We start from the raw sequence: 122,127 nt of genomic DNA, 5'->3' as shown, positions 1-122,127 counted from the left end.
TCCAGAAGAGACCTAGGGGGCTGGGGCTGGCGAGTGTCTTCAGGTTTCTACTTTGGGCTTCTGTGTCTTTTTTTTTTTTTTTTTTTTTTTTTTGTGAGGAGATCAGCCCTGTGCTAACATCTGCCAATCCTCCTCTTTTTCTGCTGAGGAAGACGGCCCTGGGCTAACATCTGTGCCCGTCTTCCTCCACTTTATATGGGACGCCGCCACAGCATGGCTTGCCAAGCAGTGCGTCGGTGCGCGCCCGGGATCCGAACCAGCGAACCCCAGGCCGCCGCAGCAGAGCGCGCGCACTTAACCGCTTGCGCCACTGGGCCGGCCCCCTTTTTTGTTTGTTTTTTTGTGAGGAAGATTGGCCCTGGGCTAATATCCGTGACCATCTTCCTCCACTTTGTATGTGGGACGCCGCCACAGCATGGCTTGATGAGCAGTGTGTAGGTCTGCACCTGGGATCTGAACCTGCAAACCCCGGGCCACCAAAGAAGAATGCGCGAACTTAACCACTATGCCAGTGGGCTGGCCCCAAGCTTCTGTGGTCTTATTCAACAAAAGTTAAAGCTAAAAAGTCTGAGATGGAGGGGATGAGGATGCCTTGGAAACGTTAAAGTGTAGTGCACCCTAAGAAGCTTTATTTAAGGAGGCGCAGGAGCCCCCCACCGCCCCCAACTCAGTGCTGCTGGCTGGTGGGTGGGTCTAGGGGTGCCTTGGTTATCCTGAAAAGGAGACAGTTTGGAGCCAGATCTTGCCAAGTTTTTTTTTTGGTGAGGAAGACTGGCGCTGGGCTAACATCTTTGCCCATCTTCCTCTACTTTATACGTGGAACACTGCCACTGCGTGGCTTGATGAGTGCTGTGTAGGTGCGTGCCCGGGAGCTGAGCCCGTGAACCCTGGGCTGCCGAAGCAGAGTGTGCGAACACAACCACTATGCCACTGGGCTGGCCCCAGGATCTTGCAAAGTTTTGAATGTCTGAGGTTTGGATGCCGTCCTGGGGAGGGCCTGCTAGGGTTCCCCTGGGGCCCCGGCCACCCTCCCCAGCTGAGGGCCCTCTCTGCCCTGGTCTCTCAAATCAGAGCCTGAAATGCCACCTGAGGAAGGGCTGGGGGAAGAGTGGTCGAGCTGCCTTCCACTCTTTCCTCACCTGCTGGCAGGGGCCAGAACTACACCATTAAGGCGCCGTTCTCTAAGGTGGAAGCCACAAACTCGATGGACATGAAGACCCTCCAGGAGGAGGGGCCGGAGGAGGCAGTGACACCTGGGCTCTCCTAGCTCCACTCAGCAGTGTGTGACCCTGGGCCTCACTGTCTGCATCTGGAAGTGGGGCTTCACCGCCCTCCTGGGGAGCAGGTGAGGACTGAAGGACAGCCTGCCCAGCGTTGGTCTGGAGGAAAGGCCCCGGCAGCAGGCGCTGTGTCCTGACTGTTTTCTCCGCCTCTTCCCAATAGATGGATGAATAGATGCATGGAGTCCCCAGGGCTGCTCCTCACTACAACTCCCTGCCCATGGCCATCCACTTTCTGCTTGCATACTTCCTACAATGGGGAGCTCACCCCCCTGTATTAGTTTGCTAGGGCTGCCATAACAAACAAGCTGGGGGGCTTGAAACAACAGAAATTTATTGTCTCCCAGTTCTGGAAGACAGAAGTCCAAAATCAAAGTGTCGGCAGGGTTGGTTCCTTCTGGGGTCTCTGAGGGAGAACCTTCCTGCCTCTCTCCAGCTTCTGTGGCTGCTGGTGACCCTTGAGGTTCCTGAACTTGTAGCCGCATCACTCCAGCCTCCGCCTCCACCATCACACGACCTCTCCCTGTCTCCTTTTCTGTGTCTCATAAGGACATTCACCACTCACCCTCCTCCAGGATGATCTCCTCTCAAGACCTTTCCCCACAAAGCCCCTCTTCTCAGGTGAGGGCACGTTCTTCACAGGTGCTGGGGCTAGGACAGCAACAGATTTTGGGGGGACACACTTGAGCCCACTCCACCCTCCACCAGGACGACCACGGTGGATGCTCTCAGGTGGAGACAAGACCCTCCCTAGGCTGAGCTGAGACCCGCCTCCCTGCAAGGGCACTCGGCGGTCTCAGAAAAACTCCAGTCCCTCCTACCAGCCCCTACAAAGCAGCGTGAGCCCCTGGAGGGCAGGGACTGCGTCTGCGGGGACCTGCGTGTCCCCAGCACAGAGTTGCCCCTGGCGCCGAGGCGCTCCATGAGTGTCGCAGAATGCAGGGGAGAGGGACGAGCATGGATTCCTCCGCGGGTAAAGCGAGGCGACAATGCCGCCCACTCGCGGGGCCACTCGGAGGTCAGTCCCGGCGGGGCGGGGAGGAAGGCGCCCGAGGCCGAGGGAGTGAGCGCGCGGTCTCGCCTTCCTTGGGGCTGGGAGTCCGCGCGCACGCAGGCTCACGCAGGAATGAACAGGCCGTGAACGCGTCGCCTGCAGGGCCGCTGCAGTGTCCCCACCCGGGAGCGCGGCCGGAGGCAGGGTCACGCGCGGCCCGGCCGGTGCCCCTGCGAGGTGACCTTCAGCACTTTCCGTGTCTGTTCTTAAGAGCTGCCAGTGGGGCCCCGGGCTCCGCGCCCACCCTTCCCCACGGGAGCCCGGCGCTGTTCCGCGGGTCCTGATGGCCCGGGAGGACTGGCCGAGGGGCCGCGGGGGCCAGGGTCGCGGAGGCCGGAAGGACGCAGGGCGGGGGCCGGGCGGAGCCTCATTCCTGTGGCGGCTGAGGCAAGCGCATAAGTCCCGGATTGGGCAAGACTGGAAAGGAGCCACCAGAGGAAGGCTGGAGGGCGTCTCGGAGGCGGTGTCCCAGAAGGCCCCGCCCCTCAATCACGCCCCCAACGGGACCCCGCCCTCTACAGACCCCGTCCCGCTGACCACGCCCCCAAGTCCGGGCCCTGAGAGATGGAGGAGCAGGGAGGGGAGGACAGGATGCAGAAGATGCAGATGCAGGAGGAGGGGACCGAGGTGTGGGAGGAGGAGATGGACAGAGGAAACAGGCAGAGAGCCATGGAGACTCGACAAATGCCGAGACAGACCGGCAGATGGAAGGCAGAGGAGAGAGAAAAGGCCAAGGCAAGAAGGCAGAAGCTTGGGGACACAGGGACAGATGCACCAGGGCCGGTCCCTCTGGGCACTTCTGGTGTGGCCCAGCCTGTGGTTTGGAGCTCTTGCAGCCTTGGCTGCAGCCCAAGTGGACCTGGCTTGGGGAGGCGGCCTACAGGAGGGGTTTGCTCCAGGCTCTTCTGGCTCCAGGCTCTTCTGGCTCCAGGCTAGTTCTCCCCCATCCTGGAGGAAGGCTCAGCGGCAGGCCTTAGTCCCCTCATCTGTGAAGTGGGGGTGACAATACCATCTCCCCCTTCCCCCATAGACGTGGCTTCCTGACCCCTGGGCCCCGGCACCCTGCCCATGGTCGGTAGTTGACACAGCCCAGCTGTCTTGTGCTCACAGCACTCCATGCTATCAGGAAAAACCTCTTCACCTCATCCTTGTCCATGGCTCCTCTAGGGCTGGCTGCCTAGGGCGGGGGTCCCTGCTTGCTTAGCCAGGGCCTAGGCCAGGGCCTGCACCTCCTTCAGCCCGAGCTCCAGAGCCCTCCTGCCAAGTGAGGCTGACCACTGCCCTTGGAGGCGTACGGGCCAGCAGGGGCTGGTGTGCTGGTGGAGCCGTCACTGGGGGCGGCTAGGTGGTCGGCAGAGAGCGGGGGGAGGGGCAGGTGGAGGCCCAGGCCTTGAGGGGCCGGGGTGCAGGGCTGGTGTAGGAAGGCGTGTCCCAGCACAGGAAGTTGAACAGCAGTGGAGCCTGGCAGGGCAAGGGTGCCATGTATTCACTCGTGACATTGGAGATTGTATTCTGCATTTGAGTTAGGAAAACTCAGATGAAACAAATAAACACTTTCCCTTTTATTTCCATCCATTCAAGAGAGCTGGAACAGGAGAGAAGGGGCGGCTGCAGCCTCGAGCACACCGGAGGCTGGAGAGAGGCTGTGTGGGGAAGGGGCGGCCCACAGGGCGGCGGGGGACGGTCTGCAGGGTGGCCGTGGAGCAGGGAGGCTGGGAGGGCGGGCAGCAGTCTGTAGGCAGAGATGGAATTGGGGGACCTTGTTGTCGTTCCCACTCTCAGCATGCTCACCACCTGTGGGGACCTCAGCCCCTGAGGATCCCCTGCACAAGAGACCTTCCTCTTCCCAGAGGCCACCAGGCCTGGGGTGGTGACAGAGCTGGCTCGGGGTGTGGCTCTCACTCTCCTCAGGACAGGCACCTGCCCCAGCCCAACGCAGGTGCCACGACCCCAGGCAGCGAACGGGGAGCAGTGATGGCTCCAGCCCAGGCGCCACAGGGCAGGGTCAGAAGTCAGCCTGTGGGGAGGGGAAGGCACTGGTCAGGTGGGCAAGGAGGGCTCAGTGCAGAGACCTGTGTGGTGGGCTCACCCTGGGGGCTCCTGGCTTTAGATGAGCAGTCACTGCCTGGCTGCCTTGTGGGCCAGTGGCTCGGGGGCACAGAGTGCACAGGGACAGGCTCGCCCCCAAGTGTCCTGGATTCTGGCTCCATTTGTCCTCGAAAGCCACCCACTTGGACACTGGGAGTTCCCTTTGCACCTGGCTTTGACCTGATGGCAAATCAGACATGCCTTCAAAAATTGCTGAGACACAACTGTGGCCACTGTGACAAAAGGGGAATCGCGTGCCCTGTGCCATGGGAGGGACACGGATGTAGAATGGAAAACAGTCCACACAGGAGGCCCAGGCCAGCCTGGAGGTGGCGGCACTCCCTCCTAGCTCTCCTGGGAGCTGGCCCACATCTGAACTGCCATGTAGCCTTGGGGCAGAGCGCCCAGAACACACCCAGTGAGCTGGCCACAGCTCAGCAGGTCCTGCGACCCAGTGAGAAGCCAGACTGCTGCTCCTGCCCCTGGGCCCTGCAGGGCCTGCCCAGGACCAGAAGTGGGGGGTGGCAGCGTGGGCTCGGGGGGCATTTCATCCACAAGTATTTACAGATTTTGCTTGAAAGTAATGAGGGCGGAGGTGCAGATGGAAGGGGACTGGCAGGCGGCCAGGCCGGGAGGGGCCCTCCGAGGCCCAGGGTACCACACTGTGCGTGTAATCCCACAGAGGGCCTGGAGTGAGCACTGGGGTCTGCCCGGGGGGAAAGCAGGGGCTGTGGTGGGCACCTGGAGGGCAGCGATCCAGCTGCTGACGGCTCATTTCCGCTCTGCAGGGAGATGGCGGTGACCCTGGGCCTACCTGTGTGGGGACTGGACAGTATGTCTGTGGCACTGCGTGAAAAACTGGCTTTTGGGCTTGGGGTTGGCCTGGCCCGAGGAGCGTCCTTGCTGACTTCTCCGGCCCAGGGCCCGCTGCTGGGAAGGCAGCACCGGCGCATGTGGGAGGGGCTCCAGCATTCACGAAGCCCCGCCAGGGCCTGTTCCACCATGAGGAAGAGGAAGACGAGGCACAGTGCTCCACGGGCTGGGGCTGGAGGGTGGAACCCCTGTGCTGGCAGCTTGGAGGGCCTCTCCTGGGGGCCTCCCAGCGGGACCCTGTGTCCTCACCTCCATGAGCCGGGGGCCCTCAACGCCAGGCAGGCCCAGCAAGCATCGTGGGCCGAGGCACATGCGAACATCACCGCCAGGGCAAGACAGCTGCTTATCAAAATATTTTATTTTAGGAGACCCCTCAAAAAAAAGACCCTCGACATAGACAGACGCCCAACAATACCCTTGGCCTTTTTTTTTGGTCTTTTATGTATTTTTTTTCCTTTTTAAATCAACTAAAACAATTTGATGCTTAAAATAAAAGACAGGAAAGGTTTCCCGATCAGACTTCAGTCAAGAATATATATATTTTCTGATCCTGGGGCCAGGCAGCTGGGAAGAGGCTGCGCAGAAGCACTCGGTGCTCTGATCTGTTCCTGCTGACAGTGAGGACGCAGAGGGGTGGAACACGGCACGCGCAGAGGGAGGACAAGACGACGGAGGGGGAAAGGAGGGCAGGCGAACTGGGCGTCCGGGACTGAGAAGTGATGTACAATTGGTGCCGCATCCTCGCCGGTGCTGCCGGCCTGCCTGCCTGGTGGGACTTCTGCTCTGGGAGGGACTGTTCCGTCTGGTCAGGAGAAGGCTGGGATTCAGCGTCAACTTCATTGTGTGTGTGTGGCTTTTTTTCCAGCTGAGGAACTTTTTTTTAATTTTTAAAAAGAATCACAGCCAAAATAAGACATTAACTGCAAAATCCAAAATGGCTGCGCTTACCCTATTATAAAAACAGGCGAGTCTCTCCCCTCGTGGGAGCCAGCCAGCCTACACCTTCCCGGGGATCTTGGCCCGCTTGCGTGCGATGGCGTCCTCCACGGCTTTGAGCTGCTTCAGGAGCTCCTCTCGCCGCGACAGCGTGCTGGCCTTTCCTGACTTGGTGCCGGTGGTGGTGGCGGCAGTGCTGGTGTCTGAGGCTTTGCCGGGCACACTCGTGACCTTGCTAGAGCTCTTGGACTGCGGTGACAGCTGGCGCTTCCTGCGGGGGCAGAAGGCGGTTAGGGGTCGGAGAGCCTCTCCCCCTTTGCTATGAGCCTCCCACTGGGCGGGGGACACAAGGCCCAGCCCTGGGCCTGGGCCCCAGAAGCTGTACTTGCTGGCTGGAAGGCACCCCCTCCCGTGAACAACACCCGTTCTGGCCTGTTGGGTGTAGCCCCCCTCATCTGTGGAGCAGAGACTGGGAGGTGAAAGGGGCACAGCGTCCGGGGCTCGCCTGGCACCACGTTAACCTGTCCCTCCTGCTTCTGGTCCTTGGATGCGATCTTGCTCTGTGGTGTGACAGACCCCTCACTGCTGACTTAGGAGGAGCCCTGAGGATGTGGGGTTCCCCCAGGCCAAACCCCAGCTTCAAGCAGCACTGTGGGCTGAGGGAGGGGTGTGTGTGGCAGGTGGCACAGCTAACCCAGTCATGTGCCCGCCCTCGGAACCCACTTCCTGAGAAAAGGAAACCTACGCTCCTACTTCCTGTGCCCGACAGGAAAGAGCTGCAACCATTCCCCCACCCGCCCCTAGGCCCATGAGCCAAGCACCCTGGGCCATTCTGAATTCTAGGGCCCACTGCTAGGGCAGAAGAAGAGGTGGACCAAGCCGCTCTCTTGCCTCCAGACCTAAGCTGAGTACAACCTTCCCGCTGCATCTGGGCCTGCACCTCGGCTCATCTTGCAGGCTGGGGCCTCCACCTGGGGAGGGAAGCTTGGCCAGCCCTCCCCGTGTCATGCTCAGGGCCCAGGCAGGACACTCACCTGTCTGAGGGGGCCACCAGTGCTTTGGAATTCTGTCCTCTCTGCCGCTCTGGCTTCGGGGAGCCAAGTCTCCCACCTGACTTGCGGTCCCGAGAACCTGGGTGACAAGGGACAAGTAAGACCAGGGTCCTGGTTACAGGAGGGCCAGGACACAAGGGCTGGTGGCATGGACAGGGATGGGGAGGCCTCACTGGCGCCAGAGACCCTGTTCCAAAGAGTTGAGGCAGCTCAGCGCAGCTGCCCCACGTCACAGAAGGCAAAAGGGCTGAGCCAGTGCAAGGGGAGGGGAGCACTGACTGTACTGTAAAACCACCCAGGCTGAGGTCAGATTTGGGTTCCAGGTTCCTGAGCGAGGGTCCAAACAGGCCATGGCGCTCTTGTCGTCCAAAGGAAACACCCCACTCTGTCCTAGGTTTGAAAAAACTCATCATACGAGTCTTCAAATGGGGAACACAAAAGCAAGGCAGTTTAAAAAACAAAAGTGAACCCAGAAATCAGGCATGTATGCCACACTGCCACCGGGCGGGCAGGGTCCCCAGGGGCGGGCAGTGGGTGGTCAGTGCCTGGTGGAGGCTCTCAGCCCACGCCGTGCCGGGGGGGGACCCCAGGCCCTGCACCCCCACCTGCCCTCTATCTGGGGAGGAGACGGCTGTACAAATTGCTCATTATAGCAGCTGGAAGGTGCTCCGTCTGCGCCTGGGCCAGTGGTGCTTGAGATGTGATCAGCAGACGGTGGGGTCCGGGTGGTCAGACTGTTCTCACAGCGACACCAAGATACCACCTGCCCCTGCACTCTTGTCCTCGCATGCCCAGGGTTTGTGCCATCACAAAAGATGGGAATCTGGCTGGCGTCTGTCAGCCAGACATCAAAGAGATTTATGAAAAAGAAAAAACCAATGCCACTCCTGCTAATTTCTGTTTCAGAAGATATGGTTATTTTTCATAAAAAATGTTATCTGTGTTAAAATAGAGTAGTTTATTGCTGTTATTTTAAAACAAATAAATATTAAGCAATTTTTGTTAGTTTTAACTTCTAATACCATAAATATTGGTAGATAGAACCCATGTGATCATAAGTCCCTTGGGGGCCTAGTCCCTCTGGCGAGGCCCCTGGGGAGGGCCGGGGCTCCAGCGCAGGGCTCACCTCGTTCCGGGGACGTGGTAGCCCGCTTGGCTGGGGGAGGACTCTGCCTGTCCTTGTCAGAGGGTTCGTATCGCTTCCTGCTCCCTTTATCAGCCGCCTGAAATGATGTAGGAGCACCCTGAGGACAGCCTGGCTGGCGCTGCTCCAGGCGAACACGCACAGCGTGGGGAGCAGAGCAGGGCATCCTCACACCCACACCGGCTCTGTGCTCCCACGGCCCCTCGGTTTTGGGGCCTTCATTCTCTGTAGCAAAGGTGCCTGCAGAGATGCTGCACTCGCTGAGGGGGCCACTAGCCGGGACAGGGCTCCAGTGGACTTGGCCTCTCATCCTCGAGTCCCATGGCCTTGAGGACGTCAACTCACAGAGGCCAAACCTGCTTTGCTGTCTGTCCCAGTGCTGCTGTGTGGACTGGCCAGGTCCAGGCACACGGAGAAGGGCCAAGGACACACGTCCTCGTGGACAGGGAGCGTACCCACAGCCCCGGATGCTTGATTCCCAGAATGTGCGATGGAGGCACATCTACCCTGTACCCACATGTCCCTCCACTTCCCAGGAGGCTGTGCACCAGGGCAGGAGGACAAGCAGGGGTGAAGGCGCAAAAGGCTACTTGCTGGCCCCGACTTGGTTTCAATCCCAGGAGCAAACTGGCCTCCAGGAGCAGAACAACCTGAGGTGTGGGCTCCCCGGGGTCCCACCAGCAGTGCCCAAGGCCTCACCTTGTTCAGCAGCGTCAACTTGATCTCCTTGTGGGCCATGAAGGCTCCCTGTTGGAGCTGCCCAGGGGGCGCCTGCTGGGGGGTCGTGGGCTGCTGGGAGGATTTACCGCCTGCAGAAGGTTTCGAGGACTTCGGCGGTTGTGTTGACGAATCCCTTTTCCGTTTCTCCTCTTTAACACCATCTTCTTTTTTAGATTTTCCTGCCAACAAGAAACAGTTACCGTCACGGCATGGCAGCCTCCTGTGTGCCACCTGGGGGAGGGACGCATGCATGGTGACAGCACTGGGGAGGCTCCACACACAGCCTCTTTCCACCAAGGGTCGCCCTCCTCTGGAGCCACAAGCAGTCCCTGTACCTTTCTCCTTCTTGGTCTGGGCTGGGGTGGGGGACCGCGAGCTGGCCGAGGACACGGGGCTGGCCAGGTCTGCGTACATGTCGTCTGAGTCCACGCTGTGCACTGAGCTGCTACTCGACGTGGCGCTGGACACCGAGGAGACGCTGCTCACGCTCAGGGACCTGGACACACACGAGCACATTTGTGTCCACGTAGCCCGATTGGGAGACGGGCCGGGGCTGGAGGCCATGGGGCCAGCATTGGGTTTCTAGGTCCACTTTGCCTAAATTTCTACTTTTAAATTTCCCTAAATTTCCACTTTTAAGGAACTTGTAGCCACCAAGCCTGATATTTCATGGGGGGCTCTGGGTAGTTTATTAAAGGTGCCACACAGTGAAGGGACGTCCACATCACCAAGTCGAGGCCCCCTTGTACTAATGAGCGGCCGTGCTGTTTGCTGGGCAGGGACATACGACTAGGTGTGACCCCAGAGTTGGTGACGACAGAATTGAGTGTCAGTTAATGATGCACGACAAAAGGAGAGGGCTTCAGCCTGCAGTAAGGCCAGACACTAGACAGACACGCCCAAACCCCACGTGTCTCAGGGGAGCTCGGACGTGACGCCAAGCTCATAGGTCCTGTTCTGGCACAGCTCATGCTACAGAGCACTTGAAAGGCACAACACGGCCACGTCAGCCTCTTACACGCAGAGGAAACACCAACCACCGTTTCCTAAAGTTGTCAGATGCGTGGATCGGGGGGAGAGGGGAAAGGAGAGCCCCATTTTGTTTTTAAAGGTTAGGACTTTAAATGCATTTAGAAAGATTTGGGCAAATGTAAAAAACCTGCCTCCTGAAAATGAAAGAGGAAGTTAGATTCAAGGAATCTAAGGACTGGTTGTTTTAAACAACTAAACAGCAGAACTCTTTTCTACTTATTCTTTTCTCCGATTTTTTTTTAATCTGCTGTCCCCTGGCTGCCTCGGGCACTGAGGCTGGGGCAGGACCCAGCCTTCCGTACGAGGAGAGGGTGGAGGCCTCCGTGCAGCCTCTCTCGGTCCTGTTGGGCTCAAGTGCCCTGGCTTCCTCCAGCCCGTTGATGTGCTCCTGGGACAGAAGGTGTCCAGGCCGCTCCCTGTGCTTGGAGCCGTCGGGAGGAGGCCTGCCGACTACGTGAGCGTCAGTCTGTTCTCTCCATCTGACCTGAGACAGCCAGCCCATGCTGCTCCTCACCAGCAGCTCGGACGGGTGGGACTGCAGGTAGTGGGCCACAGGCTGCCTGAGGGAGAAGGACACCCACACTTGAGGTGGCCTCTTCCAGGGCTTCCTGGACCCTGACTGGGAAGAAGGAACAGAGTTGGAAGCTGATGGGACCAGCGACATGCTGACAATGACCTTGATCTGGAACTAGAGCCGCTGTAGCTGCTGCCACTGCCGCTGCCACTGATGGTCCGCCTGCAACAGAACCCAAAATCCCCCACTCACAGTCTCTGCAGAGCCAGCATACGGGCCCAGCCTCCCCACAGAACCAGGCTCCCCACTGGCCTGAGACAAATGTTCAGTCAGGGACTTGTACTGACTCAGAAGTGGGGGGCTCTAGAGTAAGTGCAGCTCTTTCTCATCAGCATCCCCACTCCACCCTGGCTCCGTCCAGGGAAGATTCTGGGTGTCGAGGGAGTGCCTGTGTCCCTCACAACTGCACCTTCTCTCCTCAGGTGGAGCGGAGGGATGGGCTCACACCTCCCATCATGCTCAAGGGGAAACTGAGGCTCAGCGAGGTGACCTGGCTGCTAAAGCTACACAAGTCAGGGACAGAAGGGTTCCACGGTCTCGGCCACTTTATCTGGGAGGGGCCCCCGCCCGGTCCCCACCAGCTCTGGCACCAAAGATGTGGAAATGCCCACAAGGATCCCCGAGAGCCAGTGCGCTCACCTCCTGGGGGGGGTCCTGGCTTGCCGCTCCCTCCTCCTGGCTTCCCGAGGGTCTCCTGGCTTGGCAGGCTCGGGAGCAGGAGCGGTGGTTTTGGGGGCCTGTGGTGGGGCTGGAGGTGGGGCTGGCTTCTTCACCAACTTCTCTCTGTGATATGAGATGAAGGGAGGGTCAGACCTGGCTGAGCAGCAGAGGAGGCCCTGCCAGCCGACCTCAGGGCGTGGTGTTTTGTCACTGGGACGTGAGGCCAGCTCACACATGCGACATGCCGTTGCCTGTTGATCCCACATCACTCTGAGCTCTCGGAACATCTCTGAAGCTACCCAGCATCATCCTGCTTCCCTCTGAAACACAGGAACAGGAGGTGCATCTGAAGAGCCCCCGAGAAGAACTGAGAGCTGGCGCTGTGCTCCCTCGGGAATGTGGCCCCCGCACTGCTGGAGACACACATACCTGGGCTACCCCAAACCTCTTGCCCTGATGTGGGGTGGCCCTCTGAGGGTACTGGGCGCGCTTCACACTGCAGTGCAGAAAATGGCCCCCAAAGCTTCTCTTTACTGTCAGTGTGCGAGAAGTGCTCTGCAAATCATCTCAGTGGCACTGAACTTGTGGTTCAGCTGGAGCACAGAGCACAGTGCCATATTGGAAATCCTGTCAACAAGTGGACGTCAGCAGGAACACACAGTTGCAGGCAGAAGCAAGTCGCCCAGCAAAGTGTCAGGGTCAGTTGGAGCCTGTGCTGAGGAAGACGCAGAAGTGAGAGCGTGCGCCTGTGTGGCGCCGTCTGCATGAAGTCTGGGCCAACACGGCCTCTGCAGGGGCTCACATGTCTCGCGGTGCTCTCATGTTTGTTAAGCCCGTCAAACGGTACAGTGTAGATGGAGGCGGGGCATCAGACACACATTACACCTCAACACCATTCATTTTTAAACAGCTGTTCCAGATTCCCTAAGTGTTTCTGAGGCCTGTGAGTGGATTCCATTCAGGAGGAAAACTCTGCGGTGTGGAGCTTTGCAACGCCTGCCATGCAAGAGGGCTCTTTCCTAACCAATGTATGACTAACCAATGTAAGAATAAGTCGGAAAGCAGGGCCACGGTGCAGACGTGAGCCGCCTCGCCCGGGGGTGTCAGGATCACCTTAACCGCTGAGCTTGGGAAGCTGTGGGAGGGGAGCCCACCTTCACTCTGGGGCTGCACCCAAGGCCCTGAATGTTAGGTGTTGTGACGTTGGCATAATAAGTCCTAAATGTTTCTAACTTCTCATGTTAGTCGCAGCTGTTGAGAAGGATCAATATGACCAGTTCCAGGAGCAGCAATGAAGGTGCAGGACAAGAGGGAGTCTGACAGGGCCACTCCTCTTGCGGGTCAGACACAGCCCTGGGGTGGAGCATGGTGGGAAACCACCTCCGACCCGCCTGGCTCCTAGGAGCACAGCCATCACCACGTGGCCCTGAGGTCCATACAGGGGGCAGTGAGAGGCCAGGTCTGTGCACTGTGGCCTCTGCCCCCGTTCCAGGGGTCCCATCTATAGTTCCCACTGGGCTTCTCCCCCGATGAGACATGAGAGGGACGGAGAAGGCTGGAGACTGCCAGCGTCTCGAGAGCCTGACAACTGGGCACTTACCCTGCTTTCCCAGGAGGTGGGGCTGGCTCTCCCTTGGTTCTGACAGAAGGTCTGTGTGGGGAAGGCGTTGGGGATGGGGACGGGGACGAAGAAAAGGACCGGGACCTAGGGAGGAAACAGAAGCGTGAGAAGGGAGTATCACGGTGGTCTGCGCCTGGGCACGCTGGGGATGCCACCCCAGATGCAGAGGCCACTGCGAGTTTCTGCTGATCTGCCTCAGATTTAAAATGAGTTTCAGATAGTTCTCAGTCATTCCCTGAAGTACACTGCAAGAGGGGAAAGGAGGGTGCTGGTGGTCATCCTGGAGGCCCTGGGGCAGGATGGGAAGGGCACAGGCTCTGCTCTCCATGCTCCTACGAAACTCCAACAATGACACACAGCCTGACCTGGCCACAGTGGGACCAAAGGACTGAGGGCCTAGTGGGGGAACCGGGCAGACTCGCTCGGGGCTGAGTGGGGACCTGAGACCCAGGGGGCTGTAAGTGGGAGTTGAGGGTGGCTCTGAGCACCATGGGGCAGGCCTATGAGCAGAGGTGACAGTGCTGTGAGGTAGGGGCTGGCCTGGGTGGTGTTCCAGCTGAAGGAAACTGTGACAAGCTCCATTTCGACACAAGTTTCAGGTGTCAGCAGGAAGGACAAAGAGTGCTGGGAAAGGGGCGTTGGGCCGGGTGGGGTTCCGGGAGGCATGGCCCAGCCAGGTTGCTGACTCCTCTGTCCTGGGATTCACCACGACGTCACACAGGAGGCAAGCCTTTGAAATGCTCATGGGTTGGCCGGTTTTTTCCCTACTTAGAATCTGTCATGAAAGTTTTCAACATTTTCAGCAAAACCACCACCACAGCTAAAGTAAGATCAGGCTCCCGCAGTCACATGGGCTGCCATTTGTAAAGACAGAGCCACCCAGGAGAATCACTTGTTTCTTCTCCTGCCCTCACACCCCTTCCCTCGGCACGGGCTGCTGCCGTGGGAGCTGGGAGGAACGCCCCAGCTGACTTCCAAGAAGCTTCTGCAGACAGTGCAGCCTGACATCCCTGCCTGGGACGCCCTCCTTGCGCCTGTTCCTCAGAGGAGCCACTGCAGAGCCAGTGCCCCATGCGGGGCATGGGCAGGGCAGCACTCCTGTCTCCATCTGCAGTGGCCACGCATGTGTGCCCAGGCATGGCTGCGGCGTGGGGCCACAGAAGAACCCTGCTGCATGAGGGGCGATGGGAAGGGGTCCCGGTGGGCAGCCAGCAGGGTGTAAACATACTTAAGGGGAGGTAGGCCGTGAAGAGAGTGTGCTTTATTTTGTGGAAATGGCTAAGAAGTTTATGTTCCAATTGTCAGGCTAACCTGAAGCTGATGAGGGACACTGGCTCTGGACAGTGGAGTCCAGAGTGGAGTTTCTCAGAACCAGGTGATGAGGAAGCTGAGCATCCTCCTTTGGGCACACTCCCCAAGAAAGGGCAGCCAGGTTCCTGCTGAACTTCTCCCACTGGCCACCAAGGACGGCCTTGCCCTTGACTCAGCGTGAAGGCCCGGCCCTGCAAAGCCGAGCTGCCAGTTCTTTCTCCCACCATCGTAACCTTGGCCTCATCAGAGCTGCCCCAGCCCCAGGCCCTGACCTCAGAGACTACAACGCCATGGGCCTTCTTCCCACTCTCGCCTAGTGTCACCCACTGTACACACGGAGGACAGACTGGAGCCAACACCACCCACACTGTGATTCCCCAAATTTCCAAATGTCTCAGCATGGCCTCAGGCTTCTTCCCCAGAGCTCCCCTGTCTTGTTTCTGAAATGAAGCCACATACAGCTTCTCTCATCACTGACGCTCTGATCAGCGTCTTTTCTGCCTTCCCCCTCACCTCCTATGGGCAGCATCCCTGACTGCCCCGCCACCAGTGCCTTCCTCTGTAGCCCTTGGGTGCTGCTTACACTCCCAGCAGGAAGAGCATGAGGCCCCGGAACCCACAGCAGACCCTCTAGACACCCTTAGAAAGAGGTTTGCTTTTCTTTCCCACAGCTGTTGCTCTGCACAAGATCCAACAATCATGGAAAACAGGCCCCACATGTAATCTACTCTGTTTGTGGTTCACCCCACCTAAAAACGTTAACTCGACTGTCAGATTCAGTAACTTCAATGATCTCTTTAATGCCGTCCTGATCCTCTCTGCAACTGTTCTAGAGTAAGATGTCTGCTAGCAAAGGGCGCCACTGGGGGACAAGTGACCCCACAAGGCGGGCTGACTTATTCCAAGAATGTCCAGTGATATGCCTCCCAAAGAAGTGTTGGGGTGTGTATGCGTGTGGTCTGTGTAGTGAGTGGTATGTGCATGCGTGTGGGCTGTGTAGCGAGTGGTGTGTGTGTGTGTATGCGTGTGGTCTGTGTAGTGAGTGGTGTGTGCATGCGTGTGGTCTGTGTAGCGAGTGGTGTGTGTGTGTGGTCTGTGTAGCGAGTGGCGTGTGGTCTGTGTAGCGAGTGGTGTGTGCATGCGTGTGGTCTGTGTAGCGAGTGGTGTGTGTGTGCGTGTGGTCTGTGTAGTGAGTGGTGTGTGCATGTGTGTGGTCTGTGTAGCGAGTGGTGTGTGTGTGTGGGCTGAGTAGCGAGTGGTGTGTGTGTGTGGTCTGTGTAGCGAGTGGTGTGTGTGTGTGTGTGTGTGTGGTCTGCGTGCGGGGTCTGTGTGGGGTTCTGTTCAATGACTGAGATGAGAACACCCCACTATCCACACCCCCCATGGCCTTCTGGGAGAGCTGCGTGGTGTTGGGGACAGAGCCTGAAGTGACAGTGGAGCTGGGAGAGGGCGCAGACGGACACAAGAGCTCGGTGAGCGTCTCTGGGTTGCCGAGGAGGAAGCACCTGTGCGGTGGCCTCCCTCCGGGCTTGGATCTCTCCTCTCCCAAGTAAACCGGGAATGGGGCCAAGGGAAAGAAAGGGGAGCCAGTTGGGTCCCCAGAGGGGCATCTCACCCAGGCTGCAGCAAGAGACAGAAAGGGACTAAACCGGCCAGCGGTTTTTTGAGGTGGGACAGGGTAGGGTGATGTCAGGTCTGTGTGCAGGTGGGCACATGGCAACCTGACCGCTGGAAAGCTCAGGAAGCAAAGACAGTGTTGGACTCTCCTGTTCATCACGGGAACAAAGACTCTTCCCACAAACAACGACCAAGAGTCCTCTAACACTCTAGACAGTCTGCCTATTTTCAACGGCGAAAATACACAAGTTGTTTGATCTTTCTAGAACAGTGCAGAGCTTTACGTGAAGATGGAAATGTTCTCTATCTGAACACTCCAAACGGGGCTTGTGCACATTTGAAAATTTTAATTGCATTAGCACATGAATCACCACATGTGGCTGGTGGAGCCCAGTGGACACTGCAGTTCCACAGGATGTGGCCGGAGCTAGCGCTGACCCCGTAACTGCCTTATTTCTGACTTTAGGAACCCCAAAAACAGGCCAGCGTAGTGCAAGGCAGCTTCTGAACCACCTCCCAACATGTACTTGTGTTCAGAACTCCCAGCACCTGTGGTTTATCTGGCATCTCGCTATCTATTCCACTTAAGAACTGACTACGGGACATGCACCTTAGTGAGACTGTTCTGAAAACAACTGAGTCCCTGGGAGAATACGTCAGGACAGAGACCTGCCATCACGCAGGCACCTCTGGACGCTTTGGGCCACACCCAGAGGTGCCCAAGTTCACCGCAACTGCTGGGCCTCAGGGACGTACCTGGACCGGCTGCCTGAGAACGAGCTGTGTCTGGAAGACCGGCTGGAGTAGGAACTGTAGGATGAGGACCTGGACCGGGAGCGGGACGAGCCAGAGCCAGAGTAGGATGACGACCGTGATGATGACCTGGAACATTCGAGGAGGGGGCAGGGGGCTGAGTCTTCTTTCAACCACCTGCCTGCCCACTGTGCTGGATGACACGGCTACATACATACATGCACGCACGCACACCCACCCACCTCCTGACACCTGTGTGGACGTGCTGCGGTCTGGTCCCCCTTCTGGTGGGAATGGTGTTTAGAACCTGAAAGCTGGTGTGCTCACTGTTGCGGGGTGACAGCTCCCGGGCCCTCGGTGGACAGAGCCAGGGCGTGTGCACCAGGTGTGTAGGTGAGTGTGTCCCACCCGCATGTGTACTTCTCTCTCGGTCTACCTGTGCACGCAGTGAACCCTGAGCCCACACTTGACCCCTCTGGGCCCTTTAACACCGCAGGCTCCTCCTGGCGCCCTGTTCCCGTCTGTACTCCTATCTCTGGCAAGGAGACTCAGCTCTCACCACCCACCATCCTCACTCGGCTGTTCAGACCCAGTGTGCACAGAAGTTTCTGAGCTGCTAATGAAACTCATAGGAGAAATGGACAGACTGACCAGATGATGGGGCTCAAGCCCTTCTTCTGCTCTTTGGCCTCACGGCGTCTCTCCCAGAGCAACTCAGGCCAGTGCTGCCCCCTCCCTGGCTCGCAGGCCAGGCCTGTGCTCCATTCTGGACCACCCGTGTCCTGGCTGACCTGGTGTTTATCTGGGGCTATGTGAAGCCCCACCGAGTCTCCACCGTCCGTCTGCTTTGCCGTTGGTGCTCTAGTGCCCCACAGTCACTCAGCAAATCTCTGGGGGACAAACCATGCCCGCTTAGCCCTACTGACTTGTCCTCAGGCAGCGACGGTGCAGTGCTCCTGCGGTTTGCGGAGCACCTGTTCAGAGCCACGGCCTCCTTACCTGGAGGAGTTGGAGGCTGAGGCCGACGAGGCTGACGTTTTTCGACGCCTCCGTGCCCGGCTAGGGGAGACTGACACCCCAAGTTTCTTCTTGGGAGACTTGGACCGGCGCCAAGGGTCCTTCCACTCGTCAGCTCGCTTCACCTGGGGCCCTGCAGAGGCGACCTCCTTCTTTGGTGGCTCAGCTTGACGGCTAAAATCACAGAGCTATTAGCAACTCTTGAGCCACCTTCCATTTGACAGCCCTGCTGTTTGGTGAGAGGAACTGCGAGGTGAGGACTGTGACAGGACTGGCTTATTTAGGAACGCCTGGAAACTAAAGGGTCCTGTACAAGAGGCAGTAGGTACTCCACTCACAACACAGCTCATCTTGAACCAGACTCGCAGTGCTCTCCACAAATGGTTCCACGCACATGCAGCTTTTTCAGGGGAACTCCATCTTTCTCCTTCTGAGCACCTACCATACTGGTACGTACTGAATTCCTACCTTCCCCATCACCCCGCGAGCTTTGGGGAAGACAGAGACAGAGCTGGCCTCATCCAACACGCTCTCTCTAGAGCCAGCACCCAGTGGGTGCATGATAAACACTTACGAAATTACAGGGTAATGAAGTACTTTTGTTTTCAAATGCATTAGAAAGTTTGTGAATTATCAACCCAAGTCTTTAAACATTTCCTTTGTTCTATGACTTAGGTTTAAAGAGATGGGTTTCATTCACCCAGAGAACATCCTGATGAAACCCCCAGAGAGAGAGGAGTGAGCAGCCCAGAGAAGGTCACAGGGGCACCCACAGAACAGCCATTGACTGCAGGTGTCAAGACTGAGGGCTAGCGGGTTTAGTGAGAGAACATGTGAGGCCTGACGAGCAATTTCTCCCAAATCCCAGCGAGGCTGCACACGCTGTGATTACAGGTGGGCAGATGAGATCAAGGCCTTCATGTGAAGGCCACACTCTGCAGTGGCCAACAGACCAGCCAGCAGAAGAACTCAGGAGCTCTCCTCCAAGGGGGCATAGGGAGGTAGCCATCAACTGAGTCTCGATCATCTGAGCCCACCACCCTCCCCAGGAGCTCAGGGTGGAGAAACGGTGGGAGCAGGGAGCTCAGCAGCGCTTGAGAGGGAGGCTGAGCACCAAGCCAAGGTGCCCTGTGCCCCACAGAAACAACCCACAAACCAACACCACCCCCCCACAAAACAGCCTAAGTGCAGGGGCCCAGAACCACTAACAGCAGTTTAATGTGAAGGCTTCTGCTGGCCTTTCGATATGTGTTTTTACTAATTAAAAATTCACATAAGTTCATTTAAAATTTTGAGAAAATACAGAAAGTAGAAACAAGAACATAAAAATCCTGTCATCTCGCTCTCTGAGGACAGCCAACGCCTGCATCTCTGCGTTCCCTCCCTATCTTTCTTTTCTTTTCCACAATGAACACTCATGCGTGCACTCACACTCACTTTGAACAGAACTGGGACCTGCCTGCGGACTGCTTGGTTGGCAAGGGGACTCTCTCTTCTTATGTGGTCCATCTGTGGACACGTGGTCTTGACTGTGTGATAATTTACTGCCACGTGTTACACCATCTGAACATTTCCATACTGTTAGCTATTTCTAACTTAAAAAAAATAATACCATGAAAATGACCCTTTATAAATAAATCTTAATGGACATCTTGTCTTCTTAAGGACAAATTCCTAAGAAGTGGAATCAGTGGGTCAAAGGAGATGAGCATTTTATAGGTTCTTGGTATGTTGTCCAATATTTTCCCCGAAAGCGAAACCAAGTGACTCACCCAGCAGTGTGAGGTTCCCACTGACCTCACTCTCAAGGATTCTGGGTTCCTGTGTTACAGCGAAAGACCGTAAGCATCACCCAGACAAAAATAAGCCCCAATCCTGGCAACTTCGTACACAGAAACGGCTCCTGCTTGTTGCCAGTGGTCCTCGAAGGCTGGAAGGCTCCATCCTCCGGGCTTCCTGGCTACCCGGGAGTTTTGGTGGTCTGCCTCATTCTTGGCCAGTGAGCTCTTCATATACGAAGGACTAGAACCCTTCACTATCCTGTATTTCCCCAGGCTATCCGCTGTGAATTGTGTTTGTTGGTGGTGGTGGTCGGCACTTTCAGTTGTCAAATCAACCTCTCCTTGTAGTTTCTTTTAGGCTTACAGAGCCCTCTCCATGGAAAGTCACAGTCACTGCATTTGCTTCCAGTTGATCTAGAGTTTCTTTCTTTCTTCTTTTTAAACCCCACTCTTTGGTGTGCTTGGAATTAGTATCTGGCACATATGGTCCAGCACAAGGGGAAGACCCACACCCCTTCCCTGATGATCATCCCCGCAGTTCTGGCCAACTAGCTTCTCCTTCCTGAATGGTGTGTGATGTGAGGACACCTGTGATATATATAAATTCTTACTCTGGGGGAGGGGTGGTGCTCACGAGCTCTGCTCACCATTAATCTACCTACTCTCATTCTAATTTGTATCTGCAGACAAGTCCACAACATAGTTAAAATTCCCAGTACTCTTAATTTTCAAAGATTTCTTGGTACATCCCTGCCTATGTTTACCTATGGAAGAACTTTAGCAACACTGTCGGACTCTGCTCCCCTAGTCCCACTGGGCTTTGCAGTAGAATGTTATGACACTTATTAACAGCATCTTGCCATTTCTTCATGTCTTCTTTTATGGGTGTCAGCAAAGGATAATAGTTTTCTTCATAAAAGCTCCTGCTGTTTTGGGGTTGATTTTCAGTTACTGTGGATTCTCCACCACCAGCATCTCAGCATCTTGGTTTATACCTGGCTTTGCTGTGACCAGCATCTAGTTATATTACATCATAACATTTAAAAACCATTACCTGTTGATATTTTCTGAACTGTTTAATCAGTCAATCTACCAACTAGCAAGTTTCACGCCTACCAGGACCAACACCCCATGTTTAAAACTGCCCCAAGGACACACTAAATTGAGGCATAAAATCCCTGTTATCTCAGCCCCAAACCCCGAGAGCTATTGCCACATCAGCTCCTAAGCGTGTCCTTCTGGAAAAGCAGTCCAGGAAGGCAGTGAAGCTGTTGGGCAACCCGGCCTGTCCCAGGCAGTCTGGGAGCTGCTTTCACCTTTACACTTCCTGGGTTACTGTCACTCTAAAGCTGCAACAGGAAATGGAGCTCCTGGGTCACCAGGTTTCTCATTAGTCATCAGGATGGCCCAGCTCTGTCAACCTGCAGCCCTTCTAACACAGGGAGAGGGAAAGAGGCGGAAATCCAAGGAGTGATTCACGATGCAGCCATAACAGGACTGAAGTTCTTGCTGTAGCCATGGGGACCCTGCCCCCACCACAGCATGAAAAGAAAACCACTTGAGGCCACAGAGAAGCAAGCAGCCAGCACAGGCCTCCACAGTTTCCGAGGGTCAACACTTCCTCACCAGGAAGAATCCTTCACTCACTCTGGAGATAAGACTACGGGTTTTAAAAGCTAGCTCCTTTAACAGTGCCAGAAAGAAGGCTGAAGGTGCCCCAAAGCCTCTCATTCTCTTGGCTGGTGCCACGACGGGCCTGAACACCCCCTCACGCAGCAGGAGCTGACAGCCAGCACCACCTTCCCTCTGAAGGGCTGGTACTAGGCTGGGTAGTGACCGCAGGAAACAAGGGATCCCATTCAGCAGTCGTGTTCCCCAAAGTGTGGCAAACTGGGGTCCTAATTTTAATTAGTATGCAGACAATCCTTTTTATTTTTGACTTTACAGTGACTCACTAGGACAAATGATCTGGTGTTTGCTTTATGGAAATGATGCAAAATTTCCTTTTAAAATGTATTTTAGTTTAAAAAGTGAAAACAGGGCTGGCCCCGTGGCTTAGCGGTTAAGTGCGTGCGCTCCACCATTGGCGGCCCGGGTTCGGATCCCGGGCGTGCACCGACGCACCGCTTCTCCGGCCATGCTGAGGCCGCGTCCCACATACAGCAACTAGTAGGATGTGCAACTATGACGTACAACTATCTACTGGGGCTTTGGGGAAAAAAAAGAGGAAGATTGGCAATAGATGTTAGCTCAGAGCCGGTCTTCCTCAGCAAAAAGAGGAGGATTACCATGGATGTTAGCTCAGGGCTGATCTTCCTCACAAAAAAAAAAAAAAAAAATGAAAAAAAATATAAATAACTAGTATATAGGTGGTACCTGGATATAGAAAATCCTGCAAGCGGCCCAAGAACAAAATAAGTTCAGGGATCATGCTGTGTAACAAGCTGCTTCTAGAGACTGCCAAAGCCAAATATTAACAAGCTGAACCCCAGCTGGTTTCTGTCCCCAGATTTGGGGACCCAACCAGGAAGAAAAGGTTTCAGACTTGGATGTAAAACTTAAATCATCAATTTTAATGGCAGATGTTTTGGGAAAAATGACTGAATGAATCATCTGTAAAGAGTTCATTAAAAATTCCATTTGGGGAAAATACCTACATAACATTGGGAAGGGGAGGGAAAGCAACATCGGCCAGCTCCCAGCCGCTCTGGCCCCCGATGCACCCTGTGGGGTGTCTGGGAGTGTGGCCCACGTGGAACAGCAGCAGTCACTCCAGGCCATCTTTTCTCCTTACTTCTCTCTCTGTTTTCAGAGTGTTCCAAAGCTTCCTGAATTTTCATGTTTTACATTTATTATAAAAAACATCTCAAATGTTATTTAAAACTTTTTTCCATTTCTGTAAAGAAAATCTCTTTTTTTTTGTGAGGAAGATCAGCCCCGAGCTCACATCCATGCCAATCCTCTTCTTTTTGCTGAGGAAGACCGGCCCTGAGCTAACATCTATTGCCGATCCTCCTCCTTTTTCTCCCCAAAGCCCAGTAGATAGTTGTATGTCACAGTTGCACATCCTTCTAGTTGCCGTATGTGGGACGCTGCCTTAGCATGGCTGGACGAGCGGTGCGTTGGTGCGCGCCCAGGATCCGAACCCGGGCCGCCAGTAGCAGAGCGCTCGCACTTAACTGCTAAGCCACAAGGCCGGACCCAAGAAAATCTCTTACTACTGTCGATGAGTACATACTCTTAGGAATTTTACTAAAGACTGCTCTTAGTGACTTGTTCTCATCTCTCATGGGGACCTCAGAGGAGAGGAAAGGAGCCCCGTCCACTCACCTAAGGCACTGAGTGCAAAGTGGCTCACAAAGAGCACACTGCCGCTGATGTCAGTCCTCAACTCGCTTTGAGCTCACCACCATCGGGGACAGCAGGAAGCAGGCGTCCTTCACCCATCAGTAGACTAAACACGACCCAGTTAGTAAGGGAACAATAACCAGAGAACAGGGCGTAGGCTGATGTCCTCTGGAAATCCTGGAGGAGGTCAGCACCTCTGACCATGGAGCCCAGGACCTCGGTCCAAGGAGGCCAGACAGGTTTGCTCTCCGGCTGTGGGGCTGGGGTCATGCTGGTGCCTCGAGCTGATAGCAGAGAAGTAGGGCCAGACTTCTGCTTTCTGAGAGAGCCCAAGACACCTGAGGCCAAAGCCCTTCTCTCACTGAATGGCAGCACCCAGAGGAGAGCCTAACGAGACCTGGAAAATCAGGAAGACAAACCAACCAACCATGACACTCACAGGCTTGCCACCCTTCTCCACACAGCCACCCACTAAAGCCCACTGTGTGGAATCTGAAGACATGGATGGGAGGACCCAACGTGAATGGAGACAGCTGGGGAGCGAGGACCTCAGTCAGGAGCACGAGCATCAAAAGCTGGCAGAACAGATTTGGAATTTGCATACACACTTCTAAACAGAGAGGGGAAAGAAACTTCCAGTAACCTGTGACGGAGGAAGTACCTTCCCCACGGCAGCTGGCAGCTAGACACAATCTTATCTTCCCAGCACCTGATCCTTTGCTCAAGGCCACAGGAAAGAGACTCCAAGGAGCAAAGGCCAGCGGTACTGTACCTGTGATGACTGTCACACACAAAGACAACAAAGGGCCCTCAGTCAAAACTCAGGATGCGGCTCACTCTGACATCAGTGGCGAGAGGTGTGAGGTGCCCATGATGCAAGAGTGTCTGGAAACTCCGACCGGAGCAGCTCCAAGTTTGGGGTCAAAGATAAAAAAGATAAAAAGGATGAAGATCTCTTCTAAAATTGAAAGGTTCAATATCTGACAGAGATCCGGGAGAAGGGGATAGAAGCACATGGTTTCTTCCCGACTGCACTTGCTCATGTGCGTTTCTGGAACAGCTCACAACACCCTCCACAGCAGGTCTTTACTATTACACTCAGAACCTTTGTGGAGCACAAAACAAAAGACCTGCGCTCCGCTCACCTCTCCTAAAACTGCACAGAAACCGCCCACAGGGGTCCTGACTGCAGTCCCCGTGTCCCCATGTGCTGGCTTGGGGCTGCCATGCCTCTCTCCTGGACTTCTGGGTGGGCCCCTCCGCCCAGCCCACTGTGGACACCGAGCGGCTCCCAATGCCAGCAGCATCCCTTCCTGCACACACACCAGGGGACGCACCACAAGCACCCTCCTGTTCCTGCCACGCCTGGGTGGACGCCTGCCAGCTGAAGAAACCCTGAGCCTGGCAATCAGTCCCTCCCCGCAGAATACCCGCCTCTCGTGGAAGTCCCGTGTGTTCCCTGTCCAGAACTACATTTCCTTTTTATGATCCACTCAGCTGGCTATAACCCTCCTACAGCCTCCACCACGCTGTTTGGCCCTCTCTTAGGGAAAATAAGAAATGTGATAGAATTCTTTCTCCTATTCACGTTTCTCAACTTTGTGACCCCCACAGGACCTAGCAGAAGGCCTGCAACACATGCCAAGGGCTATCAACAAGGCATAGAGCAGACCCCAGAACCCTGACAGTTCTAGGAGCCCGGAGCCAGTCCTGACTGATGGCCTCTGATGGAGCAAGGCTTTCCGAGGCCTGAGGACCTACCCCTCTGCACAGGAAGGGCTGCAATCGTGACGACAGTTCTTCCAAGGGAGGCTTGAGAAGGTGAGGCAAGACAGACTGGCTCTCCCTGGTGAGGGCACTGGGGATGCAGACCCGCCACTTCAATCTACAGATTTTGAAAATGTATTTGATTGAACTCAATCACAAGCAAGGTAACCTGAGGGAAATGTAACCACTAACTAAGGCGACATGTGTGTTCCCACCCACCTACACTTTAATTTATGGGGAAAAGAAAGAAGAAAAACCTGTACTGTTTCAAGTGGGGCAAGTGTCATTAAGACTTGCTGTTTCAATGGTGAGGGCTTGTCATTCAAATACATTTTCTGACATTTCCAAGACTACTGACATTATCTTAGGTTCTTTTTATCATTTTTCCACTTCTCACCTGTGGCTCCCCACACTGAATACACAGCTATAACTGTAGAGAGTCATGTTTCAATAGACTCAACAATACTTGTGTCTAATTCATGACTGTATTTGTATTAATCTGTATTTACCTAATTCCTGTTGACACCAGATGTCTATACTTAGATATGCATACATGAGAGACCACTATTTTTTATTTTATTTTATTTTTTTCCCCCAAAGCCCCAGTGGATAGTTGTATGTCATAGCTGCACATCCTTCTAGTTGCTGTATGTGGGACGCAGCCTCAGCATGGCCGGAGAAGCGGTGCGTCGGTCTGTGCCCGGGATCCGAACCCGGGCCGCCAGCAGCGGAGTGCGCGCACTTAACCGCTAAGCCACGGGGCCGGCCCGAGAGGCCACTATTTATCTCTCTTTTCATCTTTCTCAAACAGTCAGGCAACTTCTGGACAATTCAGTGGGTAAGTAGTCAATAATTTAAAAAACAAAATCCACTTTTCCTCGAAAATGCCCTGGGCACAATGACTTTCTAGAGACAAGCAATTAGGCCATGCCCAGGATGGATTCAAATGAAAGCGCAGAAAGGCAGAAGGAGGTTTATTGAATTCGCAGGCAGCTGTCTTGTGCAGCAGTAGAAAGGTCAGTGGCTGTCTTAATGGCAAGCCAAAGTGCTGAGGAGCCCCTCTGAGCCAGCTCCAAGCGCTGGCTCCTCAGGGAGCATTGAGTGTGACGACAGAGCTGGGAGTGGAGCGGGAGGCCGGGGCGACCTGCCCATCGCGCAGTGTTCAAGAGACGGCACTGTCCTGCTTCCCCGGGGCACGCACATCCTGCGTGGCTGCTGGCGGCCCCCTGGGTGTGGTTACCCGATACATTCAGGGGCAGCAAAGGCGTGCGACACTACCACAGGGGTTTAGACACAAGCAATCACAACTCGGCATGGTCACATTCATGAAATCAGTGGATTCCGCCATGTAAGATGTGGACACCAATGGGGCAGCACTGAAAAGTGGTGATGAGCCAGCGCTGCTGGAGACCCAGCAGAGAGGAAGCCAAGCCCCGCTGGCCTGAGCACTGGGCTAGGCCGGGGGAGCAGCAGCTGTGCCCCAGAAGACAGGGAGGGAGCAGAGTCAGGAGGGAAACCTGACAGGGATTGTTTGCAAAAGTGGGGAGTCACAAAATCCTCTGAAGAAGGCAACGTATGCTCACCCATCCCCAACCTGCCGAGACCCCTAGTGTACCTCACACTGGAGATATGCAGGTCAGCACGCTCGCGCCAGAGCAGGTCTGAGGGCGAAGCGACAGCCTGCCAAGCACTCGCACTGATAGCCCGCATGGGGCGTGGGGCCCCTGAGACGGCCGAGAACCCCGTCGGGAAACGTCTAGGCTTCAGTGAGTGTGAGGAAGCGGTGGGAACAGTGCTCCTCTGTGAGGATTCAGTGGATCTCCTCGGAAATAAGAAGTCTGCCACTTCACCCCCAAGGAGCACCAAACCTCAAATGTACATCGGAGTGTTTAGTCAACACCTTTAAAGACAAGAGGTAGTCTGGCAATTCCTCCAGGAAAGTCTCAATTACTATGTCTACCTAGAATGAAATTAATTTGCCCATGCCAAACAACATCCCAATTACCTGCCTCGGCCCCACCCAGTACAGCACACCCCACTGGCTTGGCTATAAAGACCAGGACGAGGTTTCACAAAAGGGGTTTCCCCTGTTTGCACTGATGCATTCTACAGAATTTTTTAGTCTAAAAATAGCCCCGATGTAGGAGTGGACAGGAGGCCTCAAAAGGCATAACTACCACAGGAAAACCTGGACCAAGAGAGTGACGCAATCTCTAAACACAGTAACACTGCATCGAGCCCACAAGGTCGAGAGAAAAGCTGACACGGGATTCCTGAGGTAGCCATTCGACAAAAGACAGTCACCCATTACCTGTCTGAGAGTGGCACAGCTTGGGCAGGTGAGGGAGAACCGCAGGCAAGAGGGCCGACAGTGGCAGGTAAAAAGAAGGGAGCCCCTGGTATCCTGCTGGCACACGGCACCAGTCAGCACCCATGGCTCACCCCGCTGCATGCCTGTGCCTTCTGCTCCTGGCTAACGAGGTGTCTGGGTTTAAAGAGCTCTTGCTGGTTGCAGATGAAACACAACCACCATACTTTATTAAAGTTTATCACCATCTACTCCAATTTATGTCCCCTGGACCCTGCAAGTAACATTCCCAGTGTAGATTCTGCCTCACTGTACAGTCCCTCAGACAGTGGATGAAGATAAAAGCTTCTTGAGGCTCTTCCTGGATGGAGTTACATCATTCTTTTTTATTTCTTTGTGAGGAAGATCAGCCCTGAGCTAACATCCATGCCAATCCTCTTCTTTTTGCTGAGGAAGACTGGCCCTGAGCTAACATTCATGCCCATCTTCCTCCACTTTATGTGGGATGCCGCCACAGCATGGCCTGACAAGCGGTGCATCGGTGTGCGCCCGGGATCCAAACCTGGGCCGCCAGCAGCAGAGCGCGGGCACTTAACCGCTACACAACGGGGCCGGCCCCTACATCATTCTTCTGTTTGAGGTGAGAAGTTATTTCTGTGCAGCTGCTGATGAAAAATTCCCAACCTGTCAAAAGCTAAATAAATAAAGTCTACTATCAAAGGGCGATCATATAACGTTTTACTGCAGGGAAATTCAGCCACCTCCTGAACAAGCGGGCATGCCAGCTCTGGCTGATCCAAGGAAGAGGAAATTGGAGGACTGTGCTGGAAATTCTGCTCTGGTAGCGTGCTGGCAGGGTTCCAGCCAGGGCAATCAAAGCTGGGGTTCAGGACTCCCTAGCACCAGTGAGACAGGCTGAGTCCAGACCAACTGACAGGGAGTGCCCCACCTCTGCTGGTGGCAGCAGGTGCTGGGGGTGCAGGTCCACAGGAGCGCACGTGAGAGTTCCAGGAAGAAAAGAGGAGGACTGAGCCCAACAGCAGGAGACAAACCAGGCCAGAAACCGCTGGGAGAGCAGAAAAGCTACATCTGATTTTAGGAAGGGCTCACTCAGTCCTGTCTCCTGAACCTGACACTGACCTCCCTCCTCACTTGAGAATCTCTGGCTGTGTAAACGGAGGGAGTGGAGGCTGTTCTCCACAGTGATCTGCTGCCTGATCTACGGCCTTTAAAACCCTCTTTGTGGATTCATGTCACACTTCCTCTGGTAGGGTCAGCAGCAGTGGAAATGGGAATGAGGACCAGATGAGATGGCGTCTTGTATACGCCGTCCTGTTCCTGGCTTAGTCATGAGCAGGGAAGCACAGCTGACCTGTGCGGCCACCCTCCAATATGCACTCTCAAACCACACTCGTGCGTGTATAAGTGTCCCAGAGCTGGAAATATAGACCCTTGACTTGGAAGAGTTGCTTGGCTTCTTGGAAACAAGCAGGACATGTTAGTAGGGGCTGGTGAAGGGGGTTTGTGGGCATAGTAAATATGCCTGTAAACCACAAAACCATGAAAGTGGACTTGCTGATGTGATTCAGGAACCCATGGAGTCACATGGGGAGAGTGATGCTCTGACCTAGACCTTGTGTCTCTTCTTGTGTCTAAGGACCAAGGATCTGGATATGCATGAGAACAGCCATTTTATCAATATGGAAAGCAGACTGAGCTAGTTCTGTCTGCAGAACTCAGTCTGTAATTTTGTCAATCCTACAACATTCGTTGTGTCACATAAGGTCAAAATGCAGGCTGCGACCGAATGCACTACTCACAGCATCCAGCAAATGTTCTGAGACTGCAGTGCCCTCCAGGGGATTACATTCTAGAAGGACAACAGATGCCAACAGATGAGTGAACGAGTCGTATGATGTCAGGGGGTGAGAAGAGCTATGAGGAATAAGGCAGGGTGGGGGGACAGAAGCGAGAGGGGCGACCTCTCTCAGGGGTGGGATTTGAGCAGAGGCTGGGCCTGGCCGCATGTGATGAACCACAGAGGTGGGCATAAGCAGAAGGGCGCTGGGCCTCATCCTCCCAGCAGTGCTCCTATGGGGACCGCAGCCCCAGGACTGGGGCTGGAAATGCTGTGCAGCTTAGGGGAAAGGGCTTCTATCAAAAAGGAGCTTCAAAGGGACCAACAACAGAAAGTCAGAATCAGGCTTTTCCATTCAAAGGAGTATGTAAACATCAAAATAACTGAAAGAGTGCAAGAGTGATTACTGTAACAAAAAGATTCATCAAAGCGTGTTTTAAAGAATAAACTCTCAAGTGCATCTAAAACATGGGATTTACTCTGAATGTTCTTTGAGAACATTACTTTGCCCAATGTTAGGAAAGAATGAAAATAAACAGCAAATTTAGGGAGGTCAATTCATTGCAACCCAGAGGATGAAGACGGTCAGAAGTGGCACTTACACAAACTAGGTGTCCCGCTGCAGCCATAAATAACCTCAAAACGGAAGACTCCAATCCTGACATCTACCGTCAGAAACACAACTGTACACAGCAAAGCAGCTTGTCCAACCAAAAGGATAAGATATGGGGACGAGGGTCTGGTTTCACCCACCAAACACTGTGAGAACCAATCAACGAATGCAGAAAATTTGCAGAATACAAAAACCAATGTACAAAACCCAGCTGTGGTTCTATACACTAACAAGAAACTATCTGAAAAAGAAACAAAGACAACAATCCCATTTGCAATTGAGTCAAAAAGAATAAAATACCTAGGAATAAATTTAACCAAGGGAGTGAAAGACCTGTACACTGAAAACTATAAGAGACTGAGGAAAGAAACTGAAGACACAAATAAATGGAAAGATATTCTGTGCTCACGGACTGGAAGAATTAATATTGTTAAAATGTCCATACTATCCAAAGCCATCTCTACACACTCAATGTAATCCTTATCAAAATTCCAATGGCATTTTTCACAGAAATAGAAAAAACAATGTTAAAATTTGTGTGAAACCACAAAAGACCCCAAATAGCCAAAGCAATCCTGAGAAAGAACAAAGCTGGAGGCATCACGTCCCCTGATTTCAAGCTATATTACCAACCTACAGTAATCAAAACAGTATGGTACTGGCATAAAAAACAGACACATAGACCAACGTAACAGAACAGAAAGCCCAGAAATAAACCCACACATACATGGTCAACTAATATTTGACAAGGGAGCCACGAATATTCAATGTGGAAAGGACAGTCTCTTCAATATATGGAGCTGGAAAGACTAGATATTCACATGCGAAAGAAGGAAAATGGACCCTATCTTACACCACTCACAAAAATAAACTCGAAATGGGTTGAAGACTCAAATGTAAGACTTGAAACTATAAAACTCCTAGAAGAAAATTTAGAGCAAATGGTCCTTGATGTTGGTCTTGGCAATGATTTTTGGATATAACATCAAAAGCAAAGGCAACAAAAGCAAAAATAAACAAGTGGGACCACATCCAACTAAAAAGCTTCTGCGCAGCAACAGAAACCATCAACAAAACGAAAAGGCAACCTACCAAATGGGAGGAAACACTTGCAAACCATATAGCCGATACGGAGTTAATATCCAATATATATAAGGAACTTATACAACAGCAAAAAAACCAAATAATTACTGACTTTTTTTTTTTGAGGAAGATTGGCCCTGAGCTAACATGTGTTGCCAACCTTCTTCCTTTTTCTCTTTCTTCTCCCCAAAGCCCCAGCAGATAGTTGTATGTCATAGCTGTATATCCTTCTAGTTGCTCTATGTGGGACACTGCCTCAGCAGGGCTGGACGAGCGGTGCATAGGTCTGCACCCAGTATCCGAACGGGCGAACCCCGGGCCGCTGAAGCGGAGTGCCTGAACTTCACTGCTATGCCACTGGGCCGGCCCCTCCAAATAATGCAATTAAAAAGTGAGCAAAGGAGATGAATAGATATTTTTTCAAAGACATACAGATAGTCAATGGGTGTATGAATAGATGCTCAGCATCACCAATCATCACAGAAATGCAAATCAAAACCACAATGAGATATCACCTCACACCTGTCAGAATTGCTTTCATCAAAAAGAATAACAAGTGCTGGTGAGGATGTGGAGAAAAGGGAACCCATGTGCATTGTTGGTGGGAATGTAAACTGGTGCAGCCACTATGGAATATAGTATGGAGGTTCCTCAAAAAGCTAAAAATAGAATAACCATACGATTCAGCAATCCCATTTCTGGGTATTTATCCAAAGAAAATGAGATCACTATCAAAGAGATATCTGCACCCCCGTGTTCACTGCAGCATTTTTCTCACTAGTCAAGACTTGCAAACACTGTTAAGTGTCCACAGAGGAATGGACAAAGAAGTTGTGGGAGACAGAGTCATGTGTCACATAATGACATTTCAGTCAACGATGGACTGCATATACGATGGTGGTCCCATAAGGTTATTACCATATAGCCTCCATGTGTTCTAGGCTATATCATCTAGGTTTGTATAAGTACTGTAGGGGAGAAAGAAATTTTCCTTTACCCTTGTAGGTTCTCCTGGCTGGTCTAAGAATTAAATTGACACGAGACAGATTAACAGGAGAAAAACAAACAAAAGATTAATAACATGTATACCTGGGAGAAACCCAAGAAAACCGGGTAACTCGCCAAAATGGCCTGAGCCCTCACCTTAAATACCATCCTCAGCTAAAGACAAAGAAGATGTTGGGGGTGGAGGGAGTCAGAGACTTCAAAGGGAAGGAAGGCTACTCACAGCTAGGTGAAAAGGAGCAAACTTTTGGAAAACAAGTGTGTGTTTGGCTACACAGAAACAGAAGAACATAGAGGGGAGCCCAGCAGACAGGCTTTTCTAGCTTCCTCCCTGTCTTCCACCTAGTTCATATTATGCTAAGGTGATAGCTTGCTTCCTGAGACAGGTTTTTTTTTTTTTTTGTGAGGAAGATCAGCCCTGAGCTAACATCCATGCCAATCCTCCTCTTTTTGCTGAGGAAGACCGGCTCTGAGCTAACATCTATTGCCTGTCCTCCTCGTTTTTTCCCCTAAAGCCCCAGTAGATAGGTGTATGTCATAGTTGCACATCCTTCTAGTTGCTGTATGTGGGACGGGGCCTCAGCATGGCCAGACAAGCAGTGCGTTGGTCCGTGACCGGGATCCGAACCTGGGCTGCCAGCAGTGGAGCGTGCGCACTTAACCACTAAGCCACGGGGCCAGCCCTAAGACACAGGTTTTTTTATCTGAATTCTTTTAGGCAGTTAAGGGGGAGGTAACAAGAAAAACTTTGAGTCTTTCGTTTCTTAAAAATAATCAGTCTAAAATAATCCTCATGTTAAAGAGATACATTTTAGGTTGACAAATTTTGTTCTCCTTCAGTATACTCTATGATGGTCGCACAATGACAAAATTGCCTACCGAAACATTTCTCAGAACACATTCCCTGTTGTCAAGCAATCTATGACTGTATATACAATGGAATATTACTCAGCCATAAAAAAGGACATCATGCCATTTGCAACAATATGGATGGACCCTGAGGGTATTATGCTAAGTGAAATAAGTCAGACAGAGTAAGACTCTCATTGCATGATCTCACTTATTATGTGGAATCTAAAAAAGCCAAACTGAGAAAAACAGGGTAGAATGGTGGTTGCCAAATGCTAGGGGGTAGGGGAAACGGGGAGATGTTGGTCAAATGGTACAAATTTCCAGTTGTAAGGTAAATACATTCTGGGGATCTAATGTGCAGCACGGTGACCAGAGTTAACAATACTGTATATACACCTGAAAGCTGCTAAGAGTGCAGACCTTAAATGTTCTCACTACAAACACACAAAATGTAATCATGAGGGAGATGTTGCTATTAACTAACCTTATTGTGGTAACTGTTTCGCAATATATACAAGTATCAAATCATACACTGCACACCTTAAACTTACATAATGTTATATGTCAACTGTACCTCAATAAAGCCAGGGGGCAGGGGAGTTAAAGAGGCTTTCCCTTAAAAAAAAACAGAAAACGGACATCATCAAGGAAGTGAAACGACAACCTACAGAAAGGGAGAATGTATGTGAAATCATACCTGATAAGGGACTTGTATCTAGAACTCACAAAGAACACTTACAACCCAATAATAAAGACAACCAAGGGGCCGGCCCCATGGTGTAGTGGTTAAGGGTGTGCACTCCGTTGCTGGTGGCCCAGGTTTGGATCCTGGGGGCGCACCGACGCACCACTTGTCAAGCCATGCTGTGGCGGCGTACCACATACAAGTGGAGGAAGATGGGCACAGGTGTTAGCTCAGGGCCAGTCTTCCTCAGCAAAAAAAAAAGAGGAGGATTGGCATGGATGTTAGCTCAGGGCTGATCTTCCTCACACACAAAAAGACAACCAAACTGAAAAATGGGCAAAAGATCAGAGTAGAAATTTCTCCAAAGAAAATATACACATGGCCAATCAGCACACAAAAGGATGCTCACCACCACTGCTCATCAGGGAGACGCAAATCAGAACCAGTGAGATACCACTTTATACCAACGAGGATAGCTAGAATTAAAAGGAAGGACAGTAACAAGCGTTGGCAAGGAGGAGGAAGAAACCGAACCCTCACACACTTCTGGTGGGAATGTAAAATGGGGTGGCTACTCTGGAAAAGTCTAGCAGCTCCTCAAAGGTTAACACAGTCACCACAGGACCCAGCAATACCACTCCTAGGTGTGTACCTAAGAAAAATGAAAACTATGCCCACACAAAAACATGTACATAAATGTTCATATTCACGATAGCTAAAAGGCAAAAATCACCCAAATGTCCACCAATGGATGAAGAGAGAAACAAAATATTGTCTATGCATACAATGGAATATTATTCAGCCACAAAAAAGAATCAAGTATTGATACATGGCACAGTGCAGTAGAACCTTGGAAAATACTCTGCTAAGTGAAAGGAGCCAATCACAAAAGACCACTTAGTACACAATTCCATTTATATGAACTGTCCAGAACAAGCAAATCCGTGGAGACAGAAAGTGGATTAGCAGTTGCCAGGAGCTAGGGGTGGGGGTGGGGGTAGGCGGCATTTGAGGAAAATGGGGAGCAACTGCTCATGGGTATGACGTTTCTTTTTGGGGGACAAAAGTATTTTAAAATTGTGGTGATGGCACCACAACTCTGTGAATATGCTAGAAACCACCGAATTGCACACTTTAAATGGGTGTATTGCATGGTATGTAAATTATATCTCAATAAAGCTGTAAACACACACACACACACACTTCATCCAGTTGTATCATTTTCTAATGAGGACCACCCGTCCTACTCTAGTCTTCAAATATGTTTAAAAAGAAAAAAGGGCTGCCCGAAGGCCCAGAGCCCGCCCTGCCTCTGGGGCCTCTGCCGTGCGCGCGTCCTGAGCGCCCCCGCGCAGCCACACCTGGCACCGCCACCCAGAGAACAAGTGGAGTGAAGAGGCCAGCCTTCCACCCGGAGACGCAAGGTCCCGCATTCCAGCGGCGACAGCGCCACACTGTGGCCAGCAACTCGCACACCCTGCCGCTCGCAGTGCCTTCTCTCAAGCCCCAGGGGAGGGGAATTCACCGCCTTCCTGATTTAGGACAGTATATGGTGCACACCACGCACGTTCCATTGTTACACGTGTACACGTGTTACGTGCCGGGGCACACCTCCTCCTCAAGACACACGGCCGTTTCTTCAGCAGTTGACTCAGGGACGGCGGGCATGGCGTCGTGGGCGGCAGACAGGAGCCGCGATCCGGGTGGCCTACCTTGGGGGCTGCGGGGAGCGCGGCTTTGGCTTCTCCTTCTCCTTCTCCCGCTCCTTGTCGCGGTCGCGGTCGCGGTGCTGCCGGTCCTTCTCATCGCGCTTGGCGCGCTCGCGCTCCCACTCCTCCTTCCTCCGCTGCCGCTCCTTGTCGCGCTCCCGCTCCCGCTCGCGCTCCCGCTCCCGCTGCCGCCGCTCCCGCTCCCGGTCTCGCTCCCGCTCGCGCTCGCGCTCGCGCTGCCGATTCTCGCGCTCGCGTTCCCTCTCCCTCTCCTTGGTGGGAAGCAAACACAGGCTGGATAGAAACACTTGCAAAGGAAACCACGGAGAAAACGCACCAGCAAGCAGTGGAGGTTAGGGAACAAGCTCGAGTGGTAATTCTGTTTCAAAGTTTCTCCTTAAAACATAACATTAAAAAATAGATTAGATGCCAAATTAGAGTGGAACACGACCTAAGAGGGAACTCTTCCCACCACCATTCTAGACTAATCAGCCCCACGCCTCAGGCTGTCCTCCGTGGGATGAGAGAAGCCAGGCTTCCTACAACCTCAGGCCCGGGCCCCTAGGGCACTTTGCTCAGCAGTGTCTGGAACAGGGTGGGCACCCCAAAACAGTGGTTCCTGCTTTTCTAAGCACAATCCTCGAACACCTGTTTGAACGATTACTCTGTTCTTACTCACTCCTCTGCTCTAATATTCAAACTTAAAACTGAATCTAGCCTAGATCGCAGCACACAGACAGGTTGCGGGTCTCAGGCGGCCTGTGGGGAAATGACGTGCACTCTGGATCTCCTGCGGGCCGCACCTTGGACATAGTGGGGAACGTGGTGCAAAAGGACTCCCGCCGGCCCCTGTTACCTTCAAGGCTGCCCTGCCTGGCAGGAGGCACTGCAGCCCTGTAGCCTGACCCCAGTGAGGAATCTGCTCTACCAGGGAGGGGGGCTCTTTTCTCCACAAGCTCACCATCTGAGGGGTTCCCCAGGTAGTCACCTCCCTTTAGTCCCGAAAACTCATGAATGTCACAGAAGTCACAGCACAAAAATTGCTGACCTGCTTTTAACTGATCTCTTTCCAGCAGCAGCTTTATCATCTCGCCCAAGAGCATCAGATTAGGGACTCCAAGCCTGAAGCACTCTAAACACACACTCTAAACTCCCAAAGAAATACCAATACAGAACAGTCCTCCATTAGTCCAACAAGGTACTGCTGGTGGACGCCCAGGGGAATGCCCTCACCCTGTTCACTAACATGGAGAAGAAGGGCACCACAATCATGAACGGTGTCACCAAGGCACCTAAAGAGGGCACAACACACTCTCCCGCAAACGTGTATCAATAACCCAACCAGCAAATCTAATTTTACAAAAACCAGAGCAAGAACACTGATAAACTCAAGGAAGTCTCTGTTCAAATCACCAAATTTAACCCGTGGATCTGAATTAGTTCTCCACAGTCAGTTGGAGCTTGAAATTGGTACACTGTGCCAACACTTTACGAATTGAAAGTGCAGTTCAGATGTGCACATTCAGGTCATACTCACCCGGTAATTGTGGTATGGTTCTGTCTCCGTATACTGCACCCTGAAATTCTCATACTGCCCGCCACGCCAGAACCGCTCTATTTCATAGTCATAATAAGGATCTGCATAAGGCTCAAGTCTGAAAAAAGAGCAAGTAAAAAAGTAAATCACCTCTTAGAAATATCAATGCAAAAGGTTACATAAAATGTTAGCAAACGTGATCCAACACCACATTAAGAAAATAATACACCACGACTCAATGGGATTTATTCCAGGAAAGCAAGCTTGAGTCAATATTAGGAATTCATGAATATAAAAGATACAATAATGGACTTAAAGAGAAAAGTCGTGGGACTATATCTGCAGACGATGAAATGTCTGCAACAAAAATTCAGTACCCATTCCTGATGAAAATACTCAAGAAAATAGGAAACGATACTTTTTTAACATGATAAAATATACATATACACTTTAGAACTAAAGCCAGCATCTTACTTAATGGGAAGAGGGGAGGCATTTCTGTAAGATCAGGGTGAGGCGAGGAGGTCCCCCGCATCCACGAGGACCCCCCCTCCGGCATGCTGGAGGCTCCACCAACACGATCAGTCTAGAGGAACCCACAAGAGGCAGGAGAAGGGGAAAAGGGGTGAAAAGATCCCAATTTGCAAATTAAGCGATGCTGAACCTGGAGAACCGAGCCTCGGTGACAGATCCAATTCCAACAGCCAGAAGAACCCAGTAATTAACCTACAGAAACCAAGGCCTTCATACTCACAAATGACAACCAGTTAGGAGACAGGTACATGGTTAAGTGTACCTCATTTACTATCGCAAGAAAGAAGAAAAAATACTTAGGAACAAAATACATTTAACCAGAATTGTACAGAACCTATTTGAGGAAAACTTTGTAATACAAACACTCTTGAAAGACACAAAAGTATGTGTGAATAAATGACACAGCATTCCTGGTCTGTGGAGAGGGTGACTGGACATCACTAAGAAGTCAGCTCTCCCCACATTAATTTACAAATTTAGGGCAATCCCAGTGAAAACACCAATGAGCTAGACAAGCTCCACCCCCAAGTTCACATGGAAACAGAGACATGTAAGACCAGCCAAGAAAACACTGGAAAAGACAGGACACACCCTCCGAGACATTACAACATTACAGGAAGCCTGGTGTGTGCAGAAACGAGTGGACTGGCGGAATAAAACAGAAAGTCTGGAAACAGATCCCGTACATATGATAAAGGGAGCCGGGCAAAGGTGGACTTTTCACCAATGGGAATGGGACAGCTGACCAACCACTGGGAAGAAGGTAAGAGCAGATCCCACCTCACTCACCTAGGCCAGATGCCGCGCAGGCCAACCCAGAGGACCTGTCCCTGGGGTGCTGTGAACCCCGAGGCGGGCGGTGAAGAGGGAAACAGGCATCCGGCAACACACCGGCCCCGGGAGGTTCTTTCAGGGATTTCTTGGCTCCAGACTAACTCTCCCCTTCAGGTAAAATGGCAGGGAAACTGAGGCGCCCACAGCTTGAAGACGCCCTGCTCTGGGAGGCCCCTACTCTGCAGGCTGTGCTGCTGCCCTCACCGCCTCGCGTCTCCAGCCATCCGCATGGCCTTCGGCTGGCTGCTTTCTAGGAAATATCGCTTCTAGCATTTCCAGTGCCCCTGGCAGGGACTAACGCACGGCTGGCTCTGCCAAATGACACAGCTCTTTTTCATTCCAAACAGCCAGACATCTTTCTCACACTACCCCTCACACTACTCAGATAATCTTTAATTACAACAATCAGTAACTATTTGCAGAGGCCTGCTGTGGACCAGCATCCTGTTACACAGAAAGGAAGAGGAGAAAAAGCGGTCCCTGAGGCACAGACTTCTGTGACCTTACAAATACCAAACCAATACCACACACAGCCAATTAAGACCCCAGAAAACACTTCCCAAATGGGTGTGAGGGGAGGGTGTGTATTCTCTCAAAGGAGGGCTGTGTGAGCAGATGCCTTTAGGAAACTGTTCAGCAAAATGAAATTGGCTTCTCTCCTGCGGATTTCTTGGAGTCTGAGGATACAGCTGATGGGGACAGGGCACATGGTAGTCCCTTGGCCTGTCTCCCTCAGAACCAAGCCTGGGCTGCCCACGGCCCGGCAGGGCCTTGGTCTGCAGAAGCACATAAAAACACTGCCATGAAATGCAACCAGGCGACTCCTCAGGCATGGTGTCGGAGGATGGACCTGGCAGGGGTGCAGGCCCAGGCCCTAGGCGTGTGGCCTGGCAGTCTGGCCCTCATTTACTATGAAGCTCTGTTCCCAATGACCTTATTCCTCGCAGGTGACACCCCATCTATCCTGGGGGTCCCTATGTCTTCTGGATCTCAAATCCCCACCACAGGACTCAGTGGAGCATTCTCCATACAGTGTCCCCACAGCCCCATGCACAGACGTTTCTTAATGTCACCTACGCATGAGGTCTCACAAGTCAGATGGCATCTGAATAAAGTGCTTGAGGTGGTGGAAAAGGAACTTCTAAAGCTATGATTTGGGGTGTGTCTGTCTAGAACAGCAATATTTTTTCATTATTTTAAGTGATCCTGCTAGGCAAATTATGTTTAATTCCAAAAAAAGGTATAACGAAAAAAACCATTTTCCTGCTCTTGACACCATCTCAGAATACTTCCTCAAGAGTGCTTGAAGGGGCACCTTTTCTCACTGGTTCTACAACGAAGTACCTAGCTCCTCACTACCAGAACCTGACCACGCTAAGGAGGTTGTGTGTGACAACTATTCACTTTTTCTATCCCTAACACTCAAAGTCAGGTTACTGGGCCTACGCCCCTGCAACTGAAACCAGTGGTTCTCAAGCTTCAGTGAGATTCGCAGTCACCTGGAGGACCTGTTAAAAACAGCCGGCCGGGCTCCACCCTTCCTAGGACTTCCGATGAGGCATTTCTAACAAGCTCCCAGGGGATGCTGGCTCAGGGACCACACCTAGAGAACACCAACTTGCAGTCCCTTCACTACCTTCCCTCACCTGTGCAACAGGCTGTAACTTTGATGACAGGCGTGCTGTCTTGCTGGGTAAGGAGCATGTGGGCACAAAACCTGCCCCACAGCAGGTCCCAGGAGGCGAGAATTACGGAGGCTCGGTCTTTCTGAGTCTTCCACTGATGGCCCTCGAGCCCGCTGTTGAACTACTGGTGGGTTTCCCTGCAACCCTTCCGCAGACTCTGCCAAGCACAGCCTGCTTTGCCAGCTGTTCCAGCGGGGGCTGGCTGACAGCGGGTGCTGGAGAGGGCTGGCAGGCTGGCTGGAGAAGGGCTTGCTCTGTCCTGGTCTCCTTCCCTTTCCTGTCAGCAGGACTTCTGTCCCAGCACCAGCAGTTCCCTCCCACTTCCCCAGGCCCACCTCAGAGATGCCAGCAGAGCTGGCCAGTGTCCCCTCCTCAGCGGACTGAGTTCCAGCCCCTTCTCCCAGGTTCTCAGTTTTAACAGTTCCAACCTCTTCTCTCCTTCCCTCCCCCTAGGATGGCAGCTCCTTCCTGCAGTTGCTACCTGTTTCTGCTTCTGCTGTCACCTAGGTAGCACGTCTTTACATTAAATGCTCTCTGTTACAAAAGCCGGGGGTCTCCTCTGCTCGGTGGACTCTAAACGACACAGCCTTCGCCCTGAGTGTCAGCAGAAACAGCTGAGGCACTTTCCTACCTGATACGTGCCAGGAGCCTGTTCCCAGAGGTATGGACTTACCAGGTCTCGGTGGGGCCTGGCACCTGCATGTCACAAAAGCCCCTGGTTCATTCTCATGCACAGCATATGTTCAAAAACAAACAAAACACAAACACGAGTCACATCCTGGCTTGGAGGCCCGTCCTTTGAGGCTTTAGAGCCTGAGGGCCGTGCAGCATCAACCCTGCCAGGCAGAGAAGGTGCAAAGTCAGCAGCCAGAGTCAGCCTGGCACGAAACCTGGGGCAGGCGTAGACAGAGCACAGCGGCCTGTGCAGCTGAGGCCGCCGTGCACATCACGGATCCGCCCCGTGGGCTGCTCCATCAGGTACATTCTCAAGGTCCTGTTCCAGCCAGGGACAGGAAATAGTGTGTCAATGATCGACCCCAAAGTTCTAAAGTGTCTTTTCTCACCACGCACAGTAACCACACAGAGTGCACGTGCAGTGCTCTTCTGAGCGCTTCTGTGTACACCAGCTCCTGTGACTCACCAATGCCCCTGAGGTGGAAGGACAGTATCATCACCCTCATTTGACACAAGAAAAAGGTGAGGCTTCGAGACCTGCAGGGGTATGGCCACGTCGACGCAGTCTGACTCAAACATTCCTGTCCGTGACCTCACAGTGTCTCCACACGCTCAATTAGAACACATAAAAGTTTTAACGTCTTTAAACCTCTACCCCTTCAACCTCTGAGCTACTACCTGCCACGATACGCGTGGACCACTCGAGCGTCCTCCCCTCTCCTCTCTGCAAGCCGAGAGCCTAGGGGAACGAACATGGCCTAGAGGGCCTTGAGACAGCCTTGTGGGTCCAGTCAACATGATTGGATCCTGAAACACAGCATTGCGTGTGCCTTTTTTCTGCGCCTTTTCTCATCATGTCAGCCAGAAATGAGCGTTTATGGCTTTCCAGGAGCAGACACAAATGCACAAAGTGCTGCCACAGGACCAGAGGGATGCCGGAGCCAGCTCGGATCACTGGTTACGGGCTGTCCCCGACCTGAGCCCGCTCTGCACTGGCTGCTCAGAAGCCTGGCCCCTTCGGTCCCCTCAGCGGTGAGTGCAACAGAGCCAGGCTTCCCAGGGAGCAGGAGCGCTGGGAGATAAGAGCTGTACCTATTACGTCACACAACTTCTGAGGATTTGACTTAGGTTTTTCAACCACGTACTTCCTCTGTAATCATCTTTTAAAAGACTAGTAATAAAATGTCTGGTAGAACAAACAACAAAGGAGCATTTACAATGAAAAGGGTCCCACCTGCCATGCTCCTGGATTTTAGTGACAAACTGCATAGGTTTTCCTGGTTCCTGGATAAGTGCAGGAGGGCTGTGGAGGAGACCTAGGGGCTTCAGGGGCTTCAAGAACAGCTGTAAAAACTCTCAGAGCTCGTAAGAACCCAAATGGGTGTGAGCCCTCCCAAGTCACCTGGCCCTGCCCAGAGCTGAAACACTTCCTTCATAGAAGCAAAAAACCGAGGCAAGCCAATTGCAAAAATGTCTGAATTCTCTCAGGGCTGTGGTCTCAGCGTGGGGAGGTGGACAGGCACCAGCCACGTGCCTTGGGGAACCTCCGTGCTGCTGCTCTCCAGAGCCCGGCCCCCCACGCTGGGGAAAACGCCATTCTCTCTCAGAAGGGAAGGAAGAGGCAGAACCAGTCCTTACGCTGTGTCTCTGACATCTCTCGTGATCCGATAATTCCAATCTCGGAAAGCTTCATTTTCTTTGTCAAACTCCCGTTCATCTTCACCAATGGTGACTGTAAACCTTTTCTCCTCAAAATCAGGCTCCTGTTCTTTTCGAATGGTTGCTTTTTTTAAAACCTACATTGTAAGAAAAAAGAAGCCAACACTAGTTACTGTCAGGAAAAACAAAGGGAACCCTGTCTTGATTTGACCCCTGGAGTCTCGGCCCACGTGGCTGGTACAGCCTGATTGGGAATGCTCCACCGGTGAGGTGCACCTACGCTCCAGGCCTGGGGCGGATGCCGGATGTCATGTGCCTTCCAGGGGGACAGGGGCATCCCGTCTCTGCACACCCAGCTGCACCCAGCACTCAGGATGGGCCCACCGAGCAGTGCCCTGGAGCTCACCCACGTGTGGGGAGGGATGACAGAGCTGGTCACTTCCTAGAAATAGTCCCGGCCCTGAACCAGAGAGCCCCAGATATTCCGTCAGTGACGAGGACCGAGTGTGGAGACGAAGGCAAGTCTGCTCTTGGCAGAAAAGGCACAGAGTCGTTCAAGTCTTGGAGGCAGAGTGCATGCTGAGGGAGTGAGAGCAGTTTAGCTTTAGTCTGCCATCTCATTGAAGAGAAACCCACGTGAGGGCTCAGAAACCAGACCTGGTGCCAACAGATCACAAGCCTGGACATTCCAGGCCAGAGCCTGGCCTGGAGTGAGGGAGTGGGGAGAGAGGAGGCCCGTGTGGGCACCACGGTGGTCTGGGGAGAGAGGGTGGCTGCTCCAGATGCACGGGCCACTCTGGGGGAGCCGTGTGTGCTAACTCTCTGGGGAGTGGCTGGAGCCTGCAGCCCAGCTGGGGGGTGGCCTAAGGCTGCTCAGGCCACATGAAGACAGGGGCCCGTGTTCTAGGCTGGGCCTCCCTGGCTTTGTCATGACCTAGCATGCCTCGGAGAGACAGTCAGACATCATTTTCCATTCTTTCACTCTTCAGAGAAACCAAAGAAATATACCCCTCACTTCAGAGGCTTTTACTGAGTTTTTGATCATTGTCTCTGGACCAAACAAATGCTAGTTCTGTGCGAGGACCACCACCAGTGCTGTTCTTCTTGGGTTTCTGCTGGACTCTGTTACCTCCTTCGCGTGCCGGAGTCCTCGTTCCCAGGCACTCTCTGTGGGAGGTTCTGGAGGGGGTGGAGGCAAAATTTCATCAACTACCGGGCCACCCTATTAACAAACAAGAGGGGAAAAGTTGAGACAGCAAGCAAAACTTTAAAGTCTATAAAGGAACAGAGGATCAAAAACATCAACTAAAATATTAGTCAGCCACACACTGCCTGCTCTCTCCTCCAAGCCTCGCCCTGCCTTGACTGGCTGCCCTGAGTCTAGGATTACTGCTAAATGGAGACAACGGGAGCATCTGGAAGGCAGCTCTGCGACTCAGACATCACAGAAATGCCTTTTACATAGGCATATTAATGTGCCCTAAGCTGGAGATTCACAAACAGAACTTAGATGTCTGATTCGCTAGCAATTAAAGAAAACAGGCGTTCACACACCCAAGGGTTGGCCGGCATCAGTGGGTGAGGTCCGAGAGGCGGGGCGCCGTTAGGTGGGAAAGGCTCTGCTTTGGTGATGAGGGAGTAGTTGCCCTTGTCGTTGACTCCAGGGTGTATAAACCTGCAGTTCATCCCCCAGGTACAGTTCCCTGTGGAAACAAAAGGAGGTCAGAATGGGTCCACAAGTCAGCTTCCTGCTACCAGGTGCAGTAGCTGTATTGAGGACCTGTGATGTGACAGACGGTCTAAGTGCACTCACAGGCCACTGGTGCGACCCTCCCCACCCCACAGGTTGTGTGAGCCTGAGCATGGACACCTGCAGTGGCAGGGCCAGGGCTCAGAGCGCCCGGGCCATCATCTCCCACAAAGGGGCCAGGGCAACTGTTCAAGGGTGCCCGAGGGGGGCGGGACGTGTTAGAGGAAACGTGGCCCTATTCCAAAGTCACTCTGTGAACAGCTCATTTTCTCTAAAAACAGAAAAGTCCAAGAGCTTTCCAGACAAGGAGAGGTGGTCCCTGGCTCTGTGGGCTCACTGGCCCTCAAGGCACTCACGGCGCTCTTGGTACAGGATCATTATTCTGACTCAAAACACCACTCACACTGAAATAGAAATCAGCAAGAAGCCTAAAAATGATCAGAAGTCTGCAAGTCTGTCCCAGGATGGTCTTTATCAGCTCTGTACATGTGCATTTCTCCTATCCAAAGTCTCACAAAAAATATCTCAGGATATTTCTGGTACTTTAAAAGTGTGTTAAAGAGAAAACACAGACAATTATAATAAGTTGGGTGTTTATGATTTACGAAAAACAATAAAAAAGGTCACCTTTTAGTATTATTCAGCAATAGAACACCAAGATTATTCAAGGAAACCATTTAACTTTTCAGCACAGAAGGCAATAAGTCTAAGTTTTAAATTTAATTAGGGAGTGAATCACTTTTTAAAATGTAATTTTTCGTACAGGTAATATGTACACAGGCTCAAAAATAAATACAGCACACAATATCTAAGTAGTTTTAAAAAACATTTTCAATGGGTTAACATGTAGTTAAATTTTAAACCATCTTTTAATATATATTCACTTCTAAACATGATATTCCATTTGAACACTTCTGTTGACAAAACATGTTTTTCCTTGTATAATGTAAATTAAACAGAAATAGTCAACTTGTATTTAGGAAAAAGCTAAATTTTATCTGTTAAACATTATAAAAATTTAAACTTGTATTAAAACCAACTTACTAATATATTGATTTAAATTAAATACAAAATAAAGTATGCTTAAATTTGCTTCTCTGGGAATGCAAAAATGATAGATTAATTTTTAACTTCCTACAAGTGTTTAAGAGATCACGTTAAGTCAGAGGTTGAGAAATACTGTACTGCAAGGGCTCAAAATCCCAGAGTCTCAGAGAGGTTTAAAGAAGAAAAGACTATGCCATCATACATCTAAATAAAGAATGCCAAACACTATCAGCCTCTTCCCCATTTGACTTATAAAACTCATCATACTCCACCTTACCTATGTGTTAAAGTAATAAAAGCTCATTATAGAAAATCTGCAAGTACAGAAAGTATTAACAATATAAACTACAGCTTTTCTATAATTTTTTTTTTAACCTAAAATATACTATGCGGGTGGCGGATAAGCGGGTACTTGTTATTTTCTGTTCTTTTTTGTATTTAAAAATTTTTCAAAACCAAACCAAACCACCACCCCTGAGCTTTCTGACGAGAAGAACTTTTATCACTCACATTGGCAGGAGGACAGAGGAACCAGTGCATGAAAAGAAACAAGGGAGAAAGGGAGAGGATGGGCAGGGGAGTGTGCCCCCTGAGATGCTGTGGGTGACAAGAGCCTGACTCCCTGAGCCCCCTGCTCCTGGGTGCTAAGATCCTTGCTGAGCGTACGCTTGACCCTTGGCCACCAAAGAGAAGGAGAAGAGGCTCCAGGAAGAAGTACGGGTCCCCACGTCTGGCAAGGACAGACGTCAGCAAATGTGGGCAAAACAGAGCAGCAGACATGGTGTGATCTCATTAGCCTTTTTAAATGTGAATTTTACCCGTGTAGAAAAAAGTCTGGAAGGATACACCCCAAACTGTTGGGACTGTGGAAAGAGAAAGACTTTTATCTTTTATTGTCTTGACTCTCTGTCAGCACACATTATTTTCATAATCTAAAAAAGCAATTTGTTTGGAAACAAAATTCTTCAGGAATGGAAGCAAAAATAGATCTTCTGGTTGTAAAATTGTGTGGTCTTCTGCTTCTAAACGAAACTTCGCAACACAAACTTCATGTGGACTGTGACTCTGACAGGAAAAATTATGGAAGGACCCTGTATATGGACATGGCAGCGAGCTGGAAGGGGACAGGAGAAATGGGAAGAGCTGTAACAGGGCAGGACGGCGGGAGGAGTGTCATCATCCTGATGCGTAGGCTTCAAAGGCACGGATGTGTTCTCCTTCTTAACCGGATGGTGGGCACGTCAGTAACTTTTTATTCTTTTATTACTCTTTATGCCTCTGTAAACACTGTATTACTTTACAGAGATGAAATACTTCATAAGACGATTAGTAAAAGGAATCCCTGTAAACAGAAAGTATCCAAATACTCTAAAAGGAATTCTGTGAAGTCTCTGCACCTCCAGGGCCCTCCACCGGAGGCCGTAATCAATGTATTGGGGCTGATCAATCAGTCTGTGTGTCCACCCCCATCTTTCCCAGTTATATCAGACACTTTGTGTTGAACTTTGCTTTCTGTCACTAAATAATATATCTACAAAAAAGGAACCTGCACACTCAGTAGCAGCAAACCCAAACTCTATCAGAGAAACAGACGTGACACATGCAGAAAACCCACGTGGATCCCTCAGCAGAAATCAAGGAAACTCAACATAGAGATGACAGGAAACAAGAGCCACATCTCCCATGACAGCAACCCACTGGTCACAACCCACACACTGGATCAACTCAAGGCATGAAATGTCAGAAGAAGAAAGCACCCACATCTGTGCACACACGTGGGAGTGTGTGTGCATGGTTGGTCCAGAAACCAGATTTTTAAGTTTCTGATAGTTGGTCTGACTGGTGACCAGTCCAGTGCAGTGCGGGTATCACTTAACAGGCTGCACGGTCACTGTATCTGCAATACATCCTACTGGAACAGTTGAAATAATTTTATAATATCTCTCTATTTTCTATACAAAGTACTTACCTTCATACTAGAATTTTAAACAAAGACTTTCTGACATAATGGTCTTATTTAAATATTCGTTGGTCCCATTTCCTGTTAGTCTGAATAACTCAGAATAGGTAATAAATATAAGGATTGCCAAAACAAAGTTTAAAGTGCTTCACTGTTTTTTAAAAAATACTTCATGAAAAGAAGGCAGAATATATAAAAATCTAATAATTAAATATTAAGAACAAACCTAAGATCTACAAATAAGTATTCACAGAGGCACAAAATCCAACCATCGGTGGCCGGCCCGGTGGTGTAGCAGTTACGTGCGTGCGCTCCACTTTGGCGGCCAGGGGTTCGCAGGTTTGGATCCTGGCCGTGCACCAACACATCACTTGTCAAGCCATGCTGTGGCGGTGCAGAGGAAGATGCGCACGGATGTTAGCCGAGGGCCAACCTTCCTCAGCAAAAAGAGGAGGATTTGCATCAGATATTAGCTCAGGGCTGATCTTCCTCACACACACACACAAAAGAAAAAAATCCAACCATCGCATAACAAACTTTTTCTGAGCTCTTCTCGGTAAGTAACATAGACTGGAAACCAGCAGCTCTCTCATGTTTTGGTCTCAGGATCCCAAAGAGGCTTTGTTTGTATGGGTTATATCTACTGATATTTACTGTAGAAATTAAAACTGAGAAACCTTAAAAGACTATATAACATATGTAACAGGTTAATATAAATGTTTTATGAAAAATAACTATATGTAAAAAATCCTTGGCGATATGAGTAGCATTATTTTCCTTTTTGCAAATCTCTTTAATGCTGACACTAGAATAGGAGAGAGCTAGATTCTCATGTCTGCTTCTGTGTTCAATCTTCTGTAATGGGCTGTTCCAGTTGAAGCAGGTGAAGAAAACCCAGCCTCATGCAGAGATGTAGGTGGATGAGGAAGAAGCATTTTAACAGCCTTTTCAGATGAACTGGATACTCTCTGATGGCACACCAGACTTGACAAGTGAAGGCTACTTCACAGCTGCAACACAGGATCTGTAACCGGCATGTTACTTTTCCGACTCTGATCCACTGAAGTCCACTGGTCTGTCTTGACCTGGGAATGGAGCTTCTACCCAGGTATGACTTTGTAACATCAGGCAGTGGTCATTTCCCAGTCATTAACCCCTATGACAGTCAGGCTCATGGTGGAGAGACAGGCTCTCCAAAATTCTCATTTTCACTTGAGAGCTCGAATTTTATCGTTAGCCACAGACACCGTCCATGGTTCTCCTTGAAGTGGCAGGCTCACAAGTTCGTTTTTGAGGAGACTTGGCTGTGTCACTGTGGTGTGGCTCGGTCGTCCCTGTGATGGAACACAGCGCTCCCTGGGAAGAGCGGCTGGCTCAGCTCACAGCACCAACTGTGCCCGGGCGCCCTCCCTGGAGATGACCTTCCCACTTCAGTGTGCAGCAGAAGGCTCCACGTGCGCTTCCCATTTCGTAATACTGAATGTCGAAGAGACATGTACTGAGAGGTCTTATTGGGGTGATGGAAATGTTCTAAAACTGGATCGTGGTGATGGCCGCACAACTTGGTAAATTTAGTAAAAATCATTGAATTGTACACTTAAAACAGGCGAATTTTATGGGATGTAAATTATACCTCAATAAAGTTGTTTTTTTAAAAAAGATCTGTACTCAAGTACAAAATTTAATTATAATTCGTAATGCTCTATCACAGACATCAAGTGACACTGGCATTATTTAACTGTGAGTGCACGGTGGCTGACACTTGACTCCTGGTACAGTCTTAGTATTATTATGAAATAATTCTGACCTCAGAGGCCCCCTGAAAGAGTCTCAGGACCCCTAGGGGTCCACAGACCACACTGTGAGATGTGCTGCTTTACACACAAAAAAGAACACAGGGATTCAAAAATGGGCAACAGAATTTCTCCAAAGAAGACATACAAATGCCCAAAAAGCACATGACAAGATGCTCAATGTCACTAATTATTAGTGCGAATCAAACTACCATGAGATAACTACCTCATACCCATCAGGATGGTTACTATCAGAAAATGAGAAAACTGGGGCTGGCCCGGTGAGAAAAACAATGAGAAAATTGTTCTGGCATAGTGGTTAAGTTTGCGTGCTCCGCTTCGGCAGCCCAGGGTTCGCAGGTTCGGATCCCAGGCATGGACCTACACACCGCTTATCGAGCCATGCTGCGGCAGGAGTCCCATGTATGAAGTAGAGGAAGATGGGCATGGATGTTAGCCCAGGGCGAACCTTCCTCAGCACAAAGAGGAGGACTGGTAATAGACGTTAGCTCAGGGCTAATCTTCTTCACCAAAAAAAAAGAAAAAGAAAGAGAAAATAAGTGTTGGCCCAGATGTGGAGAACTTGGGACCCTTTGTACACTGTTGGTGGGACGGTAAAATAGTGCAGCTGTGTAGAAAATAGGCTGGCAGTTCCTTAAAAAATTAAAAGCAAAACCACCATATATGATCCAGCAATCCCACTTCTGGGTATATACCCAGAAAGATTCGAAGAGATATTTGTACACCTATGTCCAGAGCAGCATTATTCATAATAGCTAAAAGGTGGAAGCAATTTAAGTGAATACTGTTGGATGGATAAACAACATGTGGTCCATTCACACAATGGAACATTATTCAGTCTTAAAGAAGAAGGAAATCCATGGGGCAAGCCCAGTGGCGTAGTGGTTGGGTTCACGTGCTCCACTTTGGTGGCCCGGGGCTCACAGGTTCAGATCCTGGGTGTGGACCTACACACTGCTTATCAAACCATGCTGTGGCAGGCGTCCCACATATAAAGTAGAGGAAGATGAGCACAGATGTTGGCCCAGGGCCAATCTTCCTCAGCAAAAAGAGGAGGATTGGCATCAGATGCTAGCTCAGGGCTGATCTTCCTCAGCACAAAAGAAAAAAAAAAAGAGGAAGGAAATCTTGACATGTTACAACATGGATGGACCTTGAGGACATTATGCTGAGTAAAAGAAGCCACTCACAAAAGGACAAATACTGTTTGGTTCCACTGACGTGAGGTACTTAGAGTCATCAAATTCATAGAGACAGAAAGCAGGATGGCGGGTGCCAGGGGCTTGGGGAGGGAGGAATGGGGAGTGAGTATTTAATGGGGACAGAGTTTCAGTTTTATAAGATGAAAAGAGCTCTGAAGATGGACGGTGGTGATGGCCATAATCTGAATGTACTTAATGCCACTGAATTGTACACTTAAAAATGGGTAAAACTGTATATTTTACATCCGGTGCACTGTACCACGAGAGAGCGAGCAGGAGAAGGAGGAAGGAATAGAGACAAGGTGGCCTGGCCCACAGCTGGGCTGGGCACACCAGAAACCCACAGTAGGACAGTGTGGAGAACATGGTATTTATGCCTTTGTGGACAGATCTTTGTGTCTCGGTGATTCAACATAAATACACGAGAGGTAAAAATATACCTAAACAAAGCATTGGTGCTTTAAAATGTTTCAATTTGTATTTCTAAGTACATTTTGTTGTCAATGCTCAAAAACACCAATGTGTCTACCATTTGGGCAATTAAATGATTAATCTGCAAATCACAACTTCTAATAGAAATATGGCTAACAAACTTTTTAAAAAGAATCTTCAAATTAAGATATAATTCATATACCATAAAACACTCCCATTTAAAGCACACAATTCAGTGGGTTTTAGTACAGTCACAAAGTTGTGCAACCATTACCACTATCTAATTCCAGAACATTTCATCACCCCAAAAGGAAACTCTGCACTCCTTAGCCACCACTCCCTCCGCACCCCCAGCCTAGATAATGACTGATTTACTTTCTGTCTCTATGGATCTGCCTAATCTGGAAGTTCATATAGGTGTGATTGCACAATATGGGGCCTTTTGGGGTTGGCTTCTTTCAATCGGCATAATGTCAAGGCTCGTCCATGTTGCAGTATCAGGACTTTACTCCTTCTTATGGCTGAATAATAGTTAACTGTACAGCTAGCCTGCATTTTGTCGATCCATTCATGAGCTGATGGACATTGGGTTGTTTCCACTTTTTGGCTACGGGGGATAATGCTGCCATGAACATTCAGGTACAAGTTTTTGTGTGGAGAGATGTTTCCATTCCTCTTGGACAGATACCCAGAAGTGGAATTGCTGGGTCATGTGTAGCTCATCCTTCACCTTCTGAGGAGCTTCCAGCCTGTTTCCCAGAGCAGCTGCACCCTTTTATATCCCCATCAGCCCTGTATGAGGGTTCCATTTCTCTACATTCTTGCCAAACACAACAAACTTCCTTTTATTTTTAAAGTGAATTCTCTTGCTATTGGAGGGAACTTAAATAAATTCATCTCAATTTAACACCAAGCTGATAAATTGCAGGTAAGCAAAAACATTTACATCCAAAAACCTTCTCATAAATAAGAAAAAGCAGGAGATATGTTCTAGAACACCCACACAATCAACCATTTCCTTTTGTACTCTATCATATCACTCCGCAGAATAAACAAAAAGGATGGGGGAAAAGATAAATATATATTTAAAAAATACATTCCTGAAACAAGTTACTGATCATGTCAACTAAGCTGCAAACAAGGCCGCTTGCCACTAGCTTCAGCTTTCAATACTGCAAAGCCTTACCCACCCTCCCAGAAATCCGAACTGAGCACTGAGTTTGACGCTGGAGGCGCCTCCTCTCCTACTGTGACGTGCCCCCGCCCGGTCACGGAGATGGCCACGGAGGTGGCCTCTTGTCCTTGTCCATCCAGGCATCTCCTGATGCCGATCTGCAGTCCCAGAACAACTTCATTTCATTTGTGTGCTTCTGGTGCTCAATTCTGGAAACTACTTCAGCGGTGTGACCCCCGAGCTCCTGGACCAGAGCCTCTGTGGCACAAATGTGGACGCTGTGCTTCCTGCCATAGGAGCCTCTGGCTAGTCCTGACCAGCCAGCCAGGCTCCTGAACCACACGGTGTGTGAACAGTGCTAACTGGAAACGACTACAAACACGTATATGTATACACATCAGTGTCCATTGCTTTAATCTAGAAGTTTCACAGATGGACTGACATCACTGATTCCCGCATTATTATGGAAAAGAGGTCTGCTGCTTAAGTTTAAATTTTCTGAATTACCGACACTTCACATACCCAAGCTTTTAAGGAATTGTAACAATTTGCTTTCTAAAATGTATCGCACGCTTATCTGCCTTCTTAGGATGGCTATGTTGTTCATGGTGCCGCGTCTGCTCTATAGCACATGACTCTGCTGACTGCCCTCCTGTGGGCACAGTGCACATGGCTGCACAGCAGAGCCCATCACACGCATGTCTAACTCAGACGAGTCAAACTGCATGTCAACAGCATAGGCTATGAGCACACATCCCGAGGAGCGAGCCGACCCGGGTCCCCGGCGTGCTGGTCTCTCAGGTCTGTGCCCTCTCGTCCTCAGGTCATCTCGATACTAGGTATAGGGTCGTTCAGGGGCCACCCTAAGTACAGAGCCTGCCCTCTCCCTACGATGGGACTCCACCGTGCCCCAATGGTCCCGCCCACCCTGTGCCGTCAGCGCGCAGTCCCCGTGAGCTTTATCAGGTGCCTCTAAGCATTAAGGTTCACAACCGCTCTCTGCCCCTCAGAGCCCCCCCTTCCTTCTGGCTTCACAGCAGTGTTCTGGATCCAGGAGAAAGAAGTCTGGTCTCTGGAGCAGGGGAGCTTTGAGGTTCTAAAGAGAGTGAATATCGTATATTTTGTACCTTTAACCTGGCCTCTGAATGGTATGGAATTTGATATTGGTGGAAGAAGAGTGGACAATGGTGTCACAACATCTGGAAGAGAAGTACAGGAAGCTCTGGTGAACTTGAGACTGTACAAGCAGGCGGGTCCGCGAGCAGTCATCCAGGGGCAGAGCACAATTCAGGGAAAGAGAAAAACACCTTCCTACCCGTCTAAGGAAAATGCTGAAGTACCAGAAATGTGTCAACTATTGTTGCACATCCAAGAAACTTCCAGATGGGAAGTGTCATCTCCACTTCCAAATCTCCCAAGACTTTAGTCGACTTCTCCACAAGACTTTCTCCACCGCCACCTGCTACAGCTACTTGGCTCTCACTGGCCCCTCTTCAGGAGACAGGCCTGCTGCTCAGAGGCCACCCTGCTATTTAGAAATCCATTCCAAATGAAGGATGTACTGCTGAAACATCCTGCAGAAAAGTGGTAATCTTCCTTACAGAGGCAGGAAGACGTCATAGCTGGAGCCTGGGGCATTCGGCCTTATAGAAAGGCCTACTTAGAAAAATGACTGATGTTGTCCACAATAAAGTCATGGGTCTGTTATAAACGGGTGGGCCTGGAACCACAAGTCTGACAGTGACCAGGCTGGCTCCCCTCTGAGTTAGTCATTAAAGTGATGAAAGGACCAGTAAAAGGATCTACTGTTTAACATCAAACTGTTTAATATCAATGCCACCATCACCGCCACCACAAACTGTCACCGTCTGGCTCCAAGAACAGCCTTGCACAGGCCGCAGGGCACTTGACACGGCTGAACCACCACCACAGGCCCAGGGAAAGACGAGGCCACACCAAAGGCCCACTCAGACAATTACCTTTCATGAAGAATCGGCAGGTGGGACGAGGCCTCACCTTCCTGTCACTGGGGTCCTTTACTTCGCCCTCTTCCAGATCATCATCCTGAAACAGAGGACAACGTTGACTTGAAGAGGGAATCATCTTAACAAAAGGGAAGGGCATCTACCGACAGGCATGGTTTTCACCAAACCAGAAAAGATATTTTCACAAGACCTGTGTCTTGGCCACTCACCAATTCATGTACATTCTCCAAACTTTAGATCCCTCATCCACACATGGAGATGTCTCCAAGCGAGACTGAGGCACTACACGGAAGAGCACCGAGTAGAAACACTCTGTGATGGACACAGCACGTGGTACAGAGCAGGGCTTCTGTATTTCTCTTAAGGAACAATTCTGGGCAGGAAACGGTTCCACTTCAGGTTTTTAACATTTTGTACAGTTAAACAAAATTTATAAAACAAAATATTTTATGTCTTTAAAACTAAACACTAACTTCCTCTAATTTAATAGTCTGGGGGCCAGGAGGAGGGAAGTTAGGTGACTCATGTCGGTGAGACCACCTGGCCAGTTCTGTGGACCCACCTTTCAGCTCAGATCTAGGCCCTTCTCTTCTCATTCTTAGTCTAGAGTTGCTAATCCTGGCTGTCCAGTTTTAGAATAACACAAGAGCTTTAAAAAGACCAAAGTGTAGATGGGTCTCACCCTCAGGGATTCCAAAGAGCAGTCTCAACTTGGACCACTGCTCTGTGCCCTCCCCAGCCCCAGGGCCTCAGTACCACCAACCTGCACAGACTCCCACCCGTGCCCCTCAGTCACCACCGACCTGCACAGACTCCCATCTGCACTCCTTGGTCACCACCAACCTGCACAGACTCCCACCTGCACCCCTCGGGCACCACTGACATGCACAGATTCCCACTCCCACCTGTACCCCTCGGTCACCACCAATCTGCACAGACTTCCCACCCGCGCCCCTCGGTTGAGACCCCCTGGGATGGCCCCCAGCCCAAGCAGGTAACCAGTCACCCTGCTGACATCCATCAGTCCGTCCAGGATGGAACCCCTCACTGCCGCCGTGTCCCAGCCTGTTTCTCAGTGCCCTAGTGCAATCAATCCAGAGGTCACGCAGGGCAGAGGTCAGGGAGTCAGCTGGCTCCCTCTCTCCCCTTTTCCTGATGCACCACCCTTGTCCAAACTCCTGCCCAGTCTCACCTGCTCTGGGGAACCACTTCCTAACTGGTGTCCCTCACTCTCCACAGTGCACAGTGACCTTTTCAAATCCCAGCCTGACCACGTTCTTCCCTTAGCATTGAATTCTTCTCATTTTCAGATCGCAGCTCAAGTCCCCTTCCTCAGGGCTCCCCATCTTCCTTCATGATGGGTCCCCACAGCCCCTGCCTCTGTAGCACTAGTCACACTGTCATGGCTTGCCCGACTGAACTGGAGGCTCCACTAGGCATGACTGTGTCTGTCTGCTCCCCAGGTTTGCCGGTCCAGGCACAGTGCAGGCTCGCAGTAGATGGCAGTGAGTATTTGTTGAATGAAGGAATGCTGGAGTCAGACCTTGGATTTATGATGACTTATTTTTATTTTTTTTAATTTAATTTTTTTTCCGTGAGGAGATCAGCCCTGAGCTAACATCCGTGCCCATTATCCTCCACTTTATATGGGACGCCGCCACAGCATGGCTTGCCAAGCAGTGCGTTGGTGCGTGCCCGGGACCCGAACCGGCGAACCCCAGGCCGCCGCAGCGGAGCGCGCGCACTTAACCACTTGCGCCACCGGGCCGGCCCTATGATGACTTATTTTTAAAGCTTAAATATTTGTATAATTTCTGCCTCGAAAATATTTAATTATTAAAAAGCATTTTATAATGAAAAGAACAGATGCCTCAGAATTATATTCCTTAAGAGAACCAACAGAATGAGGTTTATTTTGAGAGAGTAAATCATTTATTCAAGAATTTTTTTTTAGGTCCCCAGAATTTACTCGTCTTAGAACTGAAAGTTTGTAGCCTTTGCACAACATCTCCTCATTTTTCCCAACCCAAGAATGACTTCTTTAAGTTTTAGAGCAACCGTGCTTCTTTTATGCTAAAGGACAGAACACCTCTCTCCTCTGGTCTTTTAGCCTGTACCTGCTTTTTACCGCAATCCTCACAGTAATGATCGCTACATGAAAACCTTACCCTGGTACTTTACAGAAGCTCAATCTCAGTTGGGAGCAAATTCTCTCTGTTCTCATTAGAAAAATAAAACCCTTTTGAAAAGTTAGAACCCATTCAAATCTACCTGCTTCACTTGGAAATTATTGCACAGCAGCTGAAATGATGAGTGCAGAAAAATGGTTCTTCAGAAATCAGGATTCACAGTAAGTGCCACTAGAGCAGATTTAAAGAGGTGTGGGGTTCTGCAAGGATGTGATATACTCTCAATGTTTGCAAGAGCACCAGGGAGAACCAGCCCCCCATCTCAGCTGGGGAACAGTCCCATGAACGTGCAAAGGAGGACTACGCAGAGACAAAAATGGGCAGTAAACAGACTTAGACATGCATGGCAAAGAATTCACGATGCACTGTCAACTCAAAGATCATGAAACGGCATCTGCCCAGGACCACCATGATCTAGTCCCCACACCTGCTTGGACTGAGACAGAGGGCTGTACACATTGGTATCACGGGTTTATGGTCTCTCCTTTAATTAACAAACAAACAAAAACAATAAATCACTCAGCAATATCATATCCTGAATTTTCAACTAAGCATTCATTTAACATAATGGCTCCTCAAGTGATGGATGATTATAACAGGTTCTTAAATCTTATGAAGAGTTTCATGCAAACACAACTCAAGAAAGGGATCTCTCAGGCCAAACTCACAGTGCCCAGCCATCTGAGGGCTGTTACGGCATGCATGTCCTGTATGGGAATTCTTTTAGGCCTCCTGATAATGGGACTAGAGCAGAGACAGCAGAGAGTAGAGGTCAAGGAGATGCCCTAGTGGTCCAGCCGAAGTACACTGGCAGGTCTATAAAAATGACAGCACCTGTGAGGCTCTCAGCAAACACCATCCAGGACAGGCTAAGACAGCACCAACACCCAAGTGGGGGAGTGTGCAAGGCTCTCCATAGTTTACACATCTGAGGAAAACCACGGCCCACTGGTGCACCAGTCAGTGCTTCCTCACAGGCATATTCAACTTTAATGCCTTCATAAAATGAGTACACCTGGGGGAAGGCCTGGGTTTGAATCCTGGTGGTGTGGCCATAGACATCCCTCTACTTGGAGCCGTGGTCTCCTCGAGAAGAAGAGGGCTGCCGTGGGGCTGAGCAGACGCTGTGTTCCGAGGGCTCACGCACAGTGCCTCGCCTAAAACACGAGCACGCAGGCAATCATTATTCTAACAGAAAAATACCTCAGAGGCAACGTGCCCAAATATGCTTTTCTCTGAGCACTGGTAGCGTAGGTGATTTTTACCTTCTTCTTTGTGTAGGTTTTTACTTTCCTTAAAAAAAACCAACAACGACGTATATTACTTATAAAACAAGAAGTCATTTCCAACACGGTGGCTCCTGGAGCAACTATGGCTAAGGAGACAGTCAGCACGCGTGGAGCTGCTGTGCGGGGAAGCAGCCGCAGCCCGAGGGCACAGGCACCAGAGCAGAGGCCTGGGCTCCACCCTGACTCTGCCACCTGGGCCAACACAACCTCCTTCCATGCTGATTCTGCATCTGTAAAATGGAGGTAACAACACAGGTCTATAACCCAAAACCCTCAGGGCTGGCTTTTTCAGGAGTTCAGCAATGTTTTGGTTTTAGAAAGGCGACATAGCAGGGTCTGAAACAGCACCCTGAAGCAGACACAGGAATCACTCTGTGAGGAGACGTGTGACCAGCCCCACGAGGGGGTAAACACGGAACCATAAACAGCCTCGTGTCAGCTCAGGCCAGGTCTGCCACCAGACGAGGGAGGAAATCTTTCTGTTCTCAGAGCTTCTGGGCTCCCCCGGCTGAGAGTAAGGACGGTGGCCTGTGCTTACTCACGAGGCTGTGCTGACCAACTGAGCTGAGGGGCACGGAAGGCCTTAGGCCTTCAAGTGGCTGATAGTGCACGGGCTCTTTCCTCAAATGAGGTGTAGACAGCTGCTTCCTAGGCTTCGGGCGGGGGGCTGATGCCACTCAGCATCTAAATGACACAGAGGAGAGTGAACACAATGAATGTGCCGCCTGAAGGAACAGGCCCTTGCAGAGAGTGAACCCCTAAGCCACGAGAGTAAGCTGAGGAAGACCTTGTGTAGAAGACATTATGTAACCAGAAATAAAAGGAACAGGTGGATTTGAACAGGAGAAAATACAAAATACCACCTGCAGAGAAACTGCTTCAAAGTCCTGTTGTATGTGGGTAGGCCAAGCGCTGCCACTTCTGACCAAGGAGTCATGCAGACTGTCCACTCAGGACGTGGCTGCTGTCCTGCTGTCTCTGACAGGCTACCCTACCAGCAGGAGCGTCACTGATGAAAGGAGGAACAGCACAAAACACACACCCCACCCTTTTCCAAAGGGATGGCATACTCCAAGTGGCTGAAGTTCTGTCAACCAGATGACAAGATATAAAAACAGAACCCAGTAATCAAGCAAAGGAGGGGAGGGACAGACCAAGACAGGAGGACTGGAGCCTGTACCGATCAATCAGAGACCCATGCAGATCAATCCATCCAACTCAGAAGGAAGGAACAGTCCTGGTGAGAGATGAGCCAGAGGTGCAGGAGAAAAACAGGAAGACCTTCACACAGTAGTTGATTGTGGTGGGCTCCGTTCACTCTTCTGGGCGATGCATAGGTAGGAATAAAACCACAGGCATGTCTGGTTTTTCTAAGGGTGGCTTCCTGAACAGGTGCGAGACTGCTGATTAAATGAGGCTCACCTGAGGTTCCACTCTCGGGACCCTTGGCCCCCACTCCACAAATACACCAGGGTGCTCTAAATAGTTGGTCCACAGTCCTGTGTGCAAAATCTCATCCCTACTGGAGCAGGGAAGGGGCTCTTCCAGAAGGGCATCGGTATCAGAAGGGTATTTTGGCAGCACACCAAAAACATACAAAGGTAATTCAAGGCCTTAGTCACAAACCACACAAATTGTGTGGTTTAGACAAAAGAATTTCAAGAGTTTATTGTACAAATTGATGTCACTATCAAGGAGACTACCAAGAGAGCAGAAAAGATGGGGAGGGTGGGAGTTATTCCCCCTAAATCAGTTCCCCTGTCCCAGGGACCCAAAATCTAAAAGGGAAAGAAACAGGACAATGTGTCCTAACAGAAGAGAAGAGTTCTCCAAAGCTCAAAGGAGGGTAAATCGCACGCACGGCTTCCTAGACTCCTCCACCTAGCTGTTCCCAGCAACTCAGGGCGGGATGCCGAGGGCAGGAGACAGGCAGCAGATGCCCAGGAGGGGCCTTTGAACACGAGCGAGCCTCCTGGACTCAACTGGGCTGCAGACCCCTGCTGGACATCGAAACTTTCAAGGGTCAGCAAACGCACATTTTTGAGGTGTAAGCCAGACTGCATGTTTCTTCCTCATAAAAACATCCAGGACGTTTGCCTCCGATTTAAGCTGCGCTTAAAAGCAACAGGGAAGAGGACCATGCTTTCCACGAGGACAAGTGACTTTGCAGGGATTTCAACAAATGGGGCCAAGGCCAAAGGCCGGCTGGGAGCAGGCTGTTCATGGACCCAAGTGCACACCTCTGGTTTCCTCTCCATCCGAGAAATGTACCCAGGGACAGGGAACAGGTTACAGTGCAGGAATGCCAACAGGGTATCTTGGGAAAGAAAGATACGGGAGTGCGTGCTTGCTGCAGACACAGAGCAAACCTTGTAGCAGAGAGCTGACAGGGAGTGAAGGGCTGGAACTGGGACGGAGAGCAGGAAAAGGAACCAGCAGTAGTTATCTGTATACGAACTGACACGTGTCTACACTAGGTTCTTCCAACGGTGTTAGGTTAGGCTGGTGCTGGTCACCCACACCCAGTGCCTGAACTGCCTGCCCTCTCTATGTGAATGGCTTCCCAGTGTAGACCTGCCCACCACCACTCCACATCTCAATGGCACTCCACTTTAACGGGCCCCAAAACAACTGGGGCTCATCTATCTGCTCAGAAGGCAGTCACTGGTTGCCTACAGTGTGCCAGGTCCCGGGGTTAGTGGGGAGCGAGCCAAGTATGTCCGGACTTAGAGAACATGTTTTCTTGGAGGCGGGGGTAGTGGGGAAGCAGCAGAAACAAAAGCACTAATGACCCGGTTAATTGAGACTGTGGAAGCACAAAGGTACAAAGTAGGTATGACGGAGAGTTGGGGCAGAGGCAGAGCCTACCTAAAGGAGGTGACATTTAAGCCAACAGTTAAAGATGAGGAGGAGCATGGAATGCAGTCAGGCATGGGCAAGAGCAAAAACCAACCAGATAAGCTTCTGGAGGGCAGGTGTGCTCATGTGTGGGCCCAAGTCATCACTCACAGTGTCCCTATCCCGTGTTGAGGTCGGCCTGTCCCCAGGGTGGGGACGGGCTCTGCTCTGCCCTGCCACACCCCAGTGCGTTATGATGAGCCTGGCACACTGCAGGGGCCCCCAGTGCTGTGTTCAAGAGCACAGACCCACAGGGATGACTCACGTCAGAGGTATGGTCTGTGGTGTGGAAGGACACTGACTCCCCATGGCTGAATGAAGCTGTGCTTGGTCTCCTCAGCAGCACGCTGTTTCCAACAGGGCTGTGGGGCCCCTCACAAGAAAGTGCCACGCAGGGTGAAAAAAGCCAAACTGGCCAACCAACTGTAGGATCTGAGTGGGCAAGAAAGTCAAACTGGATTTTTATTTCACATGCTGCTTCTAGGGGAAACCAGCAAATCTCCAGACAATAGGCATTTTCTAGAGCTGGCTCAGTTCAACCCAATGTCCCACACTGCCACATCTAAGCTCAATGGTGTGATGCCAAGACATCTAAGCTCAATGGTGTGATGCCAAGGCCCTCCAGGACCCGTAGGGAGAGACACTTGACCCCATATGATCATGGAAAGGCAAGAGAGTAGATGAATTTTCCCCTACGACTTATTTAACAGTTGAAGAAAGAGGAGTTTGCAACTGGTCCTCTCTTAACAGGAAATGGGCCACCCAGAACCCCCGGGCTGCAGCATCCCAGAAATCAGGAGCCCCCAGGCCGTCCCCATGTTCCCTGGTGGCACAGACGTGGCTTTTCTCTGTAACACTGAAAAACCAAACTCATGGGCAATCTCAACCAATGATTTCATCTTCTGCCAAAAATTTCATCCAAATTAATTACCTTGAGTCTCACAGCATCACTTTTCCCTTTGCCAGCCCTGCGGTAGAGGTGAATTTTCCAAAAGTGGAAGAGAAGCATAGCCAGCAAAACCCAAGGACACTGTCATGATGATGTCCTGACAGCATCCTTTTAAATAAGGTAAGACTAAGCAACGCTATTAACTCAGGAGACCACCTCCTACGCCTAGCTGTGAGAAGATAAAAGATCTAAAATTCTAAGCTGTGACCACACAGACACACAAACACATGCCCGCAAAGTTCTGTTCTTAGGAACCAAAGTTAGACAAGCGATGTCTAAAACTCTGTAAATTTGCCAGCACAACCATGGCCACTGCCACATTTTAAAATGAACTGAGCACATACACACCAACACACCATGAGAGAAGTGTGGTGTTTCCGGCAAACCTATGGGTAAGTATTTAACCCGCAACCTTTCCCTCCTCAACCCAAAACGTTTCTGAGACATTCCACACACTTTTCACCACAATGACTCTTGGAGAAGAAGAGTCTCCCTCCCTAGGGAACTTGAAAAACCCCAGATGATTTCAATCTGCTCTGTCGCTCTCAACTCCTTTGAGTAAAAGCATTATTCAGTAGGACTGCAGACTCTTTCCCCCCAAAACTCAGCTTCTTATAAAGACCATGATGAAAGTGCTGTCAACAGGATTACCTGTCCTAAAAATCCAACCTACCCATATCTCGGATAGTGTATTACCAGTGTTCCCTTCTCCTCAACCTGAAGGCCAGATTATTTACATAAACTATAAGGTAGTGTGACGGCTTGATCAAAAGCCGAGGTGTTCTGACACACAGGTCCGTTTTATCCAGTCCTGAGGGTCTTCTCAGGGACACTTCCCAAAGAAGTGTGGCCCAGCTGGGACCCTCACCAGAGGACAGGCCATGGGGCACAGTTAAATGCCTAAAAAAACAGACAGACCTGGGGCCAGCCTGGTGGCTTAGTGGTTAAGTTCCCACCCTCCGCTTCAGTGGCCCTGGGTTCACAGGTTTGAATCCCAGGAGAGGACTGACACACCCCTCACCAAGCCATGCTGTGGCAGCATCCCACACATAAAGTAGAGGAAGATGAGCACAGATGTTAGCTCAGAGCCAAGCTTCCTCAGCAAAAAGAGGAAGATTGACAACAGACGTTAGCTCAGGGCCAATCTTGCTCACCAAAAAAAAACAAAAAACAAAAAACACCACACACCAAAAAAACCCCAAAACAGACAGAACTTGAGTGAAGCCTCTAGAGCCTTTTTAGTCTTAAGAACCTGACAAGAACTAAAACTCATGATGGCCCTAGCTGAATGCTAACTCAGTATTTAAAGACAGCAGAGACAAAGGGAGAAATTACCTCTTTACTTGCTAAAAAAAAAAAAAAAATCCAAAACTTAAAAACAAATGGGTGCTGGGTATTTGAGCAAGAGCAGCAGACAGGCAAGTGAGGGTCCACGGGGAGTCGGCCGGCTCCTGACTGCAGCCACAAGTTTTCTGAACCTCGCCTATTTCTCCTTCCCGGTTTTTAGCACCTCCTGATTACCATGGCAACTGCTCCAGAACAGTCTTCTCCCTTCCTTGCACTCCTCCGCCCCGCTCCTTGCTTCCAGTGATGAGCGAATCCCAAGTCAACCCCATGAGGAGCCCTGGTCCTGGTGCCCCGATGGTCTGGGGCGCTATGTGGCACCCCGTTCACAGCTTGGGCATACTCACGTCGATCTCCCCGTCGTCGATCTCCCCGTCGTCGTCCTCTTTCCTTTTCTCCTTGGCAGCTTCCAGGGGCTCCTTGTCTTGCACACTGTGAGCACCTTCGGGCCCCTCCTCCCCAAGAGCTCCTGCCCCCTTCTCCTCATCGCCCTCAGGCCCGGCCCTCTCAGCCTCGTCCTCCTGCCCTGCAGGGGCCGGCTCCTCAGGGACTTCCTCGTCATAGTCTAACTCGTGCTCATCCAGTTCCCTGGTGACCGACGAGGCCTCGTCCCTCAGGTCGCTTGTGCGGTCTTCCTCCCCCCCGTCTCCCTCCTCCGCACGTGGGGGGCTCGCCGGGCCCCCGCTCAGCTCCTGAGCCTCTGAGTCCTGGTCCTGGTCCTCCTCGTCAGAGCGACTCTCCTCTTCCTCCTGGCTCAGTCCCGGGATGGCATTTTCCTCATCCTCCAAATCAGAAGCCCTCCTCCCAGCTCCGTCCAGATCCTGATCAGACCCACTTTCCCTCAGAATGTCATCGTCAGAGAGCCCCTGCTGCTCCTCTTCGTCCTCTGGAGAGCGAGGGTCCCGTTCAGGGCTCTCAGCCACATCCATCGGTACCCACAGTTCTGTAAAAGAAAGAGAACACAGACTCACAGCACTTAGCAAAATGGAAAGTCAGTCTTGCCCCGGGTTTTCCTGGCCCCATGCTCACTTCTCACCAGCAGGAGGGATCTGGACCTGCACCTCACTGGGCCCTGTGCACCTCCTCCAAATCCCAGACTCTACTCTGCAGAGCACCACTGCTGGCTGTCCCACTGGGGGGACGGCAGGCTGTCACTGCACACATCACCTCCACAAGGGTGGACTGTGCTTGCTAAACTGTGCAGATGCCTCACATCTGCAACAACCTGGCAGAAAGACCCAGCATGCCCCTTCTCCTCACAAGTGCAAATAGACCTGCTAAGAGAACGTGAGCGATAAGACACGAATTGCAAGGGACAGCTTTTTGGATTCTGAGAGTAAACTACTTTTGAAATTCAAAAAGAATTTGCATTATGGAATGAGGCAGCATAACTGAAGGCATGCTTCTGACCATTTTTCTGGAGTCATCCTGAAGAGTCTGGAGGAGAAACCTGGGCCCGTCTTTAGGAATCCCCAGGTTGAGGGTTGTCTCTGTTCCTGAACTCACTTCTCTAAGTATGGCCCTGACTGCCTCATCAGAATCACCTGGGACGATCTTCAAAAATGCAGACCCTGGGCCTTACCGCAGACCTGTATGTTGGAGCTGCCACGGGATGCCCAGAAGAAGGTGTTCATGCATCCTGTGACTCTCATGGGAAAGTTGAGAACTACCTTTCAAATATGGGAACGTATGGGAAAAGAACTCTGGCAGGAAATTTTACATATTTAAGTAGTTTCTTATGTAAAAAGGCTAACAGTGTCATTTTAGAACATTTCATTTCTATTTTTACTAATCTAGATTTTATCATAAAGTGAATACTTTCTGGTTTTCCCACCTCAATGTGCAAAGACATTACCTTGTTCCACTTGTTTTAAACACAGAGTGCATAAGGTGGGGTAAGAGTGTGTGTGTGTGAAATCAACACTAAAAAGTCAGTAAGCAAACACCGACCATTCTCCTGCAGATGGAGCAAGTCACCACCGAGTTAGCCTGAAATGACAGGGATAGCAGAGGGTTCAATGGTCACTTGATCCTTCAAAATTTTTTATTTCAAATAATGTATGTCAGTTATGCTGCTTGGTATCTCAGCGAGATCTGGAAACCTATACACGTATATTTACATACTCGAAATGTATAAGTTTATTTTATGTACTTAGATAACTAAAGATAGTTATATATTATATAAGTATATATCTAAAATTTATACTGTCAAAAGGAGAACCCGTGTTTAAAGACACACATACCAAGAGTTGGTATCTGAACATGAAGTTGAAAACATTTTTTTTGCTATTAATGGAAATTATTATAATTGAACACACATTAGGACAAATCACTTAAAATTCATCACTTTGGGCCAGCCCTGGTGGCCTCATGGTTAAGTTGAGTGTGCTCCGCTTTGGTGGCCCAGGTTTGGTTCCCAGGCACAGACCTATACCACTCGTCTATCAGTGGCCATGCTGTGACGGGGCGGTTCACATACGAAATAGAGGAAGACTGGCAACAGATGTTAGCTCAAGGCGAATCTTCCTTAGCAAAAAAAAAAAAAAAAAAAAGAAAATATCTCTTTATAGATAAACTAACTGGTCAGCAGTAATAGAAATTTAAAAACCAATCAGTTTACTCAAAAGTCACTTAAAAGTAGACAGTTTTGAAAATGATTCACTTTTTGGTTTTCTAACTATATTTTCCAGAGGTAGGACTATTGAAAAGAATTATTAAAAAGTTAGTCCTAAAATGGTGTACTCTGCTGAAAATGGAAAGTTGAGGCTACCCCGTGGCTTCCTGGGCTCTCCGCAGAGGGCAGAGCCTGTCATCGCACATGGCACTCCCACAGCCACGGCCACGGGCAAGGTGAAGAAGCTACCAAGGACAGGGCCGGCTGCTCAGGCCCTACATCTCTACTGTTCCAGAAAGAGCCTGGGGCATTACAGCAATCAGTCAGGGGCCAGTGGCGAACGGGAAGCCTCCCCTCTCTCATCCTTAGCTAACGATATTAATAAAACACATAAGATTTCCCTTTGTGTACGACATCCTATGCTTATCTTTGTCTAGTTTTTATTACAGTGTATATACGAAATCTTCTCTGGCAGGGACTTTTGTCTCCCACCTGCTTAAGCCAGCCCCCGGTGCCCTGTAGGCAGGCAGTCACACAGAACCAGTTACCATATGAAACCCGATCAATGCTGATGCTCACATTTACAGTCTAATGGCAATCTTGGAAACAAAGTTACCTCTTAAACCAATCAACTGTTATCCAAAATCAAAGGCCCCCTCAAACTAGTTTAAAAATTGCACAACTGATACTCTGCAGAAAACAACCCTGCAAGCCTGCCACCGGCCTGGCAACATACTATCCTGTTCACAGCCACAAACTCTCATAACCTGGTCACAGCCCTTTTCTGGGGCCCAGGTGCAAAATGGTTTCCACTTTGGTTTCATTGTTATGATTAGGTCCAAGCAAATTGCTTTTTGTATTTTGGAAAACTTGAACTTAAATCCTAGAGTGAGAAATAGAAGAAAATAGCGCCTAACTTCAGTATCGGAACCAATGCAAACGGGCCAGTCAAGTGGGAAGTCTGCCTCTTGGTGTGCTGTATCCTTATATGACACAGGGGATACTGCAATCAGTGTGTGCTTCTGAGCAGAACCTGACCCCCAGCTCTACTGCTTCCTAGCTTTAGGATCTTAGACAAACGGTGTAAACTTGCCAGACCCCAGTTTCTTCATCTGAAATATGGAGACAACAGCATCTTCTTTATAAGGTTGTTGCCAACAAGTAGATAAGACAAGCCTGATAATGTGCCCAGCACATGCTCCACATCTTTTAATTTAAACTGAATTAATGTGAAGATGAGTAAAGGTAATCCTCAACTTCCAGAAACAATACTCTTATCATGCCTGTCAGATCCAGTTCAAGTCTCTGGGAGCACTCAGGAGTAATTCATTCACCGTTTCACTCAACCAATGCCTGAGGACCTACTAATGCAGGACTCTGTTATTAAAACCACCTCGGCAATAAAACCCACAGCCCCACCACCTGCTGAGACCACTCCTGTGTCTGGCATTTGACCGATTTCCTCATATTAACCTTCCAAATAAGTGATGTTCCCCTTCCCACACAAGGAAACTGCGCCACAAGCCCACTGAGTGGGTACCCCAGGACTGCAACTCAGAGCTGCTTCTAGAGCGCGTGCTCAGTCAGAGCCCTGTACTATGCATGAAATGAGCTTCCGCTCCCTGCCTAAGAACCAACCCCCATTTTTTGCCATTGTTTCTACAGGAAAATGGGACCCAAGTTCCAAACAGATTTTATAAATTCTCTTTTGGAACACAGCCCATGCATAAACTGGGGACTTGTACTGAACCAGTAGATTCTGCCTGTTGTTCTCTTCTCCCTTCTAAAGTGTTCTGCTGGTCCATCTACACTGCTATCCTAGCCCTTCTAGAACCCAAAACACACATTTTCATACAGATGGAAAAGTTACTATATGATCTGTGTAAACTATTAGTTAAAAATGGTGATCATCACATGGAGATTCGACTTGTAACAACAGTCATTTATTTTATGATTTTGAACTTGTCTGAAGTTTGAATCTTAGGCACTTACACCAAACATGAATCCAATAAAAGAAACCCCCAAAAGGTGCACACCTTTATACTAACACCACAGGAAGTGCTGACTTAAATTAAGATCCTGAAAGGCTGGTGTATTGTGGCATGGGAAATAATTTCAAGAATTTTATTGAGCCCGCATGCCCTCCACAGTTTGAATTACGGAAATCACTTCGACATTCCAAGGACGCAAAGGTAACTTCCCAACTCTCACAGGCAGTTCTCAGCGCTGACCAGAAGGTGGCAGAGCCTACGGTCCTGAGTGCACCTAGCACCATCAAGGGGGGCCTAGAGCTCTGTCAGCGGTGCTCAATCAGCCTTTGCGAAAGCATGGACTGCTCTGAGAATGGGATGAAGGAGATGGCTCCTCTGCCTAGAAAAACCTGGACATATGCAATTTATCTTCCACTTTAGGGAGTTCAAAACCTCCTGAGGTCCACTCATAGGCCCCAGATTAAGAACTCTTGCCCTAGGCATACTGTCCATTTGTCTATTATGTATCCATACTTACCACACTGTACTGCGACTGTTTGCAATCTGTTTGCAAAGTCTGTTGCGAGACTCCCTCAGCTCCCATGAAGTGCCTGAGCGGAAGGGCTCACACTCACCTCTGTGCTCCCCTAACTCAGCAAGTGGCTGGCACTTAGGAGCAGAGCTACCACAAAACTGACTGTCTAAACTGGGACACGCTTGAGACTGAAAGGGGGCATTAACAGCCACACAGGCATGATCAGGAGCTGTCCTAGACATACTGGGACATAGTCACTGTATGTCCTGACAATTTCCTGAGGAAAGGAGTCACATCTCTTCTCTCCCTATGGAACCTCTTGGGATTTCATAATCCGAAGCTGCACAGAACTGAACACCTTGCAGAAGAAAACAAGCCGAAGAATCTACCTGTTTATTAGAAGCACCCTGAGTCACACCTTGCTGTGCAGAAGAGGAGAAGTGTCACTGGAGTCAGAAGGTGGCTTCTGTTCCAGGCCCGCTCTGGGCAGGTTAATTGTCTCTCTGGATGTCTGCCCTGTTGTGAAATTAATTCAACTTGGCAAATATTTAAGTGGGTGCTCTCTGTCAGGTGCTGGGAGAAACCTGTGGCCTCTTAAGTGTAGAAAACGAAATGGAGGTCTGGCCATGTCTTCACCACTCCCAGGCTCACAGCTCTCATACAACCGCCTGCACCCACTCCCGGCAAAACTGCGCACCCTTTAGTCCTCTGATCCCCAAGATGGAATAATGAGTGTCCATCCTTGTGTCTCCACTGCCTACTGCATTTGGCAGACAGTGATTAATAAATGCTTGTTGAATAAACGAATGAATAAATGAGAAAATCTCGTGACTTGATAAACTACCTGTCGCTTACCAGAAATATCTGAAAGAAGTGCCAGTTTTAGAAGACTATACCAGAACTCAGATGCAGAGTGGGGCTGTCTCATTTCCCAGCCGTCACTCCGGAAGGCTGCACATTGATTCCAATGGCACTGCTAAAGCACAGAACATTTTGGGAACCTCTCTCTTTGAGTGACCTGTAGAACACTCTCTTGGCGCTCTCAGTGGCAGCAAGTCTTCCTCAAGGTGGGTCACTTTGAGAAAGCACAGGAAGCCATTCAGAGGTGGTGAGGTGAATTACCAAGCCAGATAAGACAATTTTTGGTCAAACATGGGGTGTGACTATTGAATGAGATTGATTTTCTCATACGCTTATATATTTACTACCAAAACGGGAGTTCTAAAGAGGTTTTGGCAAAGGAGCACCAGTGAAATGCAAGGTACCCTTCTGGGATAACGACCTTCAACAGAGCAGACCCTATTTGAATGCTTCAGTTCTGGTACAGCTGGTTAAAGTCCTGGTTCATAACTTCATGGATTTACAACATCCAAAGGAAGGATGTCAAGGCTGGTGACAGCACCCCCAAAATGACTAAGCTTGACTACCAAAAATTCCCCAAGTAAGTCTCACATTGAGACGATATGTAGCTGTGAAAAAGTAAACAAAAAACCTCTTTAAACGTGAGCAAGGCCACAGCTTACTTGTTTGCCCTCTGAAATGATTCCACAAAGCTTTCTTACAATGTTTGAGCATTTCCCACCCCAAACTGGAGATGAGTTCCAGCCTTTGGGACACATACCATTGGTTTCCATAGTTGGGTGGGCTACATACGTGCTCAGATTGTAAAACTGTCAGACAGACTCCCCTCCCAGGGCTTGGAGGTGGGAATCAGCCTGGGTCCAGGCTCACCCTGAATCCCAACCTCGGTTCTGGGAAAGGACCACTCTGCGGGAACTATGATGAAGGTGAGTCTCTAAGAAGAAAGGATGAGAGCCATTGCTACGCTCCCAAACAGTACTTCGGATGTCAAACACCCTCCTCTTCCTTTTTCCCCAAACGCATCTGAAGTCTGACCTACTCTTGCAAATGAGTTTGCTGGACAAAGCTCATTTAAAGTGATCAACCAGCCTACCCAGCAAAGTCGGCCGTCATAAAGTATTCAGGAAAAGTTAAGTCTTAGCAGGAGCAAGACTGGCAGTCTCCCACTCAGGTTCGCCCAGCATCACAGCTGCAGTAGTTTATCCCAAGGACCCGGCATCATTCCTCCGGCTTCTGACCAAAGGCGCAGGAAAGTTTCACATCCTAAGAGAGTGGCGCGCGTCTTGGGGCACAGCCAGCGCGTCCAACCTGTGCACACTGTGACGTCGAGGGAGCAAGCTCCAGGAGGCTCCAGCGAGCTCAAAGTTCCCTAAGAGCCCATCGACAGCCCGGCCGGCCTCCTCTGAGGGCCGACCCGCGTGCCCCCCCTGCGGGCGGCAAACATGTGCCCCGCGAACGTCCCGGAAGAGAAATGACAGCTCCGGGAGAACCAACTCCACGGCAGGGCGCCAAGGCAGCCGCGCGGGGCTCGAGTTCCGAGGGGTCCAGGGCTCTGGGCTGGCTCGCCGCGGACGGAGCGCGGGATCGTGCCGCTCTCACGGCCCCTTCCCGGGGCCCGAGAGCCACGCTTCGGCCGGGGGCGCAGCCCGGAGCGCTCCCCGGAGGCGGCGGCGGCGGGGCTCCCGGGCCTGGGCTCCGCGCCGCCGCCACGCTCCCCGCCCGGCCGTCTCGGCCTCCCCTCCCCACCGGCCCGGCTCCCGCCGCCGCCGCCGCTTACCTCAGCGCGAGGGCGGGGAGGGGGCCACGGCTCCGCTGGGGTCTGGACGGCGCGGGGAAGGCGTCCCTCGGCCCTTCCGCTCCTCACAGTCTCCGGCTCCAGGCGCGACGCGGGCGGAACAAACGGGCTGCACTACCCGCGGGGGCCGGCCATTGTGCGACGTCATCAGGCCGCGACCGCCGTCCTCCGGGCCGGCGGGCTTCCCTCGCCCGCCCCGCCCTCCGCCCGCTTCCTTCCGGCTTCCGTGCGGCCCCACCGCGCGGCCCCGCCCGCGCGGCGCGCGCGCCCGCCCCTCCACGGCGCAGGCGCCGCCAGAGGCCACGCTCCCGGGGGCGGGTCTCCGAGCCCGCGCGCCGCCGGCCGCCGGACGACGCCTGCGGGGAGGGTCAGCGCGCCGCGCGGTCACATGACGGGCCGCGAGGTCACGTGACGCGCGGAGCAGCCGATTCCCGCGTGGCGGAGTCGTGCGGTGAGTGGGACGGTGGACCTTCTGCAACGAAGGTGGTTTAAGCCTCAGAGCTTGCATTTTAACTCCTTCTGTGGGAGTAAGGAGCTACCGCCCGACAAATTAATCATTTTTGAGATATGGAGTTTAAATGCCAAAGCTTAAACATTTTTAACTATTTCCACTTTCTTAAAAATAATCAGCTCAACACAAGAATTAATTGTTTTTTGAAATATTGAGTTTAAATATCACAGCTTATAATTTTTAACTATTTACGTGGGACTAAATAGCTCCAGCTGTATTAAATATAATCAGCTCAACACAAAATTAATCATTTTTGAGATAGAGTTTAAATATCAAAGCTAAAGTTTTAAACTATTTCCATCGGACTGGATAGCTCCGCATCTTACTAAATGTGATCAGCTTAACCCGATGTAACCTTTCCGTGATCAGAAGGACATCATGTGATACTTGGAGCATTTTTACAGCTCTACAACTACCTTCACAGACCCTCAGGGTGGAGCCTCCTGGAGCCACGCTGCAGAGGATCACACAGTGTGCTCTCCATTTTAGAGATGAGAAACTCGCACTTAGAAGGGTTCCGAGCTCGGTTGAATGACCTGCTTTCCCCACCTTAAAATTCTTAGTCATTTTTGAACAAGGGGCCCATGTTTTCATTTTGCACTGGACCCTGCAACTTATATAGCCTGTTCTGGGGGTATCTAAGGGTTTTGGGGAATGGTGAGCAGAGCAGGCCTTTCCTCACCCCATCTTCCTCCTCCAGGAAATGTGCAGTACTAAGAAGGGCTCCTCCTTGGGGCAGCCTGCCTCCATTCAGCCCACAAATATAATGTCCAGCACATGGTGAGGTTGAATGAACTCATAAATGTTTGCTCCATGTTTTCCGAATGAATGAATGAGCAGGGGAAGAAATGAAGGTATTAACACAGCTAATGCACTCCTTGGTGTCTAACCCAAGAGAAATGACACGTATCTAGACAAAACCAGAGCACAAATGTTGGCAGCAGCACTGTTCACAGTAGCCTCAAAGTGGAAACAACCTAGATGTCCACGCCCGGATGAACGGATAAACAAAATGTGTTCTAAGTATACAGTGGAATAACTATTAAGCCATAGAAAGGAATGAAGTCATTATAAGAAGAGATAACAGAGAGAGACCCCCCCCTTCTGTCTCTCCCTTCCCCACCCCACCTCCACTGTGTGAGGACACAAGAAGGCAGCATCTGCAAGCCAGAAGAGAGCTCTGGCCAGACCCCTGCTACGCTGGCACCCTGATCTTGGACTTCCAGGCTCCAGAACTGTGAGAAAGTAAATTTCTGTTGTTTAAGCTTCCCAGTCTATGGTATTTTGTTAGGGCAGCCCGAGTTGACTAACACATTCCATCTACATGAAATATCCAGAAGAGGCAAATCCATAGAGTCGGAAAGTAGAGTAGTGGTTACCGGGCCTGGAAGGAGGTGGAATGGGGGGTGACTGCTAAATGGTGTTGAAAAAAGAAACAGGCCCAAGCTGGAGTCAGCAAACCAGGACTTAATTGCAGTTTCAGCCCCTCCCAGGAATGTGACCTTAAAGGATCAGTCTGGAAAATCCTGGTCAACACTAGTGAGGTCATCTGATAAGACCCCTGAGCCCTTCCCCCAAAGAAAGTTGACCTTGCCTGAAACAATCCTTTCTTTTTTGTTTGCTAGTAACTTTCTTGTCCCGCCCAGTTTCTGCCTATCAATACCTTCCATTTCAACAACTCTCTGCTTGCTAGATGGGATGCTGCCCGATTCATGAGTCATTGAATAAACCCAATCAGATATTTAAATTGACAAGGTTGAATTTTTGTTCATTAACAGATTTGGTGGCAGCAGCACAACCGAAGGAGACTTCCAGCAGCTTTGGGAATAGCAAGAAACACAGGCGTGGTGCCTGAGAACCCTTTGAGTTCTTCTGTCTTTCTCGCCATTTCTGAGGGCCATTGGTGAGTTCCTCTCAGTTTGCGCTATGCAGTCTTTGCCTCCAGCTCTTGATCTAAGTGGCTTTCCTTTACAGGGCAGGTCAGCTTGAGGTTCTGCCCAGAGCCAAGCCTCTAGCCTTTCAGACTGCTTTGTCAAAATTCCATGGGTATTGGTGGTGGTTACTACCAGAGTCAGATTGGGTCCAACTTAAAAACCAGACTGGGTCCAGGATCACACTGGGTCCGACTTGAGCTGGACTGGGTCCAATTCAGGCAGGGCTTGGTCCAGTGGGAGGCCTTGGATGAATAAAATTTTGTTCAAACGGAATCCTTTATATCCAAAGAGCTGAGTGCACCACCTTCTGGCACACTTGCTGATTTTATGTACAGTCATGCACCACATGATGACGTTTCTGTCAACACATATATGATGGTGGTCCCATAAGATTATAATGGAGCTGAAAAATTCCTATTACCTGGTGACGTAGCTGTCGTAAGGTCGTAGTGCAACAAATTACTCCCACGTTTGTGGTGATGCTGGTGTAAACAAACCTACTGTGCTGCCAGTCATATAAAAGTATAGCACATAAAATTATGTATAGTACATAATAGTTGATAATAAATGACTATGTCACTGGTTTATGTATTTTCTATACTATACTTTGTATTGTTATTTTAGAGTGTGCTCTTTCTACCTAGAAAAAAGGTTTGCTGTAAAATGGTGAGCTGTCGCTGGCAGTAGCCTCATATGTCTCGTGCTTACCATGTATCTTGATTGCATCATTTTCTCTTGTGCTTGATTTAATCTCTTATTCTTTTCTTCATCATGGCCCCTGAGTGTACAAAATCCACTACTAATGTTGCCAGTAAGAGGCCACGTCAAATGATTGACCTGGAAGCAAAATTAAAAGTGATTAAAGAACACAAAGGTGGAAAATCAGTGATGATTATTGCTCGCCAGTCAGGCATGTCCCATTCCATCTTCAGGACTAGCTATGATCTTGAAGAACGAGAACAAAGTGACAGAAGCTGTTAAAGGATCTACTTCATTGAAGGCAATGAGACTAGCAAAAATTTGAGAAGAGCCTATATCAGACATGGAAAAACTTCTAATGACCTGGATTGAAGACCAGACACCGAAGTGCATCCCTCTCAGTATCATGACAGTCATGGCCAAAGCAAAAAGTTTGTTTGCGACGTTGAAAGAAAAGGCTGGACCTGACTATGATGTTGAATTAACTGCTAGCTCTGGGTGGTTTGAATGATTCAGGAATCATTGTTCATTACATAATGTGAAAGTGAGGGGTAAGTCTGCAAGCGCTGATGTGAAGGCAGCTGAAGAATTTTTGGAAACTCTGGATAAGCTTATTGTGGAGGAAAACTGCTTGCCAGAGCAAATATTCACCATGGATGAAACTTCCCTATTCTGGAAACAGATGCCTGAAAGGACTTTCATCCATAAGGAGGCCAAGTCAATGCCAGGTTTCAAGGCTTTTAATGATAGGATAACAGTCTTGCTTGGGGGCAGTGTTGCAGGCTACAAGTTGAAACTGTTTGTGATCTGGCATACAAGTGTGTCAGTAAGCACACACTGCGAGTGCACTACAGGAGCAATAAGAAGTCACGGATGGCCCAGCTCCTCTTCCAGGATGCCCTCCTGAATTGCTGTGCCAGTGAAATGGAGAAGTACTTTTTGGAGAATAAGATATCTTTCAAGAATTTTCTTATTGTTGATAATGATCCCAGACATCCTCCTTTTATTAGTGATCTTCATGCCAATATCAAAGGGGTGTTTCTTCCTTGAAACACCACCTCTTAGATCCAACCAATGGATCAAGGAGTTATAGCAGCTTTTAAGACCACCTACCTGAGGAGGACCTTTGCAGGCTATTGCTGCAACTGAGGTAGACACTGAGAAGACACTGGTACAATTCTGGAAAGATTACAACATCTATGATTGCATCAAGAACCTTGCTTGGGGTTGAAGTAATGTCACTAAGGAGTGCATGATGGCATCTAGAAGAAGACACTGAAGAGGTTCATCCATAACTTCAAAGGTTTTAGCAAGGATGAGGAGGTTGCAAAAATCAACAAGGGGGGTTGGCCCATTGGCATAATGGTTAAGTTCATGTGCTCCACTTTGGCAGTCAGGGTTTGCCGGTTTGGATCCTGGGTGCGAACCTATGTACTGCCCATCAAGCCATGCTGAGGTTGCCTCCCACATAGAGCAACTAGAAGGATGTGCAACTATGACATACAACTATCTACTGGGCTTTGGGGAGGGAAAAAAAAAGGAAAAAGGAGGAAGATAGGTAACAGATCTTAGCTCAGGGCCAATCTCCCTCAAAAAAAAAGAAAAGACAGATCCATAGAACTTAATATTAGAAGATGCTTTAGATAAGTAAACTTTGAGAAAAAAAAATCAACACGGCTGTGGTTGAGATGGCAAACAACTTGAACCTGGGTGTGGGTGAGGCTGACATTGAGGAGCTCCTAGAGGTGGTTCCTGAGGAATTGACTAACAAGGAGTTGTTGGAAACGGAACAGGAGCACATAGCTGAAGAAGAGGCAAGAGAAGGGGAAACTGTGGGAGAAGAACAACCTCCAAGAAAATTCACAGTGAAGGCTTTAGCAGAAGCTTTTGCAGACCTCAACAAACTCCTAAAGATTTGAAAACACAGACACCAATACCAAAAAGTTTTCACTAATAGAGAGGAATATTCACAGTGCATTGTCTGCTTACAAGCAAATCTATGATGAAAAAGAAACACCAAGCAAACCACCATGGACATATATCTGAAAAGAGTGACATCTCCTCAAGAAGAGCCTCAGGCAGGTCCTTCAGGAGGTATTCTAGAAGAAGGCATTGTTATCATAGGAGATGACAGCTGCATGTATGTTAGTGCCGCTGAAGACCTTCCAGTGGGACAAAATGCGGAGAAGGAAGACAGGATATTGATGATCCTGACCCTGTGCAGGCCTAGGCTAATGTGTGTGTTTGTGTCTTAGTTTTTAACAAGTTTAAAAAGTAAAAAAATGAAAATAAAAAACTTTAAAAATAGAAAAAAGCTTATAGAATAAGGATATACAGAAAGAAAATATTTTTATACAGCTGTACAATGGGTTTGTGTTTTAAGCTAAATGTTATTACAAAAGAGTAAAAAAGTTAAAAAAATTAAAAAGTTTATAAAGTAAAAAAGTTACCGTAAGCTAAGATAATTGATTATTGAAGAAAGAAAAATATACTTTTTATAAATGTAGTGTAGCCTAAGTGTCCAGTGTTATAAAGTCTCCAGTAGTGTACAGTGATGGCCTAGACCTGCACTCACCATCACTCACTGACTCTCCCAGAGCAACTTCCAGTCCTGCAGGCTCCATTCATGGTCAGTGCCCTCTACAGGTGTACCATTTTTTATCTCTTATACGATATTTTTATTGTACCTTGTCTGTGTTTAGATACATTTAGAAACACAAATACCACTGTGTTACAGTTGCCTGGAGTATTCAGTACAGGAACATGCTGTAGATTTGTAAGCTAGGAGCAGTGGTCTATACCACATAGCTTAGGTGTGTAGTAGGCTATACCGTCTAGGACACTATGATGTTCACACAATGATGAAATCACCTAATGATGCATTTCTCAGAATGTTTCCCCATTGTTAAGCGACCCATGACCATAATAACTATAGTCCCAGAAGTTTGAGACATCCAGCAAGATGACAAAGCTTTACTAGAAACAGGCTAGAATTAGAGTGGCCATTGTGGGGACTGTTCCAATTAGACAAGACCGTTCATTGAGGAAGCGCACTTGAGAGCAAGGGATCCCAAGTTGGACAGACAGAATGGGGTGCCTGTTTTAATTGGGGTGCAGGAGGTTCCAAAAGGCTTCAAGATTCCAAAATAATGTCATTCAAAGACTAGTTACAAAAGACTAATGAAAACTTAAAAAGACAGAGATTCCTAAAATAAAAGACAAGAGGATGGATGTGACTCCGACCGCCCCCTCTGTCCTCACTGAGCGCTGTCGTTCACAGAATCTCTGAACTGCCGTTGCACTTGGAGAGACTATTAGACAGTTACCTTTTAAAATAAAACCACCCGAGGCTACAGATGAGCCCCCTCAGGTGTCCTTCAACCGTTGGTCAGAGACTGAACTAAGAGCCAGAGTAAAAGAATTTCCTAAACCCAGGGAGGAGCCCCAAAAGTTTTTTGAAGAATTTAGAGTCATTGTCGGGGTCTCAGACCCCAGGCTGTGCACACGGTGGCAGTACCTGGGGAAGCCTCACAAATGGATGCAGGAAGCAGGATGGCAAACCCCCAAGGATGATACTCGAGGTCCTTGACAAGAAAGGGCTTGAAAAATAGCAACTGAATGAGCCCTTCCTAGAGCTTCTCTGCCTGCACTGATTGTCTCTTATACAAACATGCAAACATGCAAACAACAAAAATTGAATCTGTGGCAGATTTTAAAGCTGTCTTAAAGCCCTCTTCCTCTGGCGTTTGGGTTCCTACAGTAAATAAGCTCAGCCCGCCTGCTCTCGCTGCCCTCCGTGTAAATGGATTATCTCCTGACATCAGTGGACTAAGAAAGAGGCAGAAAATAGGATGGAGGCCCCTGGCCTGCCTGAGCTCGTGACTGGAGCTGAGCATTTTGAAAGGACGCTTGAGCAAGACCACAAGCAGAAACCCCCCAAGCGAGTAGCTTTACGGCCACACCAGCTCCCAGGCCAGAGCCCCAAATCACCCCTGGGCCCTTGCATTGCACCCCCCAGCGTCCATCACCAAGAAAACGCGGACCCAAAGATCAATGTCTCAGCTGCAATCACCTGAGACACTGGCAAAGAGATTGTCCTCAAAGGTCCTGTGCAAATTCTTCTCGAGTGTCCTCATATCTGCCTCCAAAGAAAGGCCGCCCCACAGCTGATGGGACTCTGAGGGGTTCTCTAGTCAACTGTTAACCAATAATTCCCTTACACAGCCAAGGGAAACTCAAATTAACATGAATGGGAAACCTTGCCCAATTCTAATTGATGCCTGAGTTACACTCTCCGCTTTAAACCCCACCCTTGTAGGACAACATATCCCTCGGCGTGAAAAGGAGGTTTCTATCGTGGGGGTATCTAATAAAGTTCAGAGAGAACTTCTGTCTCAACCAGCACAAATGACTCTGGGATGTTTCACAGAAAAGCTTCCTTCTAGCTATGCAACACAGTCCCCATCCATCTGTCAGCAGAGATCTCCTTTCTAAACTAAGAGGGCTAATACGTTTTTGCCTCCACTGGAGACTTCATCTTAGAATGTCCTGACCAACCTGAACCTGATCTGCTATGTTACTCACACTCTGACCTTGACATAGAGGAGGAGGAATTCCAACTAAAGTCCCCTAATTTAATCAAAGTGCCAGAAAATCTGTGGGCTACTTCTAGCGCTGACACTGGGAGAATAAAAAGTGTGGAGCCTATAAAGACTCAGATAGATGTGACTAAACCTCTCCGTAAATTGCCTCAAAATCCATTAAAGCCCGAGGCCATATAAGACCTCACTCCCATAGGAGAAGACCTCCTCGCCCAGGGGCTGCTCATGCCCTGCACCAGCAGCTGTAACATGCCTCTCTCGCTGTGCAGAAACCTAATGGGTGGGGATGGCAATTTGTCTAGGACTTAAGAGCTACTAAAAGATAGTTATTCCCCGATTCCTGGTTGTTCTGAACCCAAACACCCTCGTGTCACAGGTTCCGACAGACTCAAATGGTTCACTGTTGTGGACCTCTGCTCAGCCTTCTTCAGCATCCCTGTAGACCCCAACCAATATCTATTTGCCTTCACTTGGACCAATCAACAATATGCCTCGACAGTCATGCCTCAAGGGTTCACTGAGGCCCTGTCCTACTTCTCCCAAGTGCTCCACCAAGATTTAAATACCCTCCAGTCCCCTGGCAGATCGACCCTTTTACAATATGTAGATGACCTCTTGCTGTGCTCAGTTACCACAGAGGAGTTCTGGAAGGATTCTTTTTATTTGCTGCAATAGTTAGCCGAAAAAGGACACAAGGTCTCTCAGGAAAACTACAGTTATCTCTAGACGTTGTTCATTACCTAGGGCGTAATCTAAGTGCTGAAGGAATTCAGTTGTCTCCAAAAAGAATTAAGCTAATCTGGGAATTTCCTAGACCCACAGCTAAGCCACAGCGTGTTGGATTTCTGGGCCTTGCTGGCTGTTGCAGGCTATGGATTCCTGATTTTTCTCTTTTGGCTTCCCCGCTCTATGAACTTACTAAAATTTCAGTCCCTGAACCCCTTGCTTGGGAAGATAGACATGAGCAGGCTTTGTAAGACTAAAACAGGCTCTGCCAGAATCACCTGCTCTAGGGCTACCTAACTATTCAAAACCTTTTCACTTTATTTGTGCATGAGAGACATGACCAAGCCCTGGGAGCACTCATGCAAGAGCATGGCCGTGAACACAGGCCTGTTGCCTAGGACAGCATCGACTTGATTCAGTTGCTCGTGCCTGTCCCAGCTGCCACAGCTGCAGAGTTAGTGGAAACCTCAGCAGATTTGACCCTAGGAAGTGACGTTTATTTGGAAACTCCACATGCTTTCCCAAGTCTTCTTAACTCTGAACCGACTCGACACTTCTCTGCAAGCCCACTAACCTTCTGTGAGATCCTTCTGCTTTCATCACCTGGTCTACGTCTTAAATGTTGCAACGTTCTTAATCCTGCTGTTATTACCTCTACCTGAGGAAGGCGGGCCCCACAACTGTGAGGTAATAACGTCCCGTTCTGTGACACCGCTTCCTGATTTATGAGACACCTTTTAATCCTGACCTAATCTTCTTGGTTGACAGGTCACACTGTAGAAATGGAAAGGGAATTTCCAAGCTGGCTATGCTGTTACTCCCCAGTATGAACTACTTGAGAGGGGAAACCTCCCAGAAGCTCAGTCAGCACAGCGGGCAGAGCTCCAGGCCCTCACAGAGCATGCCTGTTATCAGAAGGACCAACTGTTCATGCTTATACTGACAGCCGGTATGCCTTTGGAGTCATCCATGATTTTGGGATGTTATGGAAACAAAGGGGTTTTCTTATGTTCTCTGGGACCCCAATCAAAAATGGAAAACAAGTAAAGGATCTTCTTCCTGCTCTTCTCTTACCGTCTGAAATTGCTGTCAGCAAAATTGAGGGTCACACTAAAAAGACTGACTCTGGGCCTCAGGGAAACGCCCTGGCTGACTGTCACCCACAGGTGGCAGCAGGACCTGTAAAGGATGTGGCACGCATGGATGAAGTTCATCTGCTTCTGCAAAAAAGGACCCCTTGTTGCCAGACTTCTGCCATCCTGATGTCCCTGCAACATGGCGACAGTCTGTTCCTGCATCAGAGAAATCTTGATGACAAACAATGGCAGTGAATTCAATGAAGAGTTGGGGCTATGAGAAACCTAAGATGGCTGCTTGGTTCTTCACGGCTCCCTGGCAAGCCCTGTTTTTCAGTTTTTGCATTCCTTCACCCACCATAGTGCATTTAAGATGACTCAAATTATGAATAGACATTGGTGGGGAGACTTCTATAAAATTGTGAAAGCATTCTACCAGCAATGTCTGACCTGTCAGGTCCATAATCCTGGAAAAACGATTTTTTTTGTCCCCAGAGGCCTGCTCCTTCTGGACCCTTTGAACACCTGCAGCTGGACTTTGTTCAACTGCCGCTTAGTGTGGGTTAGCAATATGTTCTTGTTACTTTATGTATGTTTTCTGGATGAGTTGAAGCCTCTCCCTGCCGCAAGGCCAATGCCCTCACAGTAGCTGAGAAACTGTTAGAAAGTGCGTTTCCCACTTGGGGTATACCTTCCACAATCTCCAGCGATTGAGGCACCCACTTCACTGGGCAGATCATATGAGCCTTAGTGAAAGACTTGCAAACTGCTTGGAATTATCACTGGCCCTATCACCCTCAATCATCGGGTAAGGTCGAGAGAACGAATGGGATCTTCAAACTCAAAATTTCTAAATTTGCTGAAACTGCTGGACTCCATTGGCTTAAGGTGTTGCCTTTGGCATTGCCGACTGTTAGTAGTACCCCCTTTTGGGAAACATAAACTCACTCCACATGTGATAGTCACCAGTAGACCAATGTCCATCGGTACACAACCTTCTTCTGACCCCTGTAGTCTCATGCTGGTATGACCAGCTACAGTAAGTCTCTAATGTCCTATACTCAAGCCCATCATCAACAGGTTAAAGCAGCTTTCCCTGATCCCAATTCAAGGGATCCTGTTGGTCACTGTCTAGAGCCTGGTGACTGGGTATTCTGGAAGCACCATCAGAGGAAGACAGCCCTTGAGCCCCATTGGAAGAGACCTTACCAAGTGCTCCTGACCACTGACACTGCTGCAGAACTGGAAGGCACTGAGCCCTCGGTACACGTCTCCCCGCTGAAGAAGGCTCTACCTGACACCTGACATCTGGGCCTGTGCAGACGCTGGAGACCTCCGTATAAAGTTGAGGAGAAAGAGAAGTAGCTGACACTGGGGTAGACTGCTTCCACCCAAGATGGCGGATCAAGACTTTAAGTAAACATGAAACCCTTCCTTCTTCTCTTTCTTCCCTTTACTCCAGCACTGGGAAAGATAACGCCCCTCTCTGTATCTCCCAGGCCATCGCTAAGGGGGGTGACTTTTCAGATGCTGGATTTGTCATCAAAGATTCTGATCTATTTATGATGGGAGAGATCTCTGGTCCTCTCTGTGACAAATTTCTCTTCTATCCCTAATGTCACCACAAACTACGATTGACCCCCCCCCTTTAGAAGACTCTTCACCCCCACGTTCCCATGATTATCAAGATCAGATCTGCCCCCACTCACTGAGAGATCTCACGAGCAACACCCATCTTTGCAGGGCATGTAGGTTGACTCTTTATTTCAGGCCAGGATATTCTCTTCCCACATGCACCAAACACCTGACTGACCCTGGCTTGAATGGGTAAATGCAGCAATCCCTGTGAATAATCCGTTCCCTGGTTAGGAGTAAATACAAATGAGAATATGATCAGGAACCTCTCCTTAGCTCTTGGAGACATTGCATATTCTGTTGCAAGACATTAGCTGCCCAGCAAAGATCCTTAGACTCCTTGGCCACAGTTGTTCTTGATGATAAGATAGCCCTTGAGGAGTTGGTCCCATGGCTGAGTGGTTAAAATTCCATGCACTCTGCTTCGGCAGCCCAGGTTTGTGGGTTCGATTCCTGGGTGCAGACTTATTCCACTCATCAGCCATGCTGTGGAGACATCCCACATGCAAAATAGAGGAAGACTGGCACAGATGTTAGCTCAGCTAATCTTCCTCAAGCAAAAAAGAGGAAGTTTGTCAACAGGTGTTAGCTCAGGGTGAATCTTCCTCAACAACAACAACAAAAAAGTATCAAGACTTAAAAAAAAAAAAAGACTGCCCTTGATTATCTTTAGCTGAGCGAGGAGGTGTCTGTGCTGTGGCCAACACCACCTGCCGTACCTGGATCAGCACTCCTGGGGAAATTGAAACCCAGCTACACAGATCACTGAGCAAGCCATTGGCTTAAAGGTGACCCTTTCAGCAGGGTCTTTCTTTGATTGGTTGGGGTCTTGGGGATGATGGCTCCCAAGGGCACTCCAAGCGCAGAGAGTTGTCTTGCTTGTAGTTATCATAATCATCTCCCTTGTGCATTGTATCCTCTCAAAAGCTTTACACGCATGTTCGTAGCCACTCATCACCAGGCAAATGATATCCCTGAACTGGACATCGAAAAAGGAATGAAGAGGGGCCAGGCCAGTGGCGTAGTGGTTGAGTTCGGTGAGCTCCGCTTCGGCATGGGTTTGTGGGTTCGGATCCCAGGCGTGGGCCTGCAGCACTTGTCAAGCTGAGGCACCGACCCACATACAAAATAGATGAAGATTGGCACAGGTGTTAGCTCAGGGACAATCTTCCTCAGCAAAAAAAAAAAAGGGGGGGGGAACGAAGAGAATGACCTACTTAAAAATTGTGGACCTGAAGCTGTGACCTGTGACTATCACACAGGAGATCAGTAGATCAGTAAAAACTGTGAGAACTGCAGAGTGGTAGCTGAGAGTGGAGCAAATACCTGGGTGAATAATTGTTAACAAAAGAAGCAACAGGCCCAAGGTGGAGTCGCTTGCCCCCAAGACAGCAAACTGGGACTTAATTGCAGTTTCAGCCCCTCCCAGGAATGGGACCTTAAAGGATCAGTCCGGAAATTCCTGGTCAACACTAGTGAGGTCATCTGATGAGACCCCTGAGCCCTTCCCCCAAAGAAAGATGACCCTGCTGAAACAATCCTTTCTTTTTTGTTTGCTAGTAACTTTCTTGTCCTGCCCAGTTTCTGCCTATAAATACCTTCCATTTCAACAACTCTGCTTGCTAGATGGGATACTGCCCGATTCATGAGTCGTTGAATGAAGCCAATTAGATCTTCAAATTGACGGTTGATTTTTGGTCCTTAACACCCATCACCGGCTAATTTAATCATTCTTCAGGTCTCGCCTTGAGTGGACCTCCTCCCAGAGCCTCGTCTGTCTCCATGTTACCGAGCAATGAGCTCACTCTGCTCACCACAATCTGAGCCAATTAATCATGAGTTAGAGATTGAGAAAGGAAGCTTTTATTGGATTAGCAAGCATAATTGGAAGATGGCAGATTAATGTCTCAAAAAGCATCTTAAAGAATTACAGAGGGGCCTGTTAAGTTCACGAGCTCTGCTTCAGCAGCCCAGGTTCAGATCCCAGGCATGGACCTACACACTGTTCGTCAAGCCATGCTGTGGCAGGCGTCCCACATACAAAACAGAGGAAGGTTGGCACAGATATTAGCTCAGGGACAATCTTCCTCACCAAAAGAAAAAAAAAGAATTACAGAATCTTGAGGCAGTTGTATAGGGAAAATGGGCAGTGAGGAGGGGGTTTAGAAACGTCAGTCTTCAGGCATGACGGACTCCAGGGTCCCTCATTGTTCTTTTCTTCTCTCAGTGATGATGAATATCCTACAGGTGCCCCTTCTTCCTGGAGGCCTTCTTGTTCCTTGAGAAAATTTGTTAAGATTGTTAAGAACAAAGCTATCAGAGTACCTCAGCAGGGGTATGTGCACAGAGTCAAGGCCAGAAAATCATGAAAGTGTGTAGTAATTTATAATGATCACATGCTAGAAGGGTTTTAACTAGGAAGGGGTTATTTAGCGTAACAAGGTGGTCTCACTTATGCTCACTTACATCCGCAGCTGGGCTGTGAGCTCTTGTGGGGCAGGCCTGTGGCTGATCACCCTATAACCCCAGGTCAGACACTAAGCTGCTGTTCACAATGTTTGCAGCATCGGGAGTGTGTGTATTGCGGGGGCGGGGGGGGGGTACTTAGAAAGACTGAGAAAATGGCTGAGATGGGATTAGAACCCAGGTCTCTCTAAATCTAAACGGCATGGGCTTGAACCACTGCACTTTTTTTTTGGTGAGGAAGATTGGCCATGAGCTAACATCTGTGCCAATCTTCCTCTATTTTGTATGTGGGACGCCTTCACAGCATGGCTTGATGAGTGGTGTGTAGGTCTGCATCCAGGATCCAAACCCACGAACCCCAGGCTGCCAAAGCCGAGTGCGCAAACTTAACCCCTATGCCACCGGGCTGGCCCCTGAACCACTGCGCTTTGAACCAGAGGCCCTGGGGTGAGGAGGCAAGCAGAGTCCCCCTGAGCCCCAGTTCTCCTGCTCTGTAAAGTGGGGCTGTTCACACCCGTGCCTCCCTTGGGAGGGAGTGAAGAGACAATGTGGTGACAGACACAAACGTTTGTGGGTTCATGGAGCTCTTCTCTCCCCGCGGGCCTCGTGCCGAGCGTCCTCTTGGAAACCCTGGGAGGAAAGCCCCACCGCTGCCCTCATTTCAGAGCTGGAGAGACAGAAGCTGTCGAGTCACAGAGCTTCAACTCCACCCCAGACAGTCGGACCACAAAACCCAAGCGTTTTGTGACATAATGAACATGGCTGTCTCTGATTATGTTACTCCGGCTGTGACTATCATGTCAGAGAAATACAGACAGCTGTTTTACTGGCCCTGGTGTTTGGGGTCACTGTCACTAGCAGCCACCCTGGCACATCCCCCACGTTCTGTGTGCTGACAGTCATGGTCCATCCGGAAAGGGCCACGGCTCAGTAGAAGCAGATGGGCCTGCGCTCACGTTACTTCCCGTGTGGCGGCTGCGCCACTGAGCTGGGAAAGATATTTGCACACTGTAACCACGGGACACTGACTGAATTTAACAAGTAGGTGATCTACATTGGGCCACAACTACTTTGGAAAATAGTGTGGCTTCATTGAGAGCAGTACCCTGTGACCAGCAAATCCAGACATGCACCCCAGACAGGCGTTCTCAAAGTGGGGTCCCTGGACCGGCAGCACATCACCTAGGGCTTTGTTGGGAATGCACATTCTCGGGCTCTGCTCCACAACAACTGCAGCAGAAATGCTGGCAGTGGGGCTGGCAGCTGCATTTTAACAGGCCCCCTGGGGATTCTGAGGCTCCCTGGAGTGTAAGACCCACTGGACTGGGGATTCCCTTGCCCATGGGCACCAGGAGACATGAACAAGGAGATTCATAGAAGATCTTTTAGTAATAACCAAAAGAACAAAGGAAAAATACCAGAAATGGCCCAAATGTTTATAGGTGATTGTAATATTGTTCAAAATGTATAATATTGTCATTGTTAAAAATTGTGATATATGAATCTCAAGTGTGTGTATATAAATATATAATATCTATACGCAGGGGAAGCTGTTTTCTTTCCACTGAGAGTCTGCTTCCGAAGAGGGAATTGCCTGCCCCGCTGGAGAGCGAGGGGAGCCTGGTCGTCTGGAAGGCCCCGTCTGATCACTCCCACCTCTGCATGTGGCTTTTCCTCTTGGTTTTCAGGGATCGGGTCCCTTTTTATAGCATGCCTTGTACTTTTTTTTTTGATGTTGGACATCGTTGATAAATTATTGTGGGGCACGGGGTGGCGTTGTCTGCCCCCAAAGAAGGTGAGGCTTGTTCTTACGGGCAGACGGTTTCAGCAGATCACTGTGCTCTGGTATGGCTTGCTCCCGGCTCTCACCAGGGCTGGCCTGTTCCGAGTGGCCGGTGCTGGGGGAAGGGGACCTTCTGCGCTCTGGGAGGAGCCAGCACCGTCTGCTGACCTCCACCTGCGCGGGCTCCACGGACGACTGTTTCTCCCCGTGCCACGCGGCTGCGGCTGCGCAGTCTCTGCTTGGCTCCTAGCCCCCCGGGTGCTCGTCCCTGCTGTTTCTTGCATTCCCCAGGCGTGGGCACCCGAGGGGTGGCCATGACCTGAGGGGATTTGTGCCCAGGATTCTGGGCTCGCTCTCCAAGGCTTCCCCTCAAGTCCCCGCTGGTCCCTACCCCGTCTCCTCAGCTCGCAAGGCTGTGCTTGTGCTTTCTCCTCCCCGCGCCCCCTCCCGGAGGAAGGCGGGGCTCACTGTTGTTTTCCTGCGCTCAGGGGTCACGGCCCACGTCCTGCCTCCCGGTGCCTCGTACGGGCACGTGCATCTCTATGTGTTTGTTCAGCTTTTACGGTTGTCGTTAGCGAGGGGGTGAGTTCAAGGCAAGGATTCTGTCTGAAAGCAGCATTTTAGAAAGGGAGTCTGATGGAGGAAACGACGGGGAAGAGGTAACCCGGACGGCTGTCGCTTCTGCGAGCCGGCCCACGCCGTTTCCTCAAGCCGCCACCAGAGGGCGCGCCAACCCCGGTGTTCTCTGCGGGCCTGGGGCTGGGGCCCGCGGATCAGGAGTGGGCAAGAGCGGCCGATACTTGTGGGTGGGCGGTGCCGCTCTAGCTTCCAGGCAGGGTCAGCCCTTCTCATTCTTGGGTCACTGCACGGATGACGGCGGGCAGCGTCAGGCTCCTGGACATTCAACTGCTGTCTGTGCTCCTCCACTTGCTCACGGGCACACGGGGAGGGGCCCAGGTGGGCCTGACACGTGCACACAAGCACGCATGCAGGCTCGTGCACACGTGCATGCAGGCTCTCACATGCACCTATGTGTGCACACACGCACCTTCATCATCATCCAGAAGCTCCTTCTCCAGCCTCACTAAGAAATTAATGGAGCGCACAATTCTTTTCAGTTTTTTCCTGCATTTGGAACTCACTTCTTCAAGACAGCCCTGGATACAGCCTGCAGGAAGGCCCTTGCCCTGTTTCGTGTGGGACGCCCACTCACATCACAGCCCTGCCTGAGCGTCATGCAGGGGTGAGGAAGGACGGGGTTCAGTGTCAGGGGCCTGTCACCTCCAAGCTCCATCCCGGCCTCCCAAAGGGTGACCCCACCTGGCCTCCTTCCTATCCAAGGGTGACCCTCAAGCCCAGCTGAGCAGTCGCCACTTGCCCTTGCCTCTCTGACAAGGTTCACCAGCTTCCAGGGAGGTTGGGAGGAGGATTCCTGGGACCTCTGCGACTGAAGCTGGAGATTTCTGTTGTTTCTGTGGCCCCAGGGCTCCAGCACTCTGCCACGGCCTCGGCAGCTGGTTTGGGTGAACAATGAACATATGTCAGTTCAGTTGCTATCTAGTGTCCTTTACCAAGGGCCTGGACTTTCTTCCCACAGTGACAAAGTGGCCACAGCACCTTTCGCACCCTGATGCCCTCCTCCGCTTTGGCCACCAGTGGACACTGTGTGGACCTGTGTGCCGTGCTAGATCCAGCCAGCAGCTTCCCCATCCCAGCTGTCAGCAAAGCCCTTCCTGGAGAACGAGGAGACTGTGGTAGCCGGTCTCCAAGATGGCCCCACGGAAGCTTGCCTGCCAGATTTGTGCTCCAGAGCAGCCCCCTCAGCCTGGGATGGCCTGTGACGGCTTGAGCGGCAGGTGCAGGGAAAGGACGCTATGCCCTGAGAAGGCCAGCAGTCCCCTCGTCTTGGTCTGGGCCCTTAGCTGCCTGTAGGAAGTCTGGCTTCTCTGCCGGAGCAGCCGCATGGAGAGGCCCAGGCAGAGGCCCCAAGACTTCGTGGAGGGCAGGGCTCTGCTGTCTCTGCCGAGCTCAGCCTTTGGGTCCTCCTCGTGAGGCACCAGGTGGATGAGCACCAGCCAGGTGATCCCAGACAACCGCAGTCCCAGCCGTCATCATGCGCAGAACTGCCGGCTGAGCCCGGCCTGGCCACAGAAATGTATGTGATGATGGAGGCGTCACTTCAGCCCGACGCCTCGGAGTGGCCAGTCGCACAGCACCAGAGAACCAAGGCAGCACCTGCTGCCGTGTCTGGGACCTGGCTCTCCACCCTCATGTCCCCCAGCCTCTGTAATGAGTCTGCCGCCTGAATATGACTTCTGTTTTTTTCTAGCACCAACCTTATATCTCTGCCTCCATTTTATTTACACAAATGTGCCTGAGTTTCCGGGAGCACCTGCCACGCCCACATCTTTCTGCCCAGATTTCAGCAGAAATTGCCTCCAAACACCCAGGGGTGTGGCTCAAATATTAATTCATAACCAGGCAGCATGGACACTGACCAGCCAGAAGGGCCACAGTTGTGGGACCAGACAATAACCCTTTGGTTCCTGGGCCATGAGAGAGGTCTTGAAGGTTCCAAGGAGGGACTAGGGTGGCTGAGGTGGAGAGCCCATGGGTTATTGACAGCTACCTTCCCTGAGTGTGAGGATTCGAGGCTGACATTTTAAGAAGTCTCAGTGTGGCTCACTGCCCCTCCCACCCCCAAGAGCACAGCAGAGCAGCCCCTCCTGCCCTTGCCCCACTCTGTCTTCGGGACCAAATATAGGGAGGATGCCACGGAGCAACCAGGCCGTTGAACAGGGACATTTCATCATTTTTTCTAATTACAGAATCAACCCACATTTATAGACGCAGTTAAAAAAATAAGGCGCCGGGTGTGTGTCCTTCCTCCAGGCATTTCCAGAGTTGCAGGGACAGGCGCCGCCGCCCACTTTGTAGAAGGAGAGATTTGGGTTCAAATCCTGGCTCTGCCATTTACCAGCTGTGCGGCCTTGAGCAAGTCACCTCACCTCTCTGAGACTGCTTTCTCTTCTCAAAAACAGCAACAATAACAGTTGCCACTGTATGGGGATGGTTGTGATGGCCACACACAATGCCACGGGCTGTGCCCAGTGCCTGGCACGTGGTAAGCTCCTGGTTGGCGGTCGCTGTTAGATATGTATACATTTTGCAATCAGGAGAGGATGCTCGCCTGTTATTTACGCCCTGCCCTTACACTCAATCTATTGTGAACGTTTTTCCACACCACTTAGTACTTCTCCAACATCAGTTTTAACAGCCAGATATTCTGCTAGGGAACACAGCGGGACATAGTGGGGACCCAGCATCAAGTTCTCACCACTCTGAATGGACATTGACATTGCCAGCAAGTTGTCTTACTATGAACAAAAGCTATATAACTGCGCTGCACCCAGGGAGATGCCTTTGAGGGTTTCTTTGCTGCTGGTGGGGTAGGGGCTGCTGGCTGCAGGACTCCTGGGACATGCAGAGGGTGGGGACATGAGAAAATCTGTGTGATGCGTCCGTCCACAGGCGAGCTGGCGGGCACGAGGACTCTAGGCAGAGGGAAAGCGCTCTTTACGGAGGGCTGGGCGGTGACCCTATTGTGGCTTGTACATCTCTTTCCTGTCCTAGAGGGAAGGAGGACGCCCCAGATCCAGGGTGAGGGGAGGGGCATGGACGAAGGGCCCAGCATGAGGCTGAGGACATAGGTTCTAGGCCCAGCTCTGCCGCTTCTCCTCCATTGCGGGGGCACAGGAATAGGGCCCTGCTCTTCAGCTTGCTTGTGGACTGACCAAGAAGCTCCACACACGAGCACTCGGGACAGCACCTGGCACGGGGCAGGTGCTCACTAAGGCTTCGCTGTCATTGCTGAGTTCATTTATTATTGTTAGCTGTGCAACTTTGGGCAAACGGCTTGCCTCTCTGGACCTCTGCTTTCACCTCCGTGTGCCAAGGGCCTTGGTGTAGCCAGCTTTGTAGCCCTAATCTACACTGTTCGATTCCCTTCCCTCCCCAGGTCACCCATGCCGGCGACTTCTTCCGAGGCTGTGTGATAAGGCACCAGCCTGGCGGTTTCAGCACCAGCGGGAAGGACAGCAGCTGGGAGCTGTCCAGGGTGCTGACGCAAGGGAGGGCCATCCTGCAGGAGAGGGCAGGAGGGGTGCAGGAGGTGGGCCAGGGCAGCAGCAGCAGATGGCGAGAGATGGAGAAATCCCCCATCCACCAGGCACAACCGAGCCTTCCATGCGGGGACAGCTAATGGAGTCGCAGCCTTCCTGGCGGTTCCAGGCAGCCCTGGGGGAACTAGGGTGCTGTGTTGGGGGTGCTAGGGACCGCAGCCTGCAGGTATGCTGTCTCTACTGCCACCTTTCCTCTCCCCACCAGCCCTCTCCTGTCTCCACTCATCTCTGTGGTCTTGGCTTCAGCTGGGTCCTGGAAATCACATTTTTGGGGACCAAACTGATGAAAATGCCACTCAGGCAGAACTCATGAACAGGAGTGTCCACAGCAGTGTCATTTGTGGTTCCCAAACTGGGACCAGCCTGGAAGCCCCTCAACGGTCCATCATGCATGAACATACTGCAGTCTAGTCCTATGGTGGAATATTACGCAGCAGGAGAAATGGACAAGCTTGAGTCACACACAGCAAGGGTGAATCCCAATATGATGATATAATTGGAATAAGCTGGACACAGACAACCACGTGTGGTCCTGGTCATAGAAAGCTCACAGACAGGCAAGATGAAGGGTGGTATTTGCAGACGTGAGCCAGGGAAGTGGCAAAGCTCCTTGGAGGGCAGGCAGGGGCTGGGAGGGCAGGGTGATAGTCACCCACAGGCTCACTTTAGTCTTCCAACCCCTAAGCTATGTTTTGTGCACCCTTCTCTATGTATCTTACATTTCACAATAAAATGTAAAAAAAAGAGGGCCGGCCCCATGGCCTAGTGGTTAAGTTCGGCATGCCTCACTTTGGCAGCCCGAGTTTGGATCCCGGGTGCGGACCTACACCACTAGTCAGTGGCCATACTGTGGCGGTGACCCACATACAAAATAGAGAAAGATTGGCAAATCTTTCTATATCCTCAGGGCCAATCTTCCTCAGCAACAAATAAACAAATGTAAAAAAAGAGAAAGACACTGGGGCCATTGGACTTTCTGAGGGGAGCGGCCTATTGAAACACACCTTTGGGGCACTGCCCCTGGATACTCGGTGGCCCAGGAATCTGCATGCTAACAGGTCCCTCCCTGGTTCCGAGGTGCATGCCTGTGACTCAGAGCCCAAGGGACCCAGGCCTGGGGACTGGAATTTGCATTTTAAATGCCTCAGAAGAGCCAGGACCCTGGCCATTTGGGGGAAACAGTCTGAGATTCCTGCTTTCTGAGCCAGCTGAGGGGCCCCTTCAGGATCTCTTCTGGGGCTAGCCAAGAAGGTGTGTCAGCCACGCCCCTCATGGGGTGCACAGTGGCAAGCCCCAGGCTCAGCAGGAAGGGCCTGGGGCACCCTCACTCTCCAGAGCCCCCAGACCTGGGCTCCAGTCCTGCTCCTTCGCCTGAGCCGGCCACTCCCCATCCCGAACCTCAGTCTCCCCTCTGGCACCTGCTGCAGGAGGCACTCAGTGAGTGTGTCGTTCCTTCCTCTCCAGGTCACTGTGAAGGGCCCTCGGCCCCCACTCCAGAGTCACCTTCGGATTCCAGACACCTGAGCGTCCCCAGTTAATCCCAGCCAGCGTCTCAGCATAAGGGGACTGGTCCATGCCCTCCCCACCCTGTCCTCTGTCAGGCCGCCTACTGCTCAGCTGGCTGGTGGAATCCTTCCCAGCCTGATGAACTCCTGGGGAGCCCCCGCCTGGGCCTGGGAGGGGAGGCAGTGGTGGCTGTGTTCCCCAAGCAGGCCAGGGCTTTCTTCTCACAGGGTTCCCTCCCAGGGAGGCTGCATCAGTTGACGTGGGGGGAGGGCGGGGGGCACATGGGAGCAGGGAGAAGTTGGCAGGGCTGTGTGTGTGCGCGCAAGCACACACACCGCGTACGTGTGCAGACCTGCAGCCTGCAGAATGAGAAGCCTCCGTTTGTGGAGTGACGAGGTGTGGGCACTGTGTCCCCTCCTTCTCCCTCTCCCTCTGGAAGGAGGGGGAACAAGACGCTGAGCTCCTCGCTGGGTAAGTTCTCAGCTCTTGCAAGTTTCTCCTGGGGGCTGGGAGACGGTGATCCTGCTGCCCACCTGGAGGAATGTTTTGTGGAGAAAGGCCGGCGAGCAGGCGGGGGCGGAGCTGGAGGCAGGCAGGATGGGGGTCCTCTGAGATGCCAAGGAGGCAGGGAGGGGGTGAGCCCCTGGCCGCAGGGGCGGCTTGCACATCTGGAGGGGCTGCCGTGAGAACTCTGGATCAGTCCCCGAGGCTGCCAGCCTCCGTCGGCTGGGAGAGAAACAAGGCCTTTGGGGGTTGGGATCCTGGGGCGACCGTCTCCTCAGCTAAACAGAAAGGGAGGCTCATTTTCAGGAGAGCAATGGCCTGCGGGCCCATGTGGATCCGCACATGGTGCCCATGTGCAGGCGTGTGCGAGTACAGGTGTGTAGTGTGTGTTCTATGTACCTGTGCACGTGGGCCTGTGAGAGTGGACGATGTGTGTCTGTATTTACAGTACATACACCTGTGTTGTGGGGGTGTGAGCAAGCTCGTGTTGTTTATTTACACACGTGTATGCATTTGGGTCCGTGTGTTTTGGGTTGTGTATGTGTATGTGTGTGTCACATGCGTGTGCAGGTGTGTGTTGTGTGTAGGTTCCTACATATGTGTGTGTGCAGGCACATGGGCAGTGTCCTAGGGACCATGACTTCTCTCCCAGCCCTGCCCCAATTCTGTGCCCAGGTCTCTGCCCCGTGGGGGCTGCAGTGGGGAATGTGGCAGCCGTCGGCCACTCAGGTTGGGCAGGAGCGGGCTGAACACCCGGCCCAGTGACCAGCTGTGGGTGGCCGTCAGCCTCAGCTTCATCTGCACAGCAGGAGCATCCTGTCGCCCGCTCCAGGTTGTCTGGGGTCAGCCTAGCTAATGGGGGCACAGGGCGGGGCTGCATGGACCAGTTGGGGCTTGGAGGGTAGCTGACATGTAGCCCTTCAGGCCAGTGACACTAACAGGGTTAAAGGGTAGAGGTGTGTGTGCGCCTGTGTGTGTGTGTACATAAGTGTGTTTGTGTGTGTGGGTGTATGTGTGTTGTTTATTGTGCGGTGTGCGGTGTGCGTGTGTGTGTGCGTGTGCGTCCTGTGTCCTCACCTGTCTGCCCGAGTCCCAGCTCTGACCCCACTCATTGAGCAGATGACTCAGTGGCTTGATCCGCTCATAATAAAACTCCTTGTGTCGCCATCCCAGGATGTGAGAAGGAGAGAGGAAGTGTGGGGTGTACCTCGGAAGGATGACAGGTCGGGGGCTGGCTGGCTCCAGGGCTGTTTCCAGAGTGAGACGGAGCGAGGGTCTGACCTGGCCCAGGCTGGGGGCTCTGGGCAGGAGCCGGCCATGGGCTTCTGGCTCTGCTCCTGGGAAACTGAGACGGGGCATCCAGCAAACCTGGGGCATGTGATCCAGTTCACTACTCACAGCATCCGGGAGGGGGCTCCCGCTGTTGTCCCTACTGACAGACGGGGAAACTGAGGCTCAGGGAGATTTAAAGCCTTAGTATTGGCCTTAAATAATGGACATTGAACATTACCAGGCTCCAGGCCCGGAACTTTCCATGCTTCACCATTTGCGAGACTCTCAGCACCTCCCTGAGGAGTAGGTGCTCTGTTCTCCCCACTTTACAGATGAGCTCGCTGAACTCAGAGAGGCCGTGTGTCGTCCTAATGACGAGGGGCAGCTGACTGCTGAGCACCAGGATGTGCTGGGCCAAGGGCCTGGCATGCATTTGACCTTGCTAACCTTCCCTTGGCCTCACCTTACCTGTATTTATGCAGAAGGGCGAGGGAGGACGCGAGCTCAGCAGTCGTTTGTCCATCCAACAAGTGTCCGCTGAGCCCTCCTGTGTGTGGGCGTGGTTCCAGGAGCTGGACTCGGAGAACACGACCCAGTGAACCCCTGCCCCTGGGGCTTATGGCAGGTGGAAACACACCATGAGCAGGATGAGTACAGAGGAAAGAAGGAGAGAAAGGAAGCTGGGAGGGAGAGGGAGTTTGGGGGAAAGTTCTGGGAGGCCTCGCTGAAGTGACAACTGAATAAAGGTCTGAAGTTGGCTTCTGGGGAAGCATTCCAGGGAGTGGAGCAGGTAGGCTGAGGCCCGAGGGCAGGAGTCTGGTGCCCTGAGGATTAGCATGGAGCTGTGGTGGGGACATGGGCCTTGGGGGCTGGAAGCACTTGGCTCTGCCGGGAGGGAGCGGTGCAAACTCTGGGGGTTCCCATCGCAGGGACAGCATTGGCCTTAGGTGTCAGCAGTGTCCCCACATGTATGGAGCCCGAGACAGGCATGCACAGGCTCCCAGGGGTGACCAAGGCAGGCCCTCATGGAGACTGAGGCAGGAAGAGGGCAAAGCAGAGAGAGCAGCTGTGTGTGAGCAATGGGGATGAGGTGCAGGGAGGGAGACAGGGAGAGAGAAACAGAAAGAGAGACAGGGAGGGCAAGGAGAGACAGACAGAAAGGGGGAGAGACAGAGACAGACAGAGAGACAGGGAGAGAGGGAGAGACGAGGAGACAGAGAGAGAGACAAGAAGAGACAGAGGGAGAGAGGGCAGAGCAGGTGCACGGAGTGGCACTCTGTGTTCACACTCAGGGGTAGCATGGCCCCAGACACAGATCTCTGGATGCCCAGGTGCTCACCCTTCCTTGGGCAAAGGAGAGTGATAACTTCACGGGTGCCCCCGTCCTCACCACAATTGGGAAGGAGACTGCTGTTATCCTGATGCTACAAGCGAGAAAGAGAGGCTCAGAGAGGTTAAGTGGGCTGCCCGGGGTCACACAGCCAGGAGTGGGGAGCTGGGATCTAATGAGGCCTGCTCCACACCCACCCTGGAGGCCGCAGCAGGGAGGGGCCAGGACTCAAGCAGATGAGGGGACCCCCAAGACCTCCCCTCAGCTCTAGGCCCCCCAGGAAGCTCCTTGTATGGGTCAGGCTGGGGGCTGCCCCTCTGAGGCGGCCAGGATACGTGCCCCCGCCCCTTCCTGCTGACCCCGCCTCCCTCCCAGAGGAGCCCTGATCCTGGCAGATTGTCCTTGGGCTGCACGGGGTGGGGTCTTCATATCCCTGCCTCCACCCCACCCCCAGAGAGGATTGTGTTTCTGGGTCTGGTGACTCACTCCTGAGCTGAAAGAATGGAATAGGGTGGGTGGCGGTGGCCCCACCCAAAGGGACATGACTGTAGCTGGAAGGGGCCATTGAGAAAGCCGTGAGTGCAGACGGCTGCTGGAGAAGCTGGTTCATGGGTGGGTGCCGTGTGACCCCTTAGCCCTGTTCACCTCTGCTTCCTCATCCACAAAGTGGACACAATGACAGATGGCAGCACCGGCCGGAGTTGCAGGGGAGGTCAGCCACCACCGTGTCCGTCCTGGGTCTCCCTGTGCATCAGGGGTCCGAGGCCCCCTCAGGTGTCCAGTCTGAGAGGTCTGGGGGCAGGGTGCACTTGCCCTGGTGGGCGCCCGAGGCAGAACAGTTCACGATCTTATCAACGGCACAGCTTTGAGTGTCAGCCCTGGGTTAACGCACGGGAAGTCTTCAGCACAGGGCCCAGCAGACTGGCAGTAAAGTTTATCATTGTAGCAACATTCTCATCACTCACTCAGCAAACACTTCCCGAGGCAGGAGCCACGGCCGTACCTTCCTGTGGCATTTGCTCGGCCACCAGCCAGCGGCATGCCAGCTCGGTGGCTTCCCTCCCGCCCCCGCAGGTCACCAAGATGCTGGTGGTGGTTGTGCTGCTCTTCGGCCCCCTGTGGATGCCCTACCGCACGCTGGTGCTGCTCCGCTCCTTCGTGGCGCGGCCTCTCCTGGACCCCTGGGTCCTCCTCTTCTGCCGCGTCTGTGTCTACACAAAGCGCCATCAACCCCATGGTCTACAGCCTCATGTCCCAGAAGTTCCGGGCGGCATTCCGGCGGCTGTGCAGGTGCGGGGTGGAGGAGCCGCGGAGGCGCGCAGCCTGCCTCACCACCACCGGCTACAGCGTGGTCCGAGAGCCCCCCAGAAGCCCCAGACCACTGGGAGTGAGGTGGCAAGGCCTCAGGCGGCTGGGCCCTCGCCCCAGCAGCAGGAGCCTTGTTCCAGCGCTGTCTGAGGCCGGCCTCCTCCTGCCTGGCCCTCCCCACTCCTCTGTCTCCACCCCCTCTGTTTGCTCACATGTTGGGTCCTGCAGGCGTCTGCTCCGTTCACTGGTGGCCGGCAGGGCCGGAGAGGGACAGACATCTCTTTTGCCATTGGCTCCCAGCGTCCGGTCCCCAGTGGCTTCCCTCCTCGTCAACTAGGACATTCGCGTGTCCTGGCTCAGGCAGTTAGAGTTCAAGTCTGGACTCCATTCGGGCAGCTCTCTTGCCTCCTTGGGAAGTGGGGAGGTGAGAAACCGGAAGAAGAAGCTAGAAGACCCCCAGCCTTCATCGGTCTAAAATTATGACCTTCCATCTCTCATCATCATTTTAAGCATGTGTTTCAGGGGAAAAGTCCTGACGGCTATGAAGAGAGTGTGCTTCCAGTCTCTGTTAATATCTGTCTACCAGTCCAGCTGTGGGCAGAGCGTGGACTCCAGTGTGCACAGTGCCACCTGGTGCCACACTGGAAGGTGCTCCGCTTACCCCGCTGACACCCAGAGACGCTCCGGGCTATATCCTGGGCCATGTCATGGGGCAGCAGGAGCCCCTGCCCCAGGCCGCCCCAACGCCGTGGTGCCCCAGCCTGAAAAGGACATCCACCTGGAGGTGTCAGCAGGGCCGGCCCCTTCCCCTGTCCCGTCTCCAGGACCCGGTCACTGGCAAACAAGCTGAGCAGGGGCCAGGAGGGACTGAGGCGAGCTGGGAGCCGTGAGGAGGCAGAACCGCCCCAGGACGAGCCCCGGTGTGGTGGTCGTTAGGCGGTGCGGGGCTCCACTCCCTGGGCCAAGCCCACTGTACGGAGCCCTGACTTCCCCGGCAGTGACCCTGTCAAGTGGGACTTCTGACTGTCCTCGTTTTAGTGACAAGGAAACTGAGGCTCAGAGACATCTAGACTCAGTCACTTGTTCCCCTGTGGTGACCTCAAAGCTAGGCAGGACCCCTGACCCCACCCCTATTCCTTTGAGACGGTTTTCCTCTCGGCCCCTGTGATGTTCATTAAAAGCAGATTTTCCGTGGAGGATTGTCTGGGTGGAGGTGTGAGTGTCTCAGAGGTGGCCCAATTGGGACGTCCGTCCTGTGTAGGACGGAAGAGGCGGGACTGAGGGAGGGGGTCCGCGGGGAGGAAAGGCATCCTGAAAGCTGGGGCCAGCCCGGCCAACGGTCAGCGCAGTGGTGGGGCTGTGTCCCCGAGAGGGCTGAGGGACAGATGGGGGAGGAGGAGAAGGTGGGGACCTCACTGGAGGGAGGGCACCCACACCCCTGGCCCTGTGGCCGAGCTCAGTGGACGCAGGCCCCTGGATGTTAGCGTCTCCTTCGGCTGCTGGTGGCGTTGGTGTCGAGGGCCAGTCCTGGACCTTTCCTTCATCTGTGAAATCCAAGGTGAGCTCCTTGGCCCCTCAGCAGGGACGTGTCAGGATGTGGCAGAGCTTGAATGGATTTCTCTATTTATTCTGATTCTAATATTTGAGCACTTTGCTCAAGGTCTCATCCCTTCTCGAGAGTCGAGTGGGGCTGAGGTTACCTCTTCCACCGAACTGAAGCCCTAGTTGGGGGTTTCACTTCTTCGCTGTGGACGACAGCTCCCAGCTGTCTCCTCCTGTCCTTCCTCCATCCTCTTCCCTAGTCACTCCTGCACAGCTGGGCCCTGGCGCCCCTGCCGCCAGTAAAGACAGGGCCAGTGCGGGCACTTCCCACCTGGTTCTGGCTCCCCCTCCAGTCAGTCTTGCTGTCCAGACTGTTCCTTTCCTTTTTTTTTTTTTTTTGTACAGGAACATCTCATCTATGGGGAGGTTAACTGTTTATCCAGGACATAGGTGAAAATCAGGAAATAAGTAAATTTGTGCCCCACCGCCCCCCTGCAAACGAAGAAACTTTCTGTAGGGCTGAGAGGTCACCGAGCTGCTGCGTTGACACCCAGGGGTGAGCCCTGTGCCTCCCGCTTTGGTTTTACGCCCAGCTCTCAGGTGCTGTTGGGCTGTCCAGGGGTCCCCAAACCTGGCTGTGCAGCGGACCCACCCCGTGTCCCTTGTTAGTTCTCCTGAGTGAAGCCCCATGCTCCCTCCGATTTCCGTTCCCTGGTTCTCACGCTGTGGACCAGAACAGTGATTCCCACGTGTGGACCCCCTGGGGAGCACGTCACAGATACAGATTGCTGGGCAGGGAGGGACTCGCAGGTCTGGGTCTCTGCAAGAGAGGGACAGGAGCTGCTCGGTGGGACTGCGGTGGGTGGGCACGAAGATCCTGACAGCCAGCTCTACATTAGGAAGCATGCCGGGCTGGGGCACCTGATGGGCAGATGGCTCTAGGCTCTGGCTGGGCCACCCGCCCCCCCCTTAACTGTGACAGGGCCTGGTAACAGGCAATGCCCCCTCTTTAAGGTGACAGGGACCATGCACTATGCTCTGTATCTATTTCCCACCCCAAGCGGGTAAAAATAAAAAGCTTTGGTGTGTGAGAGCGTAAACCAGTGGTTCTCAGCTGAGCAGTGAAATCTGCAGACGTGTGTTCTGATTTCCGGTGAAATTCATTCTGTGACAGTTCGGAATTTGTGCTGTCCTGAGAACGACATCAGAGGAGCTCCGGCCGTGTGGAAGTGGGTGCAGCAGTCAGGGCGAAGCTGGTGCCAGAGGAGGAGCGTGTGTTTCCCAAGAATGGGCCCAGAGCGCTGTGCTCAGAAAGTGACAGTGGTGCTGAGAGCTACTGGGGCAGAGTGTGACACCGCAGAGCCCTCAGGGCATTGATATAAGTACACGTGGTAACAGCGTGACCTACTCAGTGCTGCTTGGTGCTCCTCGCCACAGCTTCTGCTCTCTGATGAGCGTGTGCAGCCTTGACATGGGGGTTGAGACCTCGGGGTAAACGCCCGGCATGGTGTGGCCCACCAGGGGCCGGCCGGTGCTGGCACAGCCAGACTGAGTGAATCCTGGTGGGGGTTCCATTTCCTCCCTGGCGAGGCCAAGACCGCCACCAAGAGAAGCTGTGAGGACAGAGGAACAGACGTGGGTGTGCTTTCTGGCTCAGAGCTGAGCTCAAGCAGCTGTGGGCCCTTCTAGGAAATGGCCAGACCAGTGAGTGTCGCTGTGTGTGGTTCCCTCTGAGACTTTACCTGAGCCTGTGCCCTCAGAAAACAGCGACAGTGAAGAAGCCCCCACAAACCTTTGGTTTTCTGAAATACCCCGAGAGACGACTTACTGCAAAGAACCCCCATCCCCAAATGACTTAGTTGAGATCCCTGCCCACTCTTCCTCAGAACCCCACAAGACCCACAGATGACCCCTGGTTTACCCGGGATCGGGCCAGACCCCGACCCTTTAGCATCCCATTCTTTGTCTCATGGTTAATTAGCTGAGATTAGAGCCATTTGTCCCCCTGAAACTAGCTAGGCGTGGAGAGAAACATTTCCCAGTCAGCTGACAGAGATCCCCCTAGTTGCATAATGAGCCCAGCTGCAGACCACCCTTGTCACCTGCAGACCTCCACCTGTCACCGGCAGACCCCCACCTGTCACCTGCACAAAACCCACCTATCATCTGCAGACCCCCCACCTGTCAACTGCAGACTCTCTGCCTGTCACCTGCATACCACCCACCTGTCATCTGTAACTACCCACCTGTCACCTGCAGACCTCCCACCTGTCACCTGAACACCACCCACCTGTCATCTGCAGACCCCCTACCTGTCACCTGCAGACCTCCACCTGTCACCAGAAGACCACCCACCCATCACCTGTACACTACTCACCTGTCACCTGCAGGTTCCCTATCGGTCACCTGAAGATCTGTCACCTATAGACCACCTACCTGTCACCTGTAGAGTACTCACCTGTCATCTGCAGACCACGCATCTGTCACCTGCACACCACCCACCTGTCACCTGTCTACTCCTCCTCATATGAGTCCAGGACAAAACCACCTGCTGGGACAGGTGAGCTCTCCCTACTGCAAAGGCCTGAATGAAACCAAGGTCCTCACTATGGTTTCGTCTCTGGCATCAGCCACTTTGAAGGTTTCTTGGCTTTTTTGTTTTTCCTGACTGACCTCTCCTCCCCCAGGGCATGGGCATCCCCACGCCTTGTCTGCACACCCAGCCTCTGCTGCAGGCGAACTGTGTGCTGGCCAGGACTGGCCCCCGGCGGCCCCTGTGTTTCTTGTGCACCTTCCACGCGGCGGCGGGGGTTCAGGTTGCCTAATAAGTGCCAACTCCATGGGTCACGTTTCGGCCTCCTCACCCCAAGTATCCTGGCAGGCATCTTGCCCAGAGTTCGCTTTCCTCTCAATTCTCCCGGCCACTAGTCTCATCCACCTAATTTGCCAAGAGTGGGACGTCTTGGGCGTTTTCATGGTGGTGTTTTGATTGTCCCAGGATTGGGCAGAGCCACTGGCATTTAGTGGACAGTCTGGAGACCCCTGAAGTCCCCCGTGCACACGCTGAGGTAGTGCCCGCACAGCTGGACAGTCGCGGAGGGAAGACAGGTGTTTGCAATTCCGCGCACTTTGCATGTGAACACTGAGCACTTTTTGCTCCTTTTACAGCCACACTGGAAGTCCCAGGGGAGCAGCCACAGTGTAGCTGACGGAAACTGTACCTGGCTTTCTGTGGAAGTTGGCTGAGAAGCTCACCGTTTGGGGAATCACATCATTACAACCAGCCATTGGGGGTCTCCCCCTCAGGCCAATGCATCTTCACCAGGAGCCTCACTGGGAGCCTCCTCTTCCAGGAAGCCCTGGGGCAGCCCCCAGCTGTGGCATCTCTTCCCACAGCCCCCACCCCTCCTAAGACCTATCACTTTCCACCTTGTGCTCAGACGACTTACGCGGCTTCTCTTTTGTTGGAGACTACAGATGCCCAGAGGGCAGCTTTGCTTGTGTTTTGAATTCTCCGCTCTAGCGCTGGTGGCACGCGTCCAGGAAAGAGGCCAGTGGGCCAGTGCCGTCCAGGCCTGAGTGCGTCTCGTTACGCTGGATCCAGGTCTCAGCCGGGGCGTTGCGCACAGCGGGCTGGGGACCTCGGGGCCCTGGTGAGGGGGTGGAACTGGGCAGTGGTTCTCAAGGGGCCAGACCAGCAGCCTCAGCTCAGCTGGAGCCTGTTAGAAAAGCTGCAGGCTCGTGTGAACAGCCTCGGGGGACTCTGAGCACCTCGAGGTGAGACCACTGACTGAGCAAGCCCTCCGGTCCTCTGGACCTTGCACTTGTGGCCGGAGCTGGTTCTGGAGGATCAAGAGGGGACAAGAATCTGTGTACTACAGAAAGTGCAGAGGGAAACATGAGGAAAGAGCCTTCATCCAGGAGACTGCTTAATGACATGCACATATATGCACACAACACGTGCATTTCTGCTTCCAGCCACTTGAACTCGCACACAGGAAGGTTGCCTTTGGAACAGGCCCAGAGAAACACGTCATGCCAGTGCTCACCGGGGCCTGGGCTGGGCTGTGGGCAGGTAGGACCCCTGCGCCACTGCTCAGGTTCCAGAACATTCTCAGCCATCAGTGTCTGGTGTCAGCACTCTCCCCCTTCACCCATGGCAGCGTTGCAGAACACTTGGTCTCTGTCTTCCACCCAGCCCAAGCCGGGGTAGTTTCAGCACCTTCCACCACCCAGTGTGCCCGGCGCCTGCCACTGGCCATTCAAGGTGGTGCATTTTCTGAGGGATCCTGTTACCCTGAACCTGCTGTCTGCTTTTACGGGCAGGGTCATATCTCCCCACTCCTGCAAGGACCAGGTGCCCACTCAGGCTTTCCCACTGCCACCTGATAGAGGAGCATGGGGACGCTGGCCCAGGCCACAGGGCGTCCCTGCTGGCTCTGCGGGAACCACGTCCGTGGGCCATGAGCAGGCAGAGCCCAGCAGCCGCCAGGAGGAGGCGGTTGGCTCTCGGCAGGTTCGCTCCGCCCAGCCTGGACACGGAGTTCCGGGTGCTTTATCAGGCAGAACGAGGTTGCACACATCAGGATTCCGACTCAGACTGGCTTAGGCAGAGGGGATTTGGTGACTGCACGGGAATTGTCCAGAAGGTGTGGTGGCTGCCACCTGGCATCTGGGGAGTGACGCTGCCTCAGTGGTCTGCAGAGCTCTCCACCTGGGGACTGGCCTGAGCCTTAACCCCTCCTGTGGCTGAGCAGGGCTGGAATGTGCTGGCTGGGGACCCCTGCAGCCCGGAGTGGAGGTGCTGCTTCCAGCCCAAGAGGGCATGGTGCCGGGCAGGCGAAGGGGAGAGGCGCCTGTAGCTGACGTGAGCCCCCCAGCTCTTTTGACTCCCTCCCCATGGCTCCCCGACTTCTCTCGGAGGTGGGGAGTGAGCTGTGCTCCAGGAGGGGATAGCTTGGGGCCTGGGAGGCTGTGCCGCCTCTCCGAGCCTCTGTCTCTCACTGTCCACTTGGAATGACCCTCACACTGGTCCTGAGGATGACAGAGGATAAAATGTGCTTTGTAAAATGTGCAGTGTTCCTGGTGTGCGGGGTCCGTGAATGTGAGGGATTATCACTCGAGGCTGCAGAGTGTCGGGGAGACATCTCAGTGGCTTGGACATTGAGGGCCCCAGCTAACCAGCCAGCCGAGGGGAGGGTGGTTGGGGGGGAGGCCTTAATGGAAGGAACGGGGCAGAGAAGAGAGCTGGGCCTGCGTGGGGTGGGGGCCGAATGCTCCAGGGACCAGGAAGCTCCCTGCCTGGCCCTGTGTATAGGGGTCGCGCACAGATTCCTGCCCTGTTAGAGACAGAAGGAATGGGGCCAGGCTGCACAGGGAGAAGGGTGGGGGTCTGAGGGTCCCCTGGGGACTGAGGTGTGGGCCCCTCATGAATGTCACTGAGTCCCAGTTTCTTCTTTGGTAGAGCAGAAAGCTTACCCGCACGACCTAGGGTGGGGGTGACGGTTTAATCTAGCGTTTCTCAAAGTGTGGTCCCGAAACCCTCAAGGTCTGGACGTCAAAACCACTCAGAGGTCATCAGCTTTTTCACCAGTTGACCTTTGCACTGATGGGGCAGACACAAAGGTGGCGCGAGCGGGATCCTGCACTGTGCTTGCGGTTGCCGTGTCCTCACAGCTCACACTCCCAATCGAAGACACCGCGGCTTCTGCTGAGACTGCCCTGGATGAGGCAGCAACAATGCTAGTTGTATCAAATCTCAACTCTTGAGTTCTGTCTTTTTAATGTTTTTGGCGATGAAATGGGAAGCGCACGTGGAGCCTTCTGCTGCACACTGAAGTGGGAAGGTCATCTCCAGGGAGGGTGCCCGGGCACAGTTGGTGCTGTGAGCTGAGCCAGCTGCTCTTCCCACGGAGCGCTGTGTTCCATCACAGGGACGACCGAGCCACACCACAGTGACACAGCCAAGTCTCCTCAAAAACGAGCTTGTGAGCCTGCCACTTCAAGGAGAACCATGGACGGTGTCTGTGGCTAAAGATAAAATTCGAGCTCTCAAGTGAAAATGAGAATTTTGGAGAGCCTGTGTCTCCACCGTGAGCCTGACCAGCGTCACAGGGGTTAATGACTTTTCTGATGAAATTGGTGGTGACATTAGCAAGTGCTGTGTTTGATGTGGTGTAATGAGGTGCGTCACCGTCTGCAAGATCCTCATGACTCTGAGTGTAGGTTTCCAAATGGCCCGATGCAGATGTTCAAAATCCCACCTTCACAGTGCAGAGCAGACCCACGGCTTTCAACGTGGCAAAGGAGGGCAGGCTCAGGGGCGCAGTGTTAGTTTAGTTTTAACTTTCTACTTTCTTTTTTGATGTCATAATAGTTTATAAGATTGTGAAATTTTAGTTGTGCATTATTGTTTGTCAGTCACCATATAAATGCCTCCCTCTACCCCTTGTGCCCACCCTGCAACCCCCTTCCCCCTGGTAACCACCAAACTGTTCTCTCTGTCTGTGTGCTGGTTTATCTTCCACATATGAGTGAAGTCATGCAGTCTTTGTCTTTCTCTGTCTGGCTTATTTCGCTTAATGTAATACCCCCCAGGTCCATCTGTGTTGTTGCAAATGGGACGATTTTGTCTTTTTTAATGACTGAGTAGTATTCCATGGTATATATATATATATATATATATATATATATATATATATATATATATATATATATACCGCATCTTCTTTATCCAATCCTCAGTCGAGGGACACTTGGGTTGCTTCCACTTCTTGGCTATAGTGAATAATGCTGCGATGAACACAGGGGTGCATAAGCCTCTTTGGATTGTTGATTTCAGCTTCTTTGGGTAAATACCCAGAACTGGGATAGCTGGATCATAAGGTAATTTTCTATTTTTAATTTTTTGAGGAATCTCCATAATGTTTTCCATAGAGGATGCACCAGTTTGCATTCCCACCAGCAGTGAATGAGGGTTCCCTTTTCTCCACATCCTGTCCAACATTTGCTATTTTTTGTCTTGGTGATTATAGCCATTCTCACGGGTGTGAGGTGATATCTTAGTGTACTTTTGATTTGCATTTCCCTGATGATTAGTGATGTTTAACATCTTTTCATATGCCTATTGGCCATCTATATATCTTCCTTGGGAAAATGTCTGTTCATATCCTCTGCCCATTTTTTGATCAGGTTGTTTGTTTTTTTTTTGTTGAGTTGTGTGAGTTCTTTATATATTTTGCAGATTAACCCCTTGTTGGATATATGATTTGCAAATATCTTCTCCCAGCTGGTGGGTTGTCTTTTCATTTTGATCCTGGTTTCTTTTGCGTTGCGTTGCAGAAGCTCTTTAGTCTGACGAAATCCCACTTGTTTATTTTTTCTTTTGTTTCCCTTGTCCGAGTAGACATGGAGTTCGAAAAGATCCTGCTATGACCAATGTCAAAGAGTGTTCTGCCTATATTTTCTTCTAGGAGTTTTATAGTTGCAGGTCTTACCTTCAAGTCTTTGATCCATTTTGAGTGAATTTTTGTGTAAGATAATGGTATACTTTCATTCTTTTGCAAGTGGCTGTCCAGTTTTCCCAGCTACTTGCTGGGAAAGAGACTTCCTTTATTTATTTATTGAAGAGACTTCCTTTCTCCATTGCATGTTCTTAGCACCTTTGTCGAAAATTAGCTGTCCGTATATGTGTGGTTTTATTTCTGGGCTTTCAATTCTGTTCCATTGATCTGTGTGTCTGTTTTTGTACCAGTACCATGCTGTTTTGATTACTATTGCTTTGTAGTATGTTTTGAAGTCAGGAATTGTGATGCCTCCTGCTTTGTTCTTTTTCTTTAGGATTTCTTTAGCTATTCGGGGTCTTTTGTTGCCCCATATAAATTTTAGTATTCTTTTTTCTATTTCTGTGAAGAATGTCATTGGGATTCTGATTGGGATTGCATTGAATCTGTAGATTGCTTTAGGTAATATAGACATTTTAGAAATGCAACTGATTTTTGTAAGTTGTTTTTGTACCCTGCAACTTTGCTGTAGTTGTCGATTGTTTCTAATAGTTTTCTGATGGATTCTTTAGGGTTTTCTATATATAAAATCATGTCGTCTGCAAACAGCAAGAGTTTCACTTCTTTTTTTGTGTGTGTGAGGAAGATCAGCCCTGAGCTAACATCCATGCCAATCCTCCTCTTTTTTGCTGAGGAAGACTGGCCCTGGGCTAATATCTGTGCTCATCTTCCTCTACTGTATATCGGACGCCACCACAACATGGCCTGACAAGCGGTGCATCAGTGTGCGCCCAGGATCCGAACCTGGGCCACCAGCAGTGGAGCGAGAGCACTTAACCGCTACGCCATGGGGCTGGCCCCAAGTTTCACTTCTTCGTTGCCTATTTGGATTCCTTTTATTCCTTTTTCTTGCCTAATTGCTCTGGCCAAAACCTCCAGTACTATGTTGAATAAGAGTGGCGAGAGTGGGCACTCTCGTCTTGTTACTGTTTTCATAGGGATGGCTTTCAGTTTTTCCCCATTGAGTCTGATGTTGGCTGTGGGTTTGTCATATATGGCCTTTATTATGTTGAGGCACTTTCCTTCTATACCCATTTTGTTGAGAGTTTTTTTCATAAATGGTGGTTGGATCTTGTCAAATGCTTTCTCTGCATCTATTGAGATGATCATGTGGTTTTTATTCCTCGTTCTGTTAATGTGGTGTATCACATTGATTGATTTGGGGATGTTGAACCATCCCTGTGTCCCTGGTATAAATCCCACTTGATTATGGTGTATGATCTTTCTTTCTTTTCTTTTTTTTTTGTGAGGAAGATCATCCCTGAGCTAACATCCATGTCAATCCTCCTCTTTTTCCTGAGGAAGACTGGCCCTGAGCTAACATCTATTGCCAATCCTCCTATTTTTCCCCTTTTTCTCTCCAAAGCCCCAGTAGATAGTTGTATGTCATAGTTGCACATCCTTCTAGTTGCTGTATGTGGGACGTGGCCTCAGCATGGCCAGAGAAACAGTGCGTTGGTGCATGCCCCTGATCTGAACCCGGGCCGCCAGTAGCGGAGCGTGCGCACTTAACGGCTAAGCCACGGGGCCGGCCCCCTGATCTTTCTAATGTATTGCTGTATTCGGTGTGCCAATATTTTGTTGAGCATTTTTGCATAAATGTTCATCAGCAATATTGGCCTGTAATTTTCCTTCTTTGTGTTGTCCTCGTCTGGCTTTTGGATCAGGGTGATGTTGGCTTCATAAAATGTGCTAGGAAGTGTTCTGTCTTCTTCAATTTTTTAGGATAGTTTGAGAAGAATAGGTATTAAATCTTCTTTGAATGTTTGATAGAATTCTCCAGAGAAGCCGTCTGGTCCTGGAATTTTATTTTTTGGGAGTTTTTTGATTACTGTTTCAATCTCTTTACTTGTGTTTGGTCTATTCAGATTCTCTATTTTTTCTTGATTCACTTTTGGGAGGTTGTATGAGTCTAAGAATTTATACATTTCTTCTCAACTGCCCAATTTGTTGGCATATAGTTTTTCACAGTATTCTGTTATAATCCTTTGTGTTTCTGTGGTATCCATTGTAATTTCTCCTCTTTAATTTTTAATTTTATTTATTTGAGCCTTCTGTCTTTTTTTCTTAGTGAATCTGGCTAAGGGTTTGTCAATTTTGTGTATCTTCTCAAAGAACCAGCTCTTAGTTTCATTGATCCTTTCTACTGTTTTTTTTTGTTTCTATTTCATTCATTTCTGCTCTAATTTTTATTATTTCCCTTTCTGCTGACTTTGGGCTTTGTTTGTTCTTCTTTTTCTAGTTCTGTTAGGTGTAGTTTAAGATTACTTACTTGACATTTTTCTTGGTTGTTAAGGTGGACCTGTATTGCTATGAATTTCCCTCTTAGGGCTGCTTTTGCTGCATCCCACATTAGTTGGTATGGTGTATTTTCATTCTCATTTGTCTCCAGATATTCTTTAATTTCTCCTTTAATTTCTTTAATGATCCATTGGTTGTTCAGTAGCATGCTGTTTAGTCTCCATGTTTGTCACTTTCCCAGCTTTTTTCTTTCTTTTTTTTTTTGTGAGGAAGATTCACCCTAACATCTGTTGCCAATCCTCCTCTTTTTGCTGAGGAAGATTGGCCTTGGGCTAACATCCGTGCCCATCTTCCTTTACTTTATATGGGATGCCGCCACAGTACGGCTTGATAAGCGGTGTGTCGATCCGTGCCTGGGATCTGAACCCACGAAGCCTGGGCTGCCGGAACAGAGCACATGAACTTAACTGCTACACCACCAGGCCAGCCCCCCAGCTTTTGTCTTGTAGTTGATTTCTAGTTTCATAGCATTATGGTTGGAAAAGATGCTCGATATGATTTCAATCTTCTTAAATTTATTGAGGCATGCCTTGTTCCCCAACATATGGTCTATCTTTGAGAATGTTCCATGTGCACTTGAGAAGAATGTGTATTCTGCTGTTTTTGGAAGGGGTGTTCTATATATATCTATTAAGTCCATCTGGTCTAGTTTTTTGTTTAATTCCACTATTTCCTTGTTGACTTTCTGTCTGGATGATCTATCTGTTGATGTAAGTGGGATGTTGAGGTCCCCTACTATTATAGTGTTGCTGTTAATTTCTCCTTTTAGGTCTGTTAATAGTTGCTGTATGTACTTTGGTGCTCCTGTGTTAGGTGCATATATATTTATAAGTGTTATATCCTCTTGGTGGAGTGTCCTTTTTATCATCATACGGTGCCCCTCTTTGTCTCTCACTGCCTTTTTCATCTTGAAGTCTGCTTTGTGTGGTATAAGTACGGCAACACCTGCTTTCTTTCATTTGTCATTAGCTTGGAGTATTATCTTCCATCCCTTCACTCTGAGCCTATGTTTGCCTTTAGAACTGAGATGTGTTTCCTGGAGGAAGAAGACTGGCCCTGGGCTAACATCCGTGCCCATCTTCCTCTACTTTTTATGTGGGACACCTGTCGCAGCATGGCTTGATAAGTGGTGAGTAGGGCCACGCCTGGGATCTGAACCTGTGAACCCTGGGCCACTGAAGAAGAGCACACGAACTTAACCTCTACGCCACTGGGCCAGCCCCTGATTTTTTGTTTCATGGTTTCATACAAACCGTGAGGTTTGTATAAAAGATCTCATAGATGAGATAGTCCATTTTCTGATAGCCTCTTATTTCCTTAGTCTAAGCAGATTCCATCCCTTGCCTCTTTTCTGTCTAAGTTATTGTTGTCACAACTTATTCCTTTTTGTGTTGTGAGTTTGTGATTAAAATGAAGTGATTATAGTTATTTTTGATGCTTTCCTTCCCTTTATCTCTGTTATAATTAAGTGTTTGCTAACCTGTTCTGATAGAAAGCTGCAATTTTCTGATTTTGTCTGTCTATTTATCTCCTTGCTCAAGTGTTTGTAAACCCTTTCTTTTTTTTTTCAGGTATGAGGGCCTTCTTGATCATTTCTTGTAGAGGGGTCTTGTGGTGATGAAATCCCTTAAATTTGTTTATCAGGGAAAGTTTTTATTTCTCCATTGTATCTGAAGGATAGTTTTGCTGGATAGAGTATTCTTGGCTGAAAGTTTTTGTCTTTCAGAATTTTGAATATATCATTCCAGTCTCTCCTAAACTATAATGTTTCTGCTGAGAAATCCACTGAAAGCCTAATAGGAATTCCTTTGTAGGTTATTTTATTCTGCATTACTGCCCTTAATAATTTTTCTTTGTCATTAACTTTTGCCAGTTTTACTAATATATGCCTTGGAGAAGCTCTTTTTGCATTGATGTAAGTAGGAGATCTATTGGCTTCATTTACTTGTAATTCCAGCTCCTTCTCCAGGTTTGGGAAGTTCTCAGCTATTATTTCTTTGAACAAGTTATCTGCTCCTTTCTCCCTCTTCTCCCTCTGGAATACCTATAATCCTTATGTTGCTTTTCCTAGTTGAGTTGGATATTTCTCAGAGAATGTCTTCATTTCTTAGTCTTAGTTCTCTCTCCTCCTCTACCTGCAGTATTTCTATATTTCTGTCCTCCATGATATCAGCTCTATCATTTAAGGACTCCAGATTTTTCTTTATCTCGTTCATTGTGTTCTTCATCTCTAACATTTCTGATTTTTTTTATAGTTTCAATCTCTTTTGTGAAGAATTCCCTCTGTTCATTAATTTTATTCCTGATTTCATTAAACTGTCTTTCTGGATTTTCTTGTAACTTGTTGAGTTTCCTTATGATAACTATTTTGAGTTCTCTGTCATCTAGATTGTAAATTTCTGTGACTTCAGGATTGATTTCTGAGTACTTGTCATTTTCCTTCTGTTCTGGAGCAGTAATGTATTTCTTCATGCTATTCGATGGGGTGGACTTTCGCCACCACGTTGTGGTTGTATCTGGTTGGAGATTCCACCTGCCACCACTGGGGGGAGCAGGAGGTGTGTTTACTGAGCCCGCCATGACCCCTGGCAGCTGTGCCTGTCTATTGGAAGCTGTGCTGACAGGGACAGTGCCCGTCTGTGTTTGCCCACTGGCTGCTGCTGCTTTATACAGGTAGGTGCAGGCACTCCGGTGGCGGTCCCTTGCTCTGGCCAACAGGCCAAGCTGTTGTGCCAGGTGGGCGGGGGCACTGTCTGCCTGCCTGGGCTGCCCCTGTGGTTGTGTAGCTGCCTTGGTGTAGGGCATGGCCACAGGCTGGGAGGCAACTCGGAGAGCACAGGCATTCCCACAGAGGGCTGCCTTCTCCCCCATCTCCTCTCAGTGTCATGTGCCAGCAACTGCACAAGGTCCTGTGCCCTAGATTGCGGCTGCTGGGGAGGGAGAGGAGACCCCCTTACCTCCTTCCACTGCCTCTGGGGGGTCCAGCACCCCCACCTTCAGACATAGGGCTGCATGGTTCTCTCAGATGTCTATTTTGTTGTGTGAATGTCCTCTGTTGGTTTATAAATGTCCTTTTCATTGTATCTTAGGGGAGAGAGACTAAGAGAAGAGCTCACTCCACCATGATGCTGATGTCAATCTCTTAGTAACTTTTAAGAGTGTAAACTGTGTCCTGGGACTAAAAGATTGCAAACCACTTAATCAGATGATAGATGCAAATTAATTTGCATAGTCACTGGCAAATACTGTTTTTGATAAATGATCATTTTCCTTCCTTCTGGTTTGCTTTTGGGGAGACGGAGGTTCAGAGAGGAGAGATTCACCTATGGACACAGGCAGGACCAGGCCGCTGCCAGACTTCATCCAGTGATGGTCCATCTGTCCACCTTGTTCTCCATCCCACTTGCTCCCCACCTGCCTCCTCCCTCCCATCTGTGACTCCTGAGCGAGAGTCAGCTTGATCCCTTATGACATTTGCTCAGAATCTCCCCCAGCATCTGTAAACACATCATTAGAGGGCACTTCAGAGAGAGACCCAGTACCCCTCTTTGAGCAGCCTGTGTTCATGTCCCAAATAACAAACTCAATGCCAGTTTTTAATTGTAACCAACATGCACTCATTATGGAAAACTAGGAAAATAGAAAAAAGTAGAAAGAGCTCCTCAATAGTTTCATCCAAAATGTTACAACACAAAGTACCTTCCAATCCAGTATCCCACACGAGTTTCCCCACTGGCCACAGAGGCAGTGACCGGGACAGTCTCGTGAGAGTCAAGGAGGTGTGGGGGGCTGTGCACGGTTGCAAGTGCCCGGCTGAGGCCAGATCAGGGCTCCTTCCTCTTCTGTGTCAGCTGTAAGGAGAATATGATTAAAACAAAATCTTCTGTCGACCCAGGAAACCTCCCCACCAGCGTAGAAGAGAGAGAGAATGGTTTTATTACTGGAAAAACAGGAAACCAGAATGTGGTGCGTGTCACACCTGCCAGGTGACGGCAGACAGAGACTCACCCTTTCCTTTAGCCAAGATGCAGCCTGTCACACACACGTTCTCAAGACAGACGAGAGCGAGTCCTTACATAGAGGACATGACAGCACCATTTGTCATGCACCGTTCATGCCAAATCCACCTGGGGATTGGGGGCCATCTGTGTTAGCTAATTGCCTTTATCTAAAGGTATAATAAAACTTCTTGTATCTCTGACAGGAGCTGGCTGTGCAGCCTGGAGCCAGGAGCCTGCTGAGTTAGGTCCTGCCCTGGGGGAACCTGGGGGATGGACAGGACACCACTTTCTTCAGAGAGACGGCTCCTGGGTTCTTGAGGAAGATGGTCTTGGGTTGTAAAACTGGCAAGAGGCTTAGAAAGCTGTTTAAAAAGATTTACACACATTTCAAAAGAGGCAGAGAAAAATTTACAAGTTTTCTAAAGTAAATGCTCTAAGAAAAAGGAGGGGGACCGCCCCGGTGGCGCAAGAAGTTAAGTGTGCACGCTCCACTGCAGCAGCCTGGGATCTGCCGGTTTGGATCCTGGGCGTGCACCGACACATCGCTTGTCAAGCCATGCTGTGGTGGTGTCCCATATAAAGTGAAGGAAGATAGGCATGGATGTTAGCCCAGGGCCAGTCTTCCTTAGCAAAAAAAAAAGGAGAATTGGCAGATGTTAGCTCAGGGCCGATCTTCCTCACAAAAAAAAAAAAAAAGAAAAGGGAGGGGGCACTCCCGTACCCTTTCTGCACCAGGAGAGTTAAATTTTTCCCCTATTTTGAATTTGCATTTGCGTTGCACAGCCAGCAGGGTGTCCCGAGAAGGTTAGGACGTACAGTGCCAGCCTGCATCAGATGGACTCGGGAGCAGGGAGGGGCTGCACAGAGAAACAGGCCGATGGAATGCATGTACCTTCAGGAGCATCAGACCTGCGTGGCCTGGCTGGGTGTCCTCGTGTTCCCACGAGCGCTGCTCTCCTGGATCAGGGAACTGGGGGCTGGGAGCTCCTGCAGAGCTGGAGTGTGACTGGGATTGTGCAGCAGGAGCTGGGAGTCATGGAGGACAGGGGCTTCAGTCGTGACAGAAGAGTGAGTCCCAGAGGCAAAGCCAGCAGCTTCGTCGGGGTGCACGTCACCCGAGGGCCAAGCCCGAGGTGAGGGCCTGGGAGCAGGGGTTGACTTGGCAGGTGAGGAATGGGGCTGAGAACGACAAGGATCACTGAAAGGCACGTTGCTGGGCATCTGCACCCGGGCTCAGTCCGTGAGGACCTGCCAAGCGGTCATGGAGAACGTCCTCTGTGTCCTTCCTCCCAGGACAGGCACATTTGTCCCCGACTCCTGCCCCACTGCTTGAGGGCTGCCCTGGGCTGCTCCCTGCCCCCCAGGGAGCTCCCTGGCTTTGGCAAATGCTCTCCAGCAGTGAAAAGCCAAGCGGGGCCACACACTGGAGGTAGGGTGCTGGGGGCCATCTCCCACAGCCTCAGTGACCTCAGGGAGGGCCAAGGGGATGGAGCAGGGGCATCTCTGAGAGGACGTCACACATGACGCTCCGCTCTGTAGTAAAGAGCTAGCATGAAGCGGGTGAATGAGAAACAGCGTCCCCCGGGGAGGAAGCCCCGCGGGGGCTTCACCATGACCAGGTAGAGGGCTCTAGTCCTCAGGCTGGGTCGTGAGTGCCCGGTGTCCTCATCTCCTTTCTTCTTGTCTGCATCCTACTTGCTCGTATGTATGATACATGCGATACAAATAAATACAGACTTCCTCAAAAAGTTAAACACAGAATCAGCACAGGACCCAGCAGTTCCTCTCCTAGGAGACACCCCAAAAGAACTGAAAGGCTGGATCTCAAACAGACGCTTGTACACGGATGTTCACAGCAGCATCCTTCACCACAGTCAACAGGTGGATACAACCCAGTGTCCATCAGTGGATGATGGATAAACAATATGTGGTCTGTCCACACAATGGAATATTATTCAGCCATAAAAAGGAGTGAAGGGCTGACCATGATGTACAAGATGGGTGAACCCAAAAAACATCACGCTGAGTGAAAAGCTGGACACAAAAGGCCAAGTGGTATATGATCCCACTTATATGAAATATCCAGGAAAGACACATCCATAGACACAGAAATCGGATGGACTGTTGCCAGGGGCTGGGGAAGGGAGGAATGAGGAGAGACTGTTAATGGGCACGGAGTTTCCTTTTAGGGGACGAAAATGTTTGGACCGAGATAGAGATGGTGGTTGCACAACACTGTGAATATGCTAAATGCCACTGAAGCATTCATTTTAAAATGGTTAATTTTGTGTTATATGAATTTCACTCTATAAAAGAAAGAAATGGCAGAGGGCCATTCCATGCGAGTGGAGTCCAACCTGCAGGTGGCCCCTCGGAGTGGAGCCCTGCCCCCTCTCCAGGGACCTCAATCTACAGGCACCAGAAGCACTGAGCTGTCCCCTGGAGAAGTCCAAGCTGATCGGATCCTTTCGAAACACAGATTCCAGGATCCACCTGATTCTGAGTTCCCGGCTGATAGCTCTCTCTGTCATTAGGAAATTACAGAGTCTTAGAACTGGATCCGATCCAACCGACGTGTCCACAGGGCCTGCCTCTGTCTGGGCACCTGGGCCCTGAGGGTCTCGTTTGCTCCTCCCCGTGATTCTGGGAGCAGGACCGTCCTTGCTCTGGGGATGAGGAAGGATGAAGCTCGGGGATTCTGAGAGTCTCACTCGACGTCACACCGCTGGAACGTGAGGGAGGCAGGACCGAGCTGCGCGTTTTACTCCCAATCCTCTGTCCTCTTCAGTCTCCTCCACAGCCCCCCGGTTTTCCTCACCTTCTCAACTTAAGAGTCTCAATTTTTTAAAAGTCAACTGTGAGAGCCACCCCCCGTGACTGTTGCCCTGGAGTGTCTGTGAACGAGCACGTCCATAATGAACAGTGAGAGCCGCTCTGAAGACAGAGACACCTCACTCACGGCTCCTGTGCGCAGCTCAGTGCACATGCAGACACGTGAGAAACAGGCTCAGCCACCCTGAGATATGACCAAGGCTGTAGATTCAGGCCCCAGGTCTGTGCCCACAAGTTGGGAACCACTAAGCCAGAACAGTGGTCTCATTTCACAGCTGGGGACACTGAGGCCCTAGGAGGGGAAGGGACTTGCTCAGGGTCACTTAGTGACTGCAACCCTGGGCCCCGTTGTCCTTCTGCCTGCGATGCGGCTTCCATCACAGCAAAAGCTCTCCCCAGACCCGGGTACTGCCCAGGCTTCTCTGCCTGGTGCATTTGCATCGCTGTGTCTCCATAGCAACCAAGAGGCACCTGTGGTGGGTTTCGTCACGCTGGAATGTCATCAGGGCTCCTTGTCTTTCCACAGCAGGCAAAGGACGGCTCCCACTGCCTGCCTCTTACCCCTGCCTGGCCCTAAATTGTCCCCGGAGCCAGACTTTGAGGTCAGGGTGGGAGGGGGCCCAGGAGGCTCAGCCACAGCCCCCCGTCACAGCAGGGCAGTTCTGACTCAAGCTTAGAGAGTTAATAACAAAATCAGAATCCAAACTGGCCCTGCTGGGCTGCTTGTCCTTCCTGCCGTCTTGGTGCAACACTTCTAAAACTGGAGGGTTTATGTCAAGGTAAGGCAGTGTGTGAGTGTATCAGTGTCCCCGGGCTGCCTGACAAAGTATACCAAACCAGGGACTTCAATAACAGAAATGTAGAATCTCACAGTTCTTGAGACCAGAGTCCCAAGTCAGTATCACTGGTTGGAATCCAGGCATCACAGGGCTGCGCCCCCGCCGGAGGCTCTAGGGGAGGGTCCTTCCTGCCTCTCCACCTACTGGTGGCCCCAGGCGTCCCTGGGCTCATGGCTGCGTCCTTCCATCTCTGCCTCCATCATTACATGACTTCTTTGATTCTGTGTGTGCAACAGCTCCCTCTCCTTCCCTCTTGTAAGGACACATGAGATGACACTGGGTCCCCCCGATAATCCAGGATAGTTGTCCCATCTCAAGATCCTGGATTTAATCATATCTGTAAAGGTGGTTTTTCCAAATAAAGTCACGTTTGTAGGGTCTGGGGATGAGAACCTGGTCTGTCTTAGGGGCCATTGTGCAGCCGACCACAGCGAGCATGAGTGGCCAGCCTGGATTCCAGTCTCTGAGACTGCCCGCTGGTCTGTGCTCGGACGTTGTGAGGTTACAAGAGGAATAAGAAAGAGCGGCCCCTTAGCATGTGCTTAGGTGGCTCTACATGTGTCTGTTCGCTTCCGTTTCTCTTTCTCGCTCCTATGGAGTGGTTGGCTCTGGCTGGGAGTTGGATGGATCAGCATCGCTGTCCTGCTCTCCACTCATGAGCCTAGTGACAAGTTACCTGAGCACCTCACTGTCCTTCCCTGTAAGAGGGGCTGAAGGCAGCACTCACCAAGGGGCCCTTAAGTGAGACGCTGTGCGCCCAGGGCCTGCTGGCCACCTGGCTGCGTGGTAGGCTCCTGGAAGTGGGGAGCTTTTAGTGTGAAACAGGAGTGGGGATCCACGTGGAGATGGAGGCACGGCCTCCTTGTGAGGTCAGATGAGAACACGTCCAGTGTGCACTTACCCGTGGGGCAGGGCCTCGGGGACAGACGGCCAAGTCTTGGCGGCGACCGTGTGTCCAGGATGCCTGCTTGTGGCGAGAGAGCCCCTTAGCCTGCAGCTGGCAGAGCGGGGTGTCTGCTACGGTCCCAAGGGCGCTGGCTTCCAAGGACACTGTCCACAGAGTCGAGAGAGCCCACGGCAGGGGGAGAAATCATGCATCTGATTCGGGATCAATGCCCGGGACCTAGAGAATCCCTACAAATCAACAACAAACCCAAACGACCGGATGGAAAGACAGGCAAGGACTTGAACAGACGTTTCTCCAAAGAAGATACACAAAGAAGATGGCCGATAAGCACGTGAAAAGGTGCTCAGCATCACTTGTCGTGATGCCGTCCCTGATATCTGTTCCCCTACATTGAACACAGTATGTATGGGGTTAAACACCAAAAAGCACTCATTCCCATTCCCTGCTTCTCTGAGGTCCCTTCACATGCAGATCTTGGTTGTTTTAGCCTCCCTGAATTCCACAAGGCAAATGGAGGTAATAAATTGTTAGAAGCCCAGGTGGCTTCACACTGAAGCTCTGGCTAATCACCAGTTCTTGTGGTTTGTCACAGTGAGACTGACATCCAAAAGTCACCAAGAAGCTGAAGCTCCCCAATCCCGGTTCCTGGCGCCGAGTCCACTGTTCCTCACGGAGACAGGCAAACGGAGGACCCTGCAGCTCCCCTTATCTCGGCCAAACGCAGGCCGATGGGAGGACGCTGAACTGCAAAGCAACAGCTCCCCTCCACATCTAAAACCTTGTCAACTTTGTAACCGTTAATTGGCAGCAGTTTCCTTCCACTCCCCATGGCCCAATTTCGGGTGATGCGGGAAGATTGATTGATAGAGCCCTAAATCTCCTGCTGTAGATAGAGATGACAGCTGGCTTGGCGCCAGAGGGCTGGGACCCCTCCTCCAACAAATAATCACAGTCACCAAGAGTACATTCTTTCCCACAGATTTTCCTTTAAAAACCCCAACTCCGGGGCTGGCCCGGTGGTGCAGCGGTTAAGTGTGCGCACTCCGCTTTGGTGGCCCATGGTTCACAGGTTTGGATCCTGGGCGCGCACCGACACACTGCTTGTCAAGCCATGCTGTGGCGGGCGGTGTCCCATATAAAGTAGAGGAAGATTGACACAGATGTTAGCCCAGGGCCAATCTTCCTCAGCAAAAAAAAAAAAAGAAGAATTGGCATCAGATGTTAGCTCAGGGCTGATCTTCCTCACAGAAAAATAAAAAGAAAAGAAAACAAAACAAAACAAAAAACCCCAACTCCTAATGCCTCAGGAGGACTGTGGGTTTTGGGGTACGAACTCACCACAGCCTCATTTTGCTGGCAAAATTAAACCATTTTTCTTTTCCTCGATCCCTGGTCATTGTGTTCATTGATTCGGCTACAGTGACAGGGTCCCGGGTTTTTCCTGCTACAGTTACTAGGGGAATGCAAAGCGAGCCTCAACGAGATACTTCCTCATAGCCATTAGGATGGTTACTATCCAAAAAACAGAAAACAACAAGTGGTGGTGAGGATGTGGAGAAACTGGAAATTTTGCGCACAGCTAGGATTGTAAAATGGTGCAGCTGCCGTGGAGAACAGTAAGGTGGTTACCCCCCAAAGTTAAAAATAGTATCACTATATGACCCAGCAATCCCACTTCTGGGTCTACACCCAAAAGAACTGAATGCAGGGTCTTGAAGAGATATCTGCACACCCATGTTCACAGCAGCATTACTCACAATACCCAAAGAGGGAAGCAACCCAAGTGTCCATCAGCAGATGATGGATAAACAAAATATGGTCCATTCACACAATGAAACATGGTTCAGCCTTAAAGAGGAAGGAAATTCTGACCCATGCTACAACACGGATGGACCTTGAGGACATTATGCGATAACTAAGATAAGCCAGACATAAAAAGACAAATACTGAATGATTCCACTTATATGAGGTCCCTAGAGGAGTCAAATTCATAGAGACAGCAAGTAGGATGGTGAGTGCCAGGGGCTGGGGGAGGGGGATGGGGAGACGGGCACAGAGTTTCTGTTTGGGAAGATGAAATAGTTCTGTGGATGGATGGTGGCGATGGTTGCACAACATTATGAATGTACTTAATGCCATTAAACTGTACACTTAAAAATGGTTAAGGAGCTGGCCCTGTGGCATAGTGATTAAGTTTGCTTGCTCTGCTTGGGCAGCCTGGGGTTCGTGGGTTTGGATCCTGGGCATGGACATACACACCGCTCATCAAGCCATGCTGTGGCGGCATCTCACATACGAAATAGAGGAAGATGGGCACAGATGTTAGCTCAGGGCCAGTCTTCCTCACACACACAAAAAAGGGTTAAGATGGCAAATTTTATGTTATTTGTATTTTACTACAGCAAAAAAATTTTTTTAATAAGGGGAGCACAATCAGACTCTCTGGGGGGCACTTCATCACTTCCTCCGCTCTGACATCAGAGCCAGCTACGCTAAGAGTGTTGGGTGGCCCCTGCAGGTCCTCTTTGCAGGTGATGGATATTCTGGGGGTGCTGCTGTGTTCCTCATTCTCCTTGCTTGGCGGACACAAGAGGCAATGCTCGTTCATGAGCTCTGGTTTGAGCTCCCCGTGTGCCTCCGTCCTAGGCTCCTGGAGATAGGGCGATAAATAAGAGCAAGGAGGCGCTCTCCTGGAATTCCCATCTAGTCGAAAAAGCCAAAGAGCTTCGGAGAGGCCAAGCGGGCCAGGGGAGAGAGAAAGAGCCAGTGGAGGAAGATGAAGAGGGAAGGAAGTATTCAGATCAGGAGCAGAGAAGGTTGGGAGTTAAGACGAAATGCTGCGTAAAGGTTATGTGCTCCATCCAGCGATGATTCACCAGGATGGAAGAGGTCAGTGTTGGTAGAAGGAGGTGGAGGGAGTAGAGACGCTGCCTGCAGGGGGGCCATGGGGAGCCGGGCAGGGCTGGAGGTGAGGAGTGGGGAGAGGGTGAAGATGGTGCAGCCGGCAGGGAGTGGTCCTGGGGGATCGGACAAGGACCTTCCCCCAAGACGGGGGATGGAGGCCATGGGGAGGAGGGAGGAGGCCAGAGGCAGCAGGTGCAAGAGAGGCAGACAGGGCCCAGAAGTGCTGCCAACGGGGCCATTTGGTGCCAGTGTGGAGGGGACAGATGCAGCCCAAAGCAGGAGTCCTTCACTCATTCACTTACTCACTCATTCATGTTAGCGCCATCCATGCCAGGACTGCCCTCGGGATGGGGAACAAACGCTGGCGTGGCTGCCCTCATGGAGCCTGTGGGGTGGCAGGCGAGGGGACAGCTGCTCTCAGATTCTGGCAGGCCACGTCACTGCACACGAGATGAGGCTCCAGGGCAGGGCCCACAAAGGTCCCACGGTGACGTCAGGGAGGCCTGACCTGGACTGGTGGTGGAGGGCAGGGCTGGGTGGAGAGCTGCTTCGGGGTCTTGGACAAGGACGGAGCCCTCGGGGAGCTCAGGGGGAACCAGCAAGCAGGATGAGGAGGAAGGGCGGAGACGTGAGTCCTGGGGACAGCCTGGGGCTGTAAACTCACCTATGCTCCCCCGGGTTCAGGTCTCTACCCCTGGACGCCCGTGGGGTCCAGACCTATTGCCTTGCTGCCCACCTGGCATCTCCACCCACCATCTGTGGAGCCCCTGGAAGGGAATCTGCCTGCTCCCCATCATGTCCCCACCTGGTGACCATGGTGCACATGGTTTCCCATGATGGGCCCCCAGTGCTCAGCTTGTCCCCTCCACTGCCCCCATGGTCTCAGAATGTCCAGAAGGTTCTCCCTCATCGAGTCCCTAGAACCTGCCCACTTCTCTCCCCCTCCCCACCTTGGTCCTGCTCCAGGGCCGTCTTCACTGGGGGGGCAGCAGCTGCCCTCCTGTGGGCTTCCTGCTCTGGGTTTGCTACCATCCATCCTCCACTGGAGGATGGACCAGTCTGGGGACCCTGGAAAGTCCCCTCCCGCCAGAGGTGATGCCAGCCCGGTCACTGCGTGTCCTGAAGCCGGGAGGCTGTGGGTACCCAGGGATTCCCTGACCCAGGGCCGGGGCAGGCTGGGTGCACAGAGCCCAGCCGTGGAGCTGGGCGGGACCAGCTCCAGTCCGACCCTGTGACCTGGGCCAGGTCTCCTAGGCCAAGCCTGAGCTTGCCAGTCACAAAACAGGAGCATCCCTGCCTCACGGGGCGATTGTGAGCCTCAGACAAGGACACGGAAGAAAACGCTTTTAAACCAAGAGCCCGGGCCAGCCCCGAGGCTTAGCGGTTAAGTGCGCGTGCTCCAATACTGGCGGCCCGGGTTCAGATCCTGGGTGCGCACCGACGCACCGCTTCTCCCGCCATGCTGAGGCCGTGTCCCACATACAGCAACTAGAAGGATGTGCAACTATGACATAGAACTATCTACTGGGGCTTTGGGCAAAAAAAGGAGGAAGATTGGCAATAGATGTTAGCTCAGAGCCGGTCTTCCTCAGCAAAAAGAGGAGGATTAGCATGGATGTTAGCTCAGGGCTGATCTTCCTCACAAAATAAATAAATAAATAAATAAATAAATAAAATTAAAAGAAAGAAAGTATGGCTTTAAGAAAAAACATCAAATGGGGGCCAGCCCTGTGGCTTAGCAGTTAAGTGCGCGTGCTCTGCTACTGGAGACCCGGGTTCGGACCTATGCACCGCTTCTTTGGCCATGCTGAGGCCGTGTCCCACATACAGCAACTAGAAGGATGTGCAACTATGACATACAACTATCTACTGGGGCTTTGGGGAGAAAAAGGAGGAGGACTGGCAATAGATGTTAGCTCAGGGCTGATCTTCCTCACAAAAAAAAAAAAAAAAGAAAAAGCTTCCAAGAAATGATGATGATGATGAGTCTCGGGAACACCTGCCTTGGAAGAGCTGGACCTCGCTGGTCCCTGTCTGTGTCCGAGGTCCGTGTGGGGCCTCATGGACTGTCTCCCCACTGTCCCGGTGGGCCTTGTCCACCGTCCTCAGCCATTATTAAGTGCCAGGCCTGTGGGTGGAACAACAATAAACTCAGGCTTGTCTTCATGGAGCTTTCTCTCTGGTGCAGGAGGTAAAATCTGCAGGTGAGTAACGATAATTCAGGGAACGAAGTTACCAGGCGCCTGGATGAGTTTACTGGGGGGACAGTAACAAAGTGCCACACATGAGGGCTTAAAACACAGAAATCTATTTCTCCCAGGTCTGGAGTCTGAGAGTCTGGAATCAGGGGTGGCAGGGCTGCGCTCCCTCCAGAGCCTCTAGGGGAGGATCCTTGCCACCTCGTCCAGCCTCTGTGGGTGTTGGCAATCCTTGGTGGCCTTGGCTCGTGGCCACACCACTCCATCTCTGCCTCTGCTGTCACAGGGCCTCTCTCGGTGTGTTTCTGTGTCTCTGTGTCCTGACCTCCTCCTCCTTAGGCGCCCTCTGCCTAAAAGGACACAGTCATTACGTTGGATCAGGGCCTGCCTTAATCTAGGACGCCCTCATCTTAGCCTGATGACGTCTGCACAGACCTTATTTCCAAATGAGAACGCACTCCCAGGTACCAGGGGTCAGGTGGTGGACATATCTTTTTGGGGACACAATTCAACCCACAACAGGCCCCAAATGGAGAAGTTTCAGAGGAAGGAACGATTACTCCAGTCCCTTCATGGGCACAGAGGGGCAAGCATGTGGGTCCTGAGGATGGGGCAGGATTCGAGTGTGGGGAAGACACCGGGAGGATGCCTCAGCCAGAGAGGACAGCACCCAGGAAGGCGAGGAGGAGGCGATGGGGGAGGCCCAGGGTTGTGGGGCTGGGGACAGGCAGGGCCAGGGCCAGGGCCAGGGCATGTCATAGGAGGATCTCTACCCCCAGGGGATGCTGCCAGCCCATGTCACTTGATGGAACCCCTGGACAAGGTCACTGCTTCCTGGAGAGATGACACGACTGTGTCTCCTGTCCCCGGGGAGGCGAGGGCTTTCCTTGCCTTCCTCTTAGGGATGATGACAGGAGGCCGGCAGAGGCGACACAGCTGGGGGCAGATGGAGTCCAGTTCTGCCAACCTCGTGGCTCAGAGCTGTCCCCTCCCAGCCGCCCGCAAGCACATTTAAAACACAGCAAGACAGACACCCGCCTACAGATGGCGGGGCAACAAGACGCAGCCCATCCACATGACGGAATACTACTCAGCCTTAAAAGGAACGACGTTCTGACATATGACAACACGGATGAATCTGGAAACACACCAAGTGAAAGAAGCCAGTCATGAAAGACCCTGTGTTGAGTGATTCCACTTACAAGAAACGTCCAGAACAGGCAAATCTGCAGAGACAGGCAACAGAGGAGGGGGCGCCGGGGGTTGCCGGGACTTGGGGGAAACGGGAAGTGAGGGCTGACTGGGGACAGGGTTTCTTCTAGGGAGATAGAAGGTGCTGGAAACGGAGAGGTAGTGGTCGCACATCATTGCGAACACACTAAATTCCGCGGAATGGTGCTCGTGAAGATGGTGGATTTTATGTCATGTGTATTTTATCTCAATTAAAAAAAAAAGTGACAGGAGCAGAGCTGGGCTGGGGATCCAGCCGGGGTGGGGTGCCTGGTCCTTGAGCTGCCCTGGTGGGACCCATGCCAGCCTGCGACCCTGGCTCACACCCCCTATGACTTAGTCACACAAGGCGTGTCTCCTGGTCTGGGTCCCAAGCTCCGTGGCGCTGTGAGCTCTGCCTTCGCCCACCTGCCCTGAGAGGGTTTAGCGCCTCTCGCCCGCTGTCAGGATGGCGACATGTTCTTTTCTGTTTCACTGAGACCAAACTGGAATATTCTGTAGATTCTGAGTTGTCTTAATGTAGATCAAGGGCTTAGAAAGGTCGGCAGAGTAATGAGCACCTTAAGGAGTCTTGTCTCATAACGTTTGGGGAAACGGTCGGGCAGACAGCTCTCTAGGGCTCATTACCCAGGCGGCCTCTCCCGTCTGACTCCGACCCTGACCTCCCTCTCCTGGATCCCCGGGCAGGTGAGGAAGGCCACGCGGTGGCCTGCAGTGGTTGTCGGCTGGCCCCAGACCCCGGGGTCTGAGGCAAGAACCCCCGGGGTTCCGAGATTCTCCTGGCCTGAGTTTGGCAGGAGCTCTGA

At 51.1% G+C, this 122,127-nt stretch overlaps 1 protein-coding gene and 1 long non-coding RNA gene across 3 annotated transcripts; one reads left to right on the top strand and one right to left on the bottom strand.

Moving 5' to 3' along the window:
* Positions 1-6,051: 6,051 nt before the first annotated feature.
* Positions 6,052-69,627, bottom strand: ZC3H18 (zinc finger CCCH-type containing 18). 2 transcript variants are annotated; one of them, XM_058528450.1, is made up of 19 exons: positions 69,456-69,627; positions 62,046-62,641; positions 53,024-53,108; positions 52,172-52,243; positions 43,220-43,368; positions 42,795-42,887; positions 41,645-41,802; positions 36,279-36,396; positions 34,745-35,013; positions 17,715-17,906; positions 16,719-16,844; positions 13,014-13,118; positions 11,393-11,536; positions 10,856-10,915; positions 9,483-9,643; positions 9,127-9,326; positions 8,410-8,506; positions 7,266-7,362; positions 6,052-6,502 (listed from the first exon to the last, which is right to left on the bottom strand). In XM_058528450.1, exons 2-19 carry the CDS (start codon positions 62,625-62,627, stop codon positions 6,292-6,294), a joined length of 2,919 nt encoding a protein of 972 aa, XP_058384433.1. In that variant the 5' UTR covers positions 62,628-62,641; positions 69,456-69,627; the 3' UTR covers positions 6,052-6,291. The 2 variants fall into 2 exon arrangements, with proteins under 2 accessions (XP_058384433.1, XP_058384434.1); XM_058528451.1 differs by lacking the exon at positions 52,172-52,243.
* Positions 69,628-69,858: 231 nt separating this feature from the next.
* On the top strand, positions 69,859-81,845 carry LOC131396289 (uncharacterized). The gene is made up of 3 exons (XR_009216458.1): positions 69,859-69,924; positions 71,763-71,887; positions 78,713-81,845. It is a non-coding gene; the product is annotated as an uncharacterized LOC131396289 (long non-coding RNA).
* The last annotated feature ends 40,282 nt before the right edge of the window (positions 81,846-122,127 follow it).

The sequence above is a fragment of the Diceros bicornis genome, chromosome 32 (assembly GCF_020826845.1).
Source record: "Diceros bicornis minor isolate mBicDic1 chromosome 32, mDicBic1.mat.cur, whole genome shotgun sequence".
NCBI lineage: Eukaryota > Metazoa > Chordata > Mammalia > Perissodactyla > Rhinocerotidae > Diceros > Diceros bicornis.
This window is presented reverse-complemented; position numbering and strand designations above follow the sequence as displayed.

What these genes read in the sequence shown, in the direction of transcription:
- ZC3H18 (XM_058528450.1), bottom strand. Translation starts at nt 62,627, where the DNA reads ATGGATGTGGCTGAGAGCCCTGAACGGGACCCTCGCTCTCCAGAGGAC. An exon ending in TGATGCCGGCCAACCCTTGG is followed by an intron (nt 42,888 to 43,219) that starts GTGTGTGAACGC and finishes GTTTGTTAATAG; the next exon opens with GGTGGCCCGGTAGTTGATGA. An exon ending in GACTCCGGCACGCGAAGGAG is followed by an intron (nt 41,803 to 42,794) that starts GTAACAGAGTCC and finishes CTTACAATGTAG; the next exon opens with GTTTTAAAAAAAGCAACCAT.